We start from the raw sequence: 120288 nt of genomic DNA on the forward strand, positions 1-120288 counted from the left end.
TTTTACAGAGATGTTTAGAACGGAAGTGCTCAGTAACATTTTCAGTCTGTGTGAAACATGGAGAAGGAGAACCAGAGGCTCCATTTGGAAGTCTGAGCTCAAAGAAAGCATCTGGTCTTGTGTTCCTCTACTGCCTCTGTTCCATTCCAAATGGACACTATTGTTTCCTTGTCCGTCTACACAACACAGTTCCAGAGTTGGGACTCAGGTAAGGGTTTATTGCCTGAGTGTCTCCACAGGGTACCCAGGGGATCGCCTTTATTTCTTTTTCTTTCTTAATATATATTTTTTGATTTTTTTCAACCTGACCTCTGTTTCCCCACCTTCCTCCCCTCCCAGTCCCCCATATCTCCTCTCTGCCCCTCCTCCATCCTCTCTTCCCCCATTTCTGTTCTGCCCTGCGTCCTTGCAAGTATTTTATGTTCTGGCTATTGGTGACCCCTACTGGCCACATGGAATATTATTCATTACCCTTACCTTCTCCCCTTCACCCCCCTCCTTTCTCTTGTGTCCTCTTCTCTCTCTCTCTCTCTCTCTCTCTCTCTCTCTCTCTCTCTGATTTATATTTTTATTATTGTTATTATTAAAAATTTTCACCTCCTCCCCACCTCCCATTCCCCCCCCATTCTCTCTCCCCCTCTCTCTCCAGTCCAAAGAGCAGTCAGGGTTCTCTGCCCTGTGGGAAGTCTAAGGTCCCTCCTCCCATCCAGTTCTAGTAAGGTGGGCATCCAAACAGACTAGGTTCCCACAAAGCCAGTACATGCAATAGAATCAAAACCCAGTGCCATTGTCCTTGACTTCTCAGTCAGCTCTCCTTGTCAGCCTTGTTCAGAGAGTCCGGTTTGATCACATGCTCCATCAGTCCCAGTCCAGCTGGCCTTGGTGAGTTCCCATTAGATCAGCCCCACCGTCACAATGGGTGGGTGCACCCCTTGAGGTCCTGACTTCCTAGCTTATGTTCTCCCTCCTTCTGCTCCTCATATGGACCTTGGGAGCTCAGTCCAGTGCTCCAAATGTGGGTCTCTGTCTCTATCTCCATCCATCGCCAGATAAGGGTTTTAGGGTGATATGCAAGATATTCATCAGTGGCTATAGGACAGGGCCAGTTCAGGTGCCCTCTCCTTAGTTGTTCAAGGAACAAGCTGGGAACATCTCCTTGGACACCTGGGAACCCCTCTAGAGTCCAGTCTCTTGCCAACCCTAAAATGGCTTCCTTAATTAAGATATTTACTTCCCTGCTCCCATACCCACTCTTCCTCCAACCCAACCATCTCATTCCCCCAAGCTCTCCCCATCCTCCCCTTCTCACTTCTCTCTCCCCATCTCCCCTTATCCCGACCTCACCCCCACCCCACCCCACCCCCAAGCTCTCAACTTTTGCCCAGCGATCTTGTCTACTTCCAATATCCAGGAGGATAAATGCATGTTTTTCTTTGGGTTCACCTTCTTATTTAGCTTCTCTAGGATCACGAATTATAGGCTCAATGTCCTTTAATAATGTCTAGAATCTACTAATGAGTGAGTACATACCATATTCATCTTTTTGGGTCTGGGTTACCTCACTCAGGATAGTGTTTTCTATTTCCATCCATTTGCATGCAAAATTCAAGATGTCATTGTTTTTTTACCACTGAGTAGTACTCTAATGCGTATATATTCCACACTTTCTTTATCCATTCTTCTATTGAGGGGCATCTAGGTTGTTTCCAGGTTCTGGCTATTACAAATAATGCTGCTATGAACATAGTTGAAAAAATGTTTTTGCAGGGTATCTCTTGGGTATATTCCCAAAAGTGGTATTGCTGGATCCTGGGGTAGGTTGATCCCGAATTTTCTGAGAAACCACCACACTTCTTCAGGAGGAAGAAGCCTGAGATGCCCTTTTCTGTAATAATGGTGTAAGCTGTGTCTGGTTATTCCTTGCGCCTCCGTACCAGTCCAGTTAGGGAAAATAGCTATCTGTGTTACAGTTATATATCTGTGTTGGAGTCACATGGGCGCTAACACTCCACAGCCAGGAAGAGGGAGCTATGGATGAACACTAGTGTTCACTTCCTCTTTTTTATTCAGTCCAAGATCCCAGCTGGTAGATCAGCATTATCTATACTAAGATGGGCTTTCCAACCCCACTTAAGCCAATCTAATGCCCCCTCACAGAGTGGTGTTTCTAAAGTGATGCTAAACCACATCCAAGTGACAGCCAGTACTAACCACCACATCTGGTAGCTCTGTTTCTTCATCACATGCTAATCTGTTTTCAGTGGGATGTGCCTCTCTGCCCACCCCTGGTGCTCTCTGTCCCCTTTAATCCTGAAAGACACTTCACTGCAGGGGATTTCAAACCCCTTCAGCAAACCTCTAGCTCTAAAAATATTACATTGCAATTCCTAACAGTAATAAAATTACATCTATGAAGTAGCTATAAAAATAGTTTTATGGTTGGGGTCACCGCAACATGAGGAAGTGAATTACAGGGTTGTGTGTTAGGAAGGTTGAGAACCAGCGCTGTACTGGAACACAGTCCTCCACGTTCTAGCTTGATACTTTGCAGCCTCGTGTGTTTTAGGAAGAATTTTTACTATTTCCCCACGTGGTATTCTGAGATAGCATACAGCTGCTGGCAGAGTGAAGGGATGAAGGGACAGGTGTCTGAGGTCCAGCTGCTCGCTCTAATGTGGTATGGTCAGCTATTCTCTTGCTGGGTGAGGGATTAATTAGATTATGATACTGAGAATGCGGGTAAAGGGTAAGCGGAAGTTCTGAGTGAAACATCTTTAACCAGGGATTAGGTTAACCTGCTAGAATCACTTCACCTTAACTTTGTTCTATTCTGTTTGCATAGCAATAATATATCCTTTCTTGCAAAATAGATGAAATGATTAAAAAAAGATCAAATTAAATGATGCAACAAGTTTGTTTGATAGGTTTTCTGCCTTCATGTCCATTTTCCGGGTGACATTATTTACTTGAAATTAGGCTGTCTTTGTTAGCATTAACTATCAACACAATACAGCATAGAATAAGCTGAAAAGGGAGTCTACACAAGCAAGCAAGAACTAGAAAGCAGCATATCTCCGTGGTTCCTGCCTCGAGTTTCTATTCTGACACTCCTTAGTGATGGACTGCAACCTGGGAATGCGAGTCAAAGAAACCCTTCCCTCCTCTAAGCTGTCTTTGGTCAGGCATTCCTCTCAGCTATAGAATGGGGCTGGCGCACATAAAGTATCCCCATCCCCTCGGGCTGCCTATGTGGCTGTTAATGATATATCCTGCTTGTTCTTCATCTCTCTGTCCCCGGTTCCAGCACACACCATACTGATGGCCAAAATAACTCTCAGAATGATATCTGAGCCCAGTGTCGCTGCTTACAAGCTCAATGAAGTGGACACAATTGCAAGGTAACTGCATAGCCACAGGCTAACCGCTATCAGTAGAGACCAGCACTCTAAAGTGATCTCAGCTCCATGGGAGACAGAGAGAACTGAGAACTCCAATTTTCTATTTCACACAAGAGTTAGCGCTACCAACCTACATAAGCTTGGTTTTCTTGTCTAGAAAACACAATGACAACTTTCAAGATGATTTGGGCGGGGAGGGGGGCTAGATGAAGTAGAGTGAACTATATTGCCACACTGAATGGCAGTCCTTGAAGGCTGGTTCATCTTAGAGTGGACAAACATATTTTTCCACCAGAATATACCTTTTAAAAACAATCAACCAAAAACTCTCTCAAGTGTTATATGGTAAGAATGAAATTCAAAATGTTAAGTTGTTTCATTTCTTAGGAAAGTATATAAAAGGAAATTATTTGAGAAACCACATGAGGTCATTTGAAGTGGGTTCCAACCTCTTAAAGTAAATTTCCTGAGGTAACAGTTTCTTGATGGTTGTGTAAATTCAAATGGGAATATTTTTTAGCTGAATCAACATTATGAAGCACACAATACACTATTGCCTGTGTAAATTTGGAGCCTTACTTAGGGAGAGAGCCACATGACCAGAAATTCCCACACTGTCGTCATTACCACGAGCTGAGTATGGGGTCTAAGAATGTCACGGTTCCAAGGCAAACACTTCCCCACTCCCAACCCCAAACATCTACAGCTGAGCTTTGGGTGAGCTTGTAACAATTCTGTACTGCCCCATCAATCTTACTGTGAAAGCTGTCAATTCAGTCATCTGCAGATGAGCTTCTGGGTATTCAATCCGTGTCTGTGGCTGAGGGAGGATGCTCCATACAGATCAGCTTCCTACTGACTGCTCAGGGGTCAAGTTTGCATGAATCCTCAAATAGTTAAAGCAAAAATGATTTAGAATGCACTCAAATTCTATTTCCCCTCATTTGGGAGATTAGGTCTATGTCTTTCCTCTTAAATTTGGGGGGGAATCTGTAAACACTTTGACTACAAGAATAAGTACAAGCAAGGCAGTTCCTAAGAGGCTGGTAACCTCATACAGATTGCTTCAGAGTGCTTTCATGTTCTTGGAAGAAGGCAGACTTAGCTGAAGTCACACCACGAGCAAACCAAGCTGTAAGGAGCAAGGCAGTTGCAGCCTTTCCAGTGAGGGGCCAGACACATGAGTGAAGAAGTCAGAGATGAGTTCATTCCCACTAACCATCTGACTCTGACTGCATGAGCAAGAACCCCACAGCTGGATACCACCAACCACACAAACACTGCTCAGCTGGGAGCTTTGGAGGGGCATTTTGTTGTTATTATTTTGCTGTGTAGTAAGAGCTAGAAAATTTCCCCGGCTTAAGCATTTGGAAACTAGGTTGTTCCTTCCACTGCCCACTTAGTTCAGTCCTGTTTACCTAGTGAGCTGTGGAGGGAGCCAGTGGGCTCATAGCAGAGGTGCTTTGGGGCATTTGCTGGCTGGTGAATTCTTTATTTTAATTTTTTCGTTTCTAATCTTTTTGTGTATGTAAGTGTATGATGAGGGTGCGCGTGCGTGCGTGCGTGCGTGCGTGTGTGTGTGTGTGTGTGTGTGTGTGTGTGCGTGGTGGGAAAGGGGCAGCACTTGTCATGGCATGAACATGGAGGTCAGAGGACAACTTGATGCGTTCGTTGGCCCCATTTCCATCTTCTCTGGGACAAGGTCTATTGTTGTTACCACTGTGTACATTAGGCCGACAGGTATGAACCCACACTATTGTGTCCAGTTTTCTGTGAATTCTTGAGATGGACACTCAGGTCCTCACTGGCTGGCAGCAAGCAGTCTGTCACCAAGCCACTTCCCCAGCCATTGTTTGCCGTTTTGAGAGTGGGTCTTGCTCCGTACCTTAGGCTGACCTTGAACTCTCAATCCCCCTGCCTCAGCTGAGTGCTAAGATTACAGACATGCTCTACTAGACTTACAACCAGGTAGCTTCAAAGCAGGTTTGGTGCCGAGGTTTGGTGACTGAATAAACCGTTAAGCAGTTAAAGTGGAGACTTTCAATGCAATTGTTTTGCAAATTAAAGTTTCATACTCTCAGCTATCAATTGAAAAGCTGAGTGCTTTATTATTTTTTTTCTCAAAAGCATACCATAAGAATCCTCCCACTTCTAGACTCTACTAAACATATCCTTGGAATTTCCCCGATACAGCGTGTCATTTAATACCTCGCAGCCATGGCTCATAGAGTTTCTTGGGACATTCTTCCTCTCCAGCTGTGACCCGACAACCCACACCCATTCTTCATGTTAAATACCAAGGCAATGGCTACGGTGGAGCACGGTGAATATTTGGGGAGCAGTTGGGCAGGTGATTCCACAGAGCCAGGAGGACAAAGATGAGACTCTTTCAGGGAAGGTGGGGTTGCTGTGACTGAGTTGAAGGCTTGCAGTAATCCCCACTCCAGTTCCAAGCACTCCCAGCTCTCCTGGCTCCAGCTGCTGGAATCCCGTTGTCCTAACAGAATTTCTTCTTTTCTCGTAACAAGTGTGCTGTAGAGTCTGCTGTACCAGTCACCCAGGCTTCTAGACCCGGCTTTCAGCAGCCTAAGTAGCAGATGTGTGCAGAAGTTGTTTCTGGCAGTAGAGCGCTCCAATGCTTTTCCTGTCTGTAAAGCCATCTCTGTTTATAGATTATGGACCAACATTATGGTCTCTGTTGCCCACAAATTGTTTGCTTATTATTCTATAATGGAATTTATAAAAAAGTAGAGAACAAGTACTTAAAACAATTAATTCTTAGAGTAGTCTGGCAGGGTGGTGTGTACTATGAATATAATTATTTAAAAACAGGGCTAGGGACACAGCTCCGTTGGGGGGTTCTTGCCTAGCATGCACAGATCCTGACTCCTCTCCCAGTAAGAGACAGCCAGGCTTAGTGGCACCCACTGCTAACTCCTGTACTCAGGAGGTGGGTAGAAAAACCAGAACTTGAGTGTCGTCCTCAGCTACGCAGTGAGTTCAAGACCAGCTTTGGGTACAGGAAACACTAGGCAAAGCAAACATATGTGACAGTCTTAACATCTTTGCATTTCCTTTCCCCACTAATTTCTCATCTTTGTTATTTCACAGAAGTATTATTCTGTGACTTACTGGACATGTAAAGATTGTAGCCCTTCACCAAAGATGCTTGGAGACCTGAACATTCTTCCTTGTGCGCCACCTTTTCTCCCCCTTCCCGCCTGTGTCAGGTCCCACAGAAACCTAGGAGAAGTCCCACTGGGTCCCGGTGGCTCCTCTTAGCACCTATCACCCCCATCCAACCTCTCCAACCCAGGGACTGGGCTTCACTTCCCTCCCCCAGCTTCTGATTCCTCTGTAACCTCAGACGCGTTGGCCACATGCTCTCTCGGTTCTCCCTTTCTCTTGGCCTCCTTGGTCTCTCTCTGCTCTTGGTCTTTCAGTTCCCGTGCACCCTCTCAGTTCTCTCTCTTCTCTTTCTCTCTTGCTCTTACATCCTCTCTGACCATGTTCAGTCTGGACTCTTTCAGTTGCCTCTGGCTGTGCTCTGCCTCATAACTATAATAAAAACCTCCTCCTCAGTCACACTTAGCAGTGGCTGAGTCCTCATTTTCATTCACTATCTTCTGGCTTTTGCTTTCCCACTTACATGTCTGCTTTTCTTGGAGAAGTTCAGTGACTTACTGATACAAGATAGTAGTGAGGATGGCGTGAGTCCCCATTGTGGCTACAGCACACATTTCATACCATTTCATAGACCGCACGTCAGGACTCGGCCAGGATTCATGACAACATGATGAGAATTCTTAGAGAGAAGTGAGGTGACTCTTTCCATGCTCCTGCCTCTGCTGGGTTCCAGCTCAAGGATTCAGGAACACGTCTGCAGTTGCAGGAGGGGTCGGTGGCTTAAGCTTTAGGAGACAGAGGACCCTGAGAACAGCTTGGGGTTTGCCAACGAATAGCTACAGACAATGATAATGAAGAGAAAGCAAGCAGATGGCCATCTTGAGTGAGTTTAGAAGCTAACTTTCCCAGGTAAAACTTCCAAATGAGGATGCAAACCTAGAGGAAGCCCTGAGACAGAACCTCTGCCGAGGACGCAACTGAGCCAGCCCTGAGCGCAGAAGCGATGTTTCCAAGTGTGGCCTTTGTGGTGGGTTTTACTCAGCAATGGACATTTAAGGCCATGACTCCTTACATGGAGTCACAGGTACAGAGCAACTATCAATATAATTCAAGCTCCAATCTAGGTTTGGTTTCAGATCTTGAGTCAGAACCGTCTCATCAAGTTTTGGACCTTGCTGCCTGCTGACAACATTCTTGGTAGATGACTGTGTCCAACATGACCACTAACACAATATTTTGAATTGGGAAAAATTAGTCTTCAGTGTACTGACTTGATTCGGAATGTCCTGGGTGCTAGGAGAATCTTTTGCTCTAATTTTTAGCTTCTGCCTATTTCCTGAGATAAGATCTGAACACTCATGAGACGCCAGTGGTAAGCGAATGTTTTATTCTGGTATCTGGTCTTTAGTTGTGGTTCCTGACACACAGCTGCCACACCCTGCATGATGGGAGTTCCATTTGGTTCATGAGGTGACTTTTTGTGGGGTCCTGGGCAGGACTGGTCACCTGGAAGATCAAATTGTGGTTCGAAGCTTGCAGCACGATCTTCTGCAGAGAAGATTATACTAGTGATCATGTCTGTGTGGGGAAGCCTTGGTGACAGCTCCCCTTGTGGGGACTGGAGAGAGTCCTGGATAGCGAGCTGAGTGTGCTGGCCTGCAGAGAGGATGGTGTTTGGGGAGAGTGCTAGGCTCTGTGCTTCTCAGATGCCTTCCCAGTATGCTTCTCTCTATGTACCCTCTGTGGGCTTCCCCCCAGATTCTGTGAGCATTGTAGCAAAGTATTCCACATAAAGAGGGGTGATAGGAAGTCCTGGGAATGGGCCGGTCTCCAGAGCTCAAGAGGCTCAGGTATGCACTTGGCATCTGAAGTGATGAACAGGGTTATGTGATTGAGCACTTGCTCTGTGGGGTCTTCACTAACGGTAGCTAGGCAGTGCCGTACTAAAACTGTAGAAAAGCCAGGTGACACTGGGATACCCAGAGAACTGGATAGTGTGATAGAAAGCCCCCACCTATCTGCTGACAGAGTGTGGTGAATATGGAGGAGAAAGCAGTTTGGTTTCCCCGACAGATCCAAGTCTGTTCAGATTCCTGCTCTGTACTAGGTTAGCTACAGCTTGTCCTAAGTCCTCAGATGTGTGCGCTGCACCTTGCTCCTTTCGCAGCCTCCTTAGCCAGCGGCTTCTGGTCTCCTTCCAGGGCTTACCTTCGCTAGTGCCAGACTGCTCTCTCTATTCCTTCCTCTTCCTGATCTTCACTTCGTCTTCAAACCTCACCTGTTCCACTAAATTGAGATAGAACTCTGGTTTTCATCTCACTTTTTTCTCTGATGGTGTTTCCTTGTGTAGCCCAGGCTGGCCCCAAAGTTGCCACCTTGTTGCTTGTTGCCTTGACTTAAATGACTGTTGGGATTATGCACCACATGCCTGGCCTTTCTCTCAGTTTAAGTGTGTGTTTGCCCATGGGTCTGTGTCTTCACGTCAGCACCAGACCTGGGCTGTTTTCAACGCAGGATCAATTGCATTCTCTGTTCTGAACAGATTTACCATGTGTTCTTAGAAATTCGTCATGCCAAAATTGATTTCAAGACTTGATGAGTTTTAAATCCACCTGACAAAGTGGGAAAGGAGCTGGATTTGAAGGAGGGTGAGCTTTCTGTGTGTGAAAGAGAAATTTGACTTAGAGGTAGACAGTTACTACGATTACATAGCAGTCCGGTGGGTTCTTGTCCACTCTGCCATTTTTACAGGTTTTCCCTTAACGTGCTCCCTGCCCCGCCAGGACAGAGGTGGACTGCACTGGTGCTAAACCATAGAGTATGGTCTGTGAGCAAGGTAAAGAAGACTGATGGAAGGGGGAGGGCCTTGGACTTCCCACGGGGCAGGGTACCCTGCCCTCTCTTAGGACTGGAGGGGGAGGAAGGGGTGAGTGGGGGAGCGGGAGAGAAATGGGAGGAGGGGAGGAAGTGGAAATTTTGAATGGTATTGTTTATAAAGCAATAAAACAGAAAATAAAAAGAAGACTGATGTTTCCAGACGGAGCCTGGGAACGCTGAGGAAGGAGCTGCTCGTCAGAGGGGTGGGCTGGTGGAGGAGCACTTGGAGCTTAGATCCGTGAAGGATGCCATCTGCTAGCGCTGTGCCTAAGTCTGCCAGCACACAAGAAGGGGCACAAACGCAGCACCCCACCAGTGCCCTGAGGCTTGATTCTGAGTGCCATCATGATTCAAACATCTTAGTGCAAAGGGGCCTCATGGTATTTTGTTTGTTTTGTTTTTGTTTTTTAATTTCTGTTCATTTTACATACTAAGTACAGTTCCCCATCCACCCCTCTTCCCACTTCTCCCACCTCCCCCTCAGCCAACCCCATCCACTCCTCCTAAAGGAATAAGGCCTCCCGTGGGGAGTCAGTAAAGTTTGGCACATTAAATTGAGGCAGGACCGAGTGTCACATTTTTTAAAAATTTAATTTAAAAAAAAGAAAAGAAAACAAACTATCTTTTCTTATTTTACATAGATTCCCAGTTCCCACTCCCTCCACTCCTCCCATTCCCTCCACCCTGCCCCCATCCCACCCACATCCACTCCTCAGAGAGGATGAGGCACTTTGGGGGCATTGAAGGCTGTGAAATGGGGGGAGGGCACCCTGATGGAGGCCAGAATAAAGGTCTGCGAGGCAGGAAGCCCATAGAGACACTGGCTAGAGAATGCGACAGCAGAGCTCATCTCAGTCCTCACATTCCATTTCTCTGGCTCGAGAACGGGCCGCCCTTGGAAGGCAGAGTTCTGGAGCTGAGTATCGCTGCAGTGTGGCTGACCGAGGTCTGGAGGTGGCCATAAAAAGGCTTTTCCACAGTCACCATGCGGGCCAAATGAATCACATTTTCAAAAGAGCCAATAAATTTATCTTTCTTTTAATTCACCATAACCACAGCAAACCAAATAAGGCATTCATTGAAACCTTAGCCCAGCCTGGAAGCAGAAAAGCCTCCTTGGTGCTCGCTGTGCACGGTTCCTGTTCTCGCCCTCTTTGTTCCCAGGGGAAAGCAGTGTAGTTGCAGCCTTCACCGCAGATCTTCCCTAACCCCCTGGGAAGTGCGATGTCACTGGGTGAGATGAAGCACAGCCCTGCTCCAGGGCAGAGTCACAAGAACAACAAAAGAGACTCCTGATTTACCACCCAAAACTTCCCCACCACTCTCCTTGACAGCTGGTGACCCAGAGGAGTCCCTGTGTGAAGTTTGTGTACCAGAGTCACTCAGGGCGAGCTCTGGCCCCGGTACCATTTGCGCTGCTCTCATTGGCCGCATCTGTAGTTTTTGTATTAGCAAATCAGTGATGTGCTTGTCAATCTGTCCCTAAGCTGCATTTCCAAAAACATACACCAATACCTCAAGAAGGACAGGGTTGTTTGTTTGTTTAGCCTTGGATTGGGGTCTTGTTATGGAGCCTAGACTGAACTTGAATTTGTAAGCCTCAGTTACAGTCACCTGAGGTTTCAGATTATAGATACACCCAAATTACCCAGAAATATAATTTGAAAGAAAAATGGTGAAGAAAAACTCAAAATTTATGCTAATGTCTTACACCTGCACCTCACTGCACTTCAGTGTTACACCTGCACCTCACTGCACTCCAGTGTTACACCTGCACCTCACTGCACTCCAGTGTTACACCTGCACCTCACTGCACTCCAGTGTTACACCTGCACCTCACTGCACTCCAGTGTTACACCTGCACCTCACTGCACTCCAGTGTTACACCTGCACCTCACTGCACTCCAGTGTTACACCTACACCTCACTGCACTCCAGTGTTACACCTGCACCTCACTGCACTCCAGTGTTACACCTGCACCTCACTGCACTCCAGTGTTACACCGGCACCTCACTGCACTCCAGTGTTACACCGGCACCTCACTGCACTCCAGTGTTACACAGGCACCTCACTGCACTCCAGTGTTACACCTGCACCTCACTGCACTCCAGTGTTACACCTGCACCTCACTGCACTCCAGTGTTACACAGGCACCTCACTGCACTCCAGTGTTACACCTGCACCTCACTGCACTCCAGTGTTACACAGGCACCTCACTGCACTCCAGTGTTACACAGGCACCTCACTGCACTCCCGTGTTACACCTGCACCTCACTGCACTCCAGTGTTACACCTGCACCTCACTGCACTCCAGTGTTACACCTGCACCTCACTGCACTCCAGTGTTACACCTGCACCTCACTGCACTCCAGTGTTACACAGGCACCTCACTGCACTCCAGTGTTACACAGGCACCTCACTGCACTCCCGTGTTACACCTGCACCTCACTGTACTCCAGTGTTTCACCTCACAATTCCAGCTGACTCACTCTCTCCTGCGGTTAATTCTCCTTCTTTCCTATTACATTTATCCAAATGCATTATCCTTTTTCCACTTCCCTTAAAATATCTTCCTTCTTCCCTGCCATTACCCTCCTTTCTAGCTCTATGGCCTACCACATACACACATCATATATACCACATACAGAGACAAACATATCACAGATACACAATACACTACACATATATACACGGCAGACAAAAACACAGCAGACACACAAACATACCACAGATACACACACACCACAGACACACATACACACCACACAGAAACACCACAGACACACATATGTAAACATCACAGACACACACCACAAATGCCTACATACACAGCACACACATCTATACATACAACATAAACATCTACACACAGAGACACACATGTGCTCATATATATATATACACACGCACACATACAGACACATATGCACACAAATTAACCCTACGCTCACCCATATAAGAGAAAACATGCTGTATTTGTTTTCCTGAGCGTGGCTTATTTAGCACAATGACTTTCAGGTCCATCCATTTTCCTGCAGATCTCAAGAGTCCATTTCTTAGGGCTGCATGAAATTCTGCTATGCACATGGGCTGTTTTTTCTTTCCCCATTATATGCTGATGGTCATCCAGACAGACTGTTTCCGAGCCATTGTGAACAGTACAGTTGTTAGCAGAGATGGCTGTTTCTCTGTCATATGGCTCTGGATAGATCCCTGGTATTGGTACAGCTGGGTCACATGGCAATTCTATTTTCAGTTTGTTCATTTGGAGAACCTCTGCACAAGCTTATGCTTCAAGTTCGCCTTTCTCCACATTCTGGCCAGCGTTTTTTCTTATCTGTTTTCTTCATATCAGCCATTCTGACCAAGGTGAGATGGAGTATTCATGAAACTTTAATGTGCATTTTTCTGATAGCTGGTAGCTAACAATGTTGAACATTTTTAAATATGTTTATTGACCATTTTTAGGGAAATAGATTTTTTGGGGGAATGGAAAGCCCCAGTTACATGATAGGTTACTACGTCCCCTCTTTATTATTAGATGAAGAGATGCAAGTTCCTTTGTCAATAAAATGTGGACAAGCAATTCTTGTTATGTCCACAGTATCTTTAAGAAGTAGCATAATATTTACCAATAACTCTTTTCCTACCACCATAGACAAGGTCAAAGCAGTTCCTTTAGACAAGGTCTTATGTTAATACACTGGAAGCAGAGGTCCTGGTAGGCTATCTTAACATGCTTCTGGTGGTAGCCCATGGAAATTCAAGGGTTGTTCAGTACCACAGCATGTCCTTACCTCTGGTCATTTCATGTGACAGGAAGTGATAAGGATGAACCATATGAGGCAAGGGTTTTTAAGTGGAGGTGGAGAGAAAGATGCAAGGTTGTTTGGAAGACCCCAACATATGGAGAAGGTTAACTACTTGCTATTCAGCCTCTCTGAACCAGTAGAATTCCACCTCAAACCTTGAATTGTGAGTTCTTTAGATTTAGATATATTATTTTATTTTTTGAAGAATTCATATGGCTTTTAATTATCATGACTTGAGATACATCTGTATGTGTATATGTATGTACACTTATATAGATACAAATATGTATATATGTATACATTTCATATATATGTGTGCACGTGTGAGCTACTCGTTTCTTTTTTTAACATTTATTTATTTTTAAACTCATTTTACATTCCAGTTAAGGTTCTCCTTTCCACCCTTCTCCCATCCCCTCTCGCCTCTTCCCCAGCCAATCCTCCCATTCATTCCTCCCAACAGGTAAAAGTTCCCATGGAAAGTCAACACATTTAGTACATTAATTTGGGATAGAACAAAGCCCCTGTAATCTGCATTAAAATCTGAGTATGACATCCCTTCATAGGGAATGGGCTCTAACAAGTTAGCTCTGGCACCAGGGATAGATTCTAGTCCTACTGCAAGGGCCCCATCAAATAGCCCAAACTTCACAACTGATTCCCACATTTGGAGAGCCTAGTTCAGAACCATGAAGGCTCCACAGCTACCCATCCAGAGTTTCTAAGTTTCCACGAGTTAGGTTCAGCTGTCTTTGTAGATTTCTCCATCATGATTTTGGTCTCACTTGTTCATGTATTCCCTCCTCCCTCCTTGACTGGATTCCCAGAATTCAGCCTGGTGCTTGACTATGGATCTTTGCATCTGGTTCCATCAGTTAGTGGAAGAAGGTTCTAGCTTCTCTGGGGCTGTGGATTAACACTAGTTACCTTTTGCATTGCTTTATATCTTCTATCTCCTTATGAGTGAGTACGTACCATGTCTGTCTTTCTGAGTCTAAGTTACCTCACTCAGGATTTTTTTTCTGGTTCCTTCATTTGCCTGCAAATTTCATAATGCCATTGTTTTTGACAGCTGTGTAATACTCCATTGTGCACATGTATCACAATTTCTTTTTCTATTCTTCAGTTGAGGGTTACTAGGTTGTTTTCAGGTTCTGGCTATTATAAATATTTTGCTATAAGTATTGTTGAGCAAGTGTCCTTGTGGTATGATTGAGTATCCTTTAGGTATATGCCTAAAAGTGATATTGTTTGGTCTTGAGGTAGATTAATTCCCAGTTTTCTGAGAAACTGCCATACGGATTTTCAGAATAGCTGGACAAGATTGCACTCCCGCTAGCAGTGAAGGGGTGTTCCCCTGCCTCCATGTCCTCTCCAGCATAAGTTGTCCTAAGTATTTTTTTTATCTTAGTTATTTTGACTGACACGTGTAAGATTACCATCAGAGTAGTTTTACTTTTCCTTTTTGCTGATGATTAAGGATGTTGAGAAATTCCTCAAATTTTTGGCCATTTGAGTTTCTTCTGTTGAGACTTCTCTGCTTATCTCTCCACCCCATTTTTTATTGAATTTTTTGATATTTTGGTGTTTAGTTTCTTGAGTTCTTTATATATTTTGGAGATCAGTCCTCTGTCAGATGTGATGTTGGTGCAGATCTTTTCCCATTCTGTAGGTTATCATTTTGGCTTGTTTACTATGTCCTTTGCCTTACAGAAGCTTCTCTGTTTCAGGAGGTTCCATTTATTGATTGCTACTCGCAGTGTCTGTGCTGCTGGTGTTCTATTTAGGAAGTGGTCTCCTGTGCCAATGTGTTCAAGGATACTTCCCACTTTCTCTTTTATCAGGTTTAATGTTACTGGATGTATGTTGAGGTTTTTCATCCACATGGACTTGAGTTTTGTGCAAAGTGATAGATATGGATCTATTTGCAATCTTCCATAAGTGGAGATAAAGTTTCCTTAGTAGCTTTGAAAAAGCTGGTTCCTGAGGGAGCATAGTCCCCTCAGGCTCCTGCGCTTGTTGAAGAAGCTGTTGCTTAAGAGGCAGCCACTATAGATAATAAAAAATGTTAAACAACAATTGGCACCCAATGGTGGTAGAATCACATGGAAAGAGGGGTCACAGCAGCTGGTTTTGTTGCATCTGCTCTCTGGACCTCTCCATGCTAGCAGTTTGCTTGCCTAGAAAAGTCAACAGAATTGGTGAGAGATTTGGGAAATTCTTTAGAAGAGGAAGAGAGAATTAAATAATATTGAAACTTTTTTCTATGTTAAAAATGGGAAACATAACAATGCAGGGTGCTAGGGTTCTCTATACTGATACCTTAGAGGGCTTGAAGTTAGAAGCAGGATGTGGCACTGATATAATATCAATAATAATTACTGCCAGTGTGGTAATTAATATCTTATCAATAATTGCCTTGGTGGTTTTTGTGCTAAATATGACAAGTGGATTAATAGGATGCAGATCTTGGAAAGATATACTAATGCAAAAAAATGCTCAGACATAGACAAAGGAATTTAGAACAGAGTTTATCACACCATTGCATTGTGAAACTGGAGAAGAGTAGCCTAAGGTTATTAGAACATCAACTTTTATATATCCAGTTACTGTTCAACAACAGCCACTAGATGATATGTATCCCCAAGGATATATGTAAGTTAATTTGGAATCCTGTAGATATGCTAGATTTAAAAAGATTTAAGGAAGCAGTAGTTACATATGGTATGCATTCATTCTTTGTAAGAAAGATGTTAAATTCATGGGCAACTATAAAATTATTCCACAAGACTGGAAGTATTTAGTTTCAGCAGTATTAGAAGTTGGTCCTCAATTACAATGGAGAATTTGGTGAAGAGAGGAAGCCAGGGCCCTGGAACAATGAGGTAGAACTATAGAGGCCATGAGATTTCCCAAGACCAAATTCTTGGTGAGAGTCAGTATACTGATTTTCAAAGACAGTGTATGTTGGATAATAACAACATGATTCTATGTTGTGTAGCAGCTTTGAATTCTTGAAACAGAGTTGAAGAATCAGGAAAGAGGACTGAATCATTTACTAAAATTATACAAAGCCCAAAAGAAGCTTTCACTGATTTTTTTTACACAGATTAACCTCAACTACAAGTAGAATAATATCTGATCCAGATGCTAGACAAATATTGATTGAAATTTTGGCTTTTGAAAATGCTAATGAAAAGTTTAAAAGGGTGATTAGGCCTTTAAGGGAAAAATCAGCACCCATAGAAGAATGGATCAGAAACACAATCTATATTGGCCCCTATACTTCTAATGATGATAATTTGGATAGGGGCACTGCTTTCTAAAAAAAAATCTGAAGAAAAATCAAAATATTAGATGTTTTAATCGTGGTAAACGAGGTCATTTGAAAAGGTTTTATAGGCAAGGTGCTCCTAGAAACTATATTTATTCTATAAATAAATCGGATAAAAGTCCCAGCCTCCTGGAGTATGAAGAGCATATGGCAAAGGCCAGCATTGAATTAATGAGTGTAGATCAACAAAGAACAGCAGGGTAACCTGTTGCCATCAGGAAATGCCCTGTGGGGCTTCTTGCAGGCCACAGTATCATATATAGTTCAATCATTCCCTGTCAGCATTGGGGGAAATCCTTCACAAAATGATTAATTATGTAATGTATATTGCTAAACATTACAACTGATCTGGATGCCAGAACAGCTTTAGAAGGTAAAACAAATTTTTCAGGAGAAATCATAAAGCAAATATTTTTGCAAACTTCTGTAAATGAGCAAGAACCAAAGTTGTAAATATGAATAAATGGCATAGAAATTGAGGGTTTGGTAGACACAGGTGTAGATGTAGCAACAATTGCACCAAAATCATGACATCCAGGTTGGCCTTTTCAGGAAGTAAATATTCAGTTTTTAGGAATTGGCAGTTTGTCTCAAATAAAGCAAAGTGAAAGATGGGTTAAATATATAGGGTCAGAAGGACAGAGAGGAAAAATAAAGCTATATGTGGCTAATTATAGAAATGAGCTTATGGGGACTTGATTACTACAGCAACAGAATACTCAGATTAACACCCCCCAATCTCAGAAAAGAAATATAAAATAAAGAGTGCTTCTGAGAGAAATATCAAAATATACTATCAAGTCACAAAACATTCAAGCTATATATAAGCAGGACACAATAGCTGTTGGTATTTTAAGGGCATGTTTAAAATGGCTAATTGACAAAGGTGTTTGGGTAGAACAATGGTCTTTGACATCAGAAGAATTACAGCCCTTTGAATAGCTGGCACAGGAGCATTTAAATGCTCAGCACATTGAACAATCAACCAGTCCTCAGAATTCTCCTGTATTCTGAGGAAATTGGGATAATGGAGAATGGTCAGCCAGTGGGCTCTTTACAGTCTGGAATTCCCCTGCCTGCTCTCTAAAGGATGGCTTATTATAGTTATAGTGAAGACTATTTCTTCACTATATTTTTACAAGAAAAGGATAGAGAGAAATTTACCATTACGGTGCCTCCTTATGGTAATTTTCAGCCCATTAAGAGGTATCTGTTAGTATTGAGGCATCTGTAACTGGCCTGCCCTTAGGGTTATTATAGGACACGTCCTCAGCTGCAGCCACTAATAGCAACTCATGTGCATGTTTGCTATGTTTCAAAAGGTGGGCTTTCTCTCCCCACCCCCTTCTCTCTCTCCCTCCCCCTCCCTCTCCCTCTCTCCCCCTCTCCCTCTCTCTTTCCCTCTCATCACTCTTATCCCCAGGAACCAGTCTCTGCCCCCTCTCTCTGCCCCCTTCTCTGCCCCCCTCTCTGCCCCTTCTCTCATCTCTTCTAATAAACCTCCTACGTGAGTCTTATTGCATGGCATGACTTCTCTTCATAGCATTTTTTAAATTATGACATCAATGGAAGATTCTCCCACAAATGTTATTAAATAGTCCCACTCTGTCCCAATATTTTATCATACAATGTTGGTAATAGTTTATGTACAATTTCCTCAATCTGTAGTTTACAATTATAATGGACATTAATAAAATTTTACTAGCTGATTGAAATGTAGACATTTTAGAGAAAATGTTTCAAGAAGTAAAGAAAAAATTTGCTTTGCTGGGGATTACAAATTGCTTCTGAAAGAATACAAAAAGGAGATTCTATGAATTACTTAGGATATAAAATAGGTTTGCAGAGAATTAAACCACAAAAGGTGTAAATCAGGAGAGATTAATTGTGGACTCTTAATGATGTTCAAAAATTGTTAGGAGACATTGTACATCTATGGTCCACTATTGGAGTTACAAATCAAAAACTAAATAATGAAGATGGGCACTAAAAAGAAATTCCATACTAACTCAGAACTGAATATAACAGAGGGTTATGTATTTAGGGGTAGACTCACAAATCACAGTTCTCTGCTCAAATGAGAAACAGCAACCAAATCCACCTGCTGGGAGAGAGAGCAAGAAAGCACTTTACATCAGCATTTATAGTATAGGCAGCCACGCCCAAGTGGACAGGTAACTTAAAGCCTACTGGCTCAAGGATTTTCTACAGCACTCTCCCTTTTGTTCTTAGCCTATTATAAAATTATATACAATAAGAAAAAAATATCAAGTATAAAAATTAGAATTACAACCAGCATAAACAATATCAAGCAAAAAACATGTGATAAATGTTTTAATAATTATCCTATCCTAATGAGTCTATGTCTTGTATTATAAATAACTTGACCAAGTCTTGAGAAGAAAGTAAATATGACTACCTAGTCTTCAACCCCACTGAAGACCCGAGAAGGGAAATAATATTACTTGAGTAAGCAGGAAGTGACATTAATCAATTTCCAAACTGTGGAGCAAATGACAAAGACAACTGGCTACCTGGGCAACCACCCAAGTCTCATTTTCAATTTGGAGCAACCAACTTTGGCAAAGGCCTGGATTAACTGACAGACCATTTTCAGAGACAGGAAATTTTTCAAAATTGTCTTACCCTGTCTTGGCAAGATTTGACAGTCTTTTTTTCTTGTATCTTGCTTGTCCTGTCCAGATATCATGCATTTTATCAGTAGTCGGTACATGGGCAGTTCCTTGCCCAAAGGCCAGTTTTGCAAAGAAGAAACAAGCTCCAAGTGGAGTGTCTTTGGTGTTCAACATTCTCTCAGGAATAGATCAGTGCTGCTAGGAGCAATCATGTCTCAAGTCAACAGAAACCTAAATTATTTAAATGCCATATTCTACAGCTCTTTGAAGTGGTTGAAGATTACCTATCTATAAAATAGGTGGGACATCCTGTCAGATGTTCCCATGATGCAACTTTGAATAAAAAGGTTAATTAAATGATAAAAAAGATTACCTATCTATGCAGAATATAATCTTTATGTATCTGTATCTAAAGAACCTGATTAGTCTAACTATAAGTATGACAAACATGGATGACTATTGACCTATAATTCTTAATACCTATATAGCTTAAAAACTAAGACTTCATATTAGAATATTAAACAACCTTTAAGCAACTGTGCAACAAATTAGGACAATGACCTCAAAATGTAAACAATGTATAAGTATCTTGATCAGAAGTAGAAATGCATAGTACAATACGATAAATATATTCTAAATATATATCAATATACAAAATGTTTTAAACAGAGGTAGAAGCAATCATGTATTCAATATGACTAAATAATTTTGCTTATGTGTACAAATAGGAGCATATTCAATATAATTTGAATTTGTATCAATATACAAGAATCGATACCAATCTAAATTACCTATAAATAATAGCTCACAAGTATTTACTCTATTACTCACTATTATTATTATCAGTAGTATTAGTAGTAGTAGTAGTATGAGTAAGCTCACATTAATCTATTATCCCATCCAATTTCCCTCTTTCTTTTTCAAAGAGATCCCTGAGCCTACATAATTTCCACCCCAAACCAAACCCTATACCAGTTATAATCAACCCCTAATTGATGTCCCTACCCCTGAGGACAAACTTTGTTGGGAGAACAGTTGTCATCTTCTAAAATTACTTCCAACTGTCGTGGGGGTGATGTTTTTTCTACAGGATTCTGTGAAAGCAAAATGATAGTAAAGTTTCAAGATTACTATCTGGTATAATTGCAAATAGTCTTGAGTATTTGGTATGATTTTTCTGAGGATCCTATTTGGAATTATGGCTAGAATATTATAAAAATGGCCACAATTTCAGGTAACCAACTTGGAACCATCTTGAATAGCTGGTACCCAAAACAGGTCTTAGAGTAGCGCTATCAGCGTCATGATGTCATATCAACCATGTGGAGTCATTATGGGGCCCCATCTTCTTCCTGGAAACTTCAAAGATTACTGCAGGAAAATTCATTGTTTATTGTGGAAAACTTAAACTTTATTCATACAGACATATATTCAAAGAAAGGTACAGTAGAGACAAAAATAGGCATGAAGAAAAGTAAGTTTTTTTCTAAATTTTTTCATCTTTCTGTCCCATACCACATGGCTCCTAACATGAGAAAGAAATTCTGAATTGTTATTTTCACAATATACTTGAATTTAGAGAAGGACAGAGCCATTGTCCAACTCCAAAGCCAGCTTTGCTTTTTGAAGTGAGTCATGACTATTATTTTAGTTTATGTTCAGTGACTCTTACCCTCAGAAGATCTGTCCTCATAAGTAATAATTCTCTTTGCTTGATCATTCTATCTGGATAATTATCTTTTCTTACTTAGGTATCTAGATGTCCAGGGTCACTTGTCTTTTTTATACATTTTTATTGATATTTATTGAGCTCTACATTTTTTCTGATCCCCTCCCTGCCTCTCTCCTCCCCTCTTCAACCCTCCTCCAAGGTCCCCATGTTCCCAATTTACTCAGGAGATTTTGTCAGTTCAAAACAGTTGCCCACTGAAAACCTGAATAAGTGTCAATAGTGTGGTGCACATATTTTAATTTTCCAAAATCTGCAAAGTGGAACACATTCATCTGCCAGATTGCATTCCTTTGAGTACCCTTTAGGTTACTCACTGCAGGTAGTTGTGTTTGGTTTAGAAAGAAACCAAACCTTAGCTTGTTACCATGTAATAGAAAACTCCTTCTTTAAATCTTTACTATTGACATGATGTTTCTTATGAAATTCTGAGGAATTCAGCACACTTCCAATCAATAATTGATTAATTTCTGCATTACCTTGTGCTAGAGGACCTGACAGACCCATATGGGATCGGATGTGTGTTATGTATATAAGAAAAAGCTGATTCCTGATTATATTTTGAACCTGCATAAAGAGTGAAGTCAATTCTGTATCATCTGGCATAAATTCAACATTCTTAATATGCAAGATAACTCTTTTTACATATTGCAAATCAGTAACTACACTGAGAGGTTCTTTAAAATCCCTTAATATTATGAGAAAAGCATATAATTCTGCCTTTTTGACAAAATTATAAGGGCTTTGTTCCACCCTACTTAAATCTTCTGATTTGTAATCTGCCTTTCTGATTTATTTGTATCGGATAGAATGTACGAGCTCTTGCTATTGGTGTATCATGTACAATGCAGGGAAGGATCCAAGTAGTTCTTTTTATAAGGTTAATTCTATCACTTTTGGGATAATTGTTATTAATCTCTCCTAAAAAGTTAGCAAAAGCTCTTTGCTAAGGTTCATTGTCTTATCTTAATTTTTTTAATTTTATCAGTAGTAGAAGGCACTATAATCTCTGCTGTCAATGAAATCTCAATTTTACTTTTATAATTAATTCAGAGAATTTTTCCACGTAAGTTTTTAATTTTTTCCTTGGTTTATGTGGTAAAAAATGATCCATTTTAAGATAATATCTTCCCTTTTTATTAAAATCTCTTTAGAGGAGATTCTGGAAGGCAATATGACTCAAATGCAATTAAGATTTGGATTCATTCAACCTATTCACATGTGTCCTGTAATTTTTCTTCTGCAACAACCAATTTCTTTTCAGCTTTAACTGTTAATTCCCTGGGACTATTTAAATCTTTGTCAGCTTCTAAGGTTTTGTTTAAATGAACTATTAGATAAGGTGTTATCCCAACAGTTGTTCATAGACTGGAAATGTCTCATAACAATCTTTGAAAGTCATTAAGAGTCTACAATCAGTCTCTTCTAATTTGTGTCTTTGGTGTACTAAGTTTCTATAAACCTATTTTATAACCTAGGTAACTGACAGAATCTCCTCTATGTATTTTTTCAGAAGCAATTTGTAATTCCCATTTTCTTTACTTTGTTTAAAAAACTTTCAAAACTTTCTTTACTTTTTCAAACATTCTTTCTAAAATGTCTACATTTGAATCAGATAGCAAACTGTCATCTATGTCATGGTAAATTATAGATTTAGGAATGGCTGATGTACAAAATATTAACACAGGGTGGAGCTATTGAGCATTCCCTATTGAAGGATGGTCCACTGGTATCTCCTAGTAGGCTGAGAATTATTATAATTAGGCACTGTCAAAGCAAATTTTTCTCTGTCCTTTTCCTGTAAATGTATAGCAAAGAAACAAGTCTTTTAAATCAATAAGTATAAGAAGAGACCATTCTTTTGGTAATAGAGAAGGCAGAAGAATTCCAAATTATAGAGGCCCCATAGGTTGAATTAACTTGTTGACAGCTCTTAGATCTGTCACCATTCTCCATTTACCCGATTTCTTTTTAACACAAATACTGGAGAATTCAAGGGATGTTTGATTCTTTAATATGGAAAGCATCTTGTTGCACCTGTACCAGCTGTTCTAAAGCCTGCAGTTTGTCTTCTGTTAAAGGCCATTGTTTAACCCATATTGGCTTCTCACTTAACCATTTTAAAGGTAGGGCCATTGATACCTCTAAAGGTTTGCTAGTTGCTCTGTGTTCTTGTACAGCCTGAATGGCTGGTGACCTTTATGTATAGTACCTTATAACATCCTTCCAAGAAGTATGAGTTTCTGGGACTGCAGGAATGTTAATCTGGGCATTCCATTGTTGTAGCATGTCATGACCCCATAAATTCACTGCAATATTAACTGCGTATGGCCTCATCCTTCCTCTCGGTCCTTCTGGCCCTATGCATTCAACCCATCTCATGCTTTGTCTCACTTGAGATAAGGTTCCAATTCCTAGGAAATGAACTTCTGCCTCTTGAAAAGGCCAATTTGAATGCCAAGATCCTGGAGTAATGATATTCATGACCACACCCATGTTTATTGAACTCACAATTACAATGCCATTTATACACACTCTTAGCTTTAGTCTTTGATCATTTATAGAAGTCTGCAAGAATATACATTTTCTATTTCCTGTTGGAATTTTTTATTCATCCTCCATGTTTTTTCCATCATCCAGAACAGTACACATTTTTACAGAAGGCTCTGGATTTTTTTTTTTATTTTTCCTGGTGAGACATGTACTCCAAAGTGACAGGGAATAACTGAACCACTTTTGACTTGGGGCCTTCGAGAGGCCTCACAAGCAGTTTCTTGATGGTATTGGGTTGCTTTGTCTGTCTTTTGTTGATCTGCATTTATTGGTCCAATGTCAACTTTTGCCACACCTCCTACATAATCCAGAAGGTTGATAACTTTTATTTTTGCCATTCCCAGAGGAGACGTTATTCCTAGGAATTCCTTGTCTACAATCCCTTGTCAGATGTCTTATTCTACCACAATTAAAACATTTGACTTTGATGTCTCCTCATACCTTTGGAAATTGTTTCTTCTACCCAAGATTCAGTATTATTGTCAAATGTCTCAATGTTTATTGTTTGCAGGATCCATTCATCCATTGGTGCTGTTCTAATCTTAAAAGGCCCAAGAATATTTTTTACATTCTAAGTTGGCATTTTCAAAAGCCAGAGATTCAATAAGTACTCATCTAGCTTCTGGGTCTGTTATTTGATATGTGTAGGGCCCATGGGTCTGCCCCTGCTCCTGGGGTTCATTTTGAAGATAGTTTCTGGACAGTCAGTGTTTCCTGTTTGTGCCTGTGCTCCCTCTGACACACCTGGTGATTAGCTATAGGGAATTATTGACTCCATGTTGGGCATGGTAAATTTCCACCTGTCTGAGGCATTCCATTTGCAGCAGGTAGGTATTTAAGGTTTTTCCTAAGTTTGAATAAAAAGCATTTGGCTGATCTCCTTTTGAATGACCCAGGTCTCTTGTGTGTTCTTTCAATCTCCAGGCCCTTGCCCGGCTTGCTTATGGTACAGTAGCATGCCAACTGTACCCAGAGAGTAATGCAGATCTTACAGTTAAAGGCCCACCAGCGAGATCAGGAGCTACAGTTAAAGGCCCACCAGTGAGATCGGGAAGTAAGGGACCCCTGAGAGATTGCCCTTGGAGACTGGCCAGCAGGTAAGAAATTGATTGGTGAGGGTGAATTGAAAATGGGTGCTAGTAATTTAGCAATGATGGGCCAATTGATTGGCAGGCCAATTGATAGTTCTTTTAGAGAAGCAAGGCAAGGAAGGCACCAGTATTAGAACTCGACATCACAAGAGTTCTTTAAAACAGTTTTCTTTTGTGTAAGGTAGTATATTGCCTAATTTTTTTGAGAGAGTTTAGTCCCTGGTTCTTACAAGCAGGGGGCTTTAATATTGGGAGCAAGTAAAAGTAAAAGAGCAATTAGAGAATTTGACCAGAACCTTTGAGGAGATTCAGAATATAGAGTCTGTGAATTCTATTAAGAGTTTTGAGGAGCATGAAGTTAAGAGTACTAAAAGGCATATAGAAGAGGAAGAAGAGATTTTAGAAAAGGCGATTACACTGATAAAAAAAGAAGTCAGTAAAAGAAAAAAGGCAGCTTTGTAGAGCCTGTCTTTCGGAAGAAGATTGTTGTGGAGAGGTGAAATGCAGGAGGATTGCGCAGATGTGGTGTGACCTTGGCATGTTGGCTGGCACAGGAAGGTGCCTGGGCTTAGCAGCACAGATTACTTATAATTCTGCTGTTTATGCTCAGCTGCCATAAAGCATGGAAAGCTTTACCTAATAAAGGAGCAGGGGCACAGCTGTCTAGGTTCTTCAAGGACCTTCAGAACCGTGTTCTGAGTTTGTTGACCACCTGTTACAGCTGGGAAGTAGCATTTTTGGGGATGTGGACACAGTTATGCCTGTCATAAAACAATTGGCCTATGAAAATGCTAACAAATACTGTCAAGAGGCTATACACCCCGATAGAAATAGGAGTTTAAATGACTATGTCCGGTTATGCAGGAACATTGATGGCACTCGTGTGATGGGACAGGTTATTGTTTCTGCCCTTAGGGATAGTCGAGATGGAGCTAGGTCAAGGAATTGTTTTCATTGTGAGAGGTCAGGACACATCAAAAGGAATTGCCCTGTGGGAAAAGGGATGGTAAATCAGCCCAGGGAAAAAACCAAGTGTGGTGGCACATGCCTTTAATCCCAGCGCTTGGGGAGGCAGAGACTGGTGGCCTCTCTGTGAGTTCAAGGCCAACCTGGTTTACAGAGTAAGGTCCAGGAACAGCTAGAAGCAGGACACATAGTGCCATTCACTTCTCCCTGGAATACTCCTATCTTTGTTATTAAGAAAAAGTCTGGTAGATGGAGGCTGCTGCAAGATCTTAGAACAGTAAATGAGTGTATGGAAATAATGGGGGCAACTTGCCTCAGTCTGTGGGTATTCCTGCAGGACACCATCTTTTATTAGTCAGACAGGACCCAGATATAGTTCTTGAGGCTTTGCTGACTTGCAAGAATGCCTAGCACATGCTAGGTTGATGATTGCCTCTGAAAAGATACAACAGTTTCCATATCAATACTTGGGGCATCAGCTGTTGCAGACAGGAGTAAAACCGCAGAAAGTTACTCTTTGCTTAGATAAACTACAAACTTTGAATGATTTTCCAAAATTGCTTAGAGACCTCAATCGGGTCTGGCCCAGTCTGGGAATTCCTATGGGAGTCTTAAAACTACTTTTTGATATTCTTTAGGGGAATCCAGATCCAACCTCCTTCTGTAAGTTGACACCTCCGGCAAGGCAATGTATTACTTTAATTGAAGAAAAGCTTGCCTCTGCTCATATTCATTATATTGACTATAGTCAGCCACTGCTGTTGATATTTTATCCCTCTCAACATAGTCCTACTGGAGTTTTTTTGACAGTAAGGACCCATCCTATGGGTACATGAACATGTGTCACCTGTAAAAACGGTTATCTCGTATTCATCAACTGTGCTATGTGTTATTCAGAAAGGGTATAACGGTTTGCAAACCTTTAGAATGTTACCTGAAAAGGTTATTACACCATATACCCAGGCAGAAATAACTTGGCTGCAAAATTTTGCTGAAGATTGGACCTTGTTTTTATGCACTAATTACTGCAAGTTTGATAATCATTGTCCTTCTGATAAGTTGGTCACCTTTTTCAAAAATCATCTCGTATGCTTCCCTAAAGTTATTTCTTTGCAACCTCTGGCAGGGGCACAGAATGTGTTTGCTGATGGGTCTTCTACTGGGAGAGCTCTCGTGTCCTCCCCTCCTGAATTTAATATTCAGCCTGTTAATGCTAAATCTGCTCAGGTGGCTGAATTGGTTGCTGTACAAATGGCCCTAGAAAAATATGCTAATATTTCATTTAACCTTTTTACTGACAGTCAATATATAAGCAAAATTCTTGCACCTTTTGAAACTGTAGCTTATATTGCCTCTGTATCTCAAGTTCAGATGCAGTTATTGGCTATTCAAACTTTGCTTTGGGCCTGATCTGTTCCCATTTATGTAGGGCATTTGCAAGTTCATACTGACCTTCCTGGTCCCTTGAGTGAGGGGAAAGCTTTGGCTGATCAGCTGACTTGCCAAATTTGTGCAGTTAGTCAAGAATCTTATGGAGCTGCAGAAAAAGTTCATAATCGTTTTCATCTCAAGGCTGGGTCTCTAAGATTTCACTTTAAGATACCTCGAGAACAGACCACTGATATTATTAAAAATGCTCTCAGTGCACAGAACTTTTAGCTGTTCCCCGTCTGGGAGTTAATCCTCATGTTACCCATGTTCCTTCTTTTGGGTGTATGCAATATGTTCACGTAACCATGAATACATATTCTTATCTTATTTTTGCCTTAGCTCATACAGGAGAAAAATTACAGGATGTCAAAAATCACTGTCTCTAGGCTTTTGCCTACATGGGAGTTCCAAAAACTGTAAAATCTGACAGTGGGCCAGCCTACACCAGCCCTGGCTTTGCTAAATTTTTCTCTGAGTCCTCTAGTTCTCATAAAACAGGAATACCTTATAATCCTCACGGACAAGCTATAGTGGAGCAAGGGCATCATATGTTCAGAGCCTATTTGCATAAAGCAAAAGGGGAATATGGTTCCACCCCCAGAGACCATTTGTCTTTTATTTTATTTTATTCTGTTTTATTTATTTATTTTTATTTTTCCATTCAAAAATTTACACTTTTTCCCCTCCTCCCAATCACTTCCCGTTCCCCCATTCACCCTCCTCTCTCCCCCTCTCTGCTTGAGAGAGGGCAGGGAACCCTGCCCTGTGGGAAGTCCAATTTCTGAGTCCCCTTTGACATGGATTGATTTTTTTTTCTGTCAAATAAATGTTATCCTTTTCAATAGTATTAATTTTTTTTTCAGGTAACTTTTGATCTTTTATGGTATTAATCCTGCCAACTAGCTGTTCATTATTAGTCTGTAAAACTGTATTATTTCTAAAAGTGCCTCATTCTTGTCTCTTGTTATCAAACCATTTTCTTAAAGATATAATATGAAGAAAAAACTGAATCCCAATATCCAATAAATGGATGTATCACAATAACCATATAAGCCTTGCAGAATGCAATCCATAATATCAGCAAAAAGGTTCTTAAAATTTTGCATGGTAATATTGTCTGCAATTATATAACTTTAAAGTTTATTGATCTATTTATTGATCAAATAGTTACCCTTGTTATGAGATTTTGGTATACTGTTTTAAGTGTAATAATCTTTATTGTCCAGCAGGTGTCATGGTTGCAGCCATGTGGCAAAGAATTGTAACCAGTTGCAGCCCAAACAGTCCTGTGCGTGCCGCTTTGGATTTTGAACTTGGTGCCTGGTAAAAAATTGACAAATATGCTTTGCTTGACAAGTTAAAAGTAATTAAATCAATCCTGCACATGGAAACCCAGAACTCACAAGCAGGGAGCACAAACCAGAAGTTGCACAGGTTGTGGTATGGACAGGAAATGCAGCACTTTGGGAAGGAAATGTATGCGAGCCTGGGAAATTTCTCAAGTCACTGCCCGTAGCTCCACTGTGGTGATGTTTTACAAAAATAATAATAATAATAATAATAATAATAATAATAATAATAATAATAATAATAATAATAATAATAAATAAGAAACAAACAAACAAACAACAACAACAACAAAACGCCTAGTAGTAGGTGAAAGCAAGGCAAATTGGCAGTGATGGACAACCTTCTGGGCTGTGGACCTTTTAAGCTTTTTAGACTGGTCTACCCAGTAGGTGTGGAGTTGGGTTTCACGTGGGCGCCAGATGAAGATGGACGCTAAAAAGAAATCCCACACTAGCTCAGATTTGAGTATAATAAAGAGTTATTTATTTAGGGGTAGACTCACAGATCACAGTTGTCTGCTCAAACTGCTAATCCAGCAGCTGGAAGAGAGAGAGAGTACATGTTTTACATCAGCATTTATAGCACAAGAGGCCCCACCCAAGAGGCTGCTAACTTAAAGGCTACTGGCTGAAGAATTTCCTACAGCAAAGTAATTTGTTTCAAACCTGGTGACAAGGACTTAAATAGTCCAAGCAAATTACCAACTGAAGCTTTCAGCTGACTTTGAGGGAAAAGAAATTACAGGGTACTCAAGTGGATCATTCACATCCAGAGCTGATTGCATGCCAGTTACCTTTGCCCATTCCTCCACAGGGATTTTCATGCAGAGGGAAGATACTATCTTAGAGTGGACTTTTTTTTTTTTTACCACATAAACAAAATGAAAAGTTAAATATATATGTGGAAAAGATTTCTGAGTTGATTCTAAAAGGAAAAAAAATTTCATCAAATGACAGAAATGAACTCAGCAGAAATTGTAATGCCTTCTACTAATGTTGAAATTGTTTCATTATGGGCAGAAAATGAAGATTGGCAAAGAACTTGCAGAAATTTTTTGGAGAGATAAGTAATAATTATCCAAAACCAAAAGATTTCAGTCTAAAAAAAAACTAATTGGATTTTACCTCATATAGAAAAATAGTACCCTAATTTCTGGAGCCCCTATATTCTATACTAATGCAAATGAATCAGGAAAGGCAGGTTATAAGTCAGGAAAAATAAGCAAAATGGCTCAAAGTCCCTGTGATTAAGCACAGAAATCAGAATTATATGCTATTTTCATGGTATTATTAGATTTTTCAGAACCTCCTAATATAATTACTGACACTCAGTATGCAGAAAGGGCTGTCTTACATATCAAAACCACTGTACCTATTCCTGATAAATCAAAAATAAGCTCATTATTTATACAACTACAGGAAATAATCAGGAATATGAACCCCATATATATAAACTACATATCAGAACTCATATGGGCCTGCCAGATCCTCTAGCAGAAGGTAATCATGAAAGTGATCAGTTACTAATAGGAAATGTTCTTTAGGCCTCAGAGAGCCATTGGATAACAGAAAAAACTGATGAAGTAAATCAACCTGTATACTTTAAATATTTGTTAGACTCAGAATGGAAACTAGGATATGTGTTATGTTGGGAGAGAGTTTTTTACTTTTGTTTCCATGGCAGAAGAAAAACTATGGATGCCATCAAGATTGATAAATATATTTGAGCAGGAGAGCCTTCCCGAGGAGACAAGGAGACAACTAAGAGTTGAATTGATCTAATGGCATAATGCTTCCAACAGGATAAAATTTCATGTCTTCCTGAAGATTTGTTTTTGTTGTCCTTTGCAGCTATGAAAGGCAAATAGTCTTTTGTAGTCCCAGTTTAATGAAAAATTAAAGCTGGCTTTAGGGTTGAAGCATATCTCTTTCCTTCTTTAAATCCAAGCCTATTTGTTAAAGAAAAACTCAAAATCTCTGTCTCATGTTAGAAGAGTCACCTGATGTGGAACAGAAGAAAACCAAAATTTATGGACTTTTATATTGCCAATAATGCCATAATCCTTTGGTTTCATTTTAACTATTTAAAATTTTTTCATAGATATAAACATTTCCTCTAAATTTATGAGACTATTTTGCTTATAGCATTTAAAATGTTTAAGGTTTTAACAGTGAACTGTAACCAGTCATAACAATGACCTTTGGCATCTCTAATAGAAGATGGGACCCCCAAAAGACAATTCTATAGGGATAGTGGTAATACCATTAAGGGGAAAGCATCATCCAAAGAGCAGTATGGACTGCAAACTGCTCAGGACAACTCTAAATTTGCTCGTTGAGAAGGTCCAGCCTCAAGGGCTACTTTGTTCAGGATTTCGGATAAGCCCTGCACTTTCTCATTACACAGGGACTGGACAACGAATGTTGCAGCTGGTTTTCTCAGGACTTGACCAATATTTCAGATTTTTCAGGATATCATTGCCCCCAGAGAACAGGAAGTAATTTAGGGGAAATGATATTCATATTCCTAAGAGGTGGGGAGAATGGCACTTGATCATTTGGTGGGTTGTGGATGATTGTCATCATTTATGGGTGTTTTATTAACTATTACTAGTATTGGCAAGAGATTAAATTATACAAATGAAATTGCATTCAGAGATATCTTTGAAAAAAGAACAAAGAGATGGAGATTTAGTAATGATAAGATAGAAGAGTAGATTATTGAATCTACTAGAAACTAAGAAATAACTATTAATCTCAAATATTTTCTATTTGTAAAGACTTTGGCATATTGACACAAACTTAAGGTAATTTTTTTCTGAGTACAATGTACATATGTTTCTGTTCTTTTGGGGGATTTTGTATATTGATAAAATTTAAGGTTATTTTTGATGCACGATATTATTTATATGTTTATATTTTTGTTTTAGTATTATGCCTCTGCAGTTCATTTGGAAATGTACGGTGAAATTCTAGCTTTTTAAAATTGTTTTTATTAAGCTGTGTATTTTCCTTGGCTTTCCTCCCTTCCATTTCCCTTTCTTCCACTTCTACCCTCTCCCATGATTCCCATGCTCCCAATTTACTTAGGATATCTTGTCTTTTTCTGTTTCCCATGCAGATAGGATCCATGTAAATCCCTCTTAGTGTCCTCTTCGTTGTCTAGGTTCTTTGGGATTGTGAATTGTAGGCTGATTTTACTTTGCTTTATGTCTAAAACCCAGTTATGACAGAATACATTTTATATTTGTCTTTTGGGGTCTGGGTTACCTTACTCAGTATGATGTTTTCTAGATCCTTCCATTTGCCTGCAAATTTCAAGACGTCATTATTTTTTCCCATTGTGTAGTACTCCGTTGTGTAAATGTATCACAATTTCTTTGTGCATTCTTCAGTCGAGGGGCTTTTGGGGTGCTTCCAGGTTCTAGCTATGACAAATAGTGCTGCTATGAACATAGTTGAGCATATGGCCTTGTGATAAGATTGAGCATCTTTTTGGTATATACCCAAAAGTGGTATTGCTGGGTCTAGGTGTAGGTTGTTTTCTAATTTTCTGAGAAATCACCATACTGTTTTCCAAAGGGGCTGTACAATTTGCACTCCCATCAGTAATAGAGGGGTGTTCCCTTTACCCCACATCCTCTCAAGCATAAGTTGGCATCAGTGTTTTTGATCTTGACCATTGTTAACAGATATAAGATAAAATCTCAGAGTTATTTTGATTTGCATTTCTCTGATGGCTAAGGATGTTGAACATTTTCTTGTCTTTCAGCCATTTTAGATCCATCTGTTGAGAGTTTTCTGTTTAGATCTGTACTCCATTTTTTAAGTTGGATTATTTGTTCTTTTGATGATTAATTTCTTGAATTCTTTGTATATTTTGGAGATCATCCCTCTGTCCAATATGGGGTTGGTGAAGATCTTTTTCTATCCTGTAGGCTGCCATTTTGTCTTGTTATAGGTAATCTGAGTCCATTTATATTAAGGGATATTAATGACCAGTGATTGTTAGTTCCTGTTATTTTAGTTTTCATTGTTGGTGATGTTATTGTGTGTGTTTCCCCCTTCTTTGGAATGCTGCTGTGAGATCATCTATTATCTGTGTTTCTGTGGATGTAGCTAACTCCCCTTGGGTTGGAGTTTTCTTTCTAGTACTTTGAGTAGGGCTGGGTTTGTGGCTAGGTATTAGTTAAATCTAGTTCTGTCATGGAATATCTTGTTTTGTCCATCTATGGTGATTGAAAGTTTTGCTGGATATAGTAGTCTGGTCTGGCTTCTATAGTTCCTTAATGTCTGTGTAAAGCTTGATCAAGACCTTCTGACTTTCATGGTTTTCATTGAGAAGTCAGGTGTAATACTGATAGATCGGGCTTTATATGTTACTTGGTCTTTTTCCCTTGCAGGTCTTAATATTCTTTCTTTAGTCTGCTGCATGTTTAGTGTTTTGATTATTATGTGGCCAGGGGACTTTTTTTTTTATCCAGTCTATTTGGTGTTCTGTAAGCTTCTTACATCTTCATATGCATATCTTTCTATCAGAAAATTGAGCATAACATCCTTTAACTTAGCATTGGACATTTTATTTTATTTATTATGTATGCAGTATTCTGGCTGGATGTATAGTTATATGTGCCAGAAGAGGATGCCAGATCTCATTATGGATAATTGTGAGCTGCCATGTGGTTGCTGGGAATTGAACTCGGGACCTCTAGAAGAACAACCTGGGTTCTTAACCTCTGAGCCATCTCTCCAGTTCGCACTGGACATTTTATTAAAAGTTTGTAAGCTATCTTTGTAATTCAAATTGCAAGTCTACTTAGCTGACAGGAAAATGAAAAAAAGAAAGCATATTTAACAAAAGATACAGAAGAATGAAAATAGATCCAGAGCTATTGTCATGCACAAAACTCAAGTGCAAATGGATCAAAGACCTCAACATAAAACCAACCACACTGAACTTAATTGACTGACATTTCTGTCCTTCCCGGTCCCGCAGCTGTTTAGTCCCCCCAAAAAACCACACAGAGTCTACATTAATTATAAACTGGCCTATTAGTTCAGGTTTCTTATAACTTATATTAGACCACAATTCTTGTCTGTGTTAACCACGTGGTTTGGTACATTTTTCGGCAAGGCAGTTATACCTTGCTTCCTCTGTGTCTGGGTGACAGCTGCAGACTGACTCTTTCCTCTTCCCAGAATTCTCCTGTTCTCATCGCCCCAGTACTTTCTGCCTGGCTACTAGCCAATCAGCGTTTTATTAAAAATTATATAAGTGACAGGATAAAGGACCATTGTCCCACAGCAGAACCTCATAGAAGAAAAGGTTGGAAGTACACTAAAATGCATTGACACAGGAGGCCACTTCCTAAATATAATCCCAATGGCACAGACACTGAGAGAAATAATTAATAAATGGGACCTCCTGAAACTGAGAAGGTTTTGTAAAGCAAAGGACACAGTCAACAAGACAAAACATCAGCCTATAGAATGGGAAAAGTTCTTCCCCTACTCCGTACTGAACAGAGGGCTGATCTCCAAAATATATAAAGAACTTAAGAAATTGGTCATCAAAAGAACAAATAATCTAATAAAAAATGTAGTACAGACCTAAACAGAGAGCTTTCATCAGGTGAACTTAAAATGACTGAAAGACACTTAAGAAATGCTCAACATCCTTAGCCATGAGAGAAATGCAAATCTAAACAACTCTTAGATTCCATCTTACACCTGTAAGAATGGACAAGATCAAAAACACTGCTGACAACTTATACTGGAGAGGTTGTGGGGTAAAGGGAACACTCCTGCATTACTGGTGGGAGTGCAAGCTGGCACAGCCATTTTGGATACCAGTATGACAAGTTCTTAGAGATTTAGTCAACAACCTACATCAAGACTCAGCACTACAGTACTGAAAACAGCCTGGTATTGCTATAAAAACAGATATGAGGACCAATGGAGCTAATATCAACCCATACACCTACATACACCAGATTTTAGACAAAGAAGCAGAAAATGGAAACTGGAAAAAAAGAAAGCATATTTAACCTGCTTGTTTACATTCTCAGAGACACTTGACTGGCCTGAAGTTGCAGTTTCCTGAGGTTACTGTTTTGCATCTTGGCTGTAGCTTAGCTGAAGCCGGACAGCATGTGTGTGTGTGTGGGGGGGGGGATATAAAAGAGGGTGTAAGTGGTGGGGGGGGCAAGCCCTGCTCCCTCTGCCCCTTGGCCACCCTGTCTGGAACAAGGTGGTCCGTTCCTCATTGCCTGCTTGCCTGGGCAGGGTACAGGCCATGATTTTTACGTATAACAATCTCAACGGAAACCAATGTTAGAGATGGCTGATAAATTTACAGGCTCTCAGGTATCTGCCATTGTAGCAGCTTTTAGACTGCAGCATGAAGGATTAAAGAGATGGCTCAGCAGTTAAGAGCACTGACTGCTCTTCTAGAGGACCTGGGTTCAATTCCCAGCACCCACATGGCAGCTCACAACTGTCTGAAAATGCAGTTCCACGAGATCTGACACCTTCACACCAATGCACATAAAATAAAGATAAGGTCAGGGTTTCCTGCCCTGTGGGAAGTTCAAGCTCCTCCCCCTCCCTCCAGGTCCAGGAAGGTGAGAATCCAAACAGACTGGATCCCCAAAATCCAGTATATGCAGAGGAAACAAGTCCCAGTGTCATTGTCAATGGCTTTTCAGAAAGACTCCGGGGTAGCCACATTCAGAGAATCCGGCCACATTCAGAGAACCTGGTTGGATCACGTGCTCGTTCAGTCCCAGTCCAACTGGCCTTGGTGGTACTAGGTCCAGTTGACAATTAAAACTAACCAGGATATGATGATACCAGGAAGATGAAGGCAATGATAGCACATCCACAGTAGATACTGCATGTATGTCTGCATTATGTGCATGTATGGTGCCTGTGGACCCCAGAAGATGTTGGGTCCCCTAGAACTGAAAGTTCAGAGAGATATGAGCTGTCATCTGAGTGCTGATTCAATTGTGGTCTTCTTCAAAACCATGAGACACATCTGCTTCTGGCAACACCAAATACTTCAGAGAGGTTGATGAGCATTGAAGAAGAAGCTTGTTAGGAATTTGCCTTCAACGTGACAAGGCAAGAAACTGCACTTGTATGCTATATGCAGAACCCACAGAAAAGTGACAGCTGAACATTCCAAAAGATGGAATGGTCCTTCAGGGTTCTTGCTTCATAGAAGAAATTGTCAGACGTTCTGCAGGACAGAAGAAAGCAACTGATAAACTTTGCCATGACAAGGCACAAGAGGTCTTCAAATTTCCTCCTAAAGTCTGCCAGATATAAAGTCTGTGGGCTGAATATGGATGTCCCTGCATTGCAGAGGAATTTGGTGTAACTGTTCAGGCAACGAGATGTCTCTGTCATTACTAGAACTCGGAGGTTGATTACAAAGCACTTCCTGTTTACTTAGGAAATACTGTATCCTTCTAGGGTCTTTGATGTAATTGAAGACTAGATAGTTATAATTATAGTTTTCTTTAGATATGATAAAAGACAAATTCACTATGAAACTTTAGACTCCCAAGGAAATAATATAGCTGTAATTCTTGCTTGGTACCTGTTTTGTTATATGCAATTCTACTATGTTAAAGTTAAATATTTTCTTTTTATTTAGATAGAAAAGAGGAGATGATGTGGGATTCCCCTCTGTATGCTGTGAATATGTTTTATTACCATTAATAAACAAAGAAACAGCTTTATCCTATGGCCAGGGAGGATATAGAAAGGCTAGGAATCCAAGCAGAGATAGAGAAGGAACGAAGGCAAAGTCAGGAATTTACCATGTAGGTGCCAAAGGAGAAAGACACTGGAACTTTACTGGTAGGCCACAGTGTTGTGGAGATAGATAGATTAATAGAAATGTGTTAATTTAAGACATAAGAGCTATCTGTGAATAGGCATAAGCTATTGGCCAAGCAGTGCTGTAATTAATAAAGTTTCTGGGTGACTATTTGGGTCTGGGTAGCTGGGAACAAAAGTACAGTCTCCATTTACAGTCATAAATTTTAAAAAGAGCAAGAAGGGATATATTGAAACATTGAATGGAGAAAGATGGAAGAAGTCATGGAATTATACTATAATCTCAAATAAAAATTAAAAATGGGTAAAAAAATAAAATAAAATAAAATGAAGATAAATAAATCATTAAAAAATGTTTTAAAAAAATAGACTGCAGCATGAGATCACAAGCTCAGGCAGGTATAGTATGTTGGATTTTTAAAACTATTCTTGCCTTTTTATTTTAAATCTTGTAATCACAAAATTAGGAGATTTCCTGAGTCCTCTCTTAAAAGCTCTAGAATTATTCATATAGGCTCCTTGGCTCATGGGCCAATTAGCCTCTCTGCATTTCTACTGACCTGCTCTGGCTGTGGGAGGTATAGCCCTTTAAGCCTCCTCCTCTCCTGCCTTTCCTGTCTCCACCGCACAGCGTGGGTCAGACTCAGCTGGTTATAGCGCACGTGCGTGGACTGCCCAATCTCAGTGGTCACCTAGGTCCTTGCTAGGCCGAAGGCTACATTTGCTTCTCTCTTCCAACCCATTCAGCAGCAACAGAGACAGCGGCTTGGTGAGCTAAACTCTCAGCTTTCAGGGGAAGGCGGGGCCTTACCTGGACCTGAGACCTGGAGCAGCTGGAGGCCGCGAATAGCTGCCAGGCCAGGGGCGGGAATACACTATTTTCAAACTCTAAATATCTTCGTTTCTGCTTCTGTTTAGCTCCTCTAGCTATCAAAATACATTCCAGCAACAGTACAGATAGCTGAATACTATTTCCTTGTCTCATATCTACAATATTTACTGTTTTACTACCGATTGCTACCCCACTTTTCTCTTTCCTTTCCCTATTTATTTCAGAGCGCTCGTTACTCACCTCTCCACCTATGGTACAATTTTCCCACGGGGTTCTTCACGATCTCCCTTGTATGCCTAGTCACTCTTCTGTGGTTTTCGGGGTCCAACGGTCAGTTCCACATTGTGGAACCGTATGTTGAGAACCAGCCTCAACAAAAATACTTCTTACCAGTGTAGAGGCGTGGGAAAATAAAGACAGAAAACCACGAGACAGTATTGGGAGGGAGTTTCAGGGATTATTCAGATCCTGAAAATCACTCGCGTTTGTTTTTCCACAACTTTTATACCTAGCATAAACTATGGGAGAACGTAACGAAAGGTTTCATTAGCACTGTACAAGAGTTGGACCCACACAGTCATTCTGTTGCCTAGATAGCCTAAGACCCAAGTCACGTATACTCACGGGCACTTGGTCACGTAGGCAGAAAACAGCCCCTCCCCAGGTGACCTCATAGTTACAATGGAAGGAGCAGAAGTACCTTGTATATCCTGACCACCTGTCAGGAGGGCATTGAGCTTTCCTTAACTTCAAAAAGGGGCCAGGCAGCCACCTCCTCAGCTAGGTGTGATTAAGCCTTGTTATCCCGCAAACTCTCTGGCCATCAGATAAGGTGGGAAATGGGCCTGTATTTCTCGGCCCCCACAGATAGGTCTGCCTTTATATGTTACATGGTCCTTTTCCCTTGCAGCTCTTAAATATTCTTTCCTTAAGGTAGCTTTGCAATTTCCCATGGAGGTCACTGGCCTGGACCTGCTCCCACAGAGGTTGCTGCCTCAGGCTTGGTCCCACGTAGGTCACTTGCTTGGGCCTGTTCCTGTGGAGGTTGTTGTGCCCAAATCTGGGCAATCCCCACAAGCCAACAAAGAAACCAAGTCCCATAGGTAAAAGCAAAGAGCCTTTATTGTAATCAAGTTTGCAAACTTGGTCTCTCCACTTGTCCAACATATTGGAATAACTGGAGAGCCCTGAGCTCAATTAGAATTGGGTTTTTATAGTAGTAAAGGTGGGAGTGAGGGGTCTCTGAGGTTCAGGACCCCTGATTGGCTGACATTTGTCTAGGGGTGTCCTGGTGAGGTATGCTGGCAGGTGATCCTATCTACAGCGGTTGGAACATTAGGCATTTCCTTTAAATGGTCTGTTCTTGGGCAATGGTCAGGTAATCTCAGCTTGTGGTTCTTTCCTGCTACCAGGTACTGCTTCAGGGTAAACTACTGAGACTCAGGCCTCTATTAAACTTATTGAGGGCCAGAGTTCTACTCTGGCAGGTGATAATGGTTGGAAGTAAAGAACTTCCTTTGGGTGACCTGCCTATACTTAGCTTATCATGGCTGGCCCCCACAGAGGTCTCTGTCTTGGGTCTGCTCTGGTGGAGGTCGCTGGCTCTGGCCTGGACCTGTGAAGGCCACTTACTTGGGCCTACTCTGGCAGAGGTCACTGGTCTGGGGTCCTGCGGAGGCTGCTGGCTCAGCCCTACTCACATGAAGGTGGCTCACTTGGGCCTGTTCCCTGGAGGTTGCTCGCTCTGGCCAATCCCACAGAGGTAGCACTGGCTCATGCCTGCTCCCTCAGAGGGAGTTCCCTTGTGCTTGCTCCTACGAAGGTCGCTGATTTGGGCCTGATCCAGCAGAGGTCATTTGCTGGACATAGTCCAGTGGAGGTTGTTCACTTGGGCCTGCTGCAACAGAGGTTGCTGGCGGCCTGCTCTCACAGAGGTTGCTGGCTCGGGCCTGCTCCAGGGGAGCAAAGTTCTAGTTTTTTAGAGCTATTATTATAAACTATATAAAATAATCAGAAAATATAGGTTAATGGCTAGTCATTTATAACAATCAAAATTGTAAATATGTTAGGTATGCTTTCCAGATCATATAGAGATATATTTTAGATGGACAAATGGTCTTCCAACATCTCAGAGACATACGGATTATGATGTTTAAAACATTTATTAAACTTAGGACTTTTCATGATAATGAGAGACATTTGCTTCTGATAACACCAATTTACTTCAGAGATTATAGGCATTGAAGGAACTCCTTATGGAGTTTGCTTTCAATATGGCAAGGCTAGCCATTTGGTCAAGAAGCTGCTCTTGCCTGGACTGCTTGACAGTATGTTATATAAACTGTACATGCAGGACCCACAGGATAGTGACTGCTGAACTTTGCTAAAACAAGGTAGGATGATCCTTCAGGGTTCATACTTCACAGAAGAAACTACCAGACATTTTGCAGGACACAGAAAGTGAATGAAAAAGTTTCCAAATATAGGTAGGACAGTCTTCCTATTTTCCTGCTCCATTGAAATGTCTGTCAGACACTATGGGCCTATAGACTGAAGATGAATACCCCAGCATTGCAGAGGAACTTTGAGTGACTGTCCAGACAGCCACATGTCTCTGTCATTTCTAGAGTTTTTGGAAGTTGTTTACAATGCCACTTTTGTTTACTTAAATAATATTATGTCCTTCTGGTGCCTTTGATGGAATTGAAGACTAGATAGTTATAGTTGCAGTTTTCCTTAGATATAAAATGTTGGATTTACTAAGATAGGACAGATTATGGATTATTTTCTTTAAGTTTACCAGACAAAAATGAATTGTAATTTAGTAGATCATTGATACATTTTTTTTACTTGAAAATTGTTCTTACTATGTACAGTCTTACTATGTTAAAGTTAAAGCTTTTCATTTCTGCTAAAGAAAAGGGTAGAAATATTGTGGAATATTATTTTGAAATGTATTGCATTTTTCCTTACTGCATTTATTAACAATTCAAAGATGATTTTGATTAAATAAAATTAACCTGCAAGCAGGAAGTTGATTCAGCAAACAACTGACAGAAAGTTGTAAGGAAAAACCATGTGTAGCAAGGGTTTTTAGGTGGGGGCAGAGAGAAGGATGCTGGGTGGTTTGGAAGACCCCAGCAAAGAGAAAGGCTTAGCTACTTGCTATTCAGTCTCTGTGAGCAAACAGAGTTCCACCTCAAATCTTGAATTTTGAGTTCTTTAGATTTTTATAGTTTCCCTTAGTATCTTTGAAAGAACCAGTGCCTAAGAGAACAGAATCTCCTCAGGCTATGGCCCTTGTGGCTGAAACCATTGCTTAAGGGGCAGCCACTGTAGATAATAAAAATGCATGCAAGTAAATGGGACCCAGAAACTTCTAGAAACAAAATTCTAATGAGAATGTTTTGATGAAGGAGAGAAGTTGTTGTGAGAAATTCAGTTTCTGTGACAGGAAAGAATACCAGTGAAGAAATGAAGAGACATCTCTGTGAGTTCAAGGCCAACCTGATCTACGAGAACTAGTTCCAGGACAGGCTCCAAAACTACAGAGAAACCCTGTCTCAAACAAACAAGCAAAACCCAAAGAAATGAAGAGATGGCTAAGCCTACAAATTATTTTATTTCCCTATATGTAAAGGCATGAAGTGGACTAGCTCACAACCTCATTTTGCAGGCTTCAGTATTCTAGAAGGCTCCTTCCCAGTCTTACAGGACAATTACTGGTATATCTTGTTTTTCTTAAAGATAAATTTAAGATACATAAAGGTATCTTTATGTATCTTAAGATATGTATTTCTTAAGATACATAAAGGATACAACGTGCATGAGGCAAAAGTAAAGATTTTGTTGGTACAGAGGATAGAAGAGGACATGTGACGGCCATGTGTCCCCATCCGTGGGGTATATGACTTCATTGTATCTACTGCATGCATATTGTCTTTCCGATGTTCAGTACACAGCATGATTAATGTTCTGAGCAGGAATTACTCTAGGAAGCAAAAGATTGTTCAAAAATAAAGCTCTTTATTAATCAATAAAATAACCATGAAGATGCATCATCTCACCAACTGCAGTGGGAATTTTTCACTTCTGTGCAGTGAAACTCAAGAGCAAGTACAGTGGTTCCGGTGATGCTCATTAAGAAGGACATCTGCTGGGCTCGTGTTCTTGAGCCATAGACGTACAGGAATAATTAACCATCCTGATATATAATAAATTAGGCAAGAGATAACAAGATTCATTTTACAGTGTTTGCATGTCTTCTCATGGCAGTCAGCATCGGAGCCAGCTGTTACTCTTCAGAGTGTGTGTCACCATCCTGGCATTAGGGTCAAACTCAAACTGTGATGATCCACGGAAGAAATAAAAAAACCCTGCGAACACAAATGAGAAAAATTATGCCAAGTTTATGATATGAATAACTAGGAAAGAGCAGGAGCTGGTACAAGAGGGTGTGTGGTAGTGGTGTCTACCTGGCACCAAGCTGAATGATCTGTGTGATTTCAGCTCACTGGTGAATCCTTACCAAAAATGTCTGCCAAAACCGAAAGAGGACAAACTGAAAATTGGAATGAGTTAAAGCTTCCCAAGGCAATAACCCCAGTAAGCAGCAGAGTGGGAATTCCATTTCATTCCTCTGGCTCTGACGCTCGCATGCTAAAACACCAGAATATACTACTACTAAACAAAATTCTAAGCAATTTTAGTATTTAAGGCTTCCTCCCTTTCTTCCCAACTTTCCTTGCCCCAACTAGCATGGTATGGGAAGCAATGAACCCAAGAGAATGAGACAAATGAGGAAACAAATCAGAGGTTCATTTTCTTTTTGTGTATATTATGGGCAAGTTGTTTTAAAAGCAATGTCCGTGATCTCATGAGCACCATGACTGAAGCCCTGGCAGATGCCCCAGACATGCCTTCAAGGGAACAAGCGACTGTGTTGTTTTCCCATAAGTCATTACCAACAATCAACAAACTTTGGTACTCTCTGTTTCCTAGGGAACAATGGACGTAATTTCAGACTGCAACAGGAGCCCAGGCATAGTCTTTAGCATAGGAGACAAAGGCTACCAGTCAGCCTGGCTCACATTGGCTCTATCTTATATGACACAGCAGCGGTGTGAAAGACCACTGTCCATTGTCCCAGTGTTATGGAACAGAATCTTGAAAATTATTAAAGAAAAACAAATTTTAGACCATATTTGCATCAATTGCAAGTTACCATTTCAGGATTTAAATAAAAAGACACAAGGCAAAGGATTTGAAAGTTCTTTGATTTTCACTTCATTATTGCTCTTTTAACACCCTTGTCAAGTTTGACATCACAGAAAATCAACCAACTTTGCCAAGTTTTAGTGAATGTTATTTAAAAGCTTGTAGGCAAGTGTTTGTTGTGACATTTCTTATAGTAAGCTTCCAGTTGACATAGCCCACATACACTTAACTGTGATACCCTAAAACGCCCAATGCCCCTACTGTCGATGACGTGAAGTTCTTCTTACCAAATGCCTGCAACACGGCATCAACCTGTGGCTCGATTCCTGGAAAGTCGTCTTTTATCAGCTTGGGGAAGCCTTCATCCATAAGCCATCTCTTCTCATCAAATCTACAGCATGGGAAAGGAATTGAGAGCCACACCTAAGTCCCGTCATACACATGGTATGAGGTGTGCTAACAGTGCGGGGTCCAGGACAGCCTCTCAAGTTGTGCAGCGCTAAATGTTTTTGTGTGGGAGGAGGGTATGGTAACGTGTGAATTTCATGGGCTTGTAAGCATCTCTCATAGAATAATGATCTCCTGAAACAGGCACATCCTGCTGTAGTCTATAGAAATTCTGTGTGTGTACCTTAGGTCAGTTTTCTAAGCCTGGACATACAAAACCCAAGAATCTACTAATCGTAAATATATAATAAAACTTATATAAACAAAAGATGGAAGCTAAGTTAAAACAGTTGGCCAAAAATAGTTGTGCTATCTACTACACTAGGACCTAGTATGCTCTACATCGGCTGCACCTGGCTTCGCATGGCAGCCACATGCTGGAAGGAAAGGGAGTGAGAAGGCAGTGTGCTTGTGGCCTCAGGTTCACCATCCCTCACGTCCTTTGCTGACTGGATACGTGGCCAATGGTGCACACTGGAGAAGCCCTTTGTATTTCTGAAATTGAACCACCATGCTATCTTTTGCTTAATCTGAACATTTGAGGTTTGGAAACATTAGAGGGTAGGCAGGTATCCTGAGAGAAAGAAAACTGCCTTCTGTAGTTAGGCTTCAAGCAAACTTTCTTCCTAGATCTCACCTCCAGTATTGGTCGTCCACAAAGAAGTACGTCTTCTTGGTCTCCTTATCACTCACAGCGGCGTCAATCTTCCTGACCGCGGGAGGGAAGCCGAGAGCGTGGATGCTTTTAGGGTAACCTGCTTGGATCTCACTTCCTCGGACTGCCCAGAACTGAGTTCCTGTTGAAAAATTTCCCAAGAAATGTTGTTTGAGTAAAATTAGTTGGTTTTTGAAATGAGAATAGTGACTTGTTTGATAAAGATAAAAGATGAAGTCTTGGCTTTCATTCCAACCCCTAACTCCATGCTTAGTTCACAACTGGTATTTTAAAATGTTTCCTGGGTGGGTGCGGTGGCGCACACCTTTAATCCTAGCACTGGGGAGGCAGAGGCAGGGGATTCTCTGTGAGTTCAAGGCCAGTTTGGTCTACACAGTGAGTCAGATGAGTCAGAACTATATAGTGAAATCTTGTCTCAAAAATAACACTTTCTGGATGAGGGGAAATGCAAATGAACAAACAGCCGAGCAGATTTGCTGCCCTTTCTGTATCCATTTCTTGGGATCTATTCGTACTCATATCTTTATTTATCCTTGGGGTCACAGTGGCCAACTCTACTCATCTCTGCCAGCAGCCTCTTGGTCCTAGACTTCCCTCATAAGGCTGTCCTTGGTAGGTCAGACGCTTAAAATGCTTATTTACAACCACCAATTCCGATCTGTTCTTCTTCCCAGAAAACCTCTAAAATTTAACACAATGGAGAAAACTCATACTTTGAAGGTCTTACCGTAAGTTTTATTTCAGCAAAGCAAAAAAAATGATACAGTTTTTACCTTTAAAAATGAAAACAGTATCCTTGCTATGTGCTTCATAGGCAGCATCTAAGTGTGAAGGAAGAGAGGGCCAAAATGCTGAAATCAAGTGAACTTCAGGCTCGGGGTTTCGGCGGGATAGGCGCCAAAGGTACCTGTAATACACAAAACTGCAGCAGTCTTTCTCCTTAAACAGTAAGCACAGAGGGGCACAGGCTTCTGTGGACAGTGTTCACAGTGGTGTGCATTACATTGTCTCACATGTAATTTCAGGTGACGGGAACAGGCACTGCTTTGTCCCACACGTGACGGGTCCAACCCGGAGTGACAGGGCTGTTCACCCTGTTCCAATAAGATTACCCAGCTTGATGCTGTGCAAAAGTATTTTATGACTCGGCTGACACATTTAAGATGCCGTGTATCCTTTTAAATGTGAGAATCTTGGTAATGCAGGGCAAAGAAAGCCGGGAGCAGTCGGTACACATGGCAGGGGTCTGGGACAGCAGGAATGGAAGGACTTTTTCTTTGCTCTTTTGGTTCTGTTTGAGTGTTATGTATGAATATTGATCACCTTTTCTAAAATGAGTTACTTTAAACAATAGCACTTTCTAGCAAAGATAAAGATACTTGTTTGGCTCTAAAGATGGATGGCAGTTTTAGAAATTCCGTGAATTATGATATTTAAAGAGTGAAAAATAAAAATAAGAGACAAAGTTCCCTGATTTAATGGATCTTATATTCTGCTGAGCAAAGATCATCTGGGAGTCTAGAAAGAAATATTCTGAACAATTCCAAGGAGATCCTTAAGATGCAATATAAATCAGAACTGAACAATTTTAAAATGTGTCTGAAATATGTTATAATCATATTACATTATATGTACTACATAAATACATTATATATAATCCCAAGCTTATTTTCCTTTCTGAGCACTGAACACCAAAAGTACGGAGGGAAATACAATGTTGTGGTCTAACCTGTCTTTAAAGAATAGGAGTTCCCCTCTCAGGGTGCTGATTGCATCAAAGGACAGAGAAGGATCACACTTGGCTGGCATCTCAGGTCTTGGAGAGACAGAGGATGTGGGCACCACTGTGACACCAGAGTAGGGATGTGGTCCTGAAGAGAATAGGTTAGGGGAAGCAAATGTTAGAAAGTCAGGGATGCATCTAACAATTTACACACTGTCCAAACTTTTCCACGGTGTTTTGAGATGGAACAATATGCAGCCCTTGACTCCTGGGGCCAGGGAGGCAGCTCAGCTGGCAATGGGACCTGGTGCTGCCAAGCCTGATGACTTGAATGGGTTCCCAAGACCAGCATAGTGGAAGGAGAGAACTCACTCCCACAGGTTGGCCTCTGACCTTCAAATGTATGCCATAGCATGCATGCTCAGGTGCACATGCCCACATGTGGGCGTGCACTCCCCCCCCCAAACAGCATGTAATAAAAACAGACCTTTCCTGAAGACTCACTACACAGCAATCTCTTTTAAAAATGAGAATTGTAAACACGTTATTTATTCAGTGTGACCGACTTGGAACAGTGACATAAGGCAACTACTTCATCCTTGGGGCCCTAACCAGTTTAGGTAGAAGGATTGCACAACTAAATAACCTAACCAAGCCATATAATGAATTTCTTCCTATCCTTAAACCTTCCCCCATTCTCAGCTCCTGTCTCTTCTGCAAGGTGGTCAGATAAGGAATAAACGTTTCCTCAGTAGAGACATTCCCATCTGCAGGGCTCAGTCTTTGCCCACAGTGAAATTCCCAGGGAAACTAGGATTTCATGGGGTCCACACTTTCATTGGACGTTAACAAAAGAAAAGATAGAAATGCCTCTTTAGGATATCCTTCTTCCTTCCAGGCAGGCAGGTTCCAGGTGTGATAAGGGTGGGGACTGCCAGTGGGGTTGGGGAATTCCAGGTGTTGTCATGAGAGCTACATGCAGTTGCCAAGAAAGGGAAAGCGTGGACGAGCTGGCGTGGCTGATCCACCACAGCTCAGCGGGCACGGAGCACAGCAGGGGCCAGTTTGTCTTCAGGCCCACCCCACGCACCTTCTCTGCTCACTGGATCCTCTGGCTTTCACCCAAATCTCCCTCCCTAACAGTTTCTTCCTGCTCCACAGCTCTTTGTAAATGCCTGATTGCCCTGAACCTAGAGTGACTGCTGAGGTTCAGAACCTCCTGACAACCTGGATGTCATCTGGTGTCACCATCTCTCCAGGCTCCTAACTGGGGGTTGCAGGCCTCAGGGAAGCAGACTATCACCCCGTTCTGACAAATCAGCCTTCGTGCCTGCAAGTTCCTTTTTTCTCCTTACAGGAAGTATAAACTCCAGCGGGGATACGCCTGACGTGCATCCTTGTGGGCGCCTGTTGCTACCTTTTTACTACATCCGAGATAAACTCAAGTCTGTGGCCTTGGTCCCGTGGTCAGCCACTTTTTAAAAACTTGTACTGTCAGTTTTTCTCCTGATCATTTCTTGGACTCTTTCCTCATTTGTGAAGATCTGGGCTCAGAAAGTTCATTAAGTGCCAAGTCTAAGTTATTTCTGACGCTATCAATCTTTTATTTCTCTGGGCCATCAGGGCTGAGGTAGAGATGAACTTAGGATCAGTCGCTCACATCTCACTGCTACTAATGACACATACTGCATTCTTAGAGAGTGCTGACCAGGGCCAGCAAGCAGACAAAAGCACCCTAGGCCTTTTTCTTCATGCTCACCATAGAGGGACTGAATGCCATCTATATCATCCTGAGAAAGCCGGAACTGGGCTGGGCTTCTGGAGAAGTTGTAGACTGGGTACATCACAGCTTCTTTTTTGTCTGAGTGAAAGAGACCCAGGGCATGGCCAAGCTCATGAGCAGCAACCAGAAAAAAGTTGGTGCCTGTTTGAGAAAGCACAGATCCTCAGAGTCCCGCAGTTACTATCCCACAAACACGCGCACACTCTAGCTCAGGGCACCGTCTGGATCCACACTGCCTTTCCTTATTTGCTGGCTCACTAACTAGCGTACTCCAGACTCATCACCTGTCTTTCATGGTTGACTTGAAGCCAGTGTCTGAGACAGTTGTTCACTAGTTGCTGTCCTGTGGCAACAGTGGTAAGTCCTGTTTTATTGACAGGATAAAGATGAATTGCATGACAATAAAAAATATATCTTTATTGTCTAGAAATGAGGAACGATTGTTAGGATTTAGTAACAAACTGGTTTTCACCTCAGTTTGAATCAAGCACAAGCTATTTATATAGTCTTCCACTTCTTAAGTAAGAAATCTATGGGGAGTTTCATCACCATCAACTTCTGATTGTTATAAAGACCTTCCTAAGACAGCTTAATGGAAATAAATGTATTCACAATGCATCATGTATGTTTATGAAACCATCAAAAATTAGATTTTAGAGAATTTACCCCCTTGTAATAGGTGTCATACAAAGATACAAGTTCAATATAAACAGAAACATGTCCTTTGCCTGTTCATGCCATGAACACAGCCGGACTCAGAGTTGCCTCACATTACGAACGGCTCTGTTGGTGCTTATCATTAAAGCAGAGGTTTGGACTCTTAAAAAGAAGAAATGTTATTTCTATCATGTGGCACTTAGCGCTACAGACCTGCACTGTTAGTGCTTTATATTAATCGTCTGACCCACACTCAGAAATGCAAAAATTATGATGTTTCAACAGCGTGTTTCCAAACTTCAAATGCCATTCACGACATTTAAGTAGAGTGCGGTTAATAGCAGTCAGTAAGGTTTTCCAGAAAAAGTCTGATGGGGAGCAAGGCTTCCGAGCTAGTAAAGGCAGCATGTTGATTTAAACAGAGCATCTCCCTTCAGTTTCTGACTTTGTCTCCCAATCATTGCATTTAAAAGAAAGAGAGGCAAATGAGAATTCAAAGTCAAGGGCAACTTCTGGGGTCTCGTCTTGCTCCGAGTGCTCTTCCAGCGCTGCTCCTTCATGACTGCAGCGGCGAGCAGCACCCCTAAGACACTGAAACCCTTTACCAGGCCCTGGCTGCGGAAGGAACACCTAGCAGCGCTTACTGTATTGTACTTGGTGGGCAAAGAAAGACGCAGTTTACACAGCTTGTTAGTAATGATGAGAGCAACAGAGCTTCCGATTGCCACACAGATAATCAGAAATAGAAGCTAACAGGACAACTCATATCTGAACTCATCCTACCTGAGGATCCCAGCGTCCATGTTTCATCCTCATCGAAGTGAACATCTCCATAAAATCCACGCCCAGGTGGGTAGGCATGAGCCAGACTCTGCCCCGGTCCGTCAAAAGGGTAAAAGTCTCCATGTTCTGATGGAAAACAAATTCATGGAAATACTAGTAAGAATTTCTTCTAACTCTTTTCAGTAAGACAGCACAGGGCTGTGTGGGCTGAACGCTGCTGTCTCTCAAAGTCCTCATGTTGACATGTAATCTCCAGTGTGATGGGATCACAGGCAGCTCCTTTAGAAGATGCTCAGGGAGTGAGTGGTCCGTGACAGTGAGTGCCCAGGTGATTGGCACTGAGGGAGCCTCTTGGGCACGTCTGCTGCACCAGGAAACATAGGTGCTCCCTAAGAACAGAGTCTCACTAAACTGAGTCTGCAGCCCTTTATTTTGAATTTCTTATTTTCGGGAACTCCAAGTAATATCTTTCTGTTGTTTACAAATTTTCCAATGTGAGGCATTTTGTTTTAACAGCCTGAACAACTCAAACACCAGATGGGTAACATGAGCACAGCTTAATTACCTCCAGCCGCGAAGGAGATCATGATGTCCGCCTCTCCTTCAGAGAGCCTGGAGAACGTGAGCGGGGTCACCGCCTCCCAGACTTTCAACGCTTTCTCAATGGCAGAATCCACACTCTCTCTAGGTAAATCTGGTGTATAATTTACAACCCTGGAGGAGAGAAGTGGAAGAAGGAAATGTGTGTTGCTGCGAGGCCTCTGGCAGTGCTAGCATGGTGTGAAAACTTTAGACCCAATTACTTACCTGTAGGTGAGGTGGGTTTTCCACCACTTTGGCGAATATAGAAAGGTACTGTAGCCACCAACGTCGGGGACGCCACATCTGGGCTTGAGCATCACATCCATAGTGTTGGAGTCCAGCTTCCCTGTCATCTCCAGCCCGAGGAACTTCTGCATTTCTTGAATTTTTTTGACAACAGGACTACTTTCCTTTCTTCTAAACATTTGTTTCTCATTTTTTTCTAAGTTGTAGTATTTTTCTAGATATTGCTAGCGGAGTGAAAGATACAGTTTTAATCTATGTCTATGAATTTTAAACTATTTATAAAAACCTCAAAATTCATTTTAATTTTTCACAGTTTAGTGAAAGAAAAGTAGGATGTCATATCTAATTTGATTTTTTCACCGAGATGCCCCATTTTATTATTTTTATTGCAATTTAATATGCTACCAGAGTAAGGAACCTGGCAGAAGGGTATGATTGCATAAATGACTGTATCTAAGTCTTCTCATTTCCATTATTAACATAGACCTGCTAATACTGAATGGTGTTAGATAAATTCTTTTTTTCACAAATGAAAAATTAGAGTATGCATTATTTCTTGAAGTTGTAGAAGATAAATAATTCTGAAGCAAGAGATTTCATCCATTCCCCATCGTCTCTTCTCAACCTGGGCTCCTGCCATTGGCCATCCTTGAGGAATTACACTTCCTTGCCTCTCTTTTCTTCTCTGTAAAGATGGACTTTCTACCTCTTACACTTTGATATTTTCCAGCACAACTTCTAATCAGGTCATGTGCTCCTGTTGGAAGACCAAAGAGGTACCGTTGTCCTTCACTTGAGCTGATTACTTACCTGAGCAAAATCCATGCTTGGGGGGTCTTGCCTCACTGCGCCCTGCAGAGGATATGCTAAACAGATGGGCAGGCACAACAACAGCAGCTGGACAGCCAGCCGCTCCATCCAGACAGACAGCCTTTACTTTAACAACAATCCTTCTCTACTTTCTGACTTCTATATCTTCGTTTTCTCGGCCACTCTTTTATAGGGAGTCAGTGTTTAGGTCACTAACAGAATGACTCACATGTGTGTTATTTTTAATCCCAATGACTGCACGCTCTTTCACAGAAGCTCAGCACGAAGACGGAATGGCTTACATCAGTGAATCCCTTGCCCTATCACACTGGAAAGAATGCTTACTCTCCAGGAAGTGGCTTCTGTGTTTGTGAAGAGGAAAAGGAACTGACTAGAGAGTTAATGTTTATACAATATTTAGATATTTTGAAAGCAGTGGGTTTTTTGTTTTTGTTTTTAGCAACACACATTAGGCTCAAATACATGTAGGCAAGAAATAAATAGATTAATGGAAGAAGATTCCAAATGTAGCAATGATGATGGCTATCTAGGAAGATATAATGACAGAAACTCCATTTTTGAGTCCTTGCGTGTACAAGTGTTACCGATTTCCAGATGGATTTATTGGCCTTTGGGAGGGAGTGGGGTGCACTGTGAGAAGGCAGCCGACATGGAAGAGACAAGGTCCGGAAGTGAAGCCCAGGTGCCCACCCCGCGTCTGTTTCATGATGATGTCATCAGTCTCGGTTGTTTCATGATGATGTCACCATGCACTGGCTGCATAAAGACTTGTCAAATGGAAGTCAGCTAATTGCATATTGGATGAAGATGCTCCCCCTACCTCCTTCCTTATCTTTGCTTTTCCATTTTTATCCTTTCCCTTCTTCTAAAGCACAAATGATTAAGGTTCACAATGGAATTTCCAGTCCTTTCTCTTCACATAACATTACCGATTAAAAGTATTTTCATTTCCTCCTTTGGCCAACCTGCGGGGCTCTTCAAACACAGAGAGTCTGCAGTAGCTGTTAAGCCCAAATTAGCTCTTTGAAGAGAAACATTTACTTTTGTTGATATGTGCGTGCCACACGTGTTCCAGTGCCCTCCGAGGCTGAAGGTGGAAGTCAGATTCCCTGCGGTGGAGTTAGAGGTGGTGTGGGCTGCCCTGTAGGTGCTAGGGGCTTGAGCAGCTTCTCGGGGAGGAGCAGCAAGCCCTCTTACCCGCAGAGTCGCCTCTCCAGCCCCACATGTCTTAATACTGAGGTCAGAGGGTGCCAAAATGTCTAAAGCCCATGTTTCTGCCAGTGAAAGGAAAATAATCCTGCCGTATCTGCAGTACAAAATTTCAAATTAGTGGAAGAAGCAAGCAAATATTGGAATGACTTTTTTTTAGTACCATCTACCTCCCTACCAGAGGGTGCCATGGCAACGGAGACTGAAGCACATCTTAGGGTAGGGGTGTGTGCCCTGGGCCAGCTGGTCAGCTTGTGACTTAGCATAGGTATTGCACAGAGAATATACCAATCTAAAACCAGGAGCAGGGAAGCTGGCTACTAGCAGACTGAGACAAAGTCAGCTACACTCGAGCAAGTACCTAACATACCACATGATCCCTTTTCCTATGAAATGGATAACATCACTCAGGGGATGAGTTTTAATGTGGACTCCGTGCTGGATTAAGCCCTATTTCATTTTATTCTTGTGTCTTTCACAGAAAGAACTTGTCAGCTGGGCAGATGCCTGACTTGACAAGTTCTGAGATGCCCTATGTTCCTTTGAGTCATGCCTTTGTTAGTGTTGGCACACCCTGCGACGGTTCCTGTGTGCCCAAGAGCTATGGCAGTGACTGTAGTTGACTAACTGTGCAAGGACGTGACTTCCAGGGCTGATTTGGATGGATAAATTTACTCTAAGCCGCCACACCTGGAGGAGATTAATGACTCGGGGCTATGGAGTCCTCTTTGTTATTAAGTACACTATTATCTATGAAATTTACTGAATATGTTTTACAGTAAAGCAAGCAGGCATATGCCGTTAAATAAGGAAAGGTTCAATTCCTAGGACAGAGCTTCTATATGTGAGATTTTAAGTATGTGCTATTTTTAATTGGCATAACAACTGAAGAAGATGGAGATTAGAATCATAAAAACGGAGGAATGAACTCAAGGGCAGCTAGCTAACCCAACTTACATGTGGATCAAAAGAGTAACGCAAGGGTTGCAAACTTCAGTTGCAATGTAAAAATAGAAGGTGGTTGTAGTTGTAATTCTAGCACAGGGAGAGTTGGGGAATCTCTGGGCTTCAATGGCCAGCCTGCTCAGACAGTCCAGTGAGTTCCAGGCCATTGAGAGATGCTGTCTCAGGAAAGAAAGGGGGTGGGGAGGAAAGAAAGAAAGAAAAAAGAAAGGTGGATGGGACATAAGGAATAAAAGCTGAGGTTTCTCCGTGGTGATTTGACTAGGGATGGCCCCCATAGCCCAGTGTGTGAAGGCTTGACCCATAGGGAGCGGCACTTTTAGGAGAGTGGCTTTGTTGGAGGAAGTGTTTCACTGTGGAGGCAGGCTCTGAGGTTTTAGAAGCTCAAACCTGACCAATGTGACAGTTTCCTTCTGCTGCCTGCAGATTAAGATGTAGGACTCTCAGCTCCTTCTCCAGCACCGTCTGCCTGCATGCTGCCATGTCCTGTCATGATAATAATGGACTAAATTTCTGAAGGTGGAAACCAGCCCTAATTACATGCTTTCCTTTTGTGGTGACCCCACAAGTAAATGTAAATGTGGTAAATGTGCAGCTGACAGAGCTATTGGGCGAGTTCATAGGAAGTGTATATGGCTGTGTCCATGTCCACATGCAGTAACACGTTTTCGCAGAGCCAAGGGAAGAACATCTGTTCTTTGGATAAGTCACTGTCAGTTCTGTAGAAATCTTGTGAAATCATAGCATTTTTCTTATCTACAGTATCCCAGCAGTGTATAAACCTGACGTTTCCTGTACGGCAACCAGATACCTCCCCATACCATGAAGCCCTGCATTTACTCAGTCAAATCTCTGTTCTCACAGCCAAAATCTACACCCTACAACTTTATTGACAGTACTCACTGATACTGAAGCCCCAAACAGGAGGTGGTTGTCTGCTCTAACAGCAGAGCCAGGAAGGTGCAATCTACTGGTCTTCTGCTTTGATTTAGCAGGCTACTCATATTCTGTATTACCCTTCACCTTGGTGCCAATTAACATGAGATCATAGCCCAGGAAATTAGCTGTTTATGTGGGAAAGAGGCCTGAGCCACTAAAACTAGCTTCAAAGAGAAAAATTCCCTTTGAATTTTGGCAGACTGCTGGGGTCAAAAGCAAAAACCCCAGAAGAGATTCCTTTTAACTCAACCAGCTAGACACTTATGCAAATCAAGCCCACAGGTTAGCACAGCTGCCAAGGCTGTGTTCCCAGACACAGGGGAACTTCAGGGTCACGCCCACTCTGAGACACAAGGTAGCAGATCCACACTGTGACTCTGTGAAAATGCATGCATGCTGCCATTGTTACCGCCTGTGGGTGTGCTAACTTGCCTGTGTGCCTATACAAACTGAAAGCTTTGTGGAGATCACCCCCTTTCTTACCCTTCTGCTTTGCCCTACATCTTATACCTTATGTCCCATTCTTCAAGGAATGAAGAACATGTAGCAGTAATGTAAATGAGTTGATTTGTTTCATTTTACCCTTAGATCCAATTAGCCAGTTTTCATCTACCGTAGTGAATCTTTCTGGACCCTGAGAGGTTTAATGAGCTTAACCCCAAAGTAAGCCTTGATACCCTTTATAAGAGCTGAAGTGGTCATGATGTCTCTTCTCAGCCACAGAACACTGACTAGGACACTGTCTGCCCCCCAAGCATGTGTCCATGCACCCATACTCATAAGTGCTATGTATACATACATACATACATATATATATATGTATATATATATGTGTGTGTGTGTGTGTGTGTAAGTATATGTTATAATCTTAGGGAAAACGGCCCAGTGGGCCTTCCTAAGGACCAGCGTCTAGTGCAGAGTGCTTCATTCCCATGCAGTCAGTCCTGTGGCTGTCCCCCTGTGGCGGCTAACTCCACACTGTGAGGCAGAAGTTTTGATCTTTCTATCATGTGCCATTGTGTGCACAATGTGAGGTGCCAGGCAATCACCACCCTGGAAAAGTTCCTGGATTCCTTTCTGTAATACCAAGTCCCAAGTTACAGGTACCCATTTCACCCATTTCAGTAGCTTCTTCCTTATCCAGCCTTGTAGCCCTGCCACACCTCATAGCCCAGGGTTTAAGACCCGCGCTGAGCACTCTGCCTTTGTGCTGGATGAGAAATAAAACGGACTAGGACATGATTATGAAGTGTGTCCTGCTAGAGATGAGCTCCACAAGAATGGAGAAATTTGAAAATTCTGGATAGACTATCTTCTCACGAATATTTTTTGTATTGTTTGTGTTTGGTCAAAAGTGAGACCCCAGTCCCCTGACACCCCTATATCCAAGAAGTCTGGGATGTTTGGGTGAAAGCGTCACCCCAGCCCCTGGCACCTGGTGTGGGAGAATTGTCTGTATTCTGTCAATCATGTATTTTAATAAAACGCTGATTGGCCAGGCAGGAAGTATAGGCGGGTCAACCAGACAGGAAGTAGAGGTGGGGCAATGAGAATAGGAGAAGGCTAAAGAGGAGGAAGCTCCCTCCTCCACTCCTGCACAGACCACCAAAGAGGCAGCATGTAACTTGCCCAGCTGAGAAAGGTAATGAGCCGTGTGGCTAACGTAGATAAGGATAATGGGGTAACATAAGTTATAAGAGCTAATAAGTAGCCTGACCTAATGGGCCAATCAGTTTATAACATAATGTAGACTCTGTGTTATTTTCTTTGGGAATTGCCGGTTGTGGGGTACTGGGCAGGACAGAAACCCCACCAAGCCAGCCCTCATATTACAGGCACCCATCCTTGGAGCGCCAATGAAGCAGGAATGGAGCAAGAAGCTCCGTTTCAAGTCCCTTGGTCCGGACTCCACGTCCGGGGAAGCCTGTCGAGAAGTGGCCACTTCCCAGGGAGGGTCTAAAAGCCCACCAAGCACTGACACCTCCCCAGGGAGGGTCAGAACCACTCCCACAGGCTATTGAGGCTGCGGCCCAGAAAAGAAACGTGCGGTCTCGGGGTGTTGCGTGTTCTTCCCTGTTCTCTCCCTTACCATACTTTCCCGGACCATCTGTGAGTGCTGCATTAAATGTGGGCATCTTTTATTTGGTTTAATTTGGCCTGATTAGAATTATTTGCGTTGGTGGAGAGGCTGGTCTTAAGAAATACTTTTAACAGTTTGTTTTCCATTTCAAATTTGGAAGAAATAACATTTATAAGTGAAGCTTTGCTATCATTTAATAGCAACATAATGAAATAGGAAGCATCATAAAGAAATTATAAAGCATTAGATACAAAAGTGGTTTTAGTCTAAGTACCAAATATTTATTTTGCCCACGAACCATCTCTTGGCTGGACATGTTGGGCATGCCTGTATCCCAGCATTTGGGAGCCAGCAGTAGAAGAGGTGTGAAGAAGAGGCCCAACACCAGCCTGGGCTGTAGGTACTGTTTTAAAAACCAAACCCAAAGCACCAATTGATTTTCCTTGTGTGTTCAAAAGACATTTTTTTCTCTGGGGAGAGCTTGTCTGCCAACCCTCCACTCTTGAAAGGAGAGACCTAGGATCAACGTCAGAGAGCACAAATGGACTCCTTCAGTGACTTATCCACCATGAACTTGGCCTTCTTGGGTTGTCAGTTGTGGCACTAAACTGCTTTAGTTCATAAATTATTATACTGGAAATTATAAAAATATACAAGATGAAATACAAATAAATTTTTACTTAATAGCTCTGTGTATCAACAAATCTAGAAGATAATTAAAATATAAAAATACTTGGCTCTTCAGAAAACTATCTCCTTTAAAATTATGTGGTATGTGTTTTCACTAACTTGGTGACAGGACAGGTTGCCGTATTCTTAGCAGTTGAACCAGGTGTTAGAACCACGAGAAGCATCAACCATTCTCGTTTGGAGGTTAAATCTGTATTGAGTTGATTGGTGAAAGAAATAAAAATACCCTAAAAATAAAATGAAACATATTCATTATATTATGCATGTAGTTTCCAGATTTGGACTCAATATTGCATGACTTCAGTACATATAGTTTTTACATTTGTATTTTAATTTTAATTTTCATATTTACATTAAATAACAATGCTGTTACTTTTGGTATTATAACAAATGGAGGAAATATGTCTATACTCTTACCGTTGTTCTGGAAAACACCATCAACTTTATTGCCAACTCCAGGGAAGTCGTCTGCTATTAATTTGGGATAACCTGAATCCATGGTCTTACTATATTCATCAAACCTGATCAGAAAGTGGTTAGAAGTATTAGGGCCTTTGAAAACACATGCAGATTGCTTAAAATATTTGTGGAAAACACACCAGCATGAATTGCATACAAAATTTTAATTCTTGAGATTAGAAAAGAATGAATTGGGTGAGGGAGGAAAAGTTGAATGCTGGTATGTCCAAATATGCACAAGGTCTTCTGAGATCCAATGAGCTACACAGACACTCTCTGAAGGTAAAATGCTATGTGAATGCTTAAGTTTAGGTCAAAGTAGCTCAAAAAGTTGGATGCCCTTACTGTCCTATCTTTCCCAGCACAGAAGAACACCACGGCTCACTGGATTCCCTGAATAAGCTGCACCATGTGGTACCAGGCTAGCGGTTGTTCAGTGGCTACTGTCATTCACAAAAAGGCAGTTGACCAAGTCCTTATGAAACTCATTTTAAGATCTTTCTATGTACAGACAACTGGCACCCTAAAATTATTTGGATTTCAGTCTTTACCTCCAGTACATGTCATCAACAAAGAAGTATGTTTTTCCAGTCTCTTCCTCACAGACAGCAGCATCAATGTGTGTCACGCTGCTAGGGAAGCCAAAGTAGCTGTAGATGTCCGTGGGGAATCCTGCCTGTACACTCTGCTCACGAATAGCCCACACTCTGTTGCCTGCCAATCAAGAGCCACAGATGAATCTCTTTGTCTACATTTCCAGCGAAGCTTCACAGGCTAGAGCAGTATCCTAGCCACAGAGGGCAACACTTCAGGGAAGGTGGGGGTGGCTTGTTCTGCGCTAAATGGTGATATTGGGATCCAATTTCAGACCAATCAAATGTGTTTACCTTTTGTTTGTTTGATTGATTGATTGATTGTTCTGTTTTTGAGACAGAGTCTCACCTTGTAACCTATTCTGGTCTAGAATTCACTATGTAACCTGGTTTGGCCTCCAATTTGCAGCAATCCCCTTGGCTTAACCTTTTAAATGCTGGAATTAAAGGCAGGAGCCACCAAGCCTAGTTTATATGAACTTTTTTTTCTTTCTAGGCCATTGTATTCTGTAAAAAGTTTTGAGAATTATCTTTTTCCCTGATTACAGTTGAAATTCCTTTCTAAAGCTCAAACAACTAGAGGTTCTAGGCTACCTCAGTGCTGACTAAGTTCTGTGACATCCTAGAAGGTAGATATGTAAATTTATGCAGATTCCCGAGTCTGCTTACAGTGTCTAAACTATGTGTTATAGGAAACTGATCTGTTTGGAAAGCAAGATCACTCTTGTTGACAAACATGCCTATTTTAGCTCACATGAAATGCTGCTTTGAAATGCTGTGTGTGTAAACTTCTATTTAGTTTTACACAACAAAGGCTAGAGAGGCCACTGCAAAGCATTGCGCCTGTCTGAACTGCGGTCCCTACTCTGTTGGAGTGTGTAACTGTATCAAGTACCTCAATGATTGGACTACAGCAAACATGTTGGTGAAAACATTTGTGTCTGACATGATCTTTAGTGTCAGAGGTGCTAGATCCTTTGATCTCACTGAATCACACAGACTCATTAAAGTCCATCTGCAATGATTCTGATTTTCTCATACATTAATCTATGAATTAATTGCCTGAGAAACCTAGTACAATTTAGATTCTCTCAAGGAAGTTTCACAGTGAGACCTGAGACTCTATTCCATTTTTCAAGGTAGGTTGTCTTCAGGACAAGGGTACTGGGACATGCCTGATTTCTCCTAGTAAAGTTCATAGACTGACATCAAGAAGAGGCCTTGGATGAATGTCAGAGGAACATGTTGCCACTTTACTAGGAGAAATCAAGTCAGCAGTGCTTCATCTGCCTACCTGGTGATAACTTTCGTTCTCTCAAGGGAATGTTCACATTAAAATGGGGTCTAGGAAACTGCATACACAAAATTGTTCTATGTCATCTTTTGTAGAACTGACTCACATCTCTCAATTTTATTTCTGAGAACTCTCGGCAATATGAAGAAGTTTAAAACACAGTGATTGCTTGCAAATTCTTTCACAATCCTAAAAAGTTATATCTCTAATCATTTACTTTTCAATCAAAATGTTGCTAAATATACAATATAGCTTTTAACTGTGCTGATAGGCTAAATATGCATATATATGCTGATATGCTAAATATACAATACAGCTTTTAACTGTGCTGATTGGTAGGCTCTGTTAGCTTGCATCATAGAGCTTAGAATTTCAGAAGCACATGCAGTGAGTGTAGCTAGGACCCTTTTATCTCACTCCAAAGCTAAATAAAAATTTAATTTATATAACAGAAACAATCAGAAACATTACCTTTGAAAAAGTAGGCTTTGTCTGCCCTACTATCTTCGTAAGCAGCATCAAGTTTACCTGGCAGATTTGGCCAGAGTATACCTATCAAATTGAACTCCGGTTCTGGTATGGCTCTACTTACGCGGATGTAGAACCTGATTTAAAAGACAGAGAGAGCACAGTTGTCAGTGAGTCTCTCGGGAGTCTCCGCCCCTTCTCGCTGGAGTGCTGCTGTCAGCAAATGTCTGCTGTCCCCAAAGGAGAGGCCAGGATGAAGGTCTCTGTTTGGTGTGCTTGTTTCTTCACAGAAATACCCATGCTGCGGCAAATCTCAAAAGTGACAGTAGTGTATCATCTGGGAGCCCTATCATTTGAAGACACAAATGGCATAAACAAGCTCAATATAACGAATAAAAAGTAATGAAAATAGGACTGGGATCTAGATCATTAGTACACATCTGGCCCAGCGTGTATGAAGCTCTGGGTTTGAGCCTCAGTACTATCAACAAGTTTCAGTGAAGATAATGATAAAGCAATTTTTTTATTACTTTTATTGCTGGTTCTAGTATAGTTTAATTTTTATATTGACTGTGATTCACAGCCAGTTTGTATAAGCCTTAAAAATGTAATAGTCAGTTTTGGTGAGCCATGAGGAGCTGGCTGTAGCAGGTGACCAATTGCAACAGAGTATCCTGTTCTTAGTGAAGGTTGTCATTCCTGAATATCTGAGGGTATGTGGGTGCTCCTATGAACACTAAACCTGTGGAAAATTAAATCCTTTATATAGGGTAACTTTTTAAAATATAGTCTATGAGGCCACACCTACAGGTCCCTTCTATGCCACATCCAATCTCTTCATCAAGCCAGATTTCCCACATTCTAGGCTGTAGCCCAGTGAGTCCCACTGACCTGCTCCCCCTACCCTCACCACAACCCCAATCTGCCAGATCTAGTCTGGGACCCATGCCCAGCCTCCCAGCCTTATCTGGCCACCCCTGCCTGAAACACAAACTTCAAGGTTTCTGCCATGATCCTGTCTACCTACCCTCTAACCTACAGGCCTCTCAATACTGCATTCAGCCTTTCCACCCAGGCAGATCTACCCCCAGACTCCAGGTTTGGAACAGGAGGTACCTCCTGTACATCAGCCCTGTGTCCTCTGAACATTCCCCCCAAACCATGTCCAAACTCTAGGCCCAACCTACCCACATAACCTCTCTTCTGCCCCCACCTGCTCTGTCTATATCAGATCTAGAGCTATCAATAGATGTCTACATGCCCAGGTCTTATTGAAAACACTCTAACAATAGAAAATGAAAGCTCAAACCAGTATCTTCTCTTTAAAATCTATCAGTCCTGTAGAAATGAGAGTTTTCTAGATAAACCCAAAGGCACAGAATTTAAAAGAACAATAATAAACTTCATCAAAGAATAAAGGAAGTTTAAAGAAGATATGAAAAAGCTCAATTAAATCAATGATAAAGAGTTTACAGAGAAGAAACACAAACATAAAGTTGAGGGAAATGACAAAGACAATCCAAAACTCAAGAATGAAATTAAATAAGGTAACAGAAACATAAAAAAAACTCAAGCTGAAATGAAAATGAAATTGAAAAACCCAGTAACTCAACTAGAAAATGTAAAGGAAAGCCTTACAATTAGGGTGAAATAGACAAAGATAAAGGAGAGGATCTAGAACAAGTAAGTAAGGACTATGACACATTTCAAAAAATACGCACAGAAAAGAAGCATACCAGAAATGTGGGATACCATGAAAAACAAAACCTTTCCATTATAGCATAGACAGAGAGAAGAACCTCGAGTTAGCAGGATAAACCAGATCTTTAACAAGATCATAGAGGAAAACTTTCTCAGACAAAGAAAAAACATGCCTGTGCAGATACAAGCAGCACACAGACCACCAAATCGGCAAGACCAGAAAAAGAAAATCCCCACAGTATATCATAATTAAAAGCTAAGTACACATATCACTGTGTTGTTTTATGTTGTAACATGAAAGTTGCAAGAGAAAAGGCACAAGTTACAAATAAAGGAAAGCCTTAGATAACAGATTTCTCAATGGAAACTTTGAGAGCCAGAAGAGCCTGAAGCAATGCATTCCAAATTCTAAAAAAATTACGACACCTAGTCTAGATTAATATACCCAGCAAAACTATCCACCATAATTGAAGGAGAAAGAAAAACTTTCTACAATTTTAAAAAGTTAACATTTTTTTTATCCAACAAGCAAAATTTAAAGAAAATACAGGAAACAATATCTAGGGTTGGAGAGAGACTGTGGACAAATATGAAGCCATAATTATTAAAGCACAACAACAACAAAAATTCAGCAGCATGGCCACAATTAATATACACATTTCAATAATAACTTTAAATATCAATTTAAATTCCAATTTCCCAATTAAAAGACACGGGTTGATTAAATGGATCAAAGAACAAAAATCCATCTGATTTCTGCAAGATAAGCTTCTTAGCTTTAGAGATAAACATCTTCTTTAAATAAAAGGATGGATAAAACACTCTTAGCAAAGGAGTCTGGGAAGCAAAAGAATACAAAAGATGGCTAAGAAATAGCTCAAAAAAGTTTATTTCTTCTAGCAATAAGGAAAATACAAATCAAAATACCTTTATGATTTCATCCTAACCCAGTCAGAATGGCAAAGATTAACCAAACAATATACAAATACTGCATGGGGGCTGGGGAAGGGGGAATCTTCATTTGCTGTTGGTAGGGACAGCTAACTGGTGCAGCCACTGTGGAAGTCAGTGTGAAGAATTCTAAAATGAACAAAAATAAATCTACCACATGACCCAGCTATATCACTCCTTGGCATAGGCCCCTAGATACTTGTTCACCATGCTCCTTGCTGTTTTGTTCACAATCGCTAGGAAATGATAGTAACCTAAATGTCCTTCAGCTGATGAATAGATAAGAAAAATAGAGTACATATACAATATGGAATATTATTATTGTAAAGAAATAATGTAATTATGAACCTTGAAGATCAGTGGATGGAACTAGAAAAGACCATCCTGAGTGAGGTAACCCCAACCCAGAACCAATAGCACATGCTCTTTCTCATCAGAGGCCCCTAACTCCAAATCTTCAGAAGTAATAAACACCCTGGAGTAACCGCAGAAACCAGGAAAGTAAAAGAGGGACCATTACCAGGGTAGAAGGGTTGGGGAGCAATAGAGAGAAAATAATAGGGTACAAGTGTTTTAATCAGAAAAATGGAAAGGGGGCAGCTTTATTCAGGAAGGGGGAAAGGAGATAAATACAGAGAAAGAAGGAAGAAAGGAAAAATAACAGTATTCCATCTGAGAAAGTAATAAGGAATCATACTATTAACTATCTTGCTAAGAGAACCCCCACAATATGCTTGTCTTTACACTAAATAAACATACACTATTTAAATAGGATTTTTCCACATGAGCTGACAATGCTCTATCCAAGAGTCAAAGACCACCTAATTAAAAAAAAAACACCAGACATGAGAATCTTTCTTTTGAGTTCTTGGTCAAGGTTGTCTAAGAGAATCTCCAAACATTATAGGCTATTGCTTTTATCCTTGGTTGCCTCCAGAAATGGAAGAGCAGTCCCTATTGCTTAAGACACCATGAACCTCACACAGAGAGCCTACAGGCTCTGAGCTCACACTCACCTAAAGGACTCTTCCATGAGGACTACCTGTTATGATACCAGAAAGTGCCACACAAATTTCCAAAGGTGAAGGAGTGTGATTTTTTTGGAACCAACTGACCTAATCATATGGAACCAGTCATTATTAGTTGTATAAATAAAATAAGAGAAGCATAGTCAATTGTGACCATGTAATTACAAACACTGTTAGGTTACCATCGGAGGCATATTGGTGGCCTGCAATGGTGAATATAGAGCCCAGCACAAAACGAAGACCTTACCTGCCTTTAAAGAATATCACCTCTCCCCGAAATGTAGTTATCGCATCAAAGTTTAGACCACTGTCACACGGTCTGGGGGTTGTTGCACCTGTTGGCTGGATGGGATTTTGGGAAGGTCCTAAAGAATATGAGAGACCTGGAGTTACTTTCCATGGTTCCAGAGCCCATGTGAAGAATGAAAGTGCCTTTGACAGCTAATGGCTGCTTCACTTACCATACAAAGCCTGAATGCGATTAATATCTTCCTGGTTTAGCACAAAGTCGTCAGTGTACCATGTATAGCTGGGGAACATTAGTGCCCCTATATCATTAGAATGAGTGAGTCCAAGGGAGTGGCCCAATTCATGAGCCGCAACGTAGAACAAGTTGAAATCTAGAAGGACAAAGATCCGTTTCTAATTACTAAAATTATATTGTTTTGAGGCATTTAGTAAGGAAATAATCTTTCAGGATGAATTTCCATATCTTCTTAGTCCCTTTGTAAACCCACGTATCTATGTACTGCTGTTTTCTGGTGGTGGGAGCGTGCCCATGTTAACTATAAGAAGGCACAGTAGAGCCTACATTCAGGATTATATCGGTAAGTCCATGTTAACAATGAGCTGGGCCAAGTTCCTTTGCAGAGGGGCAATGAAACTCTAACAGTTTCTACTTTTCTTATTCACAAAGCTGATAAATGCTTAGGGCTGGGAAAATTGGAAAACACAAAACAACTATTTTCTCATTCTATTTTTCAAGTTTAGTAGCAAATTTGTCAAGTGTATTGCATCCTTCTTGTAAAAACATTCCAGGACCATAAGTAAAACATTAAAGCTTTTAACTTTATTTCCTTCTAAAAGAAAGTTGTTTGTTTGTTTGTTGTGCAAGCACAGAGTGTGCAGAGGATGCCTGTGTGGACGGCAGAGAATGATATAGAAGATTTAGTTTTCTCCTACCTACCAAATGGGTTTCAAGAATCAAACAAGAATTGGGCTTCAAGAATCAGGAGCCCTCAGAAATTCTTAAGAGAAGTTTTAAAGTGACTATTTGTCACCAGGGAGATGATATGCGATCAGAAATCACTCCTGTCTCATGCTTCTCAATGTGATACTAATTCTCAGAGTGGTGATAGATTGCCTACTTTCATAAATACATTAAATCAGCCAGCATTGCCATGCACTAGGAGAGGCCAGCTGAGCTAAGGGGAGCAGACTTACTTTCACTGGTGTCAGTCCACCTCTCATCAAGATCAAAGTGAACGTCACCCCCAATCCCTGGGCCTGGCTGAAAAGCGTGAGCAAGGCGATAGAAAGGCCCATCAAAAGGGTTGTTGTCACCATGGTCTGCAAGAAAGAAAATTCAACAAAAGGCTCATTGATTCTCATATTGGTTAGCTCAGTGCTTTGCTGAGCTGCCAGCAGACTTCCAGGCAATGTGATGTTATTTTACTCCTCAACCCCATAAAATCAACAATGCTCTTAACAAGCAACTGCCATGCGAAGCAGAGATTATCAAAGGGCATGCCAAGGTTGAAGAACTTACCTCCACGATAGAAGGCGAGCACAATGTCTCCTTCCTCATCAAAGACCCTGGAGAATGTTAGTGGGGTCACATCACTCCAGACTCTGAAAGCTTTCGCGATGGACTGGTCCACAACTGCTCTTGGCAAAAGTGGTGTGTAGTTTAAAATACTAAGAAAAAAAGTAAGATGGTGACACGTTGGGTTTTGTTTCCTTCTATTCTAATGGGGGAATAGTGGCCCCTTTTTGACACTGATATGCAGTCTAGTTACCTGTACGTCAGATGTGTTTTTGTCCAGGGCGGATTGCTGTGAGTGATGGCTTCTGGCGTCACATCGGACACCCCACACCTGGGGTGGCTCATCGCTCTCAGGGTTTCAGCATCTGACTTTCCAGTCACTTTCAACCCAAATATTTGCTGCATTTCCTTCAGTTTTTCAGCCATCAACTCCTTGCCACTCAGGTTTTTAACTTCTGTGTCATTGCCCAAGTTGTAGTAGTTTTCCAGGTATTTCTGATAAAATATAAAATTAATGAACCAGTAGGTTCGGTGAGAGGCCTCAGCAGTTAAGAGCACTTCCTGCTTGCAGGGAACCCAGGCTCAGGAGATACTGGCTTCCACTTCTGAGGTGGGTGGACACCCAATACCCTCAGTCATACACATAGTGAGAAATGCAGAATTATTTAAAGTTATTGAAACACTAAATGGAAAGTGGTTCTCCTTTTGTTAAAAAAAAGAAAGCCTGAAGTTTTAGACAAACTAGAGAATTACTTTCAAACTTTTGATTCAGCTTTACTGTTAGAACAAGATTTGTAGGAGAGGTTTGCACTCTTGCAAATCCACCTTTGTAGAGGGAGCTGCCTTCCCTTCCTTGGGTTCCCTCCCCTCCAACCAGAAAGGAGGTATCTAGCTAGACTTGGTAGATACATTTTTAGAAGGTTCCATTTCTGGCAAATGACATTTCTCTTAGAAGAAAACCCGTCTGTAAATGCCTTCACGCTATACTAGAAGGATACAAAGTCAAGACTTGCGTTCCTGCCATGGGTAATGTTGCATCCATTTACCCAGACAGTCTCCACATCTTGCATCCATTTACCCAGACAGTCTCCACATCTTGCCGATGTCCTTGTTGGAACACGGGGAAGGCATAAGAGCTGGTGACCCAGAGAAGCAACAGCAAATGAAGGCGAGGCATGATGTCCCTCTTTTCTGGGCAAGATCAACAGCGGTCCCCTGTCTGCCTGCTCCAGTATCCTACTGAGAAAGCTCCATCTTTATATAGGGACTTCTCGTGCTTCTAGAAAGCCAGAGGCTATGTGACTCATGATTCACAACATCCTCTTCATCGGCAGTGAAGAGCCTTGGAAATCAGAAACTGTGACACCTAGCAGATTGTTTGGTGTGATAATCCCAGAATTATATCAAACAGGACATTTGTGAAAGAGATTGTCTTCACCAAGTAAACAGTTGTTTTCTCCAATTCATGTTCATATTATTTGAGAAAGGGTCAGACCCATTAAAAACATAGGCAAAGCATACTCTAAGGCTGTGTGTGTGTGTGTGTTGTATATGGTATGTGTGTATGTGTGTGTGCTTTGTATATGTAGTATTTGTGGTACATGTGTTGTATGTGTGGTATGTGTATATATGTGTATGTGTGTGATGTGTATATATGTGTGTATATGTATGTGTTGTGTATATGTGTGCGTTGTGTGTGTTTGTGCTTGTGTGTATGTATGTATGTGTTTGTGGTATGTGTAAATATCTGTTTATGGTGTGTATGTTCATGTATATATGTGTGTGTGATATGTGTGTATGTATGTGCATGGTGTGTGTGGTTTTGGAAAAGGTCTCCAATTGTACTGAGCTCACAAAGACAGTCACACATTCCCATTGCTAGGGTTAAGGACACACATCATCACGTCTCACTTTCTCCACATGAGTTTCTGGGATCAAAATCAACCCCACTTCCCTTGCACAGGAAGCCCTTTCCCTGTGCCAACCTCACAGCCCTCAGTGGCCTTTATAATGAGTAGAGTTTGCTACTCAGTTCTCCTGAAGTCTGTACACACCTTGCTCCCAGGAAGGAGGGTCGGATTACTGACCCCAAGTGACGGATGATGTTCAGCACCCATGCTGTTTGAACTCAAGGCCCTCCAATATTTATGGGCTCTCCTGGGTCCCTGAGGTCCCTGCTGCCTTTGATAAACTATCTGCTATGAGACTGCAGCAGCACCGTGGCCTCTCTTTATCTCTATCAAGGCTACAAGAACTTTGCCCAGGAAGAACTCTCCTCCAGGCTGGGAGACGATGCATGAAGAGCTGCATAGACCTTGTTCATGAGCCTCATAGGACTAACAAAACCCATCTTTGAAACCTGTTTAAACACAGCAGGTAAAATGGGCTGCCAAGAGACCAAGTGTGATTCTGGGCTCTTGCATTTTAGTTATCCTGTTCCCTTAGGTGGCATGTGTTTATACTGTACACATACAAACACACACACACACACACACATTCATGCATATATTTATATCTTCATCCATTCAGAAGGTCTCACAGAGCTTTTCTTGAATAGTAAAATGCATGTATCACTGTGCGCTAAAAGCTGTGCACTCAAGGACTTGTGTTTCATATAAAGTTGAAGTGGGTACTGACTCATGTCATCCAAATCCCCATTAGAGACAAAGTCATCTGTCCCTCTTTGAAAGAAGCTCAATTTCATACAACATTGAGAAGACTTGGCTTCCACTCCCACCCTTGAGCTCTTCATGGTGTCCCCCACCTTCCCCATCGTACCAACGTCAGTGGTCTCAGGACTATGTTCACTTTGTGGATGTCTGTTCTCACTGCACAACCAATAACTTATTCAAATAATGCTTTAATAGACCTTGGATTAATTTGAAAGCACTCATTTCCTCTCTAGTCATCTAACGACAGCTTCCTCACTTAAGAGGAGTAATATGTAAGTCAGATAGCATAGGAGGAAACTGGAGGAAGGCCTCACAAGGCAGCATCGGATGGAGGGCAGGGGGCATAACAAAGACATCAAGGAAGCAACTGCAGCACGGAAAGGAAAGTAGTGAGAACAGAGTCATCAGAAGAGAGGGACAGACGAGGCTGCAGAAGTTAACAGGAAGCCCACACCCCTCGAGTGCTCTTTTTATATTCTATTTAAAATAGTTATTCTATACAATATATCCTGAACACATGTTCTTGTCCCTCATATCCTTCCCTCCACCCCAGCCTTCCAACTCCTCTCTCCCACTTCATCTCTCTCTCTCTCTCTCTCTCTCTCTCTCAAAAGAAGAGAAAAAAATAAAAAAGACAAAGAAGGATAAAACAAAATGAACAAACTAACAGAAAAAAGAAAGAAAAAGAAACAAATAGCATAAGATACTACACACACATACAAAACCCATAGAAATATAAAATTGAAAATCATAATATATATTAGCAAGAGACCAGTAAGGGACAATTGAGTTCATCTTGTGTTTGTTATCTACTGCTGGGCATGTGTCCTCAGTGAGACTTCCTTGAAGATACTAACTTTTCCTTTGAGAGCACTTATCAGTTGGAGGTAGGATCTTGGTTGGGATGGGAGCTAGTGTCCACTTCTCCATTGTAGCATTGAAATCCCACCCGTGTTGGACCCGTGATGGTCCGTCAGTCTCTGTGTGAGTTATATATGTGCGTCAGTCCTCCTGAGTCTGGGAGGCATTGTTTCCTTACTGTCATCCACCCCCTCTGGCTTTCACAGTCTTTTTGCCTACTCTTCCGCATAGTTCGCTGAGCCCTGAGGGATTTGATGGAGACATCCCAGTTGGAACTGAGTGTTTCAAAGTCTCTCATTCTCTGCACAATTTCTGGTTATGGGTCTCTTAACTATTAGTTCCCCTCTACTGAAGAACAGTTTCTCGGCTGATGATGGAGTGAGACACTCACCTATGGGTGTAGCAGAATGTCATTGGGATCCTTTTATTGCTATATTCATTTAGCAAAATGATAGTATTTGATTTTCCCCTAAATCCATGGCCTTTCTAGTCTCAGATTCTTAGCCACACAAGCACTGTCAAGCATGGGTTCCATTGTACCATGAAGGGGCCTGCTTGTTGGGGTTTATGTCCTGCCCAGTTCCCCACAGCCAACAAGCCCCAAAGAAAATCACACAAAAATCTCCATAAGTTATAAAACTGATTGGCCCTTTAGTTCAGGCTACTTATTAGCTCATGTAGCTTATATTAACCCATTATTCTTATCTATGTTAGCCACATCTCAGTACCTTTCTCAGCGAGGCAGCTCACATCTTGCTTCTTCAGTGTTCTGGGCATAACTGCGGAGGAAGCTTCCTGCTTCCCAGAATACTCCTGTCCTCATCGCCCCACCTCTACTTCCTGTCTGGTCAACCCACCAATACTTCCTGCCTGGCCAATAAGCGTTTATTTAAAACATGATTAACAGAATACAGACAATTCTCCCACATTACTTTCCCTCTTTTTTTTTAAACAAAGGAAAATATCCATAGTACATCTTTTGGGAATGTGGGTGTAGTATTCCAGGCTACTTCTGGCTGGTTGAATTATGATCAAGTTCTGACTGGAGTATCCTGTGAGTCTTGATCATCTCAGGTAGCAGTCTTGAACCTGTTCTAGATGTAGAACTTAGATATCTGGGCCATCTGTTCCTACTGGAGATTTTTTAGGTGGTCTTCCTTGATCAAACCTGATTTTTCTTAGCTCAGAATGAATCCACAGCCTCTCATTTCCTGTGGAAACAAAAGCAAATCCTCTTCTCCAAAGTAACATACCTTTTGACTTCAACTTTGAAGCCAAGGTATTTTTAAAATACCTATCTTGATTTAATTCAGCAGCATTTATAAGCAATTATCTTTTAGCAGCTGTTTCTCCTTCCTCAGCATTCAAACAATTCAAAGAGAGCATAATAGCATACAGTATCAAGATTCTCTATTTTCCATCTTTATGTGGCTTTACTTTAACCTGTATTTCTTTTATTTTTGCTTTTAACTTTTGTCTTTTTGAGACAAGTTCTCTGTGCATCTTTGCCCTGGAACTCCCTCTGTAGAACAGGCTATCCTTGAACTCACAGAGATCCATCTGTCTCTGCCTCCCCAGTGCTGGGGTTAAAGGTGTCTGCCACCACACCTTGAATTTACAGAGGTCTGTCTGCCTCTGCCTTCCAAACTTTGGGGTTAAAGGCATGTGCTACCACACCTTGAACTCACAGAGATCTGTTTGCCTCTGCCTCTCAGGCATTGGGGTTAAAGGTATGTACCACCATACCCAACTACTCCCTTTTTTCCTTCCTTCCTTCCTTCCTTCCTTCCTTCCTTCCTTCCTTCCTTCCTTTCTTTCTTTTTTCTTTCTTTCCTTCTTTCTTTCTTTCTTTCTTTCTTTCTTTCTTTCTTTCTTCATTCATTTCTTTTTTTCTGGACTTTAACCTTTAGCCTGCATATATTTTTAACACATAGTAAACCATTTAGAGGTTTTCTTCATCTTTGAATCTATTTTTATATCTCTCTCTTTTTCTGACCACGTGAGCCTTTAATTTACTAAATAATATGGGTAGGATTAAAGTCGTGGCTTTCATCTTTCTGCAATTCCAGCCTCATGGCAGAGGTACTGGCTGTAGCCATGTTTATTGTTACAACTCTATGGTCATGGCAGAGTACCAGCTGTAGCCATGTTTATTGCCACAACTCTATGACGTTTCAAGGTCTCTGCTACCAAACAAGCTGCAGCATTCTGCTCACAGACCACACTCAAGTGCTTCATAGTCAGACTGCCTGCCTGGAAGAGTCAGAGTTTGCCCTGACAAGATGGCCCAGAAAGCTGGCATTTTAAAATGGTGCAGCTTCTTTCCTGCTATGGCTAAAAACCAAAGAGAATGCGTTCAGCTTTTCATCAACATCAACACCGTTTAAGTGTTTCATGGCAGGACCTCTTAAAAGAGCTTCAGGATTTTGCTGCTAAAGCTGAGTCATGAAGCCTCTCTTAGATGAGAGCACTTGCTTGCCTCTAGCAAGCAGAGCAGACCTGAGAAATTGCTGCTACCAAGAAAACATGCTTTACTCTATTCTTTCCCAAGCTTTCTCAGGCTTTCTGTGGATACAGTTGTCCAGTTGTCTCTGTGATTTGTTGCATGCTTTGGAAGCTGTTTGATTGCACTTCCTAATTACTCAGGTAACATATTTCCCTGCTTAGATCTTAGATGGAGTTGAAGACTATATAAATGTAGTTACTTTCCTCTCATGACTTGGCCAAGTTATTTATTATACAAGACTTAAGCTAGTTAGAATAGGATATTTGTTCTTATTGTATATAATTTTGTAGTAGGTTTAGAACTCTCTTACTTAAACGAAAGGGGGGGTGCTGTGGGAGCTCCTTCTGCTCCTTCAGCCAATAGACTTTAAGATACCAGCCCACTTGGGTGTGGTCTCTTCTCCTTTAAAAAGCAGCAGTAGCCGTATGCTCACTCTCTTGCTTCTGGCTCTGCTTCCGACTACTAGACTTCTTTCCTGATTGTGCAGAGGGCTGTTGTCTGGGACAGTGTTCTGTAAGTTTTTTCCCTTTAAATAAATAATCATTCTATTAATCATAATTCCAAACTGGTGTGGGATTGTGACTTACGCCTTCATTCCATCTCATGCAGAGGGCATTAAATCAAATCAGATAGAATGTTTGTACCACTATTATACCAGCATATGATACAGACAGATCACCACCATAGATCAAAGGATTTGAAGCTGGGTTGTATTCAGCAAGCTGTGTAGATGTTGTCTTAAGCAATGGGGCCTAAGAATCAGTTTGTGGAGAGCAACTTACAGCCTTGGTAATATACTAAGGTTTTTTTGGGGGGGTGCTATTGGATCCCTTTGACAATGACTCAATGAGACAACCCACTCCTGACACTTACTGGAGGTTTCACTTGCTTGCAAGTGAAGTCTAGTTGGGGCTCTGACTTCTTCATTATTTGATGATTCTATTAGATTTCTTTAATATGCACATACAAATTTTAAGAGACTTCTAATGTAGTAGATTTTTGTAGTATGAGGGCCGGCTTGTTGGGGTTTCTGTCCAGCCCAGTACCCCAACAGCCGGCAAGCAACAAAGAAAATCACACACAGGACTCCATAAGGTTATAAACTGATTGGTCCATTAGGTCAGGCTTCTTGTTAACTCTTATAACATATATTACCCCATTATCCTTATCTATGTTAGCCATAATGGCTCAGTACCTTTTCCAGCAGGGGCAGCTTACATGTTGCTTCTTCAGTGATCTGCGCAGGAGTGGCTGAGTGAGAGCTTCTGCTTCCAGAATACTCCCAGTCTCTTTGCTCCACCCCTACTTCCTGTCTGGCTTTCCTGCCTATACTGCCTGCCTGGCCAATCAGCGTTTTATTAAAATATGATTGACAGAATACAGATAATTCTCCCGCACCATTTCCCTCTTTTTTTTTTTTTAACAAAGGAAAATGCCCATAATCCATTTGTTGGGAATGTGGGCGTAGTATTTCAGGCTACTTCCTGCTGGTTGGGGGCGCTGATAGTCTTAAGGGGACCTAAAGAAAATTTAGAGTTATAATCAAGTCATGACTGGAGTATCCTGTGAGTCTCGATCATCTCAGGCAGCAGTCTTGGATCAGTTCTGGATGTAGACCTCTGTCATCTGGGCCATCTGTTCCTATCGGAGATTTTTCAGGTGGCCTCCCTTGGTCAAAGGTGATTATTCTTAACTCTGAATAAATCCAGAGTCTCTCGTTTTCTGTGGAAACAAAAGCAAAATCTCTTCTCCAAAGTAACATACCTTTTGACTTCAGTTTTGAAGCCAAGGTATTTTCAAAATTCCTATCTTGGGTTAGTTCAGCAGCATTTATAAACAAAAGTCTTTTAGCAGTTGTTGCTCCTTCCTCAGCAATCAAACAATTTAAAGAGAGCATAAAAGCATACAGTATGAAGATTCTCTGTGCATTTTCCATCTTTATGTGGCTTTATTTTAACCTCTATTTCTTTTATTTTTACTTTTACTTTTTGAGACAGGATCTTTGTATATCTTTGTCCTGGAATAACACTGTAGACCAGGCTGTCTTTGAACTCACAGAGATTCTCCTGTCTCTGCCTCCCCAGTGCTGGGATTAAAGGTGTATGCTACCACACCTTGAACTCACAGAGATCTGTCTCTGCCTCCCAGGCATTGGGATTAAAGGCGTGTACTACCACACCTTGAGGTCACAGAGGTCAATCTACCTCTACCCCTTGAAGTCACAGAGGTCAATATGCCTCTACCTCCTGGGCACTGGGATTAAAGGTGTGTGCTACCACACCCAACTACTCACTTTCTTCCCTTTTTACCCTAAGAACTTTAGCCTTTAACCTGCATGTATTTTTAACACATAGTAAACCATTTAGAGGTTTTTTTCCTCTTTGAATCTCTCTTTACTGTATCTCTCTTTTTCTGACTACATGGGCCTTTAATTTACTAAGCAATATGGAGAGCCGTGGCTTTGACGGCTAGATTCATCTCATTTTTTAGCTCTCTAGCCTCATGGCTGAGATACCAGTCAGAGCTGTGTTCATTGCCATAATTCTATGGCGTTTCAAGGTCCTTGTCAGCAAGCAAGTTGCAGCATTCTGCTCACAGACCATACTCAGTCGGACTGCCTGCCTGAAGGAGTCAGAGATTGCCCTGGCAGGACAGCCCAGAAAGCCGGCATTTTAAAACAGCACACCTTTTTTCCTGCTACAGCTTAAAACCGAAAAGCATGCGTTCAGCTTTTCATCAACACCGTTTAAGTGTTTCGTGGCAGGACCACTTAATGAGCTGCAAGGTTTTGCAGCTAAAGCTGAGTCAGGAAGCCTCTTTTAGATGAAAGCCTTGCTTGCCCCTAGCAAGCAAAGTAGACCCAAGAAATTGCTGCTACCAACAAAACATGCTTTACTCTATTCTTTCCCAAGCTTTCTCAGGCTTTCTGTGGATTCTGTTATCCACACGTTGGCGCCATATGTAGTATGAGGGCCGGCTTGTTGGGGTTTCTGTCCAGCCCAGTACCCCAACAGCCGGCAAGCAACAAAGAAAATCACACACAGGACTCCATAAGGTTATAAACTGATTGGTCCATTAGGTCAGGCTTCTTGTTAACTCTTATAACATATATTACCCCATTATCCTTATCTATGTTAGCCATAATGGCTCAGTACCTTTTCCAGCGGGGGCAGCTTACATGTTGCTTCTTCAGTGATCTGCGCAGGAGTGGCTGAGTGAGAGCTTCTGCTTCCAGAATACTCCCAGTCTCTTTGCTCCACCCCTACTTCCTGTCTGGCTTTCCTGCCTATACTGCCTGCCTGGCCAATCAGCGTTTTATTAAAATATGATTGACAGAATACAGATAATTCTCCCGCACCAGATTTTTGTATGACTCTCAATGTCCCTTATTGTTTGCTGTTTTTCCCTATATTTCCTCCCTTATCCTTCCATTCCCTTGTCCTCCCAGTTTAGTCCTCCCATTCCAGTATCCCTCCTGTTTATCCTGTTTATTTCAGTATCCCTCTGTTTTCTATTTACCCTACATTGGGAGAGCCTTCCCTCCCCAATAGTTCCTTATTCTATACCTAACCTCTATGGTTATTCAAATAGTAACAAAAGCTTAAAAGATAGTGTCCACATAAAAGTGGATACCTGCCATATTTGTGTTTCGGGGTCTGGGTTATCTGACTCAGGATGAATTTTTTTTGTTTTATCCATTTACCTTTGAATTTCATATTTTTTAACAGTTGAATAATATTCCTTGTATAAATGGCCCCACATTGGGTGCCAATTTGTTGTGAGATGCCACTTGTTCTAATCATACAGAAACTATATAATTTAAAACACTGCTTGGTCCATTAGCTCTAGCTTCTTATTGGCTAACATTTATATCTTAATTTAACCCATTTCTAGTAATCTGTGTATCACCACACAACTGTGGCTTACCGGGTAAAGTTCTAGCATCTGTGTCCAGTGGGGCTACATGGCTTCTCTCTGACTCTTCCTCCTTTCTTCCAGCATTCAGTTTAGTTTTTCCCTGCCTACCTAAGTTCTACCTTATCAACAGGACAAGGCAGTTTCTTTATTCACCAATGGTATTCAAAGCATACAGAAGGAAATACCACATCACCTCCTTTTTTCTGTTAAATAAAAGTAAGGTTTTAACTTTAACATAGTAAAGTTACATATATATCTACATATATATCTAAAATATTTATATTTTATCATAACTAAGGAAAACTATAACTATAAATTATTCAACTCCATTAAAGAGTCCAGAAGGATATAATATTACCTAAGTAAACAGGAAGTGCATTATGAACAACTTCCAAAACTCTAGAATTAACAGAGACTTTTCACTGCCTGGACAGTCACCTAAAGTTTTTCTGTACCATTGGGGCATCCATCTTCAACCTACAGGCCCATAGTATCCACAAAGCAGGAAATTTCAAAGACAGTTCTGCGTGTATTGGCAGTTTGTCAGTCACTTTCTTCTATGTCCCAAATGTGTCTGGCAGAATCTTTCATAAAGCAGGAACCCCAAAGGCCCTTTCTCACCTGTAAGCAAGTTTAGCAGTCATTTCTCTGGGTCCTGCATGTCCAGTTCATCAAGCATAGCAACAATCAGTCCAGGCAAGAGCAGTTTCTTGCCAAAATGGCTAACCAACTCCATAAGGAGCCTCTTTGATGTCCATCTTCCTCTTGAAGTAATTGGTACTGCCCGGAACAGATGTGTCTCATTACCATGAAAAGTCCTAAGTTCTTAAAACATTTTAAATGCCATATTCTGAAGGTCTCTGAAAGATTTGAAGAGTACCTAACTGAAATATATCTCTATATATCTAGAAAACATAACATGACTACAAGCTTGACTATTATAGATGATTATTTATTAGCTTATATTTCTTAATTATACATTCCTTTTTTAAGTGAGCTGCACAATCACAATGCCGTAATCAAGAACATAAATATATATGTATATAAACATATATATAGTATAACAAAATTGATCTTAAATTGTATCAATAAACCAAGATCCACACCAATGCAATTATCTATAGCATATCCCCCTTTAAATGTAAACAAACATTTATAAACAATATTTGGGAGAAGTTCTCTAGACTACTTCCTGCTGAATCGGGGTGCTGTTAATCAAATCTTTCATGCTATATTCCGTGTGCTAGGTTTATCTCATTCATCAGTTGGGTGAAGTAATTTTTGAGGGATATTCATGACCACCTTTTGGGGGGTCTTGGTGCATCAAGCTTCATTAGCCTGGAATGAATCCACAGGTTCTCATCCTCTGTGGAAACAAAAGAAGAACCTCTTTTCTAAAGCAACATATCCTTGGGCCCAAATTCTGAAATCAAGATACCTTTATAATATAAACACTGGTTTAGTTTAGCAGCCCATATAATGAAATGACTCTCTGTACTTAGCTCCTTCACAATAAAAAAAAATGAAATAAAACACAATAATGTCTATAATCTAGACTCTGTGAATATTCAATCTTTTGTGGCTTATTTTTTTACTTTTTTAAATCTATGACTGTGTGTACTCTGTCTCTTTAAAAACTTTACCTTTTTTTAAAAAAAATCATTTTCCTGTTCATTTCACCTGTTGGTGGGGATCTAAGCTATTTCCAGTCTCTGGTTATTATGAAAAGAGCAGCAATGAGCATGGGTGAGTGAGTGTCTCTGGGCTAGGATGGAGAGTCCTTTGGGATGTGCCTAATAGCTGGATTCTGAGGTAGAATATAAAGTTTTAGAGAATTGTTTTTTCCTGTTTCCATGGAACCTAGAAAATATGGGTTACTACACTTACTTGAGAGAGGATAATGTGACCATCAGGGCTTAGGAAGGAAATAATTGCACAGTGTGATCCTCAAAGAAGACCTTGCAGAAATCTACATATTCTGTAGTCTAGAAGCTTCCAGACTTTTATAAACTATGATCCTTTATTTGGAAAAAACCCTGAAAACAAATATTAGAAAATGTACTTATTTGAGCCAGGTGTGGGGACACATGCCTTTAATACCACCACTCTGAGGCAGAAGTAGGCAGGTCTCTGTGAACTGGAGGCCAGTTTGGTCTACAAAGTGAGATCCAGGACATCCAGGACTGTTACACAGAGAAAACCCTGTCTTGAAAAACAAAAACAAAAAAGAGAAAGAAAGAAAGAGGAAAAAGGAAAGGAAATGGAAATGTGCTTCTTATTGTTGGCGTGTGAAGCATGGTTCACACATGCAATCAGAAGACACCCTGGGGAGCAGATTCTCTCCTTTCACCTTTTCATGGTTTCTGGGGATCGAATTAAGGTCACAAGTCTCACACATCAAGTGCCTTTGCCCACCAACTGAAGCTCGCTATTGGGCCTTGCCCATGCCTGTATAACACACCTTCTTTAACAAGGTCACCCATTGTCCCCTGGTTCACTCCCAGAACCAATAGCATCAGCCTGAAGATGTTCCATGATCTGTCTAGGTGCAGACAGGGGTTGGAAATGGGGACCTTAAAATAATGTTTTATTCAATTTCTTTCAAAATCAACAAAGAATTTGTGAATTAAGTTTTGCTAAGGTAGCCAGTGTCATAGAATTACATAGTCTTGAATCTTGAGAGTTTCAGCTAGTTATACATGGCAGAACTTTAATATCCACAGGTAAGTTATGGGCTGGTATGTGATTATTTGAGAATAATAAGTAATACATCCAGGAATTCAATAAAATAAAATTTAGCAACGCCTAGAATTGGCAAGGTTTACAGGAAGATAAAAATAAATTAAAACCGTGTTTGCTCTTTACATCAGCTGAGTATGTTTCTTCCTTCTAGGAGAACCTCCCTCCCCTACCCCTACTTTAGATATAAGTTTATGGACATCACCCCCTCTACGTTTTGTCACATAAGAGAATGACATGACTAAAAGGATCCCCACCCAAGAGCAACTGTGCCAACCGACACCTAGCTCTTTCTATACAAGCCAATGAGTCTATGATTTTCTTGGTTGTTTGGTGATGGGTGCTTTGTGAGAGGCCTCCAAAAGTGTTTGTGTTTCAACTTGTGTCTTATTTTTTATACTTAGGGCGCCAGCCTTTTGAACATTATTAGTTCAGTTGAGCTGCCACTCCTCCTACTGCTCCTCTTTTTTTTCTACTGCACGTGTTGACGGGGTCTTTCGCAAGAAGCTCCAAATATTGATGATTTAATATAGTTTTGTTAGGTAGTGGCATCTAGGAAAAGATTCTACTCTCTATTATCTATCTATCTATCTATCTATCTATCTATCTATCTATCTATCCATCCCCATATATGGCCACATAGCAGCTCTATTGCTAAACACTGTGAAAGACACTGGCCACACATGGTTACTTGGGTCTTCAAGGTTTCCTTTTAGGTGTAAATGACCCACTGATCCCTATTCCTAGGTCACAGCAGGTAAGGAGTGGAATCATTTGAACATACATGATTGCAGTGCAAGCATGTGCCCACTCTAGGCACAGAAACTGGATTCTCAGTCGGTAGTGGTGGTGCACCCCTTTAATTCCAGCACTCAGGAGGCAGAGGCAGGCAGATCTCTGTAAGTTCAAGGCCAGCCTGGTCTACAGAGCTAGTTCCAGGACAAGTTCCAAAGCTACAGAGAAACGCTGCCTTGAAAAACCAAAAAAGAAAAAAAGAAGGAAAGAAAGAAAAAAAGGAAGGAAGGAAGAAAGAAAGAAGAGAAAAGAAAACAAAATTCGATTATCAAATGGAGAAATAGTGTCTGATGACAGTAGAGAGTCCCATTAACTCTCTCAGGACCCCTTATCCCTCTGGGAGACATGAAAAATCCTTCCTACTTTCTTCCAAGCTATGACCTAATCTCTCTTATTACATTACAAAAGGTTCTCAAATTGCAACATGGGCTTTTTACATCAACTTCCTACATTTTTACAAATAATCATTGAATAAATTAATGTATGAATAAGGAATGAGTAGATACTTAAATAATTTTTTTAAATAAAAGGGTTATTTCCTACTGGTCTTGATTGTCTGGAAAGGGCCGTAAACTTGTGGTTGTTTGTTTTACTCTCCTAAGACCAAACTCCTGAAATGATAATAAGAGGAGTGTGGGTTTGCCCACTCACTAGACACTCTGCAGCCTTCGGTGCTGCCCACAAGGAGACAACGCCGCCTTAGCTACCTTATTCGTGATGTAGCCATAGAGACAGCACGGTAAGTTTCCTAACCTTTAAAATATTCCCCACGATGAGGTACTAGTCAACAGAAGGTGCACAGAGGAACTCACAGTCACAAATCTGTTTTCTTTGTCTATAGTTAGTGTTTTCTTAAGCTATTAAGAGACTGATTGCTGGGGGCTGGAGAGATGGCTCAGCGGTTAAGAGCACTGCCTGCTCTTCCAAAAGACCCGAGTTTGATTCCCAGCAACCACATGGTGGCTCACAACCATCTGTAATGAGGTCTGGTATCCTCTTCTATCCTGCAGACATACACGCAGACAGAATATTGTATCCATAATAAATAAATAAATATTTTAAAAAAAAAAGAGACTGATTGCTGGAATATTAACCCAAACCCTGGACCTATATCAAATTCTCCGACTTTCCACTGCCTGAAGTCCTGTGTCATAGTATATAAAAAAACAGGCTACAGCTAGGTCACGCCACAGCTTTTGCGGCCTCTAGTCTTAGTTGGATCAACCTCTTTCATTCTTATGGTTTGAATCTGAGGTATAACCCTCAGTCTCGTGATCTGAACACCATCAGGGTTGCTCGAGCTACCTCTCAACCTACTTTGGAGATGCAGCCACCTCCTCTACCATTTTCTCCAGCTCAGGCTCCCCTCTGTCAGTCTCTCCTTACTCTACCAGCTTTGCCATTAACCACTTCTCCAGATCAATCACCGTCAGATAAAATGGGCAGGCATCAGAGTAGATGCAGCAACCCAGAATCAGACAAATATCCCTTCCATCCACACACTCTGAGGATGCTGAGCAGCCTGTCCGAGTAATGGCTGTCTATGCTGGAAGACGGCTATAACAGCACCCTTTTCATGGGTGAGAGTTCTATGACATATCACACACACACACACACACACACACACACACACACACCTACCTGCCTCCTTTCTGTGTTAAAATAGAAAGAGTATGGTATGCCAGTGTTTTGTTTGGATTTTCTCATGTCCATTGGGGGCTTTCTTTTTGCATTCTTATTGGTAGAGTTCTTTGTTTCATAATTTCCTGAAAGTCAATGCTGAAGCGTTCTCAAGACTAACTGGTCAGGCATGACATGCTCACCTGCCATCTCAGCACTCTTTAGAAGACAGAAGCAAGGAGACTGTCTCCAGAGCAGGATCAGCCTGGTCCACACAATGAACTGCAGGCCAGCAAGGGCTACTTGGTGAGCCCTTGTCTCAAAAATCAAAAGGTCCTTGTTCATTTCTAGTCATGTCATTCTGCATGGCATACTTGCATAAAAATAAATACCATCCCTTGCACTGATTTTTAATATTCAATTGACTAATACAGTTAAATATAAAGTATTCTTAATTACTTGAATTGCATTAAAATAGCTATCTGAATTACATTACAAAGAAAATTTAATCAGTATTTATATCATAATGATGATTTTAACATGGATAAGTTTTCAAATGGTGAAATTCTTTTAAGCAGACTTAAAAGTCAATAATATTTCTAAATACTTAAACAACTTTAATAAATCTAATTAATCAAAAATTGAATTTTTTAAGTCAGTTCTCATATCCTTTTTAAGCACTGTGAAATGAAAAACACAGTACTCAGGACAGCAGACCATAGACCAAGGATCATGACTGATCAATACTATATAAAAATTTTATGTATATATATTACACACACACACACACACACACACACACACACACACACACATATATTTCTCTGACTGGTAAGGTGCCGGCCCTCATCTTCTCACCTGGGTCATATCATCCCTAATTCCCCAGCAGATCCCCAGCACCTGCCTTCCTTCCTCTTAGCCTCAGGTCAGAAACTCCTCATTTCCTGTAAACACAGAGTACTGGGCCTTTCCAGGACCAAAACTTCCCAGGGCAATGAGACTAAGCCATTCTGGAGCCTTCAGGGCCAGCCTGCAGATAAAATCTACAGAACAGAATCAAGACAGTGAGCGAAGGGGCCAGAAGTCAGGTTCCACGAGTTCTAAGCCTTTGATGCTGCCTGTCCTCTGCAGAACGCTCTTAGGATTTTCTTCTGTTTATGATTGAGGCCCTCTTCTCACTGACCAAACCTCCCACCACAGTCAGGCCCTGTTCTGTGGTTCCACCAGCCTCAGATAGTCCCCTGAAAGGACACAGTTCTAAGAAGAGTATCCTAGAAGTGGGCACAAAAGTGTGCTTTCTTTTTTAACTCCTTAACCCTGTAAGCACTTCTTCAGATCTGTGATGTTTTGTGTCTTTCCTGGATGTGAATGATAATTATGATAATCCCAGTGAAGTCAGGAATTGTGTGCATATTTCCAGGCTTTCATGTCTCCAGTCTAGCACAATGCCTGGCACATGAAATATGATTAATAAATTATTTTCGAATGCATATATAGCCTAAAGGTGAGTGAGCACCCACTACATGCTTAGGCATTGAGCTTAAGTGCTACTAAGGGATTAGAAACCTGTTTGGATGCAGACGGATGTTCACCTTGAGGCACACACGCACGAAAAACAAGATGATGTTTTCATGTGTGTACAGTGTAGATTTGAGGGAAGTTGATGACTGAGACAGGGAGGGACAGTACTGAGGAAATATGTAAGCTAAAGGGATAGACTTGATCCCTTCACCTGTAAAATGAGGCATTCAAACTAGATTATTTGCTGGAAGTGTAGGATTCATCGAGTTATTAAAAACCAGCCCTATAATAGGAGATTCACCCCTAGCTTTTCCACCAGGTATGACAAACACGCATGAAGTCTAGGCGGGGAAAACACACGTCTTGTGTCTTCCTGTGTCTGGAGTGCGTTAGGTGGGAGAGTGGAACTGTTTTTTCTGAATAAGCTCACCAGTAGAGACAGCGAGAGTTTACCCTTAACGGCCCAGCATCTCAAGCTTTGTGTTGCTCAGTTCCTCAGCACCCAAGATGCTGAGTAATTGTTCTGAAAATCAACATGCAAAATTCCTTGATTAAATAAATGATACATCGATTTTTATTAGATAAAAACAAATAATCTACATAAATATAGTTGCTTATTTGTTGCCCAAGAGTGACCCCATCCTCTCCAGGTAACAACATACAAGCTAAGGAGTGCTTCTGGATGCCCTGTGACCACGTGAGTGTGGCTGGGGAGATCCACAATTTCCATCTGGTTCTGTCATATCACATACTGGGAGAAACAAACTTCTTCAGTTCACAAAGACTCGGATGAAAAACTGTCAACTTCAGATAAATTATGCCAGGCTTTCCTCAAATCTCCTCTAACAATTGAACCAGCTGTTACTCTTCAACACATGGGTCACTTTCTTTGCATTTGGGTCAAACTCCAACTGTGAAGATCCACTGAAGAAATAGAAAAATCCTGCATGTAAAGACAAGAGAAAATGTGAACTACTTTCTTCTAAGTAGAAACTTGGAAAGATAAAAAGCTCAGTAAGAGGTAAGTGAAAACAGAAAGAATCAGGGATGTGACTCAGTGGTAGGACACTTGCCTAGAGTATCCAAAGTTGTGTTCCAAATCCTTGCCTAGAGTGTCCAAAATTGTGTTCCAAATCCTTGCCTAAGAGTGTCTAAAGTTGTGTGTCCAAATCCTTGCCTAAGAGTGTCTAAAGTTGTGTTCCAAATCCTTGCCTAAGAGTGTCTAAAGTTGTGTTCCAAATCCTTGCCTAGAGTGTCCAAAATTGTGTGTTCAAATCCTTGCCTAGAGTATCCAAAGTTGTGCATCCAAATTCTTGCCTAGAGTATCCAAAATTATGTGTTCAAATCCTTGCCTAGAGTATCCAAAGTTGTGTTCCAAATCCTTGCCTAGAGTGTCCAAAGTTGTGTTCCAAATCCTTGCCTAAGAGTGTCTAAAGTTGTGTGTCCAAATCCTTGCCTAAGAGTGTCTAAAGTTGTGTTCCAAATCCTTGCCTAGAGTATCCAAAGTTGTGTGTCCAAATTCTTGCCTAGAGTGTACAAAATTGTGTGTTCAAATCCTTGCCTAGAGTGTCCAAAATCATATGTTCAAACACTTGTTTAGAGTGTTTTAAGTCATGTGTTCAAACCCTTGCCTAGAATGTCCAAATCATACATTCAAACCGTTGCCTAAAGCATTCTAAGTTCTGGATTTAAACCCTTGCTCATCAGAGAAAACAACAACAAAACAACACAGAGTAGCTCCGTAGTTTTAGTCTGTGTCAGGGAAAATGTCAAGCATTGATAAAGTTACTATTTTTAAAACCTTGATTGGGCAAGAGCTCTATGATGTAAATCTCTCTAATTCCATCTTTCTGATAAACAGTTGAAGTTTAGGCAGATGTTAATATTTGCCTCAGTGCACTTGTCAGGGAGGGAAGGAGACAGCACTGAGTCTGTGTTACAATCAGAAAAAATAAAAAATAAAAACAACCCTGCTTGTTTGAAGCTAAGCTTTATTTCCTTTGCTCCAAGTCCTTCTCCCATCATCTTTCTTTAAACTGTGTTATTAAAAATGATTTAATCCTCTTCTGTATTCTCATAGTACAGAGCATTTCAAGAGCCCTATTGCCAACAGAGTACAGGTCCTCTTACCAAATGCTTCAAAGACAGCATCCACCTTTGAGTCAACGCCTGGGAAGTCCTTGGCTATCTTCCTGGGAAATCCAGGCTCCATGGATCGTTTCTTCTCATCAAATCTGCAGAAGAAGCAAGAGTGCAGTTCAGCAGTGCATGGAGGGTGTGCTCTCCACGCTCGTGAGCCTGTGGAATTCCAGCAAGCTTTCCAAGTTCTGCACATAAACGTCAAACTTACTTAGTACCATGTGTTTTTCATAAGGTAAAAACTTAGCTCTTAAATGATAGCTACTTTGGGAACAGGACAACAGCCTATTACAGCAATACTGTTTGTTACTGACTTTCTTAAGCCTGGGCAAGAGAATCTTCAGATCCTTCTTTCAATCACAAATCATCTACACAGATACAGCTATTTGTTTGTATGGTCGTGTGAATATACAATCATGTGTACATATGTCTGCATATAAGTGAACACACCCATGTATGTGTGGACTAAGTTACTGGTCAGAAATATGATTTCCATGACTAGAGGGATGCCTTAGTGGTTAAGAACACTTCTGCTGTTCTTTCCCATGACTTCAGCTCATGTCCACAGTCAGATGACTTACAGCTAGCTGCCTATAATTCCAGCCTCGGAGCATCTGGGGGTCCCCTCTTCTGGCCTCTGTGGACACCTGCATGCCCATGCACACACTTTTACACAGATATGCCCTCAGAAATAGAAATAGGCTGGAGTGATGGCCAGCTGTTAAGAGCAATGTCTGCTTTTACAAAGGCCACAGGCTAGGTCCATAGCACTCACATGGTGGCTTGCAACCATCTGTACCTTCAATTCCAGAGGAATTCTATGCACATTTCTGCCTACAAGGGTACTGCATGAATGTGGTGCATGTGTAAGCACACACACACACACACACAATGCTCATAAAATGATAAAAGAAAATTTAAAAGTTGGATATTAAAAACAAGAAACTATACTTTCCAGTTCACCACTATAGTAGGCTGTCTGTTCTTTCCCTACACTGTACACTGAAGTTTTCTCTGGATGCTCCCTAGCAGAGGGGACTGAATGAGACAAAAAGTGCAGTAAGTGTGGTTTTGGCCAATGAGCTGCACACTGGACGGTCCGCCTTGATGTCTCAATATCTGGACTGATGGCCTAGGACTCAGGAAGTCTGTGAGGAGTCCTGAGTGGAAACCATGAAAGTGGTCTGCTATTGTGTCTCATCTGTAACCAGTCAGAGGTCAGCTGAAGTCCCTGAGAGGATGTCAACCCACACATAGGAACAATGACTCTGGGCACTGGCGGAGGAGTGACCATGGGGGCAGGGGCTCATTATGAGAAAGTAAAGGCCAGTTGCACTTGAAGTTCAGAAACAAAGACTTCATGAAGGTGGAGGGAATTAAGCCTGAGCTTGAAGTATGTGCAGGATTGAGCAGGTAGAGAAGAGGGTCTACACAGAGTTAGGGAGGGGAGGAGACACATGCTCTAAACTTAAGAAATGCCTGTTGGAAGATGCGCCCATGTTTCTAGGTCCTCCGCCCCGAGTTGTCAATGCCCCTGTGTGGATTTCTGATCCCGCCCCCATTGTCAATGCCTCTATTCTCACCCAGAGAGGGAGAGTGAGGATAAGCGCGAGGCGGAAGCGTTTTCTCTAGGGCAAAAGCAATTCTCAGGCGGTCTCTTTGCAAAGCCATGCTCCCAGCATCTCACCTCCAGTATTGGTCATTCACAAAAAAGTAGGTCTTCTTCGTCTCCTTAGCACTCACAGCGGCGTCAATCTTCCTGACCGCGGGAGGGAAGCCGAGAGCGTGGATGCTTTTAGGGTAACCGGCTTGCTCCTCGTGCCCTCGGACTGCCCAGAACTGAGTTCCTTTACAAAAAACGAAAGAATGACAGAAACATCAGTAGTGTTAAAAGTCCAGGAATCATGCCTTGCAATTTCGGAAATACATTCTTTACGCCATGTCTTTTCACAGTGAATAAATTTAGGCCTTAGCTGTGTGATGGGCATTCAAGAAAAATGCCCAGCTGGAAAGAATCAACCGAGGTCAAATGAGGGAATTTTCAACCTGGGCAATGTTCTGGCAATGTTCTGGGCAATGAGTTCTTTTTTAAACTGTCAATAAAATGTTGGTTTTATGGGATTCTTTATTATCTTTGCCTATTTTTTTAATTACACTGAATTGGACATAGTGAAGAAAAGCCCTGTTCACTTTTCCACCCGAAGGCTTGTTCCACTAAGTTAAAGCAGTGCTGTGGAAAGGCACCTTTAAAAACGAAGACAGTGTCTCTGTTAGCAACCTCGTAGGCAGCATCTATGCTGGAAGGAAGGGACGGCCAAAACGAAGAGATCAAATAAAAGCCAGGCTCAGGAGTCCTCAAAGATTTTCGCCAAAAATGTCTAAAAATAGATGTAAGAGAAAGACAGATGACAACTGAAAAGCAACCTTTTGTCTTTAGTGTGTTACCCCTCTGTCCCAATTCTCCCAACATTCTCTCATCCTCTGGGTTGGCGACCAAAATGTAGGAATGTCATTACTGGGAAAATAGCTTCTCCGGGTCTCTCTGCCTCTGTCTCGCTCCCTCCCCACTCCCCAGAGGAGGACCACAGCCGTCCTCCTGCCGTAGATTTCCAGACAACATCTGGGAAAGCAAATCTCTCCGTCGTGTCACTGTCGGCTAATTAGTTCAGCACAAGCTTTGACCACACACAAGACACAGGAAACAACATGGAATTAGTAATTACCCACACTTCCCATAGTGAGTGAGTGAGGTGTGTGTGTAATGCTATACATATATATGTGTGTGTATACACACACACACAAACACACACACACACACATAGGCATATTACTATCCTTTCTAAGCATTTTCATCAAAAGTAGATAGGGATTTAGGGTTCTTTTGTCTGACCTGTCTTTAAAAAACAAGAATTCCCCCCGAAGGGTGCTGACTGCATCAAAGGACAAATCAGGGCTGCACATCAGTGATAACTCAGGTTCTGGAGAATTAGGTTTGGTGGGTACCACAGGGACATCAGGGGATGCTGGGGGAGGTCCTAAAGGGAACAGATTAAAGGAGGCAAAGTTAGGAGAAATGTGGCCCTTGTCAATTGTGTGCTTCCCCCAAACCCTCCAGAATTCTGACTTGGATACGGACAAGAATGTGGTATCACATTCCCTCTTCCAGCTTCACTCACCGTAGAGGGACTGAATGCCATCCACATCATCTTGAGAGAGGCGAAAGCGGGCCAGGTCTGTGGAGGACTTGTAGACTGGGTACATCAACGCTTCAGTTTTGTCTGAGTGAAAGAGACCCAGGGAGTGGCCAAGTTCATGAGCAGCAACCAGGAATAAGTTGGTGCCTATGGAAGAAGTCATAATAGTTGCTTATCCTTAACTGCATGTATATCATATAGCTGAGCAGTACACAGCATTTATTTACTTCCTGAAACCACACGAGCTTGTACTCACTTTGTTTGCTGTCTCATTAAACAAAACACGTGTCTTTGCCTTTGAAAACCCATGCTTGAGCTCAGTCTGAAGGACCTAGACTCACCCAGCAGTCCTCTCTTTGGCTTCAAACGGTCTGAGCAGCAACCTTACTCATTGCAGTTGGAATGGAGATCACTTATTGTCTAGCATATCAGAGCTCTCTCTTTTCCTTCACCCACGAAAAGCTAAAACTGCTCCCTATGGTTAGCACTTGACAATTTTGGGATCAGTCAGCTCGTCTCAGGTAGTATTCATCTTCACCTAAAACCCTTCACTAACCCTAACCCTACACTTCCCCCTGGATTCTGCTTACATCCTTTCTCATACCAAGTCCCAGACGACGACTAAGGAAAGAGATGGCATAGGGATTGTAAAACTGGTTTAAACACAGCACACCTCAGTGTTTGCCATAAATGAACTCTTGGATTCTAACTGTGCTCACTTTCTTCTCACTGTAATGGTGGGAGACAAGCCCCTCAGGCTGCGAGGTGATGAGATTGGTAAAACTCTGACAGATGTTCCCTGTGAATGATGTGGACCGGAGGAAGTTTTAAAAGAGGGTCCTCTGTGGGGGTGGGGCAGGGAAATGCTAATTCCGTAACACAAGAATTTTATTCAGTGCAAAACTTATATTTGTACTTTCTACATATATCAGTTTATATTTTCATTATAAAACCCAGTTAATATCAAAAGTAATACAATTTATTTCAGTCAAGTTTTTGAAAACTTAGTCAATCCCCAAAGTTATGCAAAGAAACCTGCCTAGACAGTTCTGCCATTGTCCTTCAGGGATGGGTCTTTTTTTTCAGAAACTGATAAAAAAAAAAATCATCCCAACTAGAAGTCACAAAATTGTAAGCTTGTTAAGACCAACAAAACCAACCAAACAAACAAAAACCCCTTAGATTTCTGAAGTTTAATTTTGGCTTCTGGTTCGAAGGGTAAAGAGAGCAAATGACAGGAATCAATGCCCTCCCCTACTGAATTGCTGGACTATCTACAGTTGGATACCATTAGGAACTTTAGTAAGAGTAGCCTGTAGATCACACAAGATTCACAATTGCTAAAAAAATTCATGATTTTTCCTCTTTATTGGAAATAGTTTTTTCTCATGCAATATATCCTGATTAGAGCTTCACGTCCCTCTGCCCCTCCCAACTCCTCCCCACCTCCGTTTCCCCCAGACCCACTTCCTTTCTGTCTCTCATTGGAAAAGAAGAGGCTTCTAAGGGACAACAGCAAAACAAAATATAATAAGATAAAACAAACCATCACATCAAAGTTGGACAGGTCAAACATCTAGTGATTTATTTTATGTTGTGCTTATTAGGAAAATAAATGCTTTTCAGGCACCAGAAACTACACTAAGCAATTATTAAAACAACAGCAAATAGAATGTGCTCCATTGGAGTCCAGAACACATTCTAGCATTAGGAAGGCTGATTACGAAAGTTTTCCAACACTAAGTCCAGCTGTGACTCAGAGCACTAACCTGTGGTGTCGTCTGTCCACTGTTCATCATCATCAAAGTGAGCATCCCCGTTAATCCCCAGCCCAGGGGCATATGCATGAGCCAAGACTGCTCCAGGCCCGTCAAAAGGAACGAAGTCTCCATGTTCTGAAGGGAAAGGGTACATATTTTGAACGGACAATTGCTGGTTAGGACCTCTTTGTGACATTTTCAGTAAGATGCCACTGGGCAATGTGTGTTTCAGTTCTCGGGCTTTTACCTCCAGCCGCGAAGGAGATCATGATGTCCGCCTCTCCTTCAGAGAGCCTGGAGAATGTGAGCGGGGTCACCGCCTCCCAGACTTTCAGCGCTTTCTCAATGGCAGAATCCACACTCTCTCTAGGTAAATCTGGTGTATAATTTACAACCCTGGAGGAGAGAAGTGGAAGAAGGAAATGTGTGTTGCTGCGAGGCCTCTGGCAGTGCTAGCATTGTGTGAAAACTTTGGACCCAATCACCTACCTGTAGGTGAGGTGGGTTTTCCTCCACTTTGGCGAACCTGGAAAGGTACTGAAGCCACCAACATCGGGGACGCCACATCTGGGCTTGAGCATCACATCCATAGTGTTGGAGTCCAGCTTCCCTGTCATCTCCAGCCCGAGGAACTTCTGCATTTCTTGGATTTTTTTGACAACAGGACTACTGTCCTTTTTCTTAACAAACTGCTTCGCATCTTCTGCAAGGCCGTAGTATTTTTCTAAGTATTTCTAATGGGATAAATACAGGTTTTAAGTTTCAATTATAAATTTTTTTGATATTGCTATTTGTAGTAAATGCCATACACCTTCTTTATTTCATTCATCATGATAGGATTTCAATATGTAATCGAGGAACTCCTTGAATTCGTACTCAGATGGCTTGAACTTATGATACCCACATCTGCCTACCAAGCCCTGGGATTCCAGGCTTGCACCACCAAGCCCAGCAATGGCTTTACTTTTCTTAATCTCTTTGGCCTATTTTTCTAGATTGCTGAAATCATAAGCATAATAATTCATTTAATTTGTCAGTGATCGCCCCTTCCTGGCTTTATTTTTGCAACAGTGTCTTTTTTTGCCGTTAAAGCAATGGAAGTGAGGGGAAAATCAGAAGGATTTACTTCAGAGAAAGTCAAAAGGAACAAATAAGCCTTCGTGAGAATATTTGTCTGTTTGGGGTAATTTTATTTAATTCGCTCAATTTCCACTTTTCTTAGTGGCTTACTAGGAAAAAGTTAGGCAAGCCTCTCATGAACTAACACTATAAATATTTTTCTGAGCTACACTGAACTCAAGCTCTGAGGCATGGTCCAAAGCAAGGCACAGTTTGTGCTCTCGTCCCTCGCCACCCCTGAGCCTCCAGCGTTAGTACCGCTACCATTGCCAGCACGTGTGACCATCCAAGTACCACCCAACACTGACGGCCTTTGTTTCTTTGGTACCAGAGGAAGAATCATGTGATTCTGAGACCTTCTAACACTCCTCCATTGCAGAACCACTCCTACACAGGCAGTCAGAACCAGTCTGTGGACTGCAAAACTGCGCCCTGCCAAAGAGCCCAGAGGCGATTTCCACCTCTTACCTGAAGAAACTCCATGCCAGAGTCGGCGCTACTGTGCAGCGGGTAGGATGAACCAACTGCCACACACAGCCACAGCAGGACCAGGAGACTCTTCATTTCCATGGCTTCCCTCGGCTCTGAGCTGCCTTCGCTGTGTTCTACCTCCTCCTATGTCCACCCTCCTGAGTCGAACTTTATAGAGTGACACTGTTTGTGGCGATCACCCGCAAACTGACTCATCATTGCTTCCACCCAAGTGGGACTGCTTCCAAACACCAAAAATCAAAGTCGGGTGATACAACCTTCTTTACCAAGTTTTCTGAACCTACTGAATTTTGCAAGGCAAAACAGTGATTAATCTCCCGGAAATGCTTCCTGCCTGACAGGATAGAAAACTGGGACTTTTTTTTTTTTTAATTTGGAAAACTTAACTATAATTCAGACACAGTAATGTTTGTGACTTGGATAGAAGTGGACTAACTTAGTAAAAAGCCCAAGTCATGAAGAGCTTCTAGAAGGCAAAGCTGAATACAGAGAGATGTGGCTAAGGGAAACATGTACCTACACAAGGACAGGCCACACGGTACGTCACCACGGCCTACACTACATGATGTCACTACAGACACACTATATGTCACCACGCACTGTAAGCACAGGATGAAGCATCCAGAAGGGAACTGGAAGGGGAAAATAAATCACCTTTATAGAGTTTTTTTTTTAACCCAGTACTGGTTTTTCATCTGCTTATTTATTGATTGATTAGTTAAGACAGAACCTCACTGTGTAGCCCTGATCTGAAACTCACTGTGGAGACGAAGCTGGCCTTGAACTCACAGAGATTCCCCACCTTTGCCTCCTAAGTAATAGAATTAAAGGTGAGTGCCAACCATGCCCAGTCAAGAATTTGATGACGAGAAGAAGAAAGCGGATCTATGAGAAAGAAGCCATCTGGGGGTTTCGTCTTAATTCCATAGGCCATTTGCTAAAAGAAAATGAAGCCACAAAAGTTTTTTTCCTTAAGACTCTAAAATTAAAATTATTTACTGGGCTGAAATGTTTTGGTTTTATCTTATATACTTTTTTTTATCAGTATTTTCTCCTGTCTTTAGAATAAAATTAGTAGATGGTCTGAAGCTGGCAAAGATACCCAAGGTTCTTTGCTTTTCTTTAACTTGTTTCTCTTCTCTCTTCTCCCTTCTTCCTCTCTCTCCCCTCCATTTGCCTCCTCTCCTTCCTCTGCTCTCTTCCCTGTCTTTCTCCTCCCCTGCCCTCCTTTTCCTATCAATCAGAACACTGCTTATATTGTTGGTGTATGGCCTAAGACTAAGTGAAGACCTCAGACACTCTTATAGAAGTTGTGCTAAACTCAGCACCCTCTCCCCTTCTCTTGCCCACCTCCCCCAGTCTTCCCCATCGCTGTAGACTGCAAGACTGTAGGTCATTTGCTTGCTGAGGAGCACCCTGTGCTGGAGGTGAGAACTGGGTTAATGGTCATGGTGCTCACAGAGGCATTTCCTTTGCTGCCTCACTCCCTTTACACGTCTTTCACATTTCCTTCTTGTTCAATTTGTTTTTCCAGTTGGGAAGATGGGAAAAAACAGGGTCACTCTTCTGAGATGAGATCACCACACTGGAGATACAAACCAGACGCCTGACAGCCAGTTGCCCGGAGGCTAAGACATCCATTTCCACTCTGGGTTTTCTGTCAAAACCAGAGTTCTATAATTCTCTATGCTTTAGATGAGACAGAATTTGTATTTTTTTTCTTGACTGAAGGAAGAGGGAAATGTCTGTTGATGCTGCTGTGAAGACCAATGGTTAGTGGCGAGCAGGATCCAGGATCCAGTAAGGGCAGAGACAAGCAGAGAAAGTGGGGTACAAAAGGCAGGAGAATCATGGTGGCCACATTTCCTCCTAGATGAATGGGTTTGCTTCATACTTTTTAGCTGAAATTATCACTAACATACATGTTGGTGTATTTAAAATTTAGAAGGAGGGTCTGAAAGATAAGAGCTTACATTCCCGATTATACAGAGGTGATTGACAAAATGGTCTTGTTGTTCCTGAAATGGAACAAGCCTGTGCTATGTAACCGAAAGATACCTCTATGAACAACTTGAGACTTCCCTGGGAAATCTTTTACAGTACCAGCCATCATTCCTCATTCTCCAAAGGTGCCCTTCTGTTAGTGCATTTTTCAACTCGACTATGGTGCCATGGTTTATGTGCCCCTCTCCCACAAGTTATCCGACTATGGTGCCATGGTTTATGTGCCCATCTCCCACAAGTTACCCGACTATGGGGGTGCCATGGTTCATGTGCCCATCTCCCACAAGTTACCCGACTATTGTGCCATGGTTTATGTGCCCATCTCCCACAAGTTACTCTAAGTTTCTTGACACACTTCATTCCATATTCCTAGCTCTTAGCATAGTTTCTGGAATATAGTACACACCTAAAATAATGCTTAAACAGTAGATTAATATATTAATCATGAATGAAAGACACATAGAAAAACAAAATTTTTAATTCGTAGAGATAATTTTGAATTCTTGGATCCTATAAATACCCTAACAACCAATTTTTTCAATTTTTCCAAATATTAGTTACTTTATTTATTATGTGTGTTTCCTTGTGTTCTCACGGGTACTTCTGAGGGTTGCAACATGGCATGTGTGCAGAGGTCAGAGAACAGCTTTCAGGAACCAATTCTCTCCTTTTACCATGTGGATGCCAGGGATCAAAGTCAAGCTATGCACTCAGCTCTAAGCAGCTTTACCCTGAAAGCCATTTCACTGACCTTCCAGTAATTAAATTTTTGAAAGCTTTATTTACACAGAAAAAGTTCAAGCTATCCCCTTAAGTTCTTCTGTTAAAGGATCAAATTGAAAACATATGTATGTCTTCTGGCCACTCAAACTAAGGTTGTAGGACCAGCCTCTTTTTCCACAGTGAAAGAGGCAGTCAGGTTGTACACTACTGATTGAATATAAAAGCATTTCATTACTGAAAAGGAATAGATAAAATAAACTAAGTAAAAGGAGAGGAGGGAGGCAAAAAGGAAGTCAGGAAGGAAGGAAAGTAGGAAGGAAGGGAGGGAGGGAGAGACGAAGGAAGGAAGGAAGGAAGGAAAGAAGGAACAAAAGGCAGTGAAAGGGAGGGGAGAGGAAGAAGAAGAAAGGAAGAAACAAAGGGAGACAGGAAGGAGAAAGGAGGAGGGAAACAATATTTATTTTTAATGAAAAAAAATATGTGAACACTGGGAAAATGTGTATTTCCAACACAGAAATGGGAAAGACAGTCCCACAGAACAATCATTTATTGCATGGTTTAATAGACACAAGGATCTAATAGCTAGTTTTATGAACCTGGTCTCTGAGTGTCCAGAGACCTGGAGCTAAAGTCAGTCTGATCCAAACTTCTCTGCAGAAGTTGCAGCTGGTTCAAGTGACATCTGATAAACTTTTACTTCCTCTTCCTGTTGGTCATGCTCCTTCCTGACTAATAAGTCATGACAGTGCACAGTCCTTGCTCCGGTGAGCAGATAAAATCACTTAGCTCTACACTAATTATCAAGTATCTGGGTCTGAAGTGCTTCAAAATAACGCAGATTAAGAGTTCACATTGCTTGATAAAAATCTAAAAGAAATTTAGGAGATGGGTAATAACAAAATTAATTAAAGATACTAATTTAAATTGATTTTTAAAGGTGGGAAATAAAGAACGGAGGAAGAAAGAACTGGGGGAATGATGGGGAAAGACTACAGTTCAGAAGAGGTTTTCCTTACACTGTAGCAAGAAATAGGGGCTCAACAGAAAGGGCTTAAAAATAGATAAAACAGCAAAACTGCTATCAAAGTAAGTTTATACAGTGATGTGGACATGGAGAAAATTCGGGAGTCAAAACATTTCCTAGAGAAATAGTAGTGGCAGAGAACTTGTTGAGCACACAAAGGCTTTGGGTGTGGGAACACACGCACCTGCATGTGGACCTGAACACATATATGAGCCCACCCCCACACACTCACACATGAACTCGGGCTTTGTGTTTTGTCACATGATCTTCCCCTCTCATCTCTTCTCCCCCTGTAATGCCGTTTTCCATGCAGGTGTCCTCAAGTGGACCTATGTCTGAGGGGAGTCATACATGGTGCCATGTCAGATAGATCTTAGTACCCCTCTATTGTCTCTTCTCCAGGGCAATAAATCAGGTCAGACTGAATCAAAGTCCGGGTTTTAATCTGAGCAAAGCATTATTGGGTGGTCCCAGGGGAAGAGAACCACAAGGGGAGATCTGTGGACCAGACCTTAAATACCCTCGGGGGAGGGGGTGGAGCCCCTGTTTGGCGGACTTTCTTTGGGCAGCGTCTGAGAAGGGGAGCTCCAGGAGAGGGGCTGCCACTTGGTGTGCTGTGGGTGGGGTATGGAGAGGGCAGCTCTAGGGGAGATGCCCCAAATCCCAACCTTTTTGGGTATATGTGGACACTGGTTCAAGTCTGGCTACTTTCTGTTGGCAATGGACTACCAAAGTGGGAAGAAGAAAACTCGAACACTGCAGCCCAGCCCGGGAGGCGGTTCTTGTCAATGACAGTGGACACACTGCAGCCCAGCCCAGGAGGCGGTTCTCGTCAATGACAGTGGACATAAACCCACAAGCATCACAAAAATCAGCTATATTTGCTGATGTCTGTGATGGAAAGGCGGGTCATCTTTTAGTTTCTGAAATGACTTACAAGAAAGAGGTGGGATCCATCCTCTTCCTTTTGGTATTGCACTATGTATATGGGGGATAGTATTTGTAATTATTCAGCCACAGATAAGGCTGCACTTCTGGGTTCTAAAGTCAGACACCTGCGGACAGGTCCTCCCCCTCCCCGTCCCCCCCCCCCCCCCCGTGACCCATGTGTGCGCATGCGTGGTGACATCCACGTATGACTCAGCTAAAACCCTTGCATGAGTCTCCCATCGGTGTCATCAGTGTGATGTAGTCACGCCAACCCCCTGTGCGCATGTGCTAGGAAGCTTTAGAAAGCTGGACGGCCATCTCTCGCTCTCTCTCTCTGCACACCGATCCCCAGCCCTGTATGCACCCCCTCTAATAAACTCCTAAGCGGGTTTGTTGCCTGTTCTGTGTTTCCTTCTCACTTGTGCTAGGTAATTTTAGTATTCGCTTGAGGTCACGCGAAAACATGAAGAGTATAGACGAGCCTGAAGAATGGAGCGGGGTGGGTAGAATGATAGCGCTCTCTGCTGCCACACTTCATGAGGGAAGTGTGAAGGGCAGCTAGAGAAACAGAATCCTGAGTTAGGTTTCAGTAATTTTTTTTAGGGCAAGGTAAGATGAAAATATGTCATTATTCTGATTTAAAAATGTATAACAGAATCCCAGAGATGGCTCAGAGGTTTAGAGCGTTGGCTGCTCTCCCAGAGGACCTGGGCTCAATTCCCAGCACTCACATAGCAGCTCACAACTGACTGTGGCTCAAGTTCCAGGGGATCTGACACCCTCACACAGACATATATACAGGAAAAACACCAATGCACATAAAGTAAAAATAAATAAATTTTTAAAAAATCAATTTAAAAAATGTATAACGATTCTGATCACTCCTGAGTGGTAAATGGTGTTGAAGCCAGTCTTTCAATGTCCTTCCACCTGGTTTCAGACAGCTGACTCTAAGAGGGAAAGAAGGACATCGGTAACATTCTTAGTACAAACATTCCAATCGTGAACATATTGGTACTTTCAGAAAGTGGTGTATCTCATCTGACAGTGAAGTGAGAGAACGCTGCTTAAGAAACATCTTTTTTTTCATCTTGGATCTGTACGGAAGGGGTGGGAATGACCATGAGAGAGACCAGGGGTCAAGCTTAGCTCTGGAGTGCAAAACCCACTTGAGAAACTGTCTTCCAGGCAGAAAATTAACTCTGTCAAACAAACGGAGCAAAGGAGACTCTAGGAAACTTCTTGTAGCCTGACCGATGTGATATGTCTCAGTTGGCTTTAGTTGGCAATCACATGTTGAGTTTTATCTTGGATTTTGTGGACCACTCCTATGTGAGACAGATATCATGAGCAAGAAAATCAAGAGCCACCATATTTCCTTTCTGCAAGTGATACTCATTCAGGGGAAACACAGATTTGTTGCTTTCTAGTTGATGATGAACAGAGGTCTCACCTCCTGTAAGGAGTGACGTGTCTGTCTACATCTGGAACTAATGGTTTCTGAGCTTTTGTCTAAGACAAACAGGAGCAGGCCCCGATCTTCTAGCTGATACAACTTCACTGTTCCTTTAGCTAATGGGAAAGATCATTCCAAAAGCAAGCGGCCTTTGTTTCCAATTCTATGATTGCTAATCACTTACCTTTCAGACTGAAGTTTCCTGTTTGCTGTTTTGGTCAGATAGGTGACATCCCAGCTGTGCCTGTGTGAGAACTATCTGGATGTGGGGATTGAAGTGGCTCGAAATGAGAAGACCGTCAAGGTGACTCATTTAGGGGTTGCTGAATTGGTGTGGAGCACAGATAAGGTAGTGATGCTTGTGCAGCAGGCCGCTGGGGAGGGAGGATTGTGAGTTCAAGGTCAATCCAGGCTACATAACAAGATGTCTTTTCAAAAAGTATACATTTCTTGTGTATGTACAATTTGCAGGTACAGACATATACATTATACATATACACACACAATCTGGAGAATGGGAATATAAATTAAAAGAATTAATAGAGAAAAGGAGTGATATAAAGAAAAGAAAGGCAAGACATGGTACGGCACCCTGAGAGTAGCCATCCATAATAAAAGCTGGGCTCCTTGGGGCCAGTGAGGCAGCCCAGTGAGGGAAGGCATCTGCTGTTGAGCTTGATGACCCAGGTTTGATGCCCGGAAGAAAGGCACATGCAGGAAGGAGAGAACTGACTCCCACAGGCTGTCCTCTGACCTCCATATGCTCACTGTGTATTGCATGTGCCCACATAGATACACATAAAACAAAGTAAAATTTACTTTCAAACTTAAAAACAAGTTAAAAAGACCATGTCAATTTACTTTATTGATAATTTGGGAGACCTTTGCCTCATGTGGAAATAATCAAAACTGTCACAAGGTGGGGAAGCAAAGGCTACATAATTACAGCTCACTGCCACAGATGTGCCAGCCGAGGTCACTAAGTTCTGATAGACACCAGGATAGATGGAGAAACAGGGACGTATTAAAAAACTTGAAAGTTTTCTCTCAGGGTTCAGAAAGAGAAGCCACAATAACCGTAGGACCTAAAGTCTGATGGCTGCAGGAAAAGACTCTTCTCACACACGGTCTTTCTATTTGTGTGTTCTTTATTCTTTCTCTTTATTCTACTGCCTATACTCTGATTCTTCCAATTGTCTGCAGTTTCTTGGCTCTAATTCTCTTCCTCAATTCTAATTCCGATTCTCTGTTCCAATCGTTCTTGTTCTAATCACTCTGCAGTCTCTTTTCCTTCTCCATCTTATTTCTTTTCAGTCTGTATTTCCTGCCATTACAAATTCCCAACCATGCACACATGCATGTGTGTGCATGTGTGTGCGTGTGTGCGTGTGTGTGCATGAGCGTGTGTGCACGTGTGTGTGTGCATGCGTGTGTGTGTGCGCGTGTGTGTGCGTGCGTGTGAGTGCGTGTGCGTGTGTGTGTGCGTGTGTGTGCGTGCGTGTGTGTGCATGTGTGTGCCTGTGCGTTGTGTGCGTGTACGTGTGTGTGTGTGTGTGTGTGTGTGTATTTCCCCATTCATTTTTTAACTAGATAGCTATTTTAAAAAGCTATATGGAAAATCCTTAGGACACAGGCATTCTTTGAAGATATACAGCAAATTTATCAGCTAGTTTGCAGCTAGCCAGCTAACTGTAGCTGCAGCTGTGAGAAGGGCCCACCTGTCTTTTAAAGGGGCAGCTACAGGTTTCAAAGGGAGAAAACTAAACCATTGAAAGTCCTAAGGAAAAGGCAAATAATGCATGCATTATCTTACATTTCTTTTTTGATTTTTTTATGGTTTATTTAACTTTATTTTATGTGCATTGGTGTGAAGGTGTCAGATCCCCTGTAACTGGATCTTCAGACAGTTGTGAGCTGCCATGTGGGTGCTGGGAATTGAACCCGGGTCCTCTGGAAGAGCAGTCAGTGCTTCTAACCACTGAGCCATCTCTCTAGCGCCCATTATCTTACATTTCTAAAGTGTGATTAATAATATTTAGATGTGGTTAGTCAGGTAGGTGCTATTGGTCTCTTGAAGGACTAAGAACAACCTGCAATACTGCCCTAATCCATCATAAATCCTCTGAAGGGCTTAGATCCTACAAGGCTAGACACCTGCAATTTCATAAATAAAATCTGTGAAAGTTGCATAAGTTATTACATATTTATTGTTCTGTCCAGAAGGACGCATGTCTGGCCAACTTGCTCTGTCAGTAAAGCTAATGATAGAGACCAGGCTTCTTAGTTTCTCACTGTAATGTGGAGAACACAGTGTAGAGAGAAGTCATCCTTCTGACCACCCACAAATGTGTGTGCCCATAAGACTGAGAGGTAATCATGAGACTACATGTACACATTACATGAGCCTGCATGGTGATAGGAGCTATCATAGCTGTTACTGCACAAGCGAAATTACAAATGAAAGCAACAGTTTTCAGAGTCAGTGGCACTGCCAGCTTTGCCAGGCAGAGCTCCTCCATCTGAGAATAATTTCTCGGGTGGGTTGATCTCAGAATTATTAATTGCTATAAGCTGTAATCGCGTCATGGTCCTCAATAGTTCATGATAAATGCTCCAGACAGGAACTTCATAGTAGAAAAACAGGGGCTTCAGACCCTTCTGACAGAGAGAAAAGGTGGTATCAGACCCTCCTGATGGCAGGAAGTGTTGTAGGCAGGTTACTTGGACATGTAGAACCCTTTATTAGTGGCTTGGTGTTTATGTTTAGTGCTTTTATTTGTTGTTCTTAAGTTGGAAGGTGGAACAAAAAGTCCTGGTTACCTGGAGGCAACTGATGGAAGCAATTGTCATTTATGAATTCCAAAGCTATGTAGTTATCATTCTGCCTTCTGGAGAGCCAGGCCATATGTGGTAGCTTTTATTCTAGATAAAGAGATTGGCTTACTTGGAATGTTGGTGTGGAATGTGGGTGTAGATCAAACTTCTACACACACCGTTGACATTGTCTCTCCCTGGAAACACTGTCTACCAACTCCTCAATTTTCATCCAGGACTCTCCCTTGACTGAGTGACCACATTAAAACTTTAAATGTAATTCATAATTGTCTTATTATAGGGCTTAGTTTTTATTTTCTTTTTCAAACACCTCTATTAGTACTGTTCATTGTGTGAAAAATCTGTGACCGTGGAGTTATGTTCTTCTTTGTCACTGCTCTGAGAAAATCTTGTCTTCTTTTGAGTCATGACTTTGTTAATAGTGACACATCCTTTGGATGGATCACATTATGTAAGAATGACAGATGGAAGTTTGAGTTGCGGGGCCATCCAAAATTTGGCTTGGATGTTTCCCGAGGCAAAGCTTGCTCTCAAAATGCCAGTGTGCTGATGTGTGCCAGCATGTTCCTCATTAAACCACACTGCGGAAAGGAGGAGACCAGGGCCAGAACATTCGTCATTCAGTAACGTTTCCAGTGATAGATGACTCTAGGTCTCTAAGAGTGCAATATGTTCATAAATACACATGGCATAATTAGTCTTTGAGAAAAACGAAAAAAAATGCTGCAGCTGCTGCTCAGCTGGCGGGTGCCTGCCTGGCTCCGTGAATGCCCAGGTGCTGCTCAGCTGGCGGGTGCCTGCCCATCTCTGTGAATCGCTGGGTTTGATCTCCAGAACTGCATAGATCAGGCATGGCAATGTATGCTTGTAATCCCACCGCTTGGTAGATGGAAGCAGAAGAATCACACATTTAAGATACAAAGCTGGTTTAAAGTCAGCTTTGTATACATGAGACCCTGTTTCAAAATATAAAGGAGGAAAAGAACGGAAGAAGAAAGAAAAGAAGGCAGGTTCCAATCACTTAGTATGTGTCTGACACACTGCACAGATTATGTGCAATCTTGTAACCTACATTGCAAAGTAACACTAGTATGCCCATTTTACAGATCAAGACACTGAAGATCAGAAAGTGTTAAAGTGTTTATTCTAATCTATTATCACAATATTTTACAGTCAAACCCAAAACAAAAATAGAGATTGCTGCATTTTTTAATTAATGCAAATCCTTCACGCACTCTGTTAATAGTATTTAACGCAGATAGAACCCACATTTCATTGTCTAGATGGTCATATTCTTAGAAACTGAACTCTGGGACTGGTGAGATGGTTTAATGGATAACGTGCTTGTCAAACGGGTGTGAGGACCTAAGAGTGGATCTGCAGAACTCACATGGAAGGCAAGTGTGATAATATGTATGTCTGTAATCCCAGAAGTCTCGTGTCGAGGTGGGAGGCAGAAACAAGAGAATCCCCAGAAGCCTGCAGTCCAGTTGGATTGGCAGAGTAAGAGACCCTGCCAGAAATACGGTGAAAGGTCAGGGCCAACCTCTGGGAGATTCCATGGAACATGTATGCAGAGGGGCGATTTAAAAGAAAAACCTGATTTCAGCTCTGTCTCTACGCTCGATATTTGATAATCCTCAGCTTGGGGGGGCCTCCCATGGTCTTTCTGCATTTCAAGGTCTCCTATCCCATTTCTAAGCCCAGTTGTTCTGCCCACCACCTTCCTACTCATGGTGCCCAGATGTGACCTGGCTAGAACATATGCTAGGAAACATTCACAAGCACACCAAGACTCTGGCCTCTCAAAGATCAGCCGGACTTCCAAATCCTAGACAAATCTTTAAAGTTTTGCTGTGCATGAACTCCTTGGTGCTTTTCAACAAAATTCACATTGAGCATCAGACTCGCTCACAGTATTAACCCCGCACCTTTGTAATCTACTATATACTTTACAGGGTGTTGGAGTTTTTTGTTGTTGATGTTTTGCTGTTGTTTGTTTTACATTTTTTAAAGCCATAGTTTGCTCAAATACAGAGATGGGAACATGTTCAAAGTCATAAACTGAAAATGTATGTGGAAATTTTCCCTCGGCCTCACATACATGTTGTAGAATATTCCTTTACACTATAAGAAGACATGCCATTGTGATTGGCTTAATAAATAGTTGGAAGGCCTTTAACTAGGCAAGAAGAGGTTAGGCAGGACTTCTGGGGACAGAGGAAGAGCTCTGGGGAAAAAAAGGTGGAGTCACCAGCCAGATGTTGAGGAAGCAGAATGGGAAAGAGAGTCAAGGTAACAGAGTCACATAAAAGAATGTAGATTAAAAATTATGGGTTAATTTAAGTTATAAGAACTAGTTAGGAATAAGCCTAAGCTAAGGCCAAGCTTTCATATTTAATAATTAGTATATGTGTCATTTTTTTGTGAGCTGACAGCCCAAAGCAAAATCTGTCATACTTACATTTGCAGAAGTCTTGCGGGGCGGTGGTGAAACATGTCTATTACTTGCCCAGCACTTGGGGGACAGAGGCCAATGGACATCAGTGAGTTTGAGGCCAGCCTGGTCTACAAAGTCAGTTCCAGGACAGCCAGGGTACACAGAGAAACCCCAAAACAAAACAAAAGTAGACATCTCAGGGTGTTTTCACAGCCCTCACTTACATACACAGTACTCTGAGAATGTTTAAGGGAGTGTAACTGCTCCCAAAAGATGGAGAAGGACCAGGACTTTGGAGGTGGATCACTTAGGAGCCATTTTATTGCATGCCTAACAAATGGAGCGTGCTCCTTGTTAGCTAAATGACTGTCAGTTGAAACAGCTAAAGAGGAATCAGAAAAAGAACATGGGTTAGGGAGTAGAGGCTTCAGCCTGAATCCCAGTTTCCGGACTTTGTAGCTATAAATGAATTAAGTAAATTAAATTAAATGAAGTAATTAAACGAATTGCTTATTTCTTCCATCTTTTTCTTCATTCTTAATGTGGTGATAAAATATTAATCCTATGAACTTGATATGTAAAATGGAAGTTATATATACATCCCTAGAAAATGATGACCATTATTTAAATCAGTATCTGAAAGAATAAAAATTATGGTAATGATTCCTAAATTTTGGGTGATCTGGAGTAGCCTGTCATGAGGGAAATGATAGAGAGAACACCTGACTGCCTTCCCCACAAATGAAAGCCATTTCTAAGGTGATAAATGTACCCGCAGAGGAGATGTTCTGGTTTCATTCTCTTGCTATAACAAAACACTTTAACTATAAGCACCTTGGGAAGGGAAGGGTCTCTTTGGTTTACGTTTTCAGATTACAGTCCATCCCTGAAGGACTCAGGAGGGCATCTGCTGTAGAGACCATGGAGGACAATGCTCACCAGCTTGCTCTTGGGATTGCTTGGGCTCACGCTCAGATATTATCCTTATGTAGTACAGAGAAGGGAGCTGCCCCCCACAGTAAATTAACAATGAAGACATGCGTGTGAACTCAGCTGATAAAACGTTATTCAATAGAGACCCTCCCACCCCCAGTTAGTTCTAAGCTGTGTCGAGTTGACAGTTGATGCCACTGCGGAAGGAGAGGAGCAGAAAACACTGTGGATCAAGGAGCAGCTCAAATGGGGAGAGACAAACCCCAGTGGAGTCCCTACCAAGTTTCAGGGACTTCATTGTGGCAGTTCTCGGACCATAATTATTATGTGAGGTCAACTAACTTTCCTACTGCTTCGCGGTTAGCCACAAAAGGGATCTTCTAATTTATGATTGCTGTGGGCCTCTGTGCCACCAGTCGCCGTAAAGGTAAAAAGTTCACTTTACCTCTCAACCTCTTTGCAATATCAAAAGATAAGCCACACTTCAGTGCAGCATAGCAGATGGGGCGCTCTGAGTGGCGCTGCTACAGAAAGCCAGTCCTGATAAACCTGCTCAGTGCACGCTGGGCTTGATGGTGATTGCGGAAGTCTCGGGGGTTTTCTGGTTCCTCTACACGGGCACGCAGACACCTGCAGGCACACATATCTGCACACCAAGTGAACTGAAGTTGGATTAGGCTTTAGTGAATCCAGCCAAGGAGAAAGGGAAATTCCCCAAGGGTGAAGCTTGTAGCAGAGGACTTTGGGTATCCTGAACTCGAAGAACTTGAAAGTTAGGGAAAGATATTGTGGTTAAGCTTTTTACCACCGATTTTAAAAAGAGGCCAGACAGTCTCTAGTGGAAAAAAAATCATAATTCTTTTGGGAAACAATGTTAAAGATAAAGAAAAGCACAGCTGGGCACGATGGCGCACATCTGTAATCCTGGCGCTCCTGAGGACGAGGCGGTGGGTCGGTATAAGCATTGGCTGGTCTAAACTCAGAGAGAGAGCTTGTTTCAAGAAAACACTGTTTAAGGTGTTTTTAAATGAGCTCGCAGAGCTTCCCTAATGCACAATGGGACAAGACTCTACCAGAGAAAGCCCTTGGAAAGCAAACATTGAGCTTCAATAGACAAGGTCTCTTAATGTTAAAATCATTAAATCCTTACCAGATCATGGGGAATTTAAAATATAAAGAGGTAAGAGAGAAAAATCACAAAAATGATCAGGCAACAAGCAAGTAAGTCATGACCAGTCCATTTTGAAAACAAATCAAGTGGGAAGTTTGGAATTATCACTTCTTGGCTCAAATGTAAAGCCAGAATGAACGGGTAAACAGTTGATCACAGAGCTGCAAAGACAAGTTATTCAGTTCCCAGCACCCACGGTAGGCAGTTCACGGGGATCTGTAATTCTAGTTCTGGGGATCTGATGCCCTCTTCTGACCTCTTCAGGTACTACATATACACAGTCGCATAAATTCAAGCAGGTGAAGAGACTGCTGCTCAGCTTGAAGACAGACCTGAGAACTGATCCGGGGACACCAGAGTACTATAAAACCAAGACTCAGAAGAGCGCTTGAAAGAGCAAGAGCTATGATGAAGAATGAGTTTTTTTTATTTGAGTCTCAGGAGATGATCAAATGGTTAAAAATGCATTACAAAGGAGATAATTACTGAACTTTTTCAGAATAGAAGACAATTCACAAAAACAGGAAATAAAAATTTTAAATGTCTATTTTTTCTAAAATAAAATAAAAGAGAGCTCATTTTAAAACATTTTAGACTTTGTAAAAGTAAAAAGTAGAGCTTGAAGACATACACAATGTCTTCAAAACCATAAGGATAAGCCAGGCAGTGGTGGCGCACGCCTTTAATCCCAGCACTCTGGAGACAGAGGCAGGAGGATCTCTGTGAGTTCGAGGCCAACCTGGTCTACAGAGCTAGTTCTAGGACAGCCTCCAAAGCTACACAGAGAAGCCCTGTCTCGACTCCAGTAATCAGACTGATTAATTAATTAATTGTCATCGTAGAACCTTCACCTAGCAACTGATGGAAGCAGAAACATATCTACAGCAAACCCTGGGGCGAGCTACCTGAATCCAGCCCAAGGTAGGGGGGAGTGATAATATGAGCCAAGGGGTCAAGGCCATGATGGTGACACCCACAGAAACAGCTGGCCTGAGCTAGTGAGAGCTCAGACTCTGGACTGATAGTGGGGGAGCCTGCACAGGACAAAATTAGGCCCACTGAGTGTGAGGGACCGTTATGAGGCTTGGATGGTCTGTGGGGCCACTGGCAGTGGGACCAGGCTTTATCCCTAGGGTTTGAACTGGCGTGTAGGAGCACAGTCTTTTTGAAGGGATACCTTGCTCAGTCTAGATACGTGGGGGAAGGCCTTGGGCCTGCCTCAAAGTGAAGTGTCAGACTTTGTTGACTTTCCATGGGAAGCCTTACCCTCTCTGAGGGGTGGATGGTGAGGTGGGGAAGAAGGTGGAGGCAGCAGGAGGAGGGGAGGAAGTGGGAGCAGGATAGCTATATAAAATGAGAAAAGATTGTATATTTAAAAATTCTTAATAAAAGAAAGAAAAAAGGAAACTCTGCCTCGAAAAATCAAAACCAGACCAGACCAAACCAAACCAATCAAACAAACAAAACATAAGGAAAGCCATGCTTACCAGCAAAGATGGTCTTAGAGAGTGGCAGAGAAGCCTTTAAATAAAGATCATGTTAGAATTTTTAAATTAATAAAATCAAAACCCACCTATTAATAGGAAGTTCTCACAATTGGTCCATGGCCAGTTCTGTCCTTTAAAGTCATGAAGACTTAAAGAGTTTTCGTTTGCTAGGTCACCTCAGGAAACATTTGTCCTAGAGGGAGGTAAGAAAATATTTTAGCTCTTGAGCCTGTTAAGTCACATTGTAATATAAATAATATGTTTTTTGAAATAACTATTTTGACAATGTTAATGGGCAAATAGTAGCACCAATTTAGGATTTTAAATATCTTTTTGCTATCAAGACTAAAATTAGTAATTTAAGAGCCATATTTCCTAGGGCAGTAGAATAAGGACAATGGAAATATCCTTTTCACAAAAGCAGCAGCTGACGCCCTTAGCCGTTTCGTGTTTAAAGAAACACTAGCACCAAACTGGCAACATCGGCTTTTTCAGAATCCTAACAGCTAGGATACAGCTTAAAGGGAGAGTGTTTGTTACACACACAGGGCCCTCTAACACTGAACAGAAAACGTATTCTTCAAGCCAACTGTGTCAGGACTGTGTGGAGCGTGGTCAGACCAGCGAATTCCATGAACGTGAACATAAGCCTGTGGCTACTCTACTTCGACTGTGAAATGAGTCCCCTGTTCCGGAACAATACTGTGCAGAGTACCATGATGGCTAAGGAATTCTGTGTAATCCCCTGGGTAATAGTTTGGACAGAGGCATTATGAACATGAAAAGCAAACTCGCAACCAGAGTTTACGTATCTATCGTCATAAGGGCAAAGGGCTGCCCTGCCCATTGTGGGTGTGTTCTAATGCACCAACCTGCCATCCCCTCTGCTCTGGACAGTCCTCATGTGTCTCTTATGTGATCCCAGACCCTATCAAGTTGATGATGAAGATCGTCACTCACATTGTCTGAGACACGAAGGCTAAGGAGCGGCTTCCCCACATCTCTTCAACTTCACTCTTCAAATATGATCAGATAAGCATTGCTGTGGAGAACTTTCTGGACCTGGGTGGTGACACCAGTCAGTTCTAAGACTGAACATATTTCACAAACCCATAAGCTTTAAGGGAAAACTCTACAGCATACACAGTGCATCAGATGGGGAACCTAAATATCAAGGCAATATGGGAAACTGTTAGAAGGCCAGGACACAGGCGTGAGGGGCTCTTCCCCACAGCAAACTTAGAGGTGTGTGCTAGTCACACACATTTCCTCCTGATGTTAAGAAGGCTTAGATTTAATATCCTGTAAGGCCACTCAGCAGTGGTACCGCCTATTCACCGATGTGCAAGGAGTCACACAACACATCTAACAAGAAGGGAAATCCATTTCATCCTTTCTCCTCTTAGTCCTCTGGTTAAATGCTACAGTTATTCTTGGGCTTATGTGCAGGCTAGAGGATGTTGTCTTATCTTAGGATTAAATGGGTGTCCTTGCACAATTGATCAAAAGGACTTTAAGCTCCAACTTTTGTAGATGTCACGTCTCTATTAACTCTTGGTACAGTCACAAAAAGACTTTATTTGGAAGCCTGTAAGCAGAGGTTTCTGTTCCACTCAGTCCCCCAAAGAAACACACAGATGCTTATATTAATTATAAACTGTTTGTCCTGTTATCTTAGTATTATTATTAATCGGCTCTTACAACTCAAATTCACCAATAATTCTTGTCTATGTTTAACCATGTGGCTTGGCACCTTTTATCAGTGAGCATTCTCATCTTGCTTCCTCTGTGACTGGCTGGTAACTGTGTCTCTGCCTTTCCTCTTCCCAGAATTCTTTTAGTCTAGTCGCCCTGCCAATACTTCCAGCCTGGCTACTGGCCAATCAGCATTTTATTAAACCAATGCAGCTCCCCTTTTTTCTTTTCAAAAAAGACCCTGAATCTATTCTCCTTTGTTTAACTTTTCCCTGACCATTTTCCATAACAACTTATTACCAATACTCTAAACAAAGACAAACATCCATAATCCAATTTTTTGGGAATGTGGGCATAGTTTTGTAGGCTACTTCCTGATGATTGGGGGCACTGATCATCTTATGGGGACCCAAAGAAAATTTTTCCTGACTGTTGTATTGTATGAGTTTGAATCATCTCAGTCAACAGTCTAAAGGTTGTTCTGGATGTAGAACTTAGGGGAAACTGCAATAGAGGTGGCTCTGAAACATTGGATAATCTGGGCCATCCATTCCTATTGGAGATTTTTCAGGGGTGGGGGTCTTCCTCAATCAATCCTTATTTTTCTTAACCCAGATTAAATCCACAGCCTCTCATTTCCTGTTGAGATAAAAGCAAAACCTCTTCTCTGAGGTAACATATCTTTTGACTTAAATTTTGAAGTCAAGGTATTTTCAAAATATGTAATTTGGATTAATCCAGCAGCATTTATAATCAAATGTATTTTGTCAGCCGTTGTTTCTTTCTCAGAAGTCAAACTATTCAAATCAACACAATGACATAGAGGATCCAGATTTTCTGTGCATTTTCTATCTTTATGTGGCTGGCTTTTTACTCTTTTTATTTTTATTTTTTAATTTTTGACACTGATTTCTCTGTGTATCTCTGGAACTCACTCTGTAGATCAGACTGTCCTCAAGCTCACAGAGATCCGCCTGCCTCTGCCTCCAAAGTGCTGGAATTAAAGGTGTGTGCCACCCCCAGCTGCTCTATTTCTTTCTTTTTATTTGTTTTTAAAGATTTTCTCTGTCCTTTTTGTTTTCTCTCCCAAGTCTACATATATTTTTAAACACACTGTAAACCATTTAGAGGCTTTTTCATCTGAATCCATCTTTACTGTACATCTCTATCTTTTCTTAGCACATGAGTCTTTAATCTGCTAAGCAGTATGGCTAGAAATAAAGCTATGGCTTTGGTGACTGACTCAGTCCATTCCTCGGCTTCCTGAGAGTCTAGCTTCATGGTAGAAGCATTGGTGGGAGCCACGTTTATTGCCACAACTCTGTGGAATTTCTAGGTCTATGCCACCACCAAGAAACATGTCACTGGCTGCTCATAAGCAATAGTTAAGTGTTTGGTGACAGTGCCTCTTAAAGGAGCCACCATGCAGTTTTTGCTCCTAACGCTGAGTCACTGACAGCAAACAGAGCCTACTGGGAAAAAAAAATGGTTACCAAAAAGTTGTGCTTGACTTTGTTCCTATCTATCTAGAATCCTTTCTTTTAAGATTTCTCAGACTTTATGTGGAAATTCTTACCAAACATTTGGGCACCATTTATAGATAGACATTTCTGTCCCGCACAGTCCCACAGCCATTCAGTCCCAAAGGAACACACAGATGCTTATATTAATTATAAACTGTTTGGTCTATTAACTTAGGCTTATTATTAGCTAACTCCTACAACTTAAATTCACCCATAATTCTTGTCTATGTTTAGCCACATGGCTTGGTACCTTTTATCAGTGAGGTATTTTTCATCTTGCTTCCTCTGTGACTGGCTGGTGACTGTGTCTCTGCCTTTCCTCTTCCCAGAATTCTTTTAGTCTACTCGCCCTGCCTATATTTCCTACCTGGCCAATCACCATTTTATTAAACTAATGCAAGTGACAAATCTTTTCAGGGTACAAAAGTATTATTTCACAGCAGAAGCCAGAGTTATTTTCAAAATTCGTTCTGTTTTTCAAGAAAGATATTAAAAACAAGGACCAGAGAGATGACACAGAGGTTAAGAGCACAGACAAATTTTCCCAAGGATATAGTTTCAATCCCAGCACCCACAAGACTGCCCATAACTATCTGTAACCCCAGTTTCTAGGGATCTGGTGCCCTCTTCTGGCCTCTACCAACACTGCATACATGTGGTACATACACATATATGAAGTCAAATATACACAATATTTTTAAAGAAAAAAATCAAAAGCCAAATAATTTTTAAAAATTTATTTACAAAAATAATCCATGTTAAATTTCAGTGAAGACAGAGAAGTAATTCTAATTTTCCAACTTGATGGTTGTTAAAAAAACAACCAATGGGCAAACCTGGAGGTCTTTGAAGATATTTGCTTTCAAAATTAAGAAGAGGATCAACTGAAAAATTTATCAAAAGAGGATAACTTTTGTAAAGGCATTTTTCTGTGTAAACAGTTATCTGTGGTCTGCTTCATGTTACATTGCTGCAATGTAGTACATGGTGAATAAGTACTTATTGCACGGACAAGCATCCTTCACTGCGTCCTTCCTAGCACCCAAACCAGCTGGTACTCTTCATCCTCCTTGTGACACGGTGCCACCGCGGGTCATATTCCAGTTGCGTGGTTCCTTGGAAGATGTAGTAGTATCCTAAAATGGAAACAAATTCAATTCTTTAAGTCTTACCTTGTGCTCCTTTAAAACCTAGAGCTGTTTTTTAAAGGTAATCTGGACTACAAAAGGTGTGGTTTGTGATGTCAGTGTTAGGGGTCCTTGGCAGTGCACCCTGCTCTGATGCTCCCCTCCAGCAAGCCACTCTCTGGGTGGAGGTCTTAGGAGAGGACACAGGGTCTAGGTCAGGCACACATGGATCTTTAAGGAGGATAGGGCTAGGGTGAACTCAGATTTGTTTATAAGTCTCAGTCCACTTAGTAGGAGAGAATAATGAACAAAATGGGGGTTTCTATTCTTGTTAAATGTGTCAAACAGCTCATCCCATACAATATGGGCTGGGCCATTGCGCTGTGACGCTGACAGGCGAGTTTGCTCAGGCTGAAGCTGAACATATTCACACCACAGGCTGGAGCACCCTGTACCCATGCTGGATCCCAGGCTGCATTTTCATACTTTAAGATGTGATTTCCAATATTTTCCCAGTCTACTTACTTTTGAAATAGAAGACTGCATTAACTTTAGGACCAACTCCTGAGAAGTGTGTGGAAATGAGTCTGGGATAAGTCGGGTCCATGGCCTGTTGCGTCACATCATACCTGAGGAAGGACCACAGTGAGGAGATGAACATTATAACATGAAGCACACGCTCATCTTTCCTGAAAGTGTTCTAAATGTACTGATGAAAACTGCAAAGACCTAACATTGGCTGATTTTCCCTAGGTTATCACAGGACTCAAAACTTGGACCATGACTCTAGTCAGAGCTCTCCCTCCCGGCTCCTCAGTCCTTTCCCATGCCATCCGGCATTGACAAGGGCTTGAAATGTGACAGCCCTCTTAGTTGCCTGTCCCCATTTTTTTGCAAATTCTTTCTAGCAAGACACATATCAATTATTTTCTCCCATGGTGAAAAGAAGGGGTCTTAAGGGCCATGGAATCAATGGGTTTTGAACATCCATGTTAAAGAAAAACAAACAGTAAAACCCATCACATCCACACTGGAGAGCAAGGCCCTAGATTTCCATAAAGTCTCTTCTCCTGACAGAAAAGAAAGAGTCAATTTTCTCTAGACTTCCATGTGACGTCTCAACTTGCTTCTGTCTTATTTTTCACTCAGTTTAGCTCTCCAACCATTACTGGCTCGACCCGGCCCTCTGGTATTTAGGAAAAGGAAATACTTTGGTCAGTTGGAAGTGTAAAAGGGAGCCAGTAGTCAGACAAATTTTTAAGAATGTCGAATTACAACAAATTAGTCCTATTTGTCACCTCTCCAGAAAGTTTGATTTGATGAAATTATAAGTCCTATTTTTCAAACAAGGCTAAAGTTGGCAGACCAATTTTTGTCACAAATGTACGGCATTCAGTTGAAATTAGATGTTGAATTTTAAATATTCAAGAAAACCTAGAGGTTTTACTCTCTTAGTATATTCTGTTATGTCTTGTGTCAAACATGCAAACGATGTGGCTCCTGACTGTTTTCCTTAGCAGAGGGCAGGATGATCCCCCTTCTTCAGTGTTAGGGGAGTGAGAAACCAGACTAGCGGTGAAGTGCATCCGGCCTCCTGCTGGCACCCTGCCACTCAAAGGGCCGCTTCCTCATTTTGTCTTCTGGGTCCACCAGTTATGGGAAGGAGTCCTGGAGCCCAGACACACTCCAAAATTAAATTATATCAGAAACCCGGAGAAAAGAACCAGGTGGGCAGTGACTATTTTATACCCATATTCTCTGATCTTTCTCCCAAGAAAGACAAAGGCATTTGAGGCTTCCATAGAGAAGATGCCATTGTGACTCACCTCCAATACTGCTTATCCACAAAGAAGAAAACCTTCTGGCGAGATGGGTCAAAGGTGGCTGCATCTATCCTCTTCACTGACTTGGGGAATCCCAGAGTGTATATGCTTCTGGGATAGCTTGGCTTTGGTACTAAGTTGTTTATTAACCAGTACTTGTCATCTACGAAGACAAAGACAAAGGGCACAACAGAATTGCACCGAAAACTAAACCTTAGAAACACTGACTTACTGTAAAGCATCTCTCTTGTGCAGTGTTCTAATATTCATTTTAATTTTTGTGCTGGCTGGGGCGGGGGTGGGGGGGATGGGGACGAATCTGAGACTCTATCCATGGTAAGCAGGTTCTCTGTCACTGAGTAATGTCAACCCACCCTGTTTTTGTTCTCAGTAATTTTTTTTTACCTCCTATGGCTCTATGGTTTAGATACTTTTAAGTGCCATTATCTTATATTTCATACATCTATCCAAAAGGCTGCGTATATTTCTTGTATAGTTGAGATTTTATATAAACTGTTGACTTATCATTTAGAGACATGATTACCAAAGTCTAGAGTCTGTTTTTAGTATCTAATTATAAAAAGAGGTACCTTTTTCTACCATGTTCTCAGTGGCAGAACCAAGCATTGGCGTTACCTTTAAAAAGAAATAGTTGATTTCTGCTTTCTATTTCATAAGCAGCTTGGATACCAGACGGGACAGTTGGCCACATGGAAGAAATTGAAGTGATATTGGAGGCGCGACTCCCAGGTAATGTCCACCAGAAGAACCTGACATGAAATGCATTTAATATATGTGAAAATTGCTATAGACTCCTTCAAAACACAAATGGGAACTTGTGAGATGATTCGGTATTGATTCTCACACTTTATTCCATGAGTGTCTGTGTGAGAACACCCTGAAAGAGAGACTTAGTGAATTCTGGTAGTGACACTGGTTAAACAGGAAACAACAACAACAACAACAAAAACCCAGAGTCTAGACTCCAAGGATCTAAGATCCTAGTGTAGTCTCCTGACTGGGTCGCTGGTTTGGTAATGGAAGAAGCTGCTGTTTTACAATCTCAGGAGCATCCGTCCTCCCTCCCACACAGCCTCCCCACTGGCCTCCCCCAACCCAGCCTCTGTCTCCATCTCTGCTCCAACACGAAAACTGGGAGCCATTCTGGAGTTCTCCATGTACAAAAAGAGGTCTACATAGGAGGTTTTTAGGGTCTTAATTCCTGTGTATGTGTGGATATATGTGTGAATGTGTACATGTGTGTTTATATATATATATATATGTGTGTGTGTGTGTGTGTATGTATATGTGTGTAGTGTGGACATATGTATGTGTATGTAGGCATGTGTGTATATTTGTATGTATGTACATATATGTATATGTGTGTTGTGTGTATATGTATGTGCATATTTTTGTGATGTATATATGTGTGTATGTATGTATGTGTTTATGTGTGTGTGCATTTGTTGGTATATGGATATATGTGTACATGTTTGTGTATATGGATATGTTTGTGTATATGTGTGCACTTGAGGTGTCTTCCTCACCCATTCCCCCTTATCTTTTGAGACATATGTTTTCATTAATCCTGGAGATTTTGGGTTCAGTTAGACTGCTTGAGACTCCACAAGCCCCAGTGAGTCTGCTTTCCTCTGCTGCACACTGGGATTTCACAGTCCATGCAGCTGCCCCTGAATGTGTCTATGTGGGGGTGGGGATTGATCTTAGGTCCTCTTGTTTGAACATCTTGTACTTTGCCATCTCCCCAGTACCTGATACCACATCCTTTCTAACCTGGGCTTCTCCACTTCCTGTCTTTTAATTCTCCATCCAGATCCTACTACAAATTTAATTTTTTCATACATTAGCTTCCTAGTCACACAAACAGTATCACACAATTCTCTACTTCAAAAATCTAAGATCGCTCCAAAACTTGAGAATCAGTCCAAGTTCCTGCCACACAAATTTGATCTACATTCTTCCAAATACCTTCTGACAACAAACAAACAAAAACAAAACTACCAAATTTAACCCCACAGCCTATAGCATTGATTAGGTATGAAAATAACCATACCAGTCTTTAAAGAAGAGGATTTTATCTCCCACTGTGGTGACAGCATCAAAGGTCAGGCGTTGCCGGCAGATAGTCTGCAGGGGACGCTCCGGATTCGCCGTAGGTGGGCTTCTTACTGGGGCTCCTAAAAAGACATTTTGATGTTCAACTCTGGGAATTCTGTAGCAGGAATAGCTATTCTTTTTAAATATTCTGTTCCTTAAAGGAAAATACAAAGCAGTCATGTTTCCTATAAACTTCATGAGAAGTGTGCCCCGAGGACTTTATCCCTCTTAGTTACAGCATCACAGAAGAGAATAATTGAATTTACTTCCGTCAGAGCCGGGGTGGCACTGCTCTGAAAACGGTCCAGATGTGAGGGGAAATGAAGACAGTGTCTGTGTAGCTTATCTCACAGGGTGTGCAACAAAAGAGCAAAATTTCCAAATATAGATATGAGAGATTATTGATAAAACTATGAGGTTCAGCTTACCATAGAGGGACTGAATGCTACTTATGTCGTCATCAGAGAGGCGGAATGTCTTGGTGTTAAGGAAACCATAGCTGGGGTACATGACTGAGTTTGGATTGTTGGAATGATGCAGCCCCAAAGAATGGCCAAGCTCATGAACAGCAACAAGGAACAGATTTGTACCTAAGAAGCAAGAAGGTGAGAAGAAAGCTGTGGACTTTATCACTTTCTATTTAACTCACACAAGAAACTGTACATGTTTATAAGGTGCCATGTGATGTTTTGATGCCTACACTTATTGTATAAAGTTCAAGATAGGGTATGTACCATGTATTTGTGGTAAAAATACTCAAAATCCTTTCTTCCAGCCTTTTGAAGTAAATGGAACATTACTATTGTCTACCATTGTATTGCTGCACCGCAGTTCCAAAACTAGCACTCCATGCTCCTGACTGTGACTTATTACCGGTGCATCAACCATTACCTACCCAACTCCCCTTACTCTTCATCAGGTACCCACAATTCTCCTCTCGACATTTATGAGATTAACTTTTCTCATGTCTCAAGATGAATGAGATAATGGGGCATCTTCCTTTGCCTGATCTTTTACACATGGCCCGGTTCCACCCCCGTGAGAGGAGTCCAGCCTTAAGTGGCTGGAAGTTATCCCCTTGTGAATATGCTGTGTCACGTGAGTGCAGGCAGCTACAGAGGGCAGACATTGGTATCTGCCTGGGGTTACTGTCACAGGCCGCTGTGAGCTGTCTGACCTGGGTCCTGGGAATAGAGCTGTTTCTCCAGCCCATTGCCTTGTCATTTGAAAGGAAACAATACATCTAACACAGTAGAGGGGACATTTAGGAATCCTTTACTGATTTCCCTGCATTTTCAAATAGGCTTTCTCAGTCTCAATGATGACATTATAGGCTAGGTAAGTATTGTCAGAGCAATTCTCTGCCACAGATAGTTTACCACTCTGTGGAAGTTTGAATCCCCACTTCTGCGTTCAACTAAAAATGTCTGAAAATGTCCCTTTGGAGCCAAAATTGTCTACAGGTATGGATCATTTTATTGCCAGACAAATGGAACATATTCTGGCATGAATCTTCATAACACAAATCATAGGTGTATTTGGTAGCTCACATTGCTTCTAAATTTTAATTAAAGCTTGTGTCTGTTGTTCTAACCACTCAGGAGGCTGAGACAGCGGGATTGGCTAAGCCTAGGAATTCAAGATCATAATGTTTTGTACAATTAGCTCCATTAGTCTTGATCTTCAAACAGGACTTTCTGTCTGTCTGGTGCTTCTGTTAGGTTGTATGTCCTTTTTGTTTCTTAATCAAAAATATTACTCAACACTGTAACAGAAACCAACAAGCACTGATCAAACTCTTCAATACTGGTTCAAAACAATATGTCAATACTGGATTTAGTACTCCGTGTCTATATCCAACTCAGAAAGGTGATGACGGAGGACTCTGAGTTTAAGGCCAGCCTGAGCCACATAGATAGAATTTTCAAAAACACTTTTTAAGATTATAGACTCAAATCAATTTTAAGAATAAGGCCAGGAGCCAATAGTACATGTTTTTGTCCCTGTTCTTGCACAAACTTGCTTTTGCTTGGTCTCTTTAGACAAGAGCAACTCACATTTCTAGGGTCCATTGGGATTCCAAAACGTTCTCACTTGATGAATAGTTTACAAATAGCCCCTATATGACCCCAGAAAAAACTCAGGCATATGGAACCCGTCTGGTTTAGAATTTATAGTCCAACAAGTACTGAACCATGCATGATGTACCTCTGCAGTCTTCAAAATACCCTTATCAAAAACTTGATAAGTTTTCGGATGTGTATCAGAGTCAAATCTGAAGGCTATGTGTCTATCTTCCAGGTAGAAATGGTATATATGAAAATATAGCTATACATCACATGAAAAATCAATGAGAGAAGGTATTCAGGGCAGAGTGACTATATTCTTGAATTTTTCCCTATGTTTTCCACAATTTTGGAAATTGAGAATTTCCAAAAGATATTAGAAAAGCTATTGAGATGATGACTTAAATTTTCTTATACTATGAATTGCTAATAATAATAACAATAATAATAATAATAAGTTAACCTCATTTCCCATTATCTGAATGGAATAGTGAATTACAGTCCCAACTGATTAATTGAACATTCTGAAAATGGTATCACATGATGAATGCAAGGCTCCAAGACTACATATGAGCCTGTACTTCTCCATCAGAATCTATAAATTTTCTATAAATATCTTTCCAGGTCATCATGAATCTAAGAAATTATTAGTATATAATCAATCACAGAATTGTTTGCCCTTAAGTTTATAGATTTTACTGGTCAAAGCCCAACCAGAAGCTTTTGTCTTTCCAAGAGTTAATACTATGGAACTTGCTCATATGATCCCAGTGGTTCATATAGTTGATCTCTAACATAATCAAACACAGTAACTCTGATTTGCAATGAGGAAAAATTGGGCTAAATGTATTAAGTCTTAAATGTGATTTAGAGATGAGCAATCAGACTGTATTATTTAAGACTACAATAATTATTTAAGGCTATAAAAATTTGTAAGAATGCATTCTTTCAAGATCAGGACCTATTGTAAATCTAGTTATGATTAGTTTTCCTTTTTTTCTCCTACCTTGAGAAGAACTTTTACTCCAGGTTTCTGCCTCATCAAAATGTGCATCTCCTTGAATGCCAGGTCCAGGGTAAAAAGCATGGGCTAGTACACCACCTTTTCCATCAAAAGCATTGGGGTCTCCATGAACTTTTTAAAACGAAAGAAAGTCAATAGTTAGCTACATCTGTCAAAAGGCATGAGAGATGCACTTGGTGGCAACACATGGTGTAGTGAATGATGCTGCCACAACATAGGTTGCGTACCTCCAAATGCAAAAAGGATCATGATGTCAGCCTCGCCTTCATAAATCTTCCTGAATCTCAGAAGACTCACATCACTCCAGACTTGAAAAGCTTTCTGAAATACATAGTCAACTTCCTCACGTTTCATGTCAGGAGTGTAATTAAGGATTCTGTGTTAGAGAAAGATAGAAAAACAAGCATGACACCACTGGTCATTTTTGTCTTTTCTAGTCTCTGCGTTCTGCACCCACACCTGAAGGAAGAATGTCTTCACATACTGACAGTCCATGTAAAAAATACTCTTTTGAAGTTCAAACCATTTTTTCTTCAGAAAACTATTTTATCAATCCAAATATATTTTAGTTTACCAGATAAATTACTGGTAATTATCGTGAAGGATTTAGTTTCATAAACACAAATACCCCTTGTGCCCAAATTCCATATTTATCCATCTTTAATATTCTACATACTTCACCTGTCTTAGTTGTATTCTATTCAGATTCATTCTCTTTGTTTGCAGCTTGTCTGCTCTGCTCTGGACTGGTTGTCTAGCGAATGACTGCAAGTCTTCTTTTAGAGAACAGCTCTCCTTATAGAGATAATGAGTTATGTGTGGGGGGGGGTGCCTGTGTTCATATACATGTTCATATGTGTGTAAGTGTGAGTGTAGTGTGTAAGTGCACGCAGAGGTCAGAAGCTGACTCAGGTGTCTTCCTCAATCACACTCTACTTTACTTGTTGAGGTAGAGTCTCTCAACCAAAACCAGAGACCCTGATTCAAATAGTCTAGCCTGCTCTGGGCCTCCCCGATCCCCGTCTCCTGTGCCTGTAACGGCTTTTCTGTAGTTTCTAGGGATCTGAACTCTGATCCTCACGGTTGTATGACAAGCACTGTCTCCCCCAGTCATCACGCCGGCCTGGAAACAATGAATGCCTTTGTGTTAACAGCACACAGAGGCTACCCTTAGTCTTAAAACTTTGCTATAGCTAAATGTTTCAGGTTTCTCAAAGCCACACGCATGGGAAAGAAAAATTCACTGGGTCAGATGCTGGCATTACCTGTAGGTGAGGTGATGCTTCCTCCATATTGACCTCAATGACGCTGCGCCACGGTGCTGCACATCAGACACGCCACAGCGAGGGGTGTGCATTACTTTCAGAGTAGGGTTGTCCAGCTGCCCCGTTGCTTCGAGCCCAAAGAACTGCTGCATTTCCTGGAGTTTTTCTTCTAGGACGTTCCTCTTGACTTTTGATTTTGTCATTGAAATTCTGTCCTCCTCAAAATCATAATATTTTGTCAAGTACCTCTGAACAAAACACAAGTAATGAACCCAGTTACACTGTACACTGTACACAGCCCAGTTTCTGTTGGGGCCATGCAAACATGGTCAGCAGTACGCTGGTGCTCCTGAACCACATATTTTAGTTACAACCTACATTATTATTATGTAAACAATCAATTATAAGAAAGAAATTTAACTTCCTAAGATATTTAAGCATGTCACAAATAATTAGTCTGACTCCCAAGAGCTCAGTGGAAAAGCTATTTATTTTTCTGCTTCTTCAGACTTGTGTCTTGGGTTTTAGAAGCCATTTTGACATCTAGTGTATAAGGGTACATTGTAAGTGGCAAAATCTTTGTTGTTAGGGTACTTAAACCATTTTGGTTGGCATTGAAAGTTTACTTAGCTGGGAGATGTAGCTTAGTGGCAAAGCACTTGCCTAGCATGCTTGAAGGTTTGGGTTTGTCTCTGGTATGGGGGAACATCTTGACACAGTGGAAGACTTGGAAAATTCAAAGTAAAAATAATGTTAGAAAATAGAGCCAACTGCTGAGCCAATACAGAAGGGCACCCGAGGCCAGGAGTTCAAGGCCAGACTGGACAACACAGCAGACCCTGTCTCAAAAAGGAATGTATGCAATTTTAGAAAATAAGAGCTCAATTTTCTTAACTATAAAATGTAAGATTTTTCAAATCTTATTTTAAAACACTTATGAATAAATATGTGAGATAAGTGAGCATAGAGGGAGCTTGCTGTAACTATTATGAGAATTTAAAGTGGCTGTATAGATTAAGCCATGTCCAAATCCCACATCATTAATGGACATTAAATTACAAATGAAAGACAAAATGGGGTAGGAGAGGAAACAGAACACTCTATCAGAAATGTGGTCCTATTATATTGGGCTAAAATTATTTACCCAAAGCTTTTTGTAGACAGCACAATTATTCACAGATTTAATAATATTCTTTCAAAACAATCATTCATTTTGATATTCCTCTGTGGAAAAACAAAAACAATGCTTAAAAAACAGCTATCTCTGCTGCTTTTCAAATCAAATCATACTTTTCAAAACAAAACTTGTAAATATTGCAAAACTTGCAAAATCAGGAAAGATTTGCCCAGTGCAATCTTGTTAGTACTTACTTCAGCAAATTCTCGTTCATTGCCGGGAGCGGCCGCAGAGGCAGACACCTGCAGGAGCACGAAGAGGGCGAGCAGCTTCATTGTGGCCAGCTCCGTCCAGCACAGCTCTCTTCACTCTGCTCCCGTGCTGCAAGTTCCCTTAAAGTCCGCTTTATATAGCCCTTTAGACTGGATCTGCGAACCTGAAGTCTCGGAGTGACTCACCGTTGTTATCATCCCTTGCTTTCCTCCAGGATCATGTGAACAGTGGGTCAGACTGTCATCTAACTCATCACTCACCTAAGCATGTCTAACATTTCTTCAAAATAACCAAGGAGCCTGAGCTACTCATTCACAAGCACAGGTAAGACCTGAGAGCAGCAAATCTACCAAACACACAAGACGACTCTGCTAGTAAAGCTTTGGAAAGCTTGGGATTGTCAATTCTCTCCAATTATTGATGAAGTGCTTTCAAGGAAATTTTAAAAGAATGTGTGAAGAAAAAATTTGCTAGGATATACAAATCCTCTATTTGTTTAAAACTTTAAACCTTTGTTCACACAAGAGAAAGTTTGGGACAGCAGTGTGCTTTGATACTTGCTCTGTGTGGACGCTTAGGTTCTTATGTGGACTGAGATTTTCAGACACTAGAGCAGAAACCAACCCCAGCTGGATGTCTGCAAAGCTTCTGGAGCTCACTTCCTCCTCACCCATACAGCCTGGGGTGGGCAAGAGTGGGCAGCCTGAGCGCAGCCCTGGCGGAGTGCGTAGGGAAGACTTCCCTCTGCAGCCTCGCCATCTCCTTCTCCCAACCCCAACCCAACCATCTCATCTGCACAGTTCCACCTTTCAGTCAATGAAGTATTTAAAGAAAGGAAACATTTACCAAAGAAGGAGTAAAATTGCTGAAGTAGAATTTTGGACTGTGAGTTGTGTGGACAGGGTTCTGTTCAGTCCCCTTTAAGCAGCTTCCAGATGAAGAGTCTAACACAGGGGTGAACAAACGGGTTGTAATGTAGACACTACTCCTTCCAATCTGCTGGACGGGGACATGATGGCTATTTCCTAATGTTGATTTTTATTCATTTTTAGGGGCCTGTGAGATGATTCAACAGGCAAAAATACTTGCTCCAAAACGTGATGACCTGAGTTTGATCTCAGGAACCCACACAGTGAAAGGTGAGGACAGATGATTGAAAGTTGTCCTCTGAACTTCACATGCCTACTATGGCATGAATGCACTCACAGAGACATATATAATAAACAAATAAATATTGACTTTTAGGTTATCATGCAAAACAGCAGATCCAGTATGGCTTCTCCATATACATGTGTCCTCTGTTTGCTGCCCTTTGTTTCCCTTTCCTAAAGACATTAGAGGTCTGGACTCTCCTCTCCTCAGATAGAAAGAGAAGGTGCCCCACCTGACACACCACACTCTCCCTGTATCCTTACCAAATACCCCTGTCTCTTTCCTGTTCTGTGGCTTGATTTCTAGGTGATCAATTTGAAATGGGAACAATACTCTTTAACCTCCTTGTGCAATTGTGACAGGGGGTTAAGCACTCTAGTAGCAGGACAGCGGCTCACTATTATCCAGTCCCTTCCCTTTGACCTTAATGGAGACTATCAGACATTGAATTTGTAAGCAGGTGAAGTTTAAGAATTCATAAAGAGAGTGATAATGTGATGAACTTTACCCTTTCAAATATTTAATTTAGCTCAAGAATCATAAGAGGACGACAACTGTGTTGGGCTAGAAAGTGAGAAAATGCAGGGTTTTTGTCTGTTGATTGTTTTGTATTCTTAGTGATGAAAACTGCCTTGAGGGTAATAGACACTCAGCAAGTGCCTATCGCTGTATCTGGATGTAGGACAGTAAAGGAAATGA

The 120288-nt window shown here is 41.5% G+C and overlaps 4 protein-coding genes across 4 annotated transcripts; all 4 read right to left on the minus strand.

Moving 5' to 3' along the window:
- Positions 1–40988: 40988 nt before the first annotated feature.
- LOC125400639 (stromelysin-2) lies at positions 40989–50058 on the minus strand. The gene is made up of 10 exons (XM_048434741.3): positions 49907–50058; positions 49076–49320; positions 48834–48982; positions 48269–48394; positions 46805–46969; positions 45052–45193; positions 44096–44229; positions 43284–43443; positions 42487–42590; positions 40989–41358 (listed from the first exon to the last, which is right to left on the minus strand). The coding sequence occupies exons 1-10, from the start codon at positions 50012–50014 to the stop codon at positions 41258–41260; spliced, it is 1434 nt and encodes a 477-aa protein (XP_048290698.2). The 5' UTR covers positions 50015–50058; the 3' UTR covers positions 40989–41257.
- Positions 50059–55857: 5799 nt separating this feature from the next.
- On the minus strand, positions 55858–65244 carry LOC125400632 (interstitial collagenase A-like). Its single transcript, XM_048434729.3, has 10 exons — positions 65146–65244; positions 64321–64562; positions 64071–64219; positions 63746–63871; positions 62764–62922; positions 62550–62667; positions 58626–58759; positions 56819–56981; positions 56226–56329; positions 55858–56035 (listed from the first exon to the last, which is right to left on the minus strand). Exons 1-10 carry the CDS (start codon positions 65242–65244, stop codon positions 55935–55937), a joined length of 1395 nt encoding a protein of 464 aa, XP_048290686.3. The 3' UTR covers positions 55858–55934.
- Positions 65245–81250: 16006 nt separating this feature from the next.
- Positions 81251–89546, minus strand: LOC125400620 (stromelysin-1). The gene is made up of 10 exons (XM_048434721.3): positions 89380–89546; positions 88282–88526; positions 88040–88188; positions 87802–87927; positions 86015–86179; positions 85729–85873; positions 85083–85216; positions 84526–84685; positions 82830–82933; positions 81251–81642 (listed from the first exon to the last, which is right to left on the minus strand). The coding sequence occupies exons 1-10, from the start codon at positions 89479–89481 to the stop codon at positions 81542–81544; spliced, it is 1431 nt and encodes a 476-aa protein (XP_048290678.3). The 5' UTR covers positions 89482–89546; the 3' UTR covers positions 81251–81541.
- An 18800-nt stretch (positions 89547–108346) lies between these two features.
- Positions 108347–119011, minus strand: Mmp12 (matrix metallopeptidase 12). The gene is made up of 10 exons (XM_048434716.3): positions 118419–119011; positions 117048–117295; positions 116010–116158; positions 115765–115893; positions 113121–113282; positions 112649–112772; positions 111211–111344; positions 110578–110737; positions 109277–109380; positions 108347–108760 (listed from the first exon to the last, which is right to left on the minus strand). The coding sequence occupies exons 1-10, from the start codon at positions 118497–118499 to the stop codon at positions 108660–108662; spliced, it is 1392 nt and encodes a 463-aa protein (XP_048290673.3). The 5' UTR covers positions 118500–119011; the 3' UTR covers positions 108347–108659.
- Between the last annotated feature and the right edge of the window lie 1277 nt (positions 119012–120288).

Source organism: Myodes glareolus, chromosome 4 (genome assembly GCF_982192425.1).
Source record: "Myodes glareolus chromosome 4, mMyoGla1.1, whole genome shotgun sequence".
NCBI classification, from domain to species: Eukaryota; Metazoa; Chordata; class Mammalia; order Rodentia; family Cricetidae; genus Myodes; species Myodes glareolus.

Coding starts and splice junctions, on each gene's coding strand:
- LOC125400620 (XM_048434721.3), bottom strand. CDS start 89,481: ATGGAAATGAAGAGTCTCCTGGTCCTGCTGTGGCTGTGTGTGGCAGTT. Junction 88,527..89,379: donor CTGGCATGGAGTTTCTTCAG/GTAAGAGGTGGA, acceptor TTATCCCATTAG/AAATACTTAGAAAAATACTA. Junction 85,217..85,728: donor TTCTTGTTTTTTAAAGACAG/GTCAGACAAAAG, acceptor ATCTATTTTTAG/ACATTTTTGGCGAAAATCTT.
- Mmp12 (XM_048434716.3), bottom strand. CDS start 118,499: ATGAAGCTGCTCGCCCTCTTCGTGCTCCTGCAGGTGTCTGCCTCTGCG. Junction 115,894..116,009: donor GATCCTTTTTGCATTTGGAG/GTACGCAACCTA, acceptor CGTTTTAAAAAG/TTCATGGAGACCCCAATGCT. Junction 111,345..112,648: donor ATCCTCTTCTTTAAAGACTG/GTATGGTTATTT, acceptor ATTTCATGTCAG/GTTCTTCTGGTGGACATTAC.
- LOC125400639 (XM_048434741.3), bottom strand. CDS start 50,014: ATGGAGCGGCTGGCTGTCCAGCTGCTGTTGTTGTGCCTGCCCATCTGT. Junction 48,395..48,833: donor GATCTCCTTCGCGGCTGGAG/GTAATTAAGCTG, acceptor GTTTTCCATCAG/AACATGGAGACTTTTACCCT. Junction 43,444..44,095: donor TACTGTTTTCATTTTTAAAG/GTAAAAACTGTA, acceptor ATTTTTCAACAG/GAACTCAGTTCTGGGCAGTC.
- LOC125400632 (XM_048434729.3), bottom strand. CDS start 65,244: ATGCCTCGCCTTCATTTGCTGTTGCTTCTCTGGGTCACCAGCTCTTAT. Junction 62,923..63,745: donor GTGGACTGACACCAGTGAAA/GTAAGTCTGCTC, acceptor TTGTCCTTCTAG/ATTTCAACTTGTTCTACGTT. Junction 58,760..62,549: donor GTGATATTCTTTAAAGGCAG/GTAAGGTCTTCG, acceptor CTTTTAAATCAG/GTTCTACATCCGCGTAAGTA.